General features: G+C 40.4%; 5 protein-coding genes across 5 annotated transcripts; 1 reads left to right on the top strand and 4 right to left on the bottom strand.

The window, feature by feature from the left end:
- Positions 1-405: 405 nt before the first annotated feature.
- Positions 406-6,427, bottom strand: c13h5orf15 (chromosome 13 C5orf15 homolog). The gene is made up of 3 exons (XM_070917411.1): positions 6,307-6,427; positions 2,699-3,540; positions 406-2,336 (listed from the first exon to the last, which is right to left on the bottom strand). The coding sequence occupies exons 1-3, from the start codon at positions 6,425-6,427 to the stop codon at positions 2,202-2,204; spliced, it is 1,098 nt and encodes a 365-aa protein (XP_070773512.1). The 3' UTR covers positions 406-2,201.
- Positions 6,428-7,545: 1,118 nt separating this feature from the next.
- On the bottom strand, positions 7,546-16,741 carry vdac1 (voltage-dependent anion channel 1). Its single transcript, XM_070916945.1, has 9 exons — positions 16,691-16,741; positions 14,090-14,159; positions 12,153-12,202; positions 11,577-11,729; positions 11,286-11,338; positions 10,736-10,963; positions 9,920-10,070; positions 9,078-9,135; positions 7,546-8,679 (listed from the first exon to the last, which is right to left on the bottom strand). The coding sequence occupies exons 2-9, from the start codon at positions 14,154-14,156 to the stop codon at positions 8,588-8,590; spliced, it is 852 nt and encodes a 283-aa protein (XP_070773046.1). The 5' UTR covers positions 14,157-14,159; positions 16,691-16,741; the 3' UTR covers positions 7,546-8,587.
- A 29,299-nt stretch (positions 16,742-46,040) lies between these two features.
- tcf7 (transcription factor 7) lies at positions 46,041-115,020 on the top strand. Its single transcript, XM_070916974.1, has 13 exons — positions 46,041-46,223; positions 46,613-46,682; positions 48,170-48,276; positions 88,890-89,016; positions 98,897-98,984; positions 102,432-102,521; positions 104,399-104,518; positions 105,469-105,631; positions 106,324-106,431; positions 107,619-107,666; positions 110,080-110,128; positions 111,231-111,303; positions 114,569-115,020. The coding sequence occupies exons 1-13, from the start codon at positions 46,041-46,043 to the stop codon at positions 114,957-114,959; spliced, it is 1,617 nt and encodes a 538-aa protein (XP_070773075.1). The 3' UTR covers positions 114,960-115,020.
- A 1,994-nt stretch (positions 115,021-117,014) lies between these two features.
- skp1 (S-phase kinase-associated protein 1) lies at positions 117,015-123,491 on the bottom strand. The gene is made up of 6 exons (XM_070917109.1): positions 123,358-123,491; positions 122,488-122,587; positions 122,237-122,310; positions 121,061-121,204; positions 117,965-118,105; positions 117,015-117,752 (listed from the first exon to the last, which is right to left on the bottom strand). Exons 2-6 carry the CDS (start codon positions 122,582-122,584, stop codon positions 117,717-117,719), a joined length of 492 nt encoding a protein of 163 aa, XP_070773210.1. The 5' UTR covers positions 122,585-122,587; positions 123,358-123,491; the 3' UTR covers positions 117,015-117,716.
- Positions 123,492-125,378: 1,887 nt separating this feature from the next.
- ppp2cab (protein phosphatase 2 catalytic subunit alpha b) lies at positions 125,379-135,074 on the bottom strand. Its single transcript, XM_070918025.1, has 7 exons — positions 134,813-135,074; positions 127,174-127,383; positions 126,893-127,066; positions 126,577-126,666; positions 126,151-126,312; positions 125,627-125,745; positions 125,379-125,531 (listed from the first exon to the last, which is right to left on the bottom strand). The coding sequence occupies exons 1-7, from the start codon at positions 134,912-134,914 to the stop codon at positions 125,459-125,461; spliced, it is 930 nt and encodes a 309-aa protein (XP_070774126.1). The 5' UTR covers positions 134,915-135,074; the 3' UTR covers positions 125,379-125,458.
- Between the last annotated feature and the right edge of the window lie 9,105 nt (positions 135,075-144,179).

Genomic DNA, 144,179 nt, shown 5'->3' with positions numbered 1-144,179 from the left:
ATGCTTCAGCATATCGCACTGCAGCAGTTGCTTTTTATTTCATTTTAATCATTCAGTTCAGTTTTTTGCTAAATGTGTTGTCTGTTCGAAAATCTAAAACACCCTTTTAACTTTTAGCTGTCTAAATATATAATTGATTTTTAACCACAAATTTTAAGCTCAGTATGTGGCATAATGAAAGGATATAACCTCAGCCAATTACGATCAAAGGACATCAAAGTGACTGTCTAGCGAGCAAAGTGTCGAGTCTGATAGCGATGCCAAAGGTTTACTGCAAAAAGAGCAAGACAGCTCTGTGATGTAAATACTTTCTTAATGTGACTCAAAAAGACAAGAAAAGTCTTTTATTCATCACTTGAGGAGATCAATCATGAAAGCATCAATCACTCAAATGAAAGAAGGGAGGACTCTGTACACAATTTGTGCTTTATTGACAAAAAGAGATTGTACAGTTTCTACTGTTGATTGCAAGAGCAGTGTTCATCCATCACCTTTTACGCAGGAAACCTCCTCCCCTCATATTCTAGCACAGTGCAAATCACATAATCCATCTACCCACTATGCACCTTGTGTACAGACAAGACAGCTGAAAACACTGGCAGAAGGTGACAAGAGATTGATAACAAATATGTGGATTCATGTGGCAGTTATGGCATTACAATTGAAGGCATGAGACGGCGACAGACAGAAAAACAACATGTGGCTGTGATGAACAGTGAAGAGTCATGAGTGACCAAAAAACTATGTGATCTATTCTTGTTTCTGGGTTTTTTTGTGGTGTCGGTGCCCATGTGAACATCAGGCCACACAGAGCGCGCAAAAGTTCTGATGAACAGAGATACCAGTCCACTAAACTATAGTCTAACAGGAGGCAACAAAAAAAATCTAAATTCTGTGTGAGCATGAGGCAACGCAGCCGTTACATTTTGCCAAAAAGAAAACCAAAAATGATTGATAGAGACTTCACCGAAGTCATAACACAAAGAGGGCCAGCCCCAGGATTTCTGCATAGCAAAATCTGGGCAGTAGAAGTACAAGAGGTACCGTATTAGACAAGTTAAATATAAATTGATGAACGAGGAAAAAGTCTGGCAATAAAAGCTTCTCCCATACATTAGATTAGTACATTCTAACCTGAACAGTATCTGTCTTCATTTAAATGGCTTCAGCACATGAACAGACCCCTGGCCTGAAGAGTAGTCACGCTCCTTGAATTAATGCTTAATTTCCCAACGTGTCGTGGGGATTTTACATCCCTTACATAATGCAAAATCTAAATGAAAAGGCATTTTCTGCAAAGGTGTCACCGGTGATGATAAAATAGCTGATATTAAATTTGACTACATTTTCAAATTTCTGTGAAAATGATTTCTTCCTTTGTTATATAAAAAGATGAATTAATTTATATAGGAAACACTGAGGAATATTTCAACTTCTATATATTTAAATCAATTTTGCTAATGTTTAATTTTTTATAGTGTACAGTACTTTACTTATAGACAGATTTATAACAAACAGACCATTTCATCATGAGACTGCATATATATGTATCAGCTTCTCCTAGGCCACTGCTTTTTTGCGTACTGACACCTTTACAATACAAAAGTATGCACGACAACAACAAGTGCTTTGAAAAGCAAAATGCTTCGTGTGTCAATTTATATCTTGGCTAACTGCTGAGAGAGAAATCTATTATTAATCTTGGGGTAAATAATCAACTGTTGTAATTAAGTAATATATTGTGACCTAAGTTACATTAACATGTAATTCTTCCTATTCTTAAAGTGAGCGTTAAACATATTAAGACCGTATGTAAGAGGCAAAACAAAAACAGGTGTAGAGGGACCATAAGGCTGAAACACTCCCAAAAAAGTCAGATATAACCCCTAACAAACCAAAATATTAAATTCCAAGAAGTTATTAATTTAGAAAAAGAAGACAAATAACATTTAAAACAATATAACAAATAAGAATAACAGATAAACAAGTAAAAATCTCTCTATGCAGACAACAAAAAAGTCCTGAACAAACATAATTCTACCCCAAAGACATAACACCCCCTGCTCTCCAGTTGGCCTGTAAAGCAATAGAAAGCATCAATCAAGCTCCGTCACAAAGCACAGCATCTCGACAACGCGACTGGCCAGGCAGGAAGGCTCTGCTCTGTGCAGGTCTGGACATATTGTTCTTCTGAACGTGGATCAGAAAATGTAGTCTCGGGTCATCTTGAGTGACGGCATGGCCTCGTTGACGTTTTGGTCGAGGCGGTGATACTCCACGGTGTTGCGGGAACACAGACTGTCCTTCCAGCGCCGGCTCTGAGCCAGGAGGAAGATCTGAAGGGGGTGGGGGGTGGGAGCAAAATGCAGATGGAGATCAAATTAATCTAATAGATGTACAAGTGCTGATCAAGTAAAATAATTTCTTGGTTGACAAGCTAGCAGAAAAGATGAAAGACTACATAATTGGAATCTGTACTTCAGCTGTGAATCCCAAATTTACATGGGGCCAGTATAATATATAATATAAAACCTTCCTCGACAGATTCAACAGAGGAAGAACTCGTGCCTCTAGAAAGTAAAAAAAGATTGCATGCTGTTATCTTCACCAGAATACAGACCATATGCTACATATGATCATATCGGCGTTGTGCAAACAGGACTTTGAGTTGCCCGGCTATCGTCATGCCAACACTCACCTTCCTCTTGTTGTGATAGGTGATGTAAACGATTGCCACCAGGAAAGCCAGGATGACCAGATGAAAGAAGAAGTGGGAGTCCTCGTCCTCTGTGTTGTAGCTCTCTGCTCCCTTGTAACGAGTCACCTCCATCCTGTCCGGCTGCTGCAACCTGTTCTCAGTCTGGTCTTTGCCGTCGTCATTGCCTTCGTATATGTTGTCAGTGTTGTCACCGTCATCACTGTAGGTGCCTTCTTCGTCGTCATCGTCCTCTTCCTCATCTGTGTAACCATCCAGATCAATGTGAGGTGCTGGTCCTTTGTCAGTGGTCTGCAGCAGGTCTGCTTCAGTGTCCTGGACAGTGGACTCAGGGTCCAGTGTGTTGGAGGGTTTGAATTCAGAGACAGGTGCTTCTTCCTCTTCCGTTACAGGTTTGGCTGATTCAGTAGCTTTGACAGAGGTGGTGGGAGATTCTGGAGAAGACACTAAACTGGTTTCAGCAGCAAGTTCATCTGTTAACGGCACTTTGCCTGGGTTTTCTTTATCCTCATCTGTTGTGTCCCCTGTGTCATTGTTGACTGATTTTTGCTGCAGATCAGAGGAATCAAAGATGGTCATTAGATGTGTTTCCTCGCTCTCTTGGGATGTTTTTGGTTTAATGGCTGTTATGAGGTTGTCTTTAGGAGCCTCTGTTTCTGTTGTTGTTGTTGTGGAGTCATTGCCAGCAGGTGTTGCAGGGTTCTTGAGTTCTATTGAAGATACTGGATTCTGTTCAGGTGTCGAAGGCTTTGCGCCACCAGCTTCCTTGGTGGTCAAATTAAGATTTTGAGACGCATTTCTCCCCTGATTCTCATTGATTGGCACTGTCAGGTAAAAGGGAATAACAATGCAAGACATTATATATTAGGTTACAAAAATAAGGTTGAGAAAATACTCCTTAAAACACTTGAACATAACTTGAAATGTTTGCATAGTAAACAAAATATACATTTTAAATCAAAGAAGGATACTTTCCCACTTTCTAAGCCTACCTGCTGATAATGAAATGAGTCCAAATTCAATCTGACTTTTCAGTTTCAACCTATTTCAAGAACTAAACCTTCATCTAAAGTGACATACTCTGCAATCTTGCTACAGATATCCATAATGTCATACAACCACACTGTGATCACACCAGCAGCTATGGCTAGAAAATGAGCTTGTCCTCCTACTCAGAGACTGCCATCTAAAATTACCCTTGGGCAAAGCAGTTAACCCTTCAGCTGCCACAGTAAAGCCGCAAAGTGGACATTAAAAGCAGCTTGTTTGTGTTTGATTGTTTGAAATCTGCTTAAAACGTGCTCTAATCCCAATGAGAGATTGTGTTTTGAGACAACTTCTCTGCTTTAAGACACAATGTGATGCGTTATTGCATATTATACTATATTATAAATCCTCTGTAAGCCAACTGTATAATTTGTTGTAATTCACTACATTTAACACATTTCATTACTCTCAATTAGACTGACAGATCTTTTAGCAGGTGGTTTGAATATATCTCCATGTTAGCCAGGCTAAACCAGTTCTTGACTTGACTTGACTCAGTCTCATGCATCTGGCCAGCCTTCCTGAATCAATGACACCATTTAACCAACAAGTGTCAACATTATTTCATCCTGTGGGACTAGGAGGCGTTGCTTAGGAAGGGAAGGGAGGAGAACACTAGGGACTTGAGGCATGGAGTAAGACGTCCCCAAGAGAAGAAAGGGACTATTCATACACGTGGGCCATGGCCAGCATAAATAATCACTGAACAGGAGATCGTTGTGGCAGCAACGGTTATAGGTTTTGCTGCGTGAAACAGCATGTAGGAAATTCAGCCTTCAAAACCAAGCAGCTGGGTCACATTTGAGAAGTATGTTTATAATATTTTCTTTCCTTCCATTCATACTTGTATGATGGCCAAAATTAGTAGCCACTAGCTTAAAGCTGGTAAATTTAGGCCAAGGGTGGTTGTACAGTCTGACAACCAATTTTGCCACTAGGCAGTTGTCATTTTGCTGTTTGTATTTCAAGCTAAATAAATATTTCGCAGGCTAGTGGCTGATCAAGTTAAGGTCATCCTCCCTCTGTATAAATATTTTTTTTGTTCCCTCCCAGGGACAAAACACACAATAATGAAACCTAAAGGGACATTCACAGTATAAGGACAGGACATAAATGATATGTCAAGATATGATTTCATGAACCGATACCAAACATGAGAGTTTATACAACTTAAAATGCTTCAAAAGAGGATGAAATGTTAAGTCAGTAAATATTGCAAGCAGATACTGATGTGATTCCAGGCTACAAGGGGATATTGTAGGGGATAGCGCCATTACTAATGTCAGATCATAGGATTTGTGTGACAAGTCTTACACAAATACATGACCTGTCTATCACATACAGACATTGATGTGTTTGATATTTCTGGATTCATATTTCATGGAAATACTTTTTAGAGCAAATAGTCCTTTAATTAATAGTTTTGTTCCTGTCTGGATGTATTTTTGTTGTATCGGTGCATCTTTGACACAATGATACAAGCTGAAATAGGCCGGAGACTTTCCCAGCAAACACCTGACAGTTGCCCATACATGCAGTAACATGACATACAATCCCCATTTGGAAAGACTAGAGAACACAGGCCAAGAAATCAACACCACTGGCCTCATCTCAACAGATTTAAGCCAATACATCGAAGAACATTTATGCAATGATAGAGCCTGCCACTGAGGGCAATTTTGCAGCCTTTACTGTTCCCAGTTCCTTGATGGTAAACTTCAAATGGTTTTTGTTTAATGAGTGGTGGAGCTGCTGGACTGACAGAGGGTAAATTAACAGCTCAGATATATGACCAGGACATCTGGACCAGGTCACTTTATCTGACCACCACAAATCATTGCTGCTTATGAGTCCCCGCGGGGCATCGCAAAGCAGACCCTTAACTACTACATAATGCCAATTTTAATGGGGTTATCTTAAAACACACATTCCAGTTAACTGGTCGAACTAAACATTCTAGCCAATACAGGTCTACGCCGGTCGTAAGGTTGCGGAGCTTGAATTTTGACCAGAAAAATGCTACTTCCTGTTTTATGGTTTCGAGATGATCCTAGTGTGTCTGAAGACTTTATGGAGTTACTTAAAATATTGTTAAGACAAAGTCGGCTATCTTTATCCAAGTTTAACACTGAAAAAATGTACAAATAACGTCTAGACAGGTTGACGTTAACGTCAGAATGTTTGAACTTTTTTCCAACTGACAATCGCGCGACGGATAGATTTAATAACAAGACGGTCACAAGGAAGTCACATTTCAAACATCATATAACTCTTTATATTTGGAAATGTACTTTGTTGAAATGTAATGTAATACTTTGATAAGGACTTGAGTTTAAAACAAAATACTGTTTTATGACTTTTCCGGGACGCACAGTTAGACCCTTATCGCCCCTCTCACCTGACACCGCGGTTTGCTAGCATGACGTACTAGCCAACTAGCTACAGTAACGTTAGCTACCTGACAGTGGCTCGCTAACTAGCAGTCGTGTTGGTTGGTTAAAAAACAGTCATAATCTCAGATACTTCATAAAAGTATAACCTACCTTCCGTCGTGATATTTACCGGAGCTGACAGGCAGCCGCTGGCTAACAGCTGGATAAAAATAACCAGAGAGAGAGCACAAATATTTCTCCTGCTTCGCCCCATCTTCCTGCACGTCGCCATGTTGATGCGTAAGTAACTGAAGAGGCGTGGCTTAGCATGGCCACATACAGGGTGTAACAAAGTGAGTGAATGTGTGTTTGAGTCAGAGTTATGAAAAGTGGATGGTCTGAGGTCTGAGTAATTAATTAATGTCAAATAAATGCCTCCAAATACCTGGCATACTTGTTTATGAACTGGTTAAAGCCTATATATTGAATTTTATTTTATTGTCTTGATGACATTGGATTTACTCCTCTTCGTTTGGGGTCCACAAACTTCACTGTTTTACTCTTCTTCTGACCCTATTAAAAGCCAATATATGGGAAAGTACTGAGGTGGTAATACTTACATCAGTCACAAATGGGCTTTGAAGGTGACAAAATGTGGAAATAACCATGAAGCATTATTACACCAAAAGAGGAAATATTTCATGTTCCATTTCATGTATTTCAATCCTTTTGTCTGCCAAAAACTCACTCAGACAAAGTTATCCTAAAAAGTGACCTTACTTATGTTTGGGGTCAATTCGGACTCCAGTGAGGTCCAACTCCTTATTAGATCTCTCATGAGCAAAATGTTATAAAACTTAAATAAGAAACTTATGTTGGATAAGTTATAAACATATACGTTTGTTTTACAGAGGTCTCCAGGATTTCAACCAGAACATTATGGTTGAGGACAATCCATGCAAGAGTAGTTCACCTATACCTAATACAGATATGTGGTGGGTAATCAGTGTTCTCACTCTAACATCAATTTCAAGAACTATTCAATCACTTTCTATGCCTTGTTTAGTGAAACACTGTCAGAACTTAGAAGTTAGACAAGGCATTGTTCAAAATCAGCTGTCATGGCCTCTGTTTTCACTCCTGATCTAGTCAAGAAATTATAAAATCCAGAGATCAAATATCCACCATTTGGTCTTCTCTAGGATTTGTGACAAACAATATCGATTAATAAAAACAAAGAATTGACAGATTAATCCATAACAAAGATAATTTTTCGTTGCAGGTCAAAAATGGCCATCTTATTTGTGCTGAAGTGTTTGCACAGAATTATAAATAAACCTGGGGTGAAATTATCATCACAAGATGCAGGTCTATATCTGACAAAAGGCAGAAGAAAAATACAATCAGAAACTGGTTCAAGATGTTCTTTATTTAATTCAGGGAATGACAATACTGTCAAGTACACTATGCATGATTCCCATAACCAGTTGTGGAAGACTACCATTTCCTGTCCACTTTATTCTTTTCATCCTGCTTCAAAGAAGTACCATAACGCTTCTTCAGAGAAGTTCAACTGTGTGCATGATAGGTTTCCTTTCGTTTGCTCGACCAGGAAGAATTGACATGTCTTTGCCTTCGTAAGACTTCACAGGTGGATTAAACTATGACTGTCAATAAAATAATATTCTTTTTGCTATATGTAACAAAAGACATGTTTCACACCAAATGCACAGACACAAATAACAAGTGAGACGAAAACACAGAATGTACACATTGGGGTGTAGTGCCTCTTTGAGCGACTGACAGCTGCTTACATCAGGGACAACTAACCCTTCCATTCCCATTGTATAATATATCAAGACAGACACTAAAGCTCTCCTGTGCAAAAGTGAAAATAAAACTGTTATTTCACCACTACAACTTTAGAGCAAGGAGTGCTTAATGGCGCCAAACAACAGCACCATCTGGTGGTGTAACTAATCAACTGTACGCTGACTGTGTCGCGCCCTTTATGCATTTTGGGCTGATCTAGCTCTTACTTTCCCTTTTATCTGCATTGGAAAGCAGAGAGACACACAAATTAAAGCCTTGTGCATGAATGTAGTGAAATGACAAAGAGTGAGGCCAACATGAATGTACTCAAGGCTACTTTTCCCTTGCAAGCTACACAATTCAAGATAAAACTTTCTGTTACATGGTCGTAGTTTTGTTTTGAACTCGGCTCTTTATTTTGAAAATATAATGTTCCCTTAAAGTGGTCCTTTAAAAGTGGTAGATCGTTGCAAGAACGATTTGACCATTATGCTGTCTTGCTTCCAGCTGTAGCATGTCTAGGGGAAAGAGGGTTTTTGTGAGGGCTAGCTAATCAATAAAGGATTTGGAATATTTTTTTTTTTTTTGGTGGGGAATACGTGTGTTCTGGGAGGACTAGAAGGGCGTCTGCCTCATCCTCCTACGCCTGGAACTCGAGGCCGAGACCAAGCTTGTGGCCACCAGCATTGATGTTCTTGCCATCAAGGAGAGCAGAGAGCGTCAGCTTGATGCCTGCGGAAACAGACACATCATGATAAGCGATGCACAGACAATGCAATTTAGATGAGTGTGTAAATGTATACATCTTTTGCTACTTAATCCTCCAAACAGTCTGAAACACAGGCTATTTACTAAACTATTCCATTCTTGATGTACAGAAGAACCCACCTCCCACCACCCTCCATCTTTCTGTAATGTTGCCATTGTTGTTTACCCTTGAGAAACTGTAGTCGTTATAAATTACCCTCCTTAAAATGTACGTCAGTTATAAAAAGTTGGAATAATCCACATTCTCATCCTGGTTCATAGCGTTGACTTAATTTAGGAGATGTTTAAATATTGTGGTCTTTGCAACCATGGTCAGTGTTTGGCCCATTTAAACACCCAAGTTATATACAGACTGCACTCACCTGGCTTCAGAGTCTGAGTGTAGCCCAGGCCCACAAGGCTGGAGTTGTTCACCTTGGCCTGTGTGGGGAAACACAGAGGAAGATCGTACAGAGAACAACACACATTCATCATGCCAATGCTGGGTAATGTATTGCCTGCTCCAAGAAAAATTACGAATGTAAACTGTGATTCATACTGAATTCTGAAACTGATTGTGTGATTCAAAAGTGCCACCGCTAAAACAGTTTCACTTCAGAATGGCATGTTGACCGCATTATTAACATGTTAATAATAGTTGATACAAGATACATATAATTACTCTAACAAACAACCAGTCATACTAATTGGCTCTGCTGCACGTAGGATTTAAGGACTAATGTAACAGACAGAACTAAATTAGCCCAGGCCTTTCTGTAGGCGACAGACTCCTCCCATTGGCCATTTTGGCTTGGAAGAGGCGCCTCTCATGCCCAACTGAATGTGATGTATTCACATGGACTTCCAAGTTGGTCAGCTAGACTGGGCATGCAGCAAAGACTGTGACACAGATTTGAGCAACATCATGACTGTTGTGGTGCATCTTAGTTCATATCGGTAACACTCAGAATGTATGTTTTTTTGTTTGTTTTTTTCTTTTCTAGCTTAACAGACAACCAAAACAAATATTATTATTATTATTATAATAAAAGGAAATATGCATTAAACATGGGAGCAAGTAGCTGGTTTCAATGGCCTCTGGGCCAGTTTTAGAACCCGACCCTGCACTATGAATTCCTAATAGGGATCAATAAAGTAACATTGTAATTATACAAGATGTTACCATACCACTACAACTACGACGACTACTACTACTACTACTCACAGAGAAGGATGCATCAGGATCAATCTGATACTTGGCAGCGATGCCAAAGCGGGTGTTGCTGTTTCCGGCAGTCCAGGCCAGGTTGACGGCTGTCTCCAGCTGGTCATTCACCTTCTGGTAGATGGAACCACCAAACTCAGTGCCATCATTTCTGAGGAAAAATAGCAGATTGGAATATATGTAAATGCTACTGCAACACGAGTATCTGTTACAGGTGATATTTTCCCCTCAAAAAAGGTATAAATTATGGTTAATGGTTCTTACAAAGAAAATACCTTAATTGGTACCTTGCGTGTCTGTTAAAGAGCTCCTCATATGGGAGCACTGTCACTGATGTAAAGCCTACATTACACTTTGTCTGACCTCACATAACCACATCAGCTGTAGACTGAAACAGACAGGCTTGGCCAGGGACACAGCAGGAAACAAGACTAACACTGTGCCCTGTCCCTCCCTCCCTCTCCCTCTCTCTCTCTCACCGTCTGACACTAGTTCACTCTACCTTTTCACTGAGGCCCTTTATGCCAGCCACTCACTCCACCTCACTTGCAATATAGTAAATCCCATCACCTGGGTGTAAAAATAACCGGCACCTGGGTGCCCGGCAGACAGCCAAATGGTCAAGTTGGTCAGCCAGACAAGGAGAAAAAACAGTTTGAAGACTTCTTTCTAGTAAAGGTCAGTCATCTGGTTGTTTCGCTTATAGCTAGAACGCATTGGTTCAACAGTACATGAGAACTGCATTGTGTGTGGTTCAATGGAAGTGTGCATGCCAGCATACTACTCATAACCATCTGCTACTTCATGTCGTCTTACACATTCGTATGGAGCTGGAACTCGTCAGTCTTGTATCCAACCGCAAAGTTGCTCTGGGTGATCCTGTTCCTGCCAGCTTCGAAGGTCATCTGGTAGCCAGCCAGCCAGCCTTCGTAGCCCACCACTGCTGCGCCGTGGACGGCTGTACCGTTGATGTCGTAGTTAACGTCACAGCCGAGATTGATGTGGTCGCACTTGTAGCCCGTCTTGACCTTGCCGCTCTTCTTACTGACAGGATGTTTGGGGGGGTTAATGTCAGAAGTCAACATTTGAAACATCACACAGCTGTGACAATGAAATAAAAAAGAAGTGCTGTTTATCAGGGCTATAGACTGCAACTATTTAGTCACACATACGTATAGCCATTTTTAGAGACAATGTGCACTTTATTTATTTACACAAATTTAAGAGCAGGAGTCCTTTATGACTTCAACCGGCAGCGTCACTGACATTGTTGCAGTGATCTTAGTGTGACAAGTCTGCTAACTTAGCTCCCTAGCTAACGTTAGATAGTTAGCAGCTGCGCAACTAACAACTTACAACGCCTTACCCAGTGTTTGGCGAGAAGGAGGAATCGAACGTCAGCTTCAGCCCCTTAGCCAACTGTGAAAAGGGTAGGGAAGATATAGCAAACAAAAATAAAGATTCAGTTTAATCAAACTGATCAACTTTAGCATTACTTACTGTTCATCAGATTCACAACAAGGCAAATGACACCCACTACTTGGGTGGCAGGCCTTAGTGAATACAGAGAAAGGACTATATGTTACTGCCAATAGCAACACAAATCCATTTTTTTTTTAAATACGCATTTTCTTGGCCCCCACATCCCATTGCCAACCTGGTCTTCAAGGGTGATCTCGGTCCCCAGGGTGTTGTCGGTGTTCCACTTCTCTGTGAAGGTTAGTCCATGCTCCGCCCACTTGTACTTGGTCTCCAGGGATCCAGCGACCTTGCTGGTCTCAGTGTTGGCAGAGCCTGTGCTGGTGAACTCCTGCAGATGATAGTATTGGTGTCAGCCAGGTTAACTAGCCAGGTATATTACCATATTAAAATAATGTTATTGTTAATGTCTTGCACTAAAATATATTTTCATTAGGTGTTAACATTGGGTTTTAGACAGTGATGTAGTGCTGTAAACCACCAATCAACACTATGTCTGCATTGAACATAAACTTTATGGTACATTTACAAAGTCAAGAAATCCATTTGACTTTAATCTGAAGCAAACTAACACACGCAGTGTATTTGATTGTTTTGACACATCTACTCAAAAAAAATGATATCAGTCAGGTAGCCAAGGTGTCCTGGCAGCGTTTAGGTGATCAGATAGACAGCCAGGAGCCTCTTAAGCTATGATAGGACGGCTGCAGTCTGGAGTGGCAGCTCTGATTAACTGATAATGACAACGACTTACCAGTCCATTCTCAGACTTTGTTTTCAAGTCCAGCTTGATGAGCCCAAAGCCTGGAACAGATAACATTTAATACAAGATCAATGTGATGTTGGGATGACAATAAAGATCTGACATCTGATAATGACCACCAAACATTTTCATATTGAAGTGGAACAGGATTCTTAAAAGCCAAGCACTGGGTAGTCCTCAAAACAAGTAGTACTTCAATGCCAATACTATTAGTCCTAACTATGCAAAATGCTATTCTACATTAATTCTATTAATACACATTTAAATGATCCCTTTAGATATTGTCTGTGAAACATCCATTTATCAGCCTCCAGAGTACATTTAAAGTTATTCATATGCCACTGACTGAGCGTGTGTCTTGATTTGATGTAGAGTCTGTGAGAATAATAGTGCTGTCAGTTATGAATAATAGCTGGAAGGTTGGTTAAACTGATAAAGCCTCAAGCCTAAAGCCCCATTCCTGGCCCTGCCCAGCATTACAACCATCAATTGATTCACCCAACCACACTTCACATGACCCAGAGACCTCCATGTTCATGTACTTTGTGGCCTAGTACGATTCCTCACTTGCCCCGCTTGACTAAACATTCTACTAATTCACCAATCACGGTCCAGCTTCATCCAAAGCTGCAGTTTCCACCCTACAAAATGGTCACCAGCTTCACAACTACTCTCAGTTTTGGCTTTTCAGTCAGGCTTTTCTATGAAGGTGATGGACTCCAAATGTTCCATGTGTTCCACCACCCAAACCTGCAGAGAAACCCACAGTAATGAATTACAGCCACTGCCAAACTTGCAGTGATTTAGCCTTCGTGGAACATATGAATCAGTCTGCTGAAACAACCGGGAATCCCCTAGATATTAAGTAGACAGCATTCAGTAAACATTGGAGCACAGCTGTGTATTTATACACAAAACACACCACAACGACATCCACTCAAACTGCAGGCTCTGCACTACTCCAACATGTGTTCAGCTAGAGTCAAGCTACAAACAGTACAATAAGTGGTTTGAATCATTTGCTTTCATTTGGCATTGCAGTGGAAATTGCGTTGTCTGCAGGCCAGGGGCTGAATTTGTACAATCCCTGAGAGGAAGTGCGGCATCGCATCTTGCAAGAAATCTGCCTTGATTACTTCACAGCACAATAAAGGAAGATGGTATTGTTGTTCTTGTGTATAGAGTGATAAACCATTAAGTATTTCTTCCAATGGCAGGAGGTATAAAAAACAAAAAAAAACAAAAAGAGTATTAAGAATTATGAGTAAATAAAACCGACCACTGAACCACAGATACCCTTTTTTGATGAAGCAACAGAGAGAAACTAAGGAAACATGCCATAAAAAGTCATGACATATAATGACCTATTGATGTTTAAAAATTCTACACGATAGCCTGCAAGTACCCTCATCTAAAAAAGGTGCACGCAACATATCTAACACGTCAAAGAGTCAATTTACTAGTCACAGGCAGTACTACACAGCCTGTGAAAACAGGTGTATAACGTTGTCTGTGGCTCTGCAGGAGCTTTGTCAAGTCTTTAATAGTGTTTTACAATTAAATAAAAGCATATGTGTACATACTACATAAAAGTGTTATAAAGTGGCTTAGACTCACTTCGTTACATAGATTCACCTCTACTAAAGTCTGTGTTTCATAATCCATTTAATACACAGTGTACTGCTTTTCTGCTTTCTGAAAAAAAAAAAAATTCATATATATATATATATATATATATATATATATATATATATATATATATATATATACATACACACACACACACACACACACTCTCATGATACCATCGTTATCAAGGATACACATCATGGCAGTATTTTATTGTGATTCAAACCCTTTTTCTCTATATCATACTGCTGTAATGTTGAAATGAAATAAGTGAGTATGGTTGGCTGCTCGGTTCTTACCGTATCCCTTGGTAAAAACATCCTTGGCAGACTTTCCAAGGTCAACGTAGGTGGGAGGTACAGCCATTATCTGCAAAGAGAACACGGATGATCAAGGCTGAAACAAAAAAAAACAACAGTCTCTGAAACATATCATCCCTGCTGTCCTCCCTCTGCGTTATAGCTGTAGGACAGCCAGAGCCCAGACTAACACAACCCTGCAGCAGAAGAGCAGACTGACAGATCAGATGTGATGTGCTTAGTGAGAGAGCAGTGCTGCTGAAAGAGGAAGGCATACTGGAGGTCACTGATGGATAGGAAAGGTACAAAGTTATTGGCTTACATGAGCTACACACATGGGCGCAGTGATTTTCACACTTGCATACACACACATACACATGCACACATTTATGCAAACTTGCATTCCTGTACAGAGGTCAGCTTGTATATGCTTATATATATACATATATATATATATATATATATACTGTATATATATATATATATACACACACACATATATATATATATACACACATATATATATATATACACACACCCACACCATATATATATATATATATATATATATATATGGTGTCACATTTTGGCATTACAGTTAGGGGATTTTAGATACTTTAAAATTAAGAACTTTGCCAATACATTGCAAATGCATTCATTGATTCATCCCCCCATGCCCATTTGGTTTCAAACTACTTTAGATTTTAGGTAGGACATTTTTGACACTATATTAATTTTCCTGAATCAAACTTAATGTTTCAAAGTGGAAGAAGCCAAGTTCAGAGAGAACAATGAAGGCCACAGACTGAAGCACAAAGCAGATTCTTTGCCAGCCCTCTGGATTGGCTGCTCTCATGTATGTGTGCACCTCTTTGTCCTTCATTTTCCTGAACAGCCAGTTGTGCAAGACATGTCTATTGTGTCATTAGAATAGATGTAGATTCCATTTTTCAATAGCACAACAGTTATCAAGGTACAGTTGTTGCACAGACATATTGATAACACACATGTGCATATTGATAGAAGATAGAAGAGGAATTTGAACAGTTTACAGAGTGAATAGCAACCTCAGGGTTTACAATTTCTCATTTAACATTTCTTAAATCCCAAGATAGCAACTATTCTACAGTATTGCGATTCTGTAGGATTAACTGTGGTCCATCATTACATCAGAGCAATTGATCAATCCATCCATCCATCCATTTTTACAACCAGTCGCGGGACAATTAATCAATGCTTCACAAAATAAATGTTAGGCGTAAAAAATTATATCTATACTTTGGAAAGTCTGAAAGCAACTCAGATGCTATCAAAATGACATTAATGAGCTAAGGCTTGCCCTACGTCAACAAGTCACCCTGCCAGTCACCAAAAGTAACATCAGTCCATTACTATAGCAACATTCCTGCCCAGTTCTTTCCTTCAAGCCTGTTCAATCAAGTTTATGGGAAGCCTCACCTTTTATCAACAACTCCACCCTTTTGCTCCAATTACAATATGGCTAACACATTTACACCACTGCATCCCTATGCATGTTTGGGCCCCAGATGTTTCTCTGCACCCAACACTTCCTCCTCAACTTTCAAGCTCTAATCCTCTAAATCGTTCAGGACGCCCCCGTGGGCAGCCCTCTGATCCCAGTCCTCATGGGTGTACTGATGACAGGAAGTGGACTAGTGTCACGTATCTGCAGTGCCTGTTAACACAAGACACAAAAAGCATGGCCTTTAAGCCATTCACCCTGTGCTAACACACATACACAGTCTCTCAGTACACCCCATAGTTTTATGGCTTTCACACATGGCTACAGAAATGTCAAAGGCCATAGAGGACGTAGGACTAGGACGTAGGACTAGGACATCCCTGTAGCCTGCAAAGTCTTGTGACTGAGGCATACTGGGTAAACCTTAATGACTTCAAGTTGAAGAGGGCTATATTTGTATAATTACACAAAATCCCATAGCATGATGAGGACCATTCATGAAATGTTACACTTGACTTTGCATCCAAGTTTGGGGTCTATTACTGCCCTTCAACATCACCTTAGCTGTAGTCCAATTCAGCTGTGAGACAGACCTCCAATTGATTTGATTCTGCAAAATCTAGTCACCCTCTAGAGTGAATAAAGCAGTGGCCACTTGACTCAGACAAAGAGGTTTATGAAGGCAGTGAAGGCAGCATCTCCCTGCCCTCGCCTGCTAACAGATTAGCTTTAGCTAGCTATCAAGGTGGACAGCGGGCAAGTGTCTCCAGTGAATGACGTTATGGCAGGTTGACAGGCAGAGAGCCCGGACAGTGTCAAGAGGGTAAAACCGTAAGCTAGCTAAGCTTCTTTATTTCTAGCTACCTGAATAACTGCTCACCACTGCCAAATGACCGCTCCGCAAGACACTAAGTTAGCCACCAAGCTAACAGCAGTACATAGGCCTAGCATCTCTGCTGGGCGTCGAGCTGCACCCGTTCTCCAGTTAAAAATCAATGGCTGGGGCGGACAGCTCGGGGCTCTGGATGTCATTACCCGCCGGCTGATAGCAGTGACGGAGCTGTGCAGTAAAGAAAACGACAGCTTTGTTGCATTTCAGTAATAGAGACATAACGTACCTCTCTGTGTTCCGGTCCTGATCGAGAAGGGGCTTGTCAACTGCACAAAGGGAGGAGAGAAGAGGGAGGTGGTGCGGCGTCACGTACGCTACAAGTCACGCAAGCAGCAGCAGCCTCTAGTCATCGTCAAAGATACAACATTCAACCAAACTGCAAGATGGTTCACACCCTGTTTCAGCATTACAGCCCGAGTGGCATCGGCGGGCAAAAAGTACGAGGCTATCCCGCTGTTCCCACACAAGCCTAGTAAAGTACAGTTCTTGTGTAACACTACACTAGTGTTGTGAAGTTTATTTGGTCAAGTAGTTGTTCCATACTCAAGTATTTTACATTTTGTCCTACTTTACATCACTTCTTTCTCACTACATTTGACAGCTGTTGTTACTTTTCAGAATATTTCTCATTCGAAATATATAAATATATAAAATATGTATAATTTATATATTATAAAATACTAGTCACTGTTATGGTTAAGTAACAATAATGAAAATAGGCAGGGTATTAATTGTCCCTCATCATCCTCTGCAACAAGTTATTACACCCGACAACGTAAACAGCAAACCGTGAAAAATCTCGCTTTGCAGCGTTCTCTTTGTTATAGGCTGTGAATTACCTTGACGCATGCGCAGTTTACTACAGGCAGCACGCAACTCCCGCAGAATCACTGAAAAACAAAAAAAAGAGTCACATTAACAGCTGACTGGAGATCAGCTTTCTGCACCTTCACCACAAACCTCATCCCATCGTGCAGTTTATTCAAACTGTCCCAGGACAGAGGAGACACCTCAGCAGCTGTGATGTTACATCACATCTGTAGCGGACAGGAGGACAGGATGTTGACCTGATGTAGTTGACCTCTGCTGTTGATGATGAAAGTCATTCACAACCTGCGACTACTACAAAGCCCTTTCAACTATTTTACTCACTTCTTTTGTACAATACAGTCGCTCTTTAGGGTCGCTATTTAATATCACTATTTCATTGTACAGTTTATTACTTGCAAAAGCCTGCAGTTTGATTCAGTCAGGAATCTGGACACTTGCTCATACAGTGTTTGGCTCTGTTGTATCTCTGAGTGGAACTATGTAATGAATTCCAGGAAAATCTAATGAACCCACATTCATGTTCCTGTAGTATAAGAAACTGTTATCTGATTTCAGTGGTGAAACGAAACTTAGTGCATTTACTCAAGTATTGCACCTAAGTACAATCTTGAGGTGCTTTTCTCGAGTTTTCCAATTTTCTACATTTCAGTGGCAAATAATGTTTTTACTCCATTTATTTGACACCTGTAGTTACTGGTTACTTTTCAGGTTCATATTTTAATAATATATAAAGTGTTCTGTTTATGATGTTGTTGTTGCATATTAAACTACCTAACAGTATATAAGATATATAAAGTATGTAAAGTAGTTAATAGTTTCACCTCCACCAGCTACAACATGAAGGGAGAAGAGGAATCATTCTGCTGCATAATACATAATAAAGTACATTTACCTGATATGTACTTTTACATAAGATTTTGAATGCAGGGATTTTACTTGCAAGAGAGTATTTTAAAATTGTAGTATTGCTACTTTTACTCAAATAAAAGATCTGAATACTTCTTCCACCACATTCTGATGTATATTTATGTATCATATGTAATGTTATTATTACACCTGCATTACCACAAGACAAATATTTCCCTTGATACATTTTCATACATATCATACAGCAAATGTAATATTGTAATGTAATTTTTTAATAATCTGAACGTAAACTTCTTTGTCACTAAGATGGTTGTGGACAATGATTTGTTAAAAGACCTGCAGTAATGAGTACAATTTCCCCCCGGGGATCAATAAAGTATTTCTGATTCTGATTCTGATTCTGAGTAAGTAGTCACCATGAGGTGAACTAAACCAGATTACAATATTTCCATCAGAATGACATTCATATGTTTTATTGCTTTTGATTCTAAGCCTGACATCATTGCAAAAATATCACATTTAAAAAGCAGGTGAGACGTATATTCACAAGTAAAATAATAAAGCAGCTTTGTCTTGCTTTACCCTCCTGGTTGTGAATGCAGAGCTGGGCTCTGAAATGTTTTTCAGTTTTGTTTAATTTTGTGTGCACGATTTCGCAGAAACACGGCAGTGTGGTTGAGTTAAGGGAACGTTGCCAAAACCTTAAGGCGCTTCCTTTGCAACGGGCACAGCTGGCAGCAGAAAGCCAACAATGAGACACTTCCTACTGAACATCTCTCACCCACAAATAATTTCATTTTGAATTGTTTTCTTGTATATTCTCACCTCTGATATTTCTTCTTTTTTGTTACTATACACTAGTACTGCAGATATCTCTTTTTCACATTAATCAAAATGACTGAATTAATGAAAACTCAAACCACTGATAAAGAAAACTTCCTCTGCCTGTTTCAACAGTTTGAGGGTAAAAACCCTTAGCGACATTCTTTCTACCCTCTGAACAAGTACAAATAGATCCTGTGATCCTGCAGCGACTGAGCTTCTGCTTGTATTAAAACAGTAATAAAACACAAATCTGAGTTATTGGGCTGAATATGAGACGATCAGTTTCAGCCAGTAGATGTCAGTGTTGGTGACAATCTGGACAAACTCACTATTGTGAGTGGTATTTCAGCAGACTTCACCTCAGTCTGTTTAAAGAATCAAATTTTAATTCAATCTGTTATCCACAGTGTCGTTCAAGAAATGTTTCAACATTTTAAATGTAATTCCTTTAACTTTTATCGATATGTGGGTTTAGATTCATTTGCAAACCTTTAAAATGAACAAAAAAATAAATAATAATATATATATATAATCAAAACAGCATTTTGCCCCTGTTATGTGAAAACCATGTATCTCCAAAACACCAGCTTTTCATGAGCTAAGTATTCCGGGTTTTTTTTCAGATAATCCAATGTGTTTTTAAATGGTTTATTCAGTTTAAGAAATGAGATAATTGCCTGAACCCATAAAGGAACTCGAAAACCATTCAGTGTATCTGAAAAACTCAAAATAACCAAAATTGGAGATATGTGGTTTTCACTGGACAGTGACTAAATAGGTTTAACAGATTTTGTGTCTTTGTTTTGATAAATGAACACATTAATAAAATAATCTGTCACTCACAAAACTTACTCAAGCTCTACATAAAACATATAATTATCGTCATTAACTAAAATGTAACATGTGTGATGTTCTCCCTCACATACATGAACACATACTGAAAGGTTTTGTGAAGAACTATATATCATTAGTTTTTGCTATACACAAGTGTTTCCAATTTATCTAGTTTAAGACTCAACGGCAAGCAAAATATTCTGCTCAGAAACATTTGTCAAAGAGCCTGCATTTACTTGATTCTTTATGGAAAAGGATTAACATGCAAAACATTTAGTTTATAAGATTAACTTAGAGAGAAAAGTCAAAGCCAAACATATTTTTCCACTTGCCAGGAGGACTTTATATTGAACATGTATTTTGTTTCTAAGTACACTGAATATTAAATACGGATTAGCGTATTTCTGCTGTCGCTACACTATTGACTTGAGTTACTTTTACCTGTGACAAGCTGCAGCAGACAGACGTATCTGCTTTTTAAAAGCTTTAAAAACATCAAGAGTTACTTTTTCATTAGAAAATGTTTTGGTGAATTTAATGTTTTCAAGACACACTGAAGGCCGCTATGATGGGAAACAGTGATTAATAACATTAATTAAAGTCACAATTGCAGACAGCATGGTTCATAAATAAAAGGAGCTGTCTCATGACGGATTAGAGAAGAGATAGCTCATTCTTTACTCATTCACCAACATCCACAGCTTGTTGTCATTAAACAAACATATTTAACTTATTTCCTGATGTGTATTTAGAAGTTTCCATCTCTGTTTTATGTTCTTGCATCACTGAATCTCAAGTAACATTTAATCAACAACTGGTAACATGTTTGTCGCCTGTCGGTCGCCTTCAGAGGCAGCCAAAATTCATTTCTAGATTATCCTCGAGTCATATCTGGATGCTCTGCTTTCATCCCCCAAGCTTCAAAGCCAACGCTACGCTCACTTCAAACAGCCGTCACCGAATGCCAATCAAATCCCGCTCCAGAAGACAACAAACACCACAGAAAATGTTAATCAACCCGGGCCAAGCATCACCAAAGTAAATAAAATAGATTGTAAACAGATGCCATAATTTACAACATATGGATAAATAAGGCAGTATGTCATCTTTCTTTTTCTTTTTCTTTTTTAATTTGGTGGTTCACACAGGGTCCAAGCTCCTCTACCTCTCTCACTTCCCTCTATCCATCCATCCCAAACCCTCTCTTATGAGTCAGTGACTTCACTGCATGCTGCTGCTTTTTCCAGCTCAGAGTGGAAGTCTATAACCCAGACTCCGGGTTAATACAGGAGTATAAATCACTTAACTCGTGTTCCTGTGTTCAAACAGTCTGAGACCAGTAACCTTTTTACCTTCGTCTCTGTGGGATCAAATGAAACATTCAGCATGCTTAAAAGGTTCGTGTAAAAGATTTAATGGCTCGAAGTTTCCACTCCCTCAAATTTGGAGGGATTTCTGCCATCAAATGGGACGGTGAAAGAGATGACAGGTCCGAATGCATAAATAAAATCTCTCATTCAGTCATTGGGCATAGTCCAAAAGTACCAAAATGAAAACTACTGATGCGAAGCAAGTTGGTTTTTACGTCATGAACTGACGTCTTTCATCGTGAGACACGGGAAATATTTGTGTAGGTTAGGACTCATAAAACATTGCAACACAGTCTCAAACAGCACCATTTCTGAGTTGTCTTCATAGCTTGTTGTATTTTTCTTTATTAAATGAATGAGACAGTCAGTTAACAGCAGCTGATAACAATGTCCTGGTCGCTCTTTGCTCAGTATAAATAACCAACCACAACTTGTCCTGTTATAAGACCGGTGATGTAATGTCTAGAAACAAACAATGTGAATGTGTTTCACCAAACAATAAAGGTCTGTTGGCTTTTAGTATGTCTTCCTCTTCACATGAGAGTGGTAGAAGTGAGGCATTGTTCTCCTGTGAAAGTCTCAAAATGAATCAAAAACAATGTGTTCTGGTAGAATGTATAGTTCTATAAAAGCCACGGAGTCAATGGGAAAGTCAGGTGGTTGCTCAATTTCACACATTCACCTCAAAGTGGAAAACGAGTTGGAAACAAGCAGTTTGTCTCCGTGGGTTTCACTTGACACAACATAAGAAATTTGTTTGCCTTTTTTTTTTTGTTGTGATCTGGATCACTGTTTATAAGTGGTTGACATGATAGGAAAAGTGAGAGATGCAGCCTTCCTGTCTGAACTTTGGTAAATAGATTGGAGGCATGAGAAAATGTCAAGGCTCGACTGTGGTCAGAGCGCTGCTGTGAAGCAGTGACTCATTCTCACTGTCATTGTGAGTGTACATATGTTTGTATGTGTGTGTGTGTGTGTGTGTGTGTGTGTGTGTGTGTGTGTGTGTGTGTGTGTGTGTGAAAGAGAAAGAGAGAGAGAGAGAGAGAGAGAGAGAGAGAGAGAGAGATGTAGCGTGTGGCGCGTTGTACGCAGCAGATGCAGCGATCTTTATCTCTCATTCATGGCGTCCAAGGAAATGTAGCGTAAGCTGGTTAACAGTCACTTTCTCGGTATCTTCCTGGCAGAGATGTGTTGATAATCACTGCCATGTCGCTCGTGCAGCCACCTGCCGCCTTGTTCTGTGGAAACTGAGGTGGTGCTGCAGCATTGCCCAATAGTGCTCCTGTTGCCCACATACTGCTCAGTTCATTGATTGCTTTTTAAATGCTACATAGTTGCTCTGTGCAAGCAGTATTACCCAATAGGGATGACATGTAGGGTAAACCCACTGCAACCTAAGTGAAATAAGTTGTGTTCACTTGTAGAAACATTTATAGTTGAAATTACAATTACAAGCAATGGGTGTTTTGCAAAACACAATTTAGTGAAACGTTATAAAAAGTGTTTTCATCGTCCTCGACCAAGAGTTGACTTAACATTCACGTCTGGTTCTGTTCTAAACTTAATGTGGACTTTACTTATGAACACTAGCATAGTGCTAACTGTGTTAAATGGACTCTGACTGTCTTCCTTTGTGGACACCTTTAAAGATGGCACCTTTAAAGGCAAACTTCCTGTGTAAGTAATGACAGAGCTCTACTTTGAGGGGGGCTGGGCCACCGCCCGTGGTCGTTTAAGGCACTTTGGATAAAAGCGTTCACCAACTGACATACAATACTCCAAATCCGTCCAAGTATATATTTTTGATCAGGAAAAGCTTATATTCTGATTCACATCTGCCGCTGATAATCACAATATGAAACCACAGGCTTGGCAGAGAGAGGAGAGCTGTGGCCCTGCCAGCACTTTTACCGCAAACTATCAAAACTGCCACGCCGAGCCTCCTGCTATAGACTACCTCGCTGCACCCAGCGTCAATGTGTGTACTGAATACAGGACCCTGTAATCAACAAATTCTCCATATTCTCCCCCTCAGGTGCCTCGCCAACATCAAAGGAAGTAAAGGATGGTGTGGTATCTCTGTGTGCCTGTGCCTTCTACTGTATAAAACAGCCCAGCTTTCAGCCCCGAGACACAGGCGGGGAGCAGCCGAGGAAATCTAATTTCATGACTACCACGTTGCTACCTGGCAGGTAGGGCTGTGGTTCATGAGTTTTGTAGGTTTTCGCCTGCACCTGGTTAAGAGTTGATCACACCAAACCACAGGATCAGATATGAAAATCCCTGTGCCAAAGTTTTGTATGACTGTGAACTGAGCAGAGGTGGAAAAAGTACCAAAATGTCACTCATTTAGGTTGTTACTGCAGTGAAATTAACAGTGTAAAGCTCTTCCTATCCTCTTCCACAATTTACTGAAAGTAAAAAGTACACATTTCCCATGAAATGAAACATACATATACCTACTGTGCATCAACGCAAAGCCTAATTAAAGCAATATTCTTTTGATTAACAAACTTACAAAATAAAGTGAGAATACTTTTCTCATCTCAGATGACTGACAGTTCACTGATAGTGATGCCACAATTGGATATTTCAATTTTCCCATGAAGTTCTTATGGAAAGGTGTACTCTACTCTGTATTGATGCCATTCACAATCTAGAAAATTACACTTGAGTCAAACGACTTGTGTGAGATTTATTGATCTCATGCAGCTGTACATGTGCAAAAAAGCTTCTTATTTAGACACTTTATTTCTTCTGAACTAAGATTGCTGTGCAGTTTTTTATATGGTTTGGTTTCTCTGATCTAAGTACTAAAGTAAGTGTTTTTATTACATATTAATGGAAATTAAAACAACTTTAACTTCATTCATTTTCATTCACTCATACAAAAAAATAGGTATTTGATGTGATTTGTATTGTTTCTCATCACTGTGGTTCGCTGAATGATCGCTGTTGCTCTTTGACACTTTGCTCAAACATTAAAGTTACTGGGGTTAATTACTGAAGCAAAGGCTCAGAGAGCGAAGCTGTGCACCAAATGAAAAATCCCTGGCACTGAACGTCAAGCCCCGAGCCAGTAACCTTGGTGTGCTTTTTGATCCTGACTTGAATTTCACATTAGAAAAATCACCAAAAAGTGCCTTTTATCTTCTCAGGAGTACAGCCAGACACTGAAAGGCAGCTGCTTTTATCGCCAGCTGACTACTGTAATTCTTTCTCTTCTGGAAAACTCCAGATAAACTGCAAATGAAAGTGCAGATGTTTCATTGGTCGCCCATGCATTTTAAATTTTAAGGATCTTTAATTGGTTTTCAAATCTCTTCTTAAGTGTCTTGAGTGAGTTTTTCTTTCTGAAGACATACGGTAACGTTTCAGCTGAACTTTCATAGTTAATCAGACCGATTTTATTCAGTTTTAACTTACTTTAAATGAAGCAATCCCTCTTTTATTCACTTTATCTAATTTAGTCATTATTTCTTTATTCTGTTATCTCTCCATTTATCTTTTTATTAATTTCTCTATGAAGCACTTGATCCATTCCAGAGAATCACAAAGGTTATAATTCATTCATGAAGATATTCATTTCATCTTTTGATTTTATGTCTATCATTGCAGCTGAATCAGCCTGTAACCAAAGCTTTTCCTTTTTGTTTCAAGTCTGTTTTTTGACAGACTGAACTGCAGTTTTTTGCCTATCAACATGTACAGTATGTGGTCAGCCTCAGCCTATTGATTTGGTAGCAAACGTAGAATAATTGATGTCTTGCAGCTCTGAGGTTGAGCTTTGGCCAGGAGGTGACAGAAGGTGACACAGACAGTAAACAAAGTTTTGAATTAAATGTAACAATTGCATTGATCTTAATACATTGATGTTAGTGGTTTGTAGCATTTCGTATAAGATGCTTATCATTTTAAGTTGATTCAATTTTAAAAACGTAACTTTCCCTGCTGACTTTTAGTGAATTAGTTGAAAGTCTTTTTGTCTTTTTTTCTTTTGAGTTTTGAAACTGTAAAACCAACTGAATTAAGTTAAACTTAAGTTAAGCAAACAAATTGAGATTAAGAGTAAGCAAACTAATTGTTTAAATTGTCACATCGTCAGACAGATTTGCTTTTTGTTCACATTTTCTCAGTTTCAATACTGAGTTTTTATTTGATTTGAAAAACTTTATATATCAACTTGTAATTCAGAGACAGCATGAAAGTGACTTCATTCGGTATTAAAGGACTGAATTTAATACTAACCTTCATCGTGGTTTGCATTGTTTTCATTATTATGATAACCATGACTGATTTTAACATACATTTAAGACACACAGCAAGTTTCTATCATATATGTTTTCTTCAAACTATAAAAAAGATGGGTGTCTGGAGAGTTAGAACTCTCAAAAATGCATGTTGGGAAGTCTGCTAATATGCTAATCATGTTTCTTTAGAAATTGCATTGAGTTTGGTGAACTGCACAGCAGTACGTTTATTCAACTTTTCATTTCAAGTCAAAAGACTCATGTTCTGAACTGGTCGGAAAATAAAAAAACTGAGTAAAAGATTAAAACGTCTAGTTGAATTAACGAGTATATCTTATGTATCTACATTAAGTCAAAGATTAGTTGATTCCACCAAATTCCTCTATGAGGTTAGACAGCGTAGGCAGAGTGATTACTTAATTAGTTTTGTGAAACCACTGGTGCACTTTTTCCCCTTAAACTTCAAAATCAGTTCCATTCACAGAGCACAGCCACCTGAGAGGAGATTACAGTTTATGATTCTGTGGTAAAAAGACGTTTTTCATAGGGGTGTCTGAACAACGCTGAGATCTTTCAGTGGTTGTGTAATTTCTGTATGTCCTGAAGAAGCCTGCTTCATCTACTATAGACGCGAAGAGCCCTTTCAACTGAAAGAGATGTGAAGAAATCAGACACAACTGTTTGTCTGGGCGTAAACATGCTGTTTGTTGAGATCCTGACGGTTAAATCTAAATGCCAGGCCCACCTCAAGCTAACGTACAGACAGCCACACACACGCGAACAAGCCCCTCACACACCCACGTAAGCACGAATGCATAGACAAATATATCTACACTCACACACACACAAAGACAGACATAGAGTATCGTCTCTGACTGTTACAGAAAGTTCTCCATAAAACAATACACAAACATATTTTTTCAGATATCTGTCCGTTGGTCACTCGTTACATGACGACAGCATGACATCTGAAGCCATTCACACGTCCACACTGGATCATTTGTCCTTTCCTTGATATCATTTCATCAAACACTCTGTTGGTGGGCAACTTTCTGGAAACCCGTCTGACAAAATAAACATAACTGACACTCAGCGATGACATATGTGTTGTGTGATCCACTATATTATGGTAACAGTCAAAGTGAGCAATCACAGAGAAAGCTAGAGGCAACAACCTTTATTTACCCAGACACACAGTGCACTGAGAGCAAGAACACCCTGTTCACAATCAAACAGTTACACACAATAAAACCAAGAAAAGCTGCCCACTCTGATCTGATCTGTCCGATCTGTCAAACACGAGGCATTACTGTCACACAGCGCAAAAAACAACCCTGTCTGTGCACTGATCATTGTTTGGAAAAGTTCTGTTTCCCTCGATCACTTTAAAACACAAGGCTCAAGTTACCCACATTGGAGACGGTTTTGGAAAGTCCGTTTTTTGGGGTGTAAAAAATGTCGTCACTCAGTGTGGACAAAAGCCAAAACAAGAGGAAAAGCCAGCTTAATGTGGACGTGGTCTAAAGCAATCAAAACTTTATTTGTATAACACCGTTCATGCCGGTTAGCACAAGTGCTTTAAAGGTGAGAGACAGATACAAACAGTAAAATCACTGGAGAGTAATACACACAAAAATAGAAGTTATAAAATTCAAATAAATGAGGACAGCAATAAAATAGATTAAAAAAAAAAAAACTGGCCGTCCAGGTTCACACATTGCAAGCATGTCAGACAAAAAGGCCGGTGCAAGACTATGAAGTGATTTGTAAACTAGTGAAAAAGGTTCAAATCAATAAAAAAAAAAAGGGACAGGCAGTCAATTTTCCTTTTTAAGCCAAACCTCTTAATTCTTTTGACAGTGCACCTTTATCAAAGACTTCTGTGAACTGTAGTTTTGAATGATCGGGGCCCTGACCATGACAGACAATTAAGCAGGAAACACTGTACGTTCATATGCAGTATTTATACAATAATTTGTACATTTTACATTTTTTTTTTACAGTACTCAAGTTTACTCACAGTTTAAAGCAAGTGTTGTAGCCAACAATCTATCAGCGAACTCATGGATGTTTTTGGTGTCTATATGTTCTTAACATTTAACAAGTAATTTGACCTACAGACCAAATCTAAGCAAATCACTTAAGAGGTCTGGGGTTTCGGCTCTGTCTAAACGTTTCTATCCTATTTATCTTTACTCACAAACATCTTAACTGCATCCAGAAACAGTCCTCCTTTAGGCCAATTTTCATTTAAAAATAAAACTTCATTTATAAGGCATGCTGTTCAAAAAAGCTTTCTAAGTGCCTCAAAAAAGAAAGCAAATTAAATAAATGATTAAAAAGAGTTTATAAATTGCAAACAGAGTTATGTAAGAATATATTTATCCTTCTGATGTTTTCCCAGGACAACAACAGTTATCTTTTTTTTATTTATTTTTTAATCAAAATGGTTTCATATATCACAGCAAAATGTTACTTTAATTACATGTTATGACAAATGTAATTCATTCAGTCAAAGTCACGTCTCCATTCAGTCAGGCTTCGTTAGCTGTGATGTAGTACATTATTATATTTAAGCTCAGTCAATGAGAGAAGACCAGCTCTGCTTTTCCTTGATCCCACTGACTTTATTTCTGATGATGCAACCTCAAACCTCAGTTACTCTTTCCAGACAAATACATTTTGTCAATCACAAAACACACCAAAACCCCAAATAAAGGTTTGATGCAAAAAATGTTAAAACCCTCAACAGCTATACATCACCACAACATTCAAATTAGTGTCATATCAGCCGGATCTCACCAGAAGCTATGCATCAAGAAATGTTTCCGATTGTTTTCTCTGTGTGTTTATAACAACCAGGAGACAGGACCAATGTGGAGATATGTGTGGTGACACATTTGTCGCCATCGCAACAAGGCCCTGTAATCTTCCCAATCACGAAAACCAGAACAAATTGGGCTGTGCAGCGCTTCCAGTGTGCCATCACTATAAATCATCATCATGACCCTGAGCATGTACAAGTACACTCTACAACAACAGGGCCTGGGAGAATAATGTTTGTTCCCAAGATTGGTCCACAAGTATTGGATGATATACTGTGAGAAGAGTCCCATTCACATCTATTTCTCACACACTTATTGTATGGTAGAGTGAAAGTATTTCACAACCATAGCTTACAGGATCTGCAGGGTTTGGGTTTGGCCCTCGTCCTTTTTCATTACGGGGATTGTTGGCTGTGAACAAGCGTCAGGCAAATCAGTGGGATTGTTTACTGCCACTGTGAGAAAGCATGAGCTATAAAAAACAAAAACAAAATGAAGGCCTGACAATGAATGTCATGTAAACAACAAATAATATTACCCTTAAAGCTATGCTAGCAGCTCTGCCTGGCTGTACTTAGGCACAGTGGTGCTTTGAGCATGCTAATTCTACCATGGCAACATTCTCACAATGACAAAGCTAACATGCGGATTTTTAGCTGGAATAATGTTTACTATGTTCACCATTTTAGTCTAATGTGTTAGCATGCTAACATTTGCTAACATTAGCACTAAACACAAAATACAGCTGAGGCTGATGGGATTGTCAGTAGTTTTGCAGGTATTTGGTCAAAAACCAAAGGTGACTGTCAAAAAGGAAAAGTTAAGTGATCACCATGAATCACCATAACTGCGTGGCAATCTATCCAGTAGTTGTCGAGACATTTCACTCAAAACCACAAATGTCAACCTCATGGAGGCTCTAGAGGATCACCAAAGATGTTTGGATTCCTCCTCTGGGGACCATGAATGTCTGTACAAAACGTTGCACCAATCCATCCAGCAGATGTCGAGATTTTTCTTAGGAAAAGTGAAAACTTTGACCTGCTGCTGGTGCTACAGGAAAAGTCAGGGGATCATCAAAATCATTAGGATTCATCTTCTAGGGATCAAATGAATGAATACAAATGAAGGAGTACAACTGAAAGTCTGTTCATGGCAATCCGGCGAATAATTTTTTTAGATATTTCAGTCTGAACAAAAGTGGTGAACCAACCAACATTGCCACTCTGTTGATGCCACTAGCCTGGCTATAAAGGATGCAGATCTGTTCCTATGAAGCAACTGTTGTTGTAATCGTGAATGAGGAAGAAATACTCTGGGTAATTTAGAACAACATTATATTAATATGCACCGCTGTTAAGGGGAGATTTAGGAGATTAGAGCATTTCAGACAAAAGAAAAACAAGTTTTATTCCATAATCTCCAGATCGGTGTCAAGTCTGTTTGCAATAATTGCTGTCAAACAAGAAAGTACATTTTATTAAGGAGCTGAACAAAAAGAAAATTCAATTTAATTCAGCTGTTTTCAGTCATTAGTTTCTTCCACATGTTTTGTAAAGTCAAAATGTGAACTTTGATAGAGAAAGAAACAAAAAGACCTCAGAGAGTGAGTTGAAAAATTTATGAGAAAAATGCTAAAGGAAGTAGTAAATAGCAACAAAAAAAAAGAGGGTGAGGAAGAGAGGAAAGAAAACACTGAGAGGAAGACAGACACAGAGAAGAAAAGAGAGCCAGAGAGGACCAGTTCAGTTCCAGTTGGATATCCAATCTGTGTTCTCAGTCTCCGAGTCAAGTAAAAACCATCAAAGCTTGAGGTTTGGGGACTCAAAAGTCAGTTCAATCTCCAACCATTTCCCACAGCCTTTCAAGGGCTGCCAAACGTTTATTTGTTTTGGATTAATGTAATTAACCCCCCCGTTCCCGGTGTCAGAAGAAGCGAGTCACAGTGAAAAGATTACAAGGCCTCTGTTTCTCATACATCCAGCCCGGCCAACCCGGCACAGTGGCTCACAGATTTCATATCAGTGGATTATATTTTGCTTTGGTTTGACGTGTAAATCGCCCCCTGACAGGTCTCATGAGCACATCAGCAACACTTTGCAGTCCGTGCAGTAAAAGGATGAGTTGCAGCATAGGAATGAAGAATTTTCTGCAAGCTTTCTGCTGTTTAGTCTCTCTAGAGTCCCTCATACATTGACTCAGCTATTCCAGTTTTGTTGCTTTGTTTGTGACAGTTATTTGAAATGTATAGATACTGTTAAAATAAAAACATCTGAGGTATTTTCTCCAGAGAGAAATGCCTCAAAAGACTACCAGTAACCTGCTAACCCTTTTGTTGTGCCACAAATTATGATATGGAGATTGTTATTTATGACCCTATTTGAATACAAAAAGCTCAGCATATCTAATAAACCCCCACTGTGAGGGTTTCTCACATACAAATAAGATTTCCAGTCCTGAATTGCACCATAAACCAGCTCATCATGCAGTGTTGAGTCATGTGAAAGTCTTAAATCTCTAAATATTCTATTCAAGAACGAAGAAACCCCTGCCGACTATTGCCATTGACCATATAATGCAAATTCTGAAATTATGCAGTGGGTTTTAAGTGGGTTTTAAAGGTCCTTGACTTGGTTCATAAAACTCACTCAGTCATTAATAGTCTGTATAAAACTACATTTAAAGTATAAACCAGGTTTTCACAAACCAACTCATCGGCCTCTCCAAGCAGCCCAGAGCCATAACTCTTCTGGCGTCAATATTTTTTCATTTGACAGAAGTCACAGTAAAAATGATGTGTGAGTATGTAATACATTACTGTTCCAGCCATAGTAAAATGTCCCATAAATCCTAAGGGTTTTCTGTTTCAGATGCTACATGTCCCTTCATGAGCATGAGGAAGAAAGAAAGAAAAATCTGAAAAGTATTGAGAAGATTTGGCGATCAAACCCAGATGGGACCAAATCATTTTTCAAAGTCTGGTACAATGAATAATGTGCTTTCAGATTTTGCATCAGTTAGAATAATGAGAGGTTTTTCTGCAGGCTGAGAGATGCAAATTATGGTCTGACCATTTTAACGACAATTCATACGATGGAACTCAAACAGTATCATTATTTTTACTTTTTAGAAATCACGATACAGACATCTAGAAAGTATCTTTTGATTAAAACAAATACTTGATTTCTTTATCGGCATCCAATGTCACAGTCAGCTTGTCCTTATCTCTTAAGTGGATTTTCAAGTGGAGTTCTGCCAGCACTGAAGACAAATAAGGTATTTTATTTTAACCTTCAACAGAGAATAACGCCAGAGCTACTGCTGCTTTTTCTCAGACACAAACTACACAAACCTCCCTTCATCTTTCTGCTGTAATGATGCGGTGGAGCTCACACCTTCTACTGAGGACCTTCATTCAGATTCATTTCCATGTTGTACCTCAAGAGGTCAGTCAAGCTCCCTCTGCCGGCAGCATCTGACCACCTGAACTGATGACCAACGCTGAAGCTGGAGAAACAGTCTGTTATCAAAAGACGCAGAGCAGAAACCTGAAACTCTTTGTTGCAATGATCAAAATCTGCATGTGTCGAGGCGAGGAAACGTGAAACTTGAAAGTGTCATTGAAATACTGCACCTCTTCTTCACTAAATAAGTGGCAGTACAGTACAATACGATGATATGTACTAATCTGTCTTCCCCGTAATTGTCTTGTTTAAGGTAATTTCAGCCGGCAGTTATTTAAAGGAAATATCAACACTTTGATACTGTTAAAAAAATATATATTCGTAATGTTTTTTTTCAGCAGGTAATGTAGTTGTTTGATGTATCAACTTTAATTGAGTTTGATAAAACATTTTGCAGCCATCTAAAACATCAATAGTAGAAACAGGTTTTGGAATCAACCCAGCATAATGAAAAAGAAAATGTTTCCTCTGATGTCCAACCAATGTACAGGCAGAAATCCATCAAAGAAGAGGCAGAGACAAACAGGTTCCCACCCACGGCATCTTTGACAGACCTGAAAGCAATGCAGCCTAAAGACATGTAACAGATGGGGATGAAAGATGCTTGTTTTTGTCTTCAAATCTTTTGCTCTGATTACACTTTATCTAAACTTCATTCTATGCAGGCATTCTGGGAAATGTAGGAAATCATGAGGGCGGGATTTTCCTTTCATTTAGTGACTTTCAGAATTTGTAAGTGAGTGAAATCAACTCACAAGCTCAGTGATGCAAATGAATAAAAACATTTAAAACATTATTTCCAAAATGAGCTTTAAATGATGCATGCGTTCAGTGCTTTCTTAAGGCAAACCAGTTCGCAGAAGTCCTCTCTTTGAGTCTTTCCCTCTTATTTCCATGGCTGCTGCCAGTTTGCCGAAGAAGAAAAAAATTGCCAGGATGTTTTCTTTGTCCTGCACAGCACTCCCTACATTTGACCTTGGCTTCAGATGAGGCTGTTTGGGCTCTCTGTGATGCCTAGGAAATTTAACAACATCACAGAGAGCCGGAGGATGAGCTGTTTTTTTTTTAACTGTGAGTGTTCTCTGTCTACTACGACCTTCAGTGCTACAACTCCTTTCCCATTTAATCTATACAGTAAAATTATTGTTGCTACAAAGTGGAGGTACCTAGAAAGAAAAGAACACACAGCTGTAAATGAAGGCAAGGACATTCAAATATCAGTCCCCTTTTTGTCTGTTTTGTACATGTTTGGCATTAACAGGAAAAAAAAGACAGAGATTAGATTATTACTTGCATTTATGTTTCCTGAAAACCAAAAATAATTTAACTCATCACAAAACACATAGTGGATTATCACAGAAAAGATGAGAAAAAGATTCAGACCTGCAAAACACATAGCTTAGTGTCCCAAAAGCCTCAATGCAACTACAACATCTTTATGCTCTTTTTTAAAAACTCGATCTGATTATTAGCCTGAATTTACATCCCCCCTCCTTACCTTTCACTAGAATAACTGTATTTTGAAGCCTCTTAAAAGCTAGAGCAGAAACAGTAGCAGCTCCAGCTCTTGGCTCACTTTGACGTAAGCATCATATTTTCCTTATTTCAGTCTGGATGTTTTGCAGGAGCATATCATACTGATCAACTCTTTAATTGGTTTCTCTGTTCATTTAAACGCTCCACAGAGTGAGTGTGTTCATTCTCCGGTCAAAGCTTTTACTCGTATCATCTCAGAATCCTTTGCATCTCTACAAATATCAGTTTCATAGGAAGAGGGACATTTTCCCTTTTGACTTCTGTGGATTTTGACATTTTGTAATGTTTCATCAGTAGTCTGACACATTAAATCTCAAGAATAGACATCCATAAACCACTTTCGAAATCATACAAAACAGGCGTCCTTGTAACTTCAGATCTTGTCTCATAATCATCAGAATTTGTTTCTTTCATCTGTGTCAATTTTCACCAGATTTGTTGTGCGCTGATGTTGCACAGGCGTTATTTTCACCTTGTGATCCAATATCGACGTCTGGCACCTGAAACAACGTGACAGCAGGTGGAAAATGAGCTGAAGTTAGGGGCCGTCTTAAAAGAGCATGCAAAATGGGAAAAAGAGCTTTTCAAGCAGCTTTCTAATTTTTCATCATAGACACATCATTTCCCACACACATCCAAAATCCAAATACAGATATTTAAGGATACAGACAACAGCTTTGAATTACACCCCTACATAACAGGTCATATTAAATGAAAAGAATGTATCTCTGAAATAAGAAAAACATCCCTGTTTTAAACTTTGTGAAAATGTATTCTGTAGATAATTCAAGGGTTTTTAGATGTTTTTATTAGCCTAAGATGCAGGAGGATGTTTCTATGGGTTTAAACGTTGTTGTTTACTTGACTGACAGACTTTCTGACCACTAGCAGTGTCAGTTTCAGTTAATCTGGACTTCAAAATAACCAAATACAGAGTTGCATGGTTTTCATTGGACAGGACTGTCTTAAATTAATGCTTTGTGTGAAAATATACGAGTGGAGGATCTGGAAATTACACTTTTTTCACCTTTTTGCACTAATTACTACTTCTTCTTGTATCTAAGTAATGTTTAAGTGTGTGTGTGTACGTGTGTGTGTCCACATATGTGCACATGTAGTGTGTGTAGTGTGCACACTAGTACATATGTTTGCTGCTTCCATGCAGATGTTTGTCTGCACACATGTACGCACGTACTGTGGGCCGATCCTGAATCCTTGATCTTCAACTGCATGAACTGGCATGGAAACACTCACACACATACACGCACACACACACACACACACATAGGCTCACACACCCACTCCCCAAACCTAAACAATGATCCATCATACGAATCCACATCCTCCTCTGGGCCACATCAGTCCCTTTGCTGCGGAAAAACCGATCCCAGAATCGGCTGCTAACTGTCAACTGCAGGACTCTGAGCCGCCCACTCACCACTAGAAAGAGACCACTGTGGACGCATGCATTTAATAGGCCTGCCATCAGAGTAAATGGAGGCTTAGTTTGAGAGCGCTCTGATCTCTCCCTGGATTTGTGAGGCTCCTCTTTTTTGAAAAAACCCCATGGAGAGCGAACACAATGGTGGATTTGTCGAGGCTGTAATTGTGATTTTAGTTTTAGTTTTGCTCCTTGTCATTGTAGGTGAATTGTCTGGCATGTCGCAGCTGTCATCGACGGTTTGTGCGCGCTTGCATTCATGTAGGTCTCTGCTCTTTCCTCTGAACACATGCAGCCATTAGAACTGGCTGCTGGCAAACGTTCAGTGACTTCTGATGAGTTACCACCATTTAAAAAGAAAACGCCTCCTGGTTTCCCATTAAATCCACAAAATTAAAACAAATTAATGTTTAGTTTAAGTGATGAGAAAAAGCTCAAGATATGATTTTATAAGACCAAGGTGAATGTACAAATCAGATGTTAGGATGAATGATGGATGCAATATGTATGTGTGTGTGGTCATCAGCCACCACTACCCTTGAGCTGCCCACTGCTTCAGTATGGACGTGGCCACCCACACTCTCTGCCCTGCTCTACCATTTATATCAAAACTCTCACATAACGGACCATCTGGGGACTCTGCATGGCTAACTCATTAGCATCACCACAAGGTCCTCTTTTTGCCAGTTACAAAGTGATTTCTTTTTTTCTTACCATTTTCCAGCCCCTTGGCAGCTGAGTCGACCAGTATGTAAAGGTGGACGCAGCTAAGACAAATGTTAAGATTTGGTTCAGTGGCAATTTTAAACATCATGGTTTTCATGGGAGGCTGCAAGCAGGGAATGAGTGTGAAGGCTGCAAGTGAGTTTATTCTGAAAGCATTATAAAAGTGTTGTAGTTGTAGCTCTTCCAAGGTGGGTAAATTACAATAACAAGGACAAAATGTATGAAAGAAAATAAGCTGTTCTTGAAGGCTATTGCAGATAAAAGCCGCTGTTTTTTACTGTAACGTAGAAATACAATTTTTACTCTGTAAAGTAGTCGAAGACAACTGAGCCAAACTGTTGCTTTACGTTACAGCTAAAGAGGATGAGTGTGTCATAAAAGAGCAATCATATTATAAACTGTGCCACCGCCATCAAAACTTTTGTAAATTTCAATGTGGTCTTACTATTGAAAGCATATGATTGTGTGCTTTGCTTCTTCTTTTTCCTAAGTCCATTAGAGACCAAGACCAACAAGGCAAAATTATGCAGAAGCGATGCAAGACAAAAAGAAAAAAAATCAATTTGAATATAAAATTAAAAACTGAGCAGATGTCTGACATCAAACAGTAAATAAATGAGACCAAAGCAGAGACGAGAAGCTCAACAGACGATCAGAACAAGGCTTTGATTATTAAAGTCCTGTTTCATGCAGTGTGTTGTGTTCTGGTCGATGAAGCTCTGGGCAGAACCTTCATCAGGGACAGCCTCTCTGGCTGTGGTGAACACACCAACCACTAATATCAGGTTGGTTCAGCAGAGGAGAACAACAGCACGGCCACACTAACCAGACAGCTGCAGCTTCCTGCATCACAATACGCTAGAGGAGGGATTAGCCACTCAGCTAGCATAATAACAACAACGACGACAATACTGGTGACAATAGTACAAATAATTATCATAATTACACTTAGACCACTATACAGCCACAGCTGCTTCCATGGAAATATTGTTTATTGTATAGAATAGTTGATAGTCATAAGAGTAGTTGTTGACCTCAACAGATTTTATTTGTGGAGAAGTTACATGGTGTTTTACTGAGACTAAAACGATAAGATACGATAAACAAAACTGAACAATTAATCACATCAGGATGATTTTCTTTAAGTAGATCTACAATGTTCACCATCTCCATGAAAAGTCAGAGGTTATTACAATTTGTCATCTAGGTAACTTGAATATCTGCAGCAAATTTCACCGCAGTCCATCCAACGGCTGCCATACCAAAAATGTCAACCTCATGGTGGCGCTAGTGGAGAAGTCAGGGGGTCACCAAGGTGAAGACACAATGCTAGTCCTACTATCACAACTACTCCTGTTACTATTACTTTTACTACACACCACATATATCACTATTACTGCATCTCTACCATTGGTGCAATGATTACCACTAACACATCCATGGAAGAATGTTTCCCATCACAAGGCTCACCTAGAGCTCACCTTGAATCTAATAAAAACTGTTTACATTTAGTTTCTTTAAAAAATATATGACGCTATTGCTGTTTGGAAAATTGAACCTAAATAGTGAAAAGTATGTTTTAGAAAGGCTCTGATTAAAGACAAGTAAAACCAGCCTGCTGTATCGCCTGCATCTTGTGTGGCTCTCACCGACAAATTTCATATTTGGCTGTCATTTTATGCAGAGGGAAATAAAATTCATGAAAGAAACCACTTTAGAAGAGCCCATTTGAAGTTGAGAGAGTAATGTGAGCATTTTTGAAGGATATATTCAGTGTTTTCTTGAGGACTTTTTAAGGAGTGCTCTGAACTTTGTGGAGGTCACAGGATCTAAAAGCCCACTGAATACTTATCTAATTTAGTGCCTTATGGGTTCCCTTTACTGTGTCGGACATGAGATGCTCAATGTACTGTATGTCAGCCATGAAATCACTTGTCCTTATTGTCAAATATTACCATAACTGCATCTACTGCTACAAGCACTGCTACAGCTGTGACTAATACCAGGGTCAGTACAGAAATGTGACTGGATCTGACTGGGGAATCACCACAGAAGATAGAATAAATAAGGTTTTCACACAGATGTCCGTGGGTAGAAGAGCTCCACTTAATCTTTGAGGAGGTTGATGCTGTATATACACTGGAATATTTGTGTTGTCAAAACCAGAACTTTCCATTTTTCCATGTACTTTTGTACTCTACATACTATGATGATTCAAGAGTCAGTTTTCCATTAAATAGTCCGGTGTGCAGATAATCAAAGATTGGCCTGGTTGTCTAATTTTGATGTGTTTAAGTTTGCCTCAAAAGTCTGGGAAAGAAGGCCAGAAGGACTATTTAATCAGTTTTTACTTTGGTTTCTCCACTATCAGTATAGTGAGCGTTTTTGTCAATGATTGATGAATTTAGTTTTAGACAGTGAAGATCTGAAGACCTGATTGTGAAAGTTGTTTGAGATGGTTTTCTTTATTGTTGGACTTTTTTTTGCAGTATTGTTTGAAAATACATACGCAGCATTTTGAATGTGGCTTAAATGAATTTGTGGTGTTTTGTAAGCTCATGCGTGCTCTGCATAGTTGTAGGCACGACACAATAAGAAAAACTTTCATTCATTTATTCATTCTCTATGATATGAACTGTGACTTCTGCTTCACTACTACCACCATTGCTACAACCTCCTACTACAAATACTATTATAACCACCACTTTAAATTTATACCTACCACTGAGATATGATAAGCACATGTATCAAGCCTCATAAAGTCTGAGTCCATGTGCAAATATTTCACATACTACATGTGGTAAACACTTGATTTCGATTATTAGTACTACTACCACAACTACTGTTAATGGCGCTAATACTACAAAACAGCATTACAGTTTTCTAGGCCCATAAAACTTCTTAATTTCTTGGTTTCACAAACTAAAATTAACATTTTCCTTACTTAAATAAAATGGTGGTAATTAATATCACCCCGGGGTAAAAATGTGAAATGGAAAAAAAAAAGTTTGTTTCCGTCGAGCCAAGCTGCAGCTTTGTGGTTCATCAGCGTGTGAGCGAGCGTAGTGTCGGCTGATTCGAATCTAATGTATCAAGCTTTAAATAGCAGGCTTGCTGCCTCAACTCAGAGAGGTTACACTCTTTTCAGCATTTTCTCTGTTGCAAAAGTCTGTGTTTGAGGCGTGCGGTGATGAGAGGCTGCATGTGCGCGTCCTTGAGTGTGTCTCTGTGTACACATATGCATGTTTCTATCTTTCTGTAAATATGTGTGTGTGTGTGTGTGTGTGTGTGTGTGTGTGTGTGTGTGTGTGTGTGTGTGAGGAGTGAGGAGTGAATGACTTGGCTCCACATCAAAGGCCCCTGCGAGTCTCTGCATTAACGAGGCCCTTTGTTCCCTGCCTTCCAGATTACAGCACGTCTCTCCCCGTGCTGCCAGTGAGCAGTGTGTGTGTGTGTGTGTGTGTGTGTGTGTGTGTGTATGGAGGGCACGGTGACCTGTAGACCAAAGGTCAAGGTCTGATCCTCCTCCTCCTCCTCATTATTATCATCTAATGTAACCAAAAAGAAAGCTGATCCAAGAAAACTACAGTTTTTCAGTTAACTTGATGAATTTGTTTCATTTCTGGAGTTACAACCTTTCATTGAAAATGTAAATATTCTTCTTGTTGCTGTTTACTTTCATGTTTTCACATATACAAGCTTGTATCTATGTATCTCATCGTCTATCTCCTTATTTTAGCTACACAGACAAAGCCAGTAATGGTGCAGCAGCTGTCTATATCTGCTTCCCTATCACAGAAAATGCTCTTGTGAGCTCTTTGGCTCTTGTGCAAAGTGAACTAAAAGAACACGGCATGAAAAGTTTTCTTCAAAACAGTAGATGAAATAAAAACAGCAGAAAACAAACAGTGATTAGACATTTGTATATGATGTGATTAACATCTGATGTACCTGTTCCTTATTTAGAATAAGCCATAAATTGAATCCTTCATTTGTTTTAGTTGAGAGACCATGTATTCAGAAACAGCAACTGAAAAAATGTATGTTTATGGATTGTTTAAAAACATGGAAAGAAGGTACAAGTGTCATCTTACATATATATATATATATATATATATATATATATATATATATATATATATATACATATATATGTGTACTGCAAATGACCTCACTTCACCTCAATCAGCTCAGCGACACTGAGACAAACCTTGTGTGTGTGTTTGTCTGTGTGTGTGTGTGTATGTGGTGACACGGTGTGGCGCATGAGCTCTTTTGCTGCTACTTCCAGTCACTATCAGACCTGTTTTTCATAAGCCGGGGCGATGATTTGTTAATGCACGTCTTTAAAAAGTTCATGAACTGAAGAAGGCCTGAGCGAAGAAGGAGCTGTTCCAACCACATCTCGCTTGTTCTTTCCTACTGAGCACACAGGGAAGAAGAGAGCAGCCTGGGTGCAGGCTTTTCAAGGGTTTTGTTCCAAACAGAGATTTAAAAAAAAAGGGGGTATCTCCTCTTACACAGTGACGGATAGCACAAAATGAAAATTAAAAAAGGATGGCACTTTAGGAGACGATCCTTGGAAGAGATTCTGTGAAACTCAGCAATCAAGTCCTCAGTTGCCAAAGAAAAGAACGTTTTTTAACAGTTTTATAGTTTGGATCTTCAGTATTTTATTTGTTTTTTCTGTTTGTGCTTTAAATTTAGCCAAATCTGCCATTAATCTAGATGAGCACGGTTCCCACAAAGATAGCTTGGCATTTCTTCATAATGAATGTATTGGAAATTGATCCTTAGCTTTTATTTTTGTTATGTGATCTAGATTAGCAACATTATATAATCAGACAAGTTTATCATGTACTATAGATGTAGTTGCGGAACTTACTGCTTGGTTTGCTCAGGATAAGATCAAATGTGCATAAATTACATTTTCGGATCTTGCGCTGGACTCAAAGTCACAAATAAAGTGTTTGCATCTTCGTCCACGGATCCTCCGCTGAAGACCAGCAATGTGTTTTCAAAGCTCTTTTCCTCCACTGTTTATGTTTGTTGATTTCACCCCCAAAGCCCTCCTCGCAGATCTGTGCGTATCAGCTCATAAATGTTTGATAAGGAGCTAACGAAGAGGTAAAGGGATTGCATTCTGCTAAATCAAAAGAGACAGACACATTCAAATCAGCAAACACTCAGCAAACTAGAACTTGAACAAGCCTCATTATCTGGCACAAGACATCAAGTTCTTTCTCTTTTTTTTATTTATTTATTTGGGCTTATTTTGCTGAGCCAATATCCTCCGTTTTCAGTTTTCACACAGCTACATGAGAGCTGAAACCAGTCTTTGTGTTGTCGGTCAGTGATTGGTTTCACAGGAGAAGGTTGAGTGGGAACCTTAATGGTAACTGATGGAGGAAAGGACCACACTTTAATTTCTCCCTGTTTCCTCCCTAACTTTCAAACTGATCAGCTCCTCGCTCTCAAGATGCAAGTAACCTTTATTATTTGTGGTAAACCGTGTTACCTCTGCTACTCATGTTTCCACCTCTGTGTGCTACTTCTTAAACAAGTGTGTGAAATACTGAAATTATTCAAAGGTTATTCAGCCTCCTACAGACACCCAACAGACCTTCGCAGGAGCTACGTGGCATCGCATCAATGCTCTACTTAAGTTCTTAACTTCTCTGTTCAAATAAAAAACTTAGAGTGGTTTCTACATTTCAGATACAGACAGTCTCTACAGACATATCTCAGATAATAAATAAGATAAGTAGGACAAAATATCTGGTGAAGGGCATGTGGTTAAATATTTTAAATATATAGATATGTTAAATTATGTAAATATTTAAAAACAATGAAACATAAGTCAGTCAAAATCTTTAATCTCACTAAAACCACTTCATTGTTGAATATTTGACGTTAGAGTGGATTAGTTTCATGGCAGAAACTTTGACACAGAATGAAACTGTTGAAAAGATTTGTTGAGGTTCTACATTGCTGGCTGGATTCTGCCTTGAAGGACATGGTTTTGATTGTAGGAAAACTACCAATAAAAAGCACACAAGTGGTTCCAGTTAAGAGCTGTTCACTTGGATGTGGCTTAACCCCAATGAAAGGACATGATTTAATTACTCTGCAGCTTTAATGCGCCTGATGTTTCTTTAGAAAGCACAGTATATAATCTTTTTTTGAAACAACTGTGATTCATCTTAAAAAAAAAGAACATGTTAAAGGAGGAACGTTTCCCCCACCAATGATTGAGCAATGCAAAGGGACTCATTGAAATGATCTTCTCATATTAAATGAGTCCTCTACACAATGACAGTGGAGTTGATGTTTGTGTATTTTGCACTGAGTAGCATCTTTCATTTGCACAGTTAATCTTTTCCTTTTTAAACAAATGTTTGCATTCAGGAAAGAGCACAAGATGTCATCCTGTTTTCACCTTACATTTCAAAACCCCAAAATTTTTGGCTTGTGACCCCTTAAAATGAAGCAGAGGGACTCCACTCAGTTCAACCAAAGAATTTCTTTGCTTTAGTTGAATAACTTTTAACGGCTTGAGGAGATAAAATTATACAGTAATTCACAAAAGACAAAGAAGTAAACAAATTTGTGTGGCAGAAATATGTTTTTTTTTCTATTGTTTTTCTTGCCTGTCTCGTAACCCAGTGTGGGGGTCCAGATCTAATACAACAGAATATTAATTATTCTTTAATACTTTTTCAATTGAGATTTTACGCTTGTTATGTAATGATAAACCAGAAACCAGAACATGTAGCAATACCAAGAATGCCCCATTTATTTTCTGGTATGTTTTGCTCTGCTATATTTATTATTTATTTCCATAAACCATAGACAAATAAAAACATAAATATCTTTGTATCAAACACATTTCCTTTATCTCTCTGTCTTGTTCAGATACAGCACTCGTACCTGTGTCTGTATGTGAAGAGCTCGCCTTCTGGGGTCACGCTACGCATCCTTTTGTTTTCTGCGTGGGCTGCTTATCTTTTCTATCTCATGTTTCCTTATTTGGCCTTTCCTGCCAACACACATGACGTCTGATGTCACGACAGTCATTAGAGTTCGAGATAAAAGATGATGAGGAAGGATGCTTGGGGCGGGTCACAAAAACTCTGGACTGATAAGGCAGGGTGGTGTGAACTTAAAATATGACTCTGATCTGACAAGAATAACAAAAAAAGAGTGTGTGTGTGTGTGTGTGTGTGTGTGTGTGTGCATGTGACAAAGAAAGCGTTTGTAGGTCAGAGAGCCTCAAAGTATTTCAAGAGAGAACGCATGTGTGGAGAGAGTGTGTTCATTTCTGGATTTGCGTTTCGTGTATCTGTCTGTGAGAGAGACAGACTGGATGAGCGTAGCCTACAGCCTTAGGTGAACCTGTGAACCCATGTGATGAATGTGCAGAACTATCAGCACAGATATTCATGGGAAACTGTGTTAAGATCAGAGCGCGGCGAGCTCACGAGGCAGCGTGGCCCGCGCAGGAGAGGTGCTGTCTCTCTGGAAAAACAGCTGTCTATATTTAATCAAGGCGAATAAACAAGGAGTTTAAACAACTCATTTATAATTTAGATTTGCATACATTAAAACCGCTCATTTTAATCTTTTTATTAATATGCATCGACGATATTGTATAAATATGCAGTTTTATGCAAATACCGGGCCCATTTTCTGTTTGTATTTAATTCTGTTTCCCAGCTGTGGATCATCATTTTCATTCAAGGCAACCGACTCAGATTAAGTCACGTATTAAGTCACAGCATGGGAGTGTATAAATATTTCTCAATTAAAAACTCTGAAGACCAGCTATGCTACTGTATCAGCATTAAAAATGCATTGGCATTGGGAGGAAAATAGGGGAAGGCAAGTTACGAGTTTGATAAGAAATCAGAACTTTGAGTCTACATCTTTGAACTATGTTTTTTTCTCCCCGTCTTTCCCTCCTACAATCGAGTAGTTGCGATAGCTAACACTTTTTGCTGTTTTGGAGACTGTTACAAAATCTGGGGGATGTAAGGACCAGCCAAAAACATGCTGTGTATCTGTTATTGATGAGCATGCCGTGCCTTCTGATGTTTTTTCACAGAATGTCCTACATTTTGCTGCCTCGTGCCTGAGCTGCCACTTTTCTGTCCATGCAAATGAGGAGTTTTGTTCCAAAAATGTGAAAACTACCAACTGAAGAGTGTGACAACAGCCGCTACAAAAGGACTGGCTGGGTAAAACTCACAATGCATAATGACCAAAGTTATTACTTGATGATGAAGATACCCCTCCCCCCCCCAACAAAACAGTAACATTTGATACCAATTGCATCTTTGAACAATTAAATTATTGGTTCCATTTTTCTCAGTAGAGCTGTACGGTAGTTATGAAGAACTGTAAGTATGTTCTCTAATGAGAAAAGGTCAACCTTGTGCAGCGCTCATGACAAGACACATGTTCAACGTGAACCAATCACAAGAAAGAGAGGGCAGGGTTTCACGCACAAGAGGCGGCTGATAGGATCCACTGTCTGCATCACCACAGCTGACACCGGCAGCCCTCTCCTCAGCAAAACAAAGCACAAAGTGAAAGTCAAGTTCCTCCGTGTGTGTGTGTGTGTGTGTGTGTGTGTGTGTTTTGTGTTGTGTGTGTTCATCTATCAGTTTTACGAGGCACATAAATGGTGCATGTTAACAGCTGAAAACATTTGATGTAAGTATAGAAGCAGAAAGGACACTGCATAGATTTGCAGTTTATCGCTCCACATGTTTCCTTACCGGATACAGTTGACCACACTATCTTGCATGTTCTTAATATTAATGTTTATATTCATTAATAATGTCATATATGTGTGCTGATAATATTCCACAGCCAAAGTGTGATTGCAAAATATAAGCACTCAAATGCTGGAGGTAAAGGTAAAAAAAGGTTTTTAGATGTATCTAATGTGTATTTGTATAGGAACAAGTACAGAGTGTGGGCCAATGCTGCATACCACAGTGTTTAGTTTGCAACAGCAGTCCCGAGATGGACCTTGCAAACTGTATTGATGTATTTGATGGGTGTGTAGCTGATAAAAACAAATCTATCATTTGTACATTTCATGTTTCCACAATTAATAATGATGCATATTTAAGGGATGCTGTAGGTCTGTTGTACTTTAAAATTAAAATCCTGGTGAATGTGCACTCAAAACTAAAGCTTGAGATGAAGAAGCATGGAGGGGAACCACCTCTGGAATAAAACTCGACAAAGACATGGACAATAATAGAGAAGAAAATCCCCTTCCCCACATTTGAATGTGAAAATGAGTTTTAGCTCCTCAGTGGATCATCGTCAGTTGGAGATAATTTGATTTTAAACCAGTTGATGACCAAAAAAAAAAAAAAAGGAAAGTACAGATTCTGTGCAAACTTTGCTTTAGGATTATGGCTGAGCTCCAAAGTAATGAGGTAGTGATTATCATTTCAATATTGTAAATAAGAAGTAAAACGAAATGAAATAATAAACTCTAGATGCAGCTATAATAATCGGTGGTGGAGTAAGTATTTAGTTCCTTTATTTAAGTAGCAATATCACACAGTAAATATACTACATTTAAAAGCCCTTCATTTAAAATGTTACTTAAGTAAATAAGCATCATTAGCACAATGTACTTAAAGTGTATATAATGTACTTATAGATTATTCTCAATGCATTAATGTGTATCATTCTACTGTTGCAGTTTGGCTAATTTTAATTTATTTATTCACTGTTGGGTAATTTGGATTATTTCATAAGCACATCATATTATTTTTTCGTAGACTAACTATAACTGTTAGGTAAACGTAGTGAAGTAGCAGTAAAGTAAAGTAACAAGTACCTAAAATGTGTACTTAGGTACAGTTCTTGAGTAAATATACTTAGATACTTTCCACCACTGGAATTAAGGAAGAAAAGGGTGCAGATGCAAAATAAAACCAGAACACACAATTGTAATCAGCATTTCTGACCACAATAATAAACAAAACCATCAGGATTAACATTTTCCCTGTAGCCACTCTGTCTACACATGTGCACTGTTTCCCTCAGAGAAATATTTTGTTTGACTTTAGTGAAGCTTTTTTGGTGGCAAAACGCAGCAGCAGTCTGCAGCCAGGGGGACCGCGGATGGTGTGAACACGCCCCTGGAAGTCATGAATAATGCCTGTTCAGCTGAGCTCAGGGAGGTGATGTCTCTTTAAGAGGCTCTGCCGAAACAACCCCCCAACAAGTCATCGGACCTGTCAATCATCCGGTCGGCGCCCTTTGAAGTCGGGACTCCTCGCCTTGTCTTGGGCTCAAATGAGCTGTTTGCTGTTGTAGGGAAACATTAGTCCTGTACCAAGCAACCAGCCGGGGGACGCCACATCTCAACTTTTTTTCCCCGTATGCGGTGTGGGTTTCTGCACTTTGGAGGCGCCCCAGACGGAGGAGATTTAACAGGAGAAAACAAAAGTCCCTCGCTTCTTTTCTTTATTTATACTTTTCTTTTTTCTTTTTTTTTGGTTTTTGTTATTACTATTTTATTTTCTTTTTCTTAAAAAAAAGTGTATAATCTCGTCAGGGGTGGGGGAGAAGTAGACATGCCTCAGCTCAGCAGCGGCGGCGGGGACGACCTGGGAGCGAATGATGAGATGATAGCGTTCAAAGACGAAGGGGAGCAAGAGGAGAAAATCCAAGAAAACGCGTTCACGGAGAGAGACCTGGCCGACCTCAAGTCCTCCCTGGTGAACGAGTCGGAAATAAATCAAAGTCCGAACGCAGCGGTAGGTGGCACGGAGTGTGTGTGTGTGTGTGTGAGTGTACATAACACATAGAGAGAGAGTGTGTGTGTGTGTGTGTGTGTGTGTGTGAGAAAGCTTGTTTTATTTTACACGCTGCTGACAAGCGTTGAATGAAACCGTAAAAGCGCTGCGAGTTGCCTTCAGGGTTACAGCAGTAACAGTCCCAGGCTACCAGAGGTTTGCTGCAGGACAGAGATGCCATATCATAGTGAAACAAATAAAAACAAAGTATAAATAAGGTCGCTTTAAACTCTCTTTGACACTGTTCAACACTTGTGTGGTTGTTTTTTTCTTCTTTCTTCTTCTACGGGGGGGCATCGTCTTTACTTTTTGTCTATCTGACCCCGTGTGTTGTTGTCGGTCCCCTCCAGGCGGTCAGACGGGCACATCAGGGCGAGCAGAGGGGCTTCCCGGAGAAACACCGGGAGCATCTCGACGTGGGTAAGAAGAAACACGTTCACACACATACTCTCATCCGGTTTGAGTAGCCAATTACTATCTCAGAAAACAGCTGAGAAGCGATAACCCCCCCCCCCCCCACACACACACACACACACACACACACACCACCTCCCCCTACTGTGTCAAACTAAGGAGTATTTTGGTCACGGGGACACGTGTTGCAGCATTAAAGCCAACTTCAAAGAGTTGTTCTCAGGTGTACACTGAAAAAGATGTCCATCTTGTCTTCAGCTCTCTAGTTTATCTCCCAAATCCATGTCTTGGTGGGGAGATTTCCTCTGTTTCTGTTTCACATCAGCATGCACCAAGAGAGATTCAGGTAGAAATTAGCTGCAAGTTATTTAGTCAAACGGGGACCTTAAATACAGCCACCAGGATGAGATCATTTCACTCTTATGCAACGCAAATCAGCTTGTATCAAACATTTTCAATATGTTGTCCAGTGTGATCGGCCCTGTGCTCCTGTATCTAAATACATTTTTTTCTTTAGGGTTTGCCACTCAAAAGAATAGAAGAACAATTTGACTTCTCCCTCCCTAGAAGAAGGCACATTTAGAGAATGTATACATGGCAGTGTTAATTACAGGCGTCACTGTGTTATGTACTCTGGTTGTGTAACTCATTTCGATCATTTCTCAAAGACAAAAAAGTTCTCACGGTGTGCTGTTTTGAGCAAAATCTTCGTCAAATGTGCATTTGTGGGTTTCAAATGCATCAATTTGGAAAAAGTGAGACCCATAGAAAACAAACGTTCCCGCTCTAAAAGATGCTGGTTGTGTAATTGCATTATATTCTGTCACCCTGGTTCCAGCCACGTTAAAGGTTTTGGCTCTGACAAGGGTGGAACAGTAAAAAAAAAAAAAGTTTAGTGTGAGTTTGTGTGTTTCATACAGAGCAGGTATAACCTAGTTATAGCTGACACCACAGAGATGCCTCTGATGCTTAATATGGGTGGTGGTAAGAGATAAATTAACACATAGGCTACAGGAGTTCACGCCTCTCAGGCTAGGTGACGCTTCTAACGCTTTTGTCTCAAGTATTGTAGTCTGTGCTCATGCAAGGATATAACATGTAGTAACTAGAACACTTGTAAATACTCTACCTACTTTGTATGCACGCTTATTTTGGATGTGAGGCTTTTCTTTTTGTTCTGAGGCACACAGCTGAGTCTTACAGCATAGCTGTGGGAGTAAGTATCAGATTTATATTTTATTTTAATCCTAACAAGGTGCGTTCAAACTTTCCTCCATAGCTTCTGTTATGCCACGAGCAACTTTGTTAAATCAAATTTAAGATGATGCCATGCTGATACCCGTCCTCTCAGAGATCAAACCAGAAAGAGTTAGTTTAGTAGGTTAAGAAGACAAATGGCAACTTCTACAAACTGGCATCATAAATGCTCCCATTAAAAACATTTTTGAAGTTATTGATTTTCTAACTTTGTTGGTTTTCATGTCTGACCTCAGTGTCGAAACACCAAGATGGAGGCATGTACAAGACGCCGGCGTACCCGGGGTATCCGTTCCTGATGCTGCCTGACCCCTACCTGCCCAACAGCTCGGTTTCTCCATCTGTAAGTCCACCTCTGTTTTAATTCCCCTGCTGGATGTAGTGCGCTGGTCGCTGGTTTGTCTGCTTATGGTTTCTTGTGTCGGCAGCTGGGGGGCGGTCTGAGGTCTTTATCTGCCCCTGTTTACGTCCTCCAGTGCAAGTTTGTGCACTTCAGCTACTATGTGTATTCTTTGGCATCAAGTCCAAACACTGAACACGTGGTTTTGTGCTTCAGGAGTTTTATTTGATGAACTTTTTATTAATATTTAACCTTGATGGTGATGCTCTTGCCATAGTAGCTCACCACTGCTGAAGAAATAAGGAGGACAGAAACATGCGCTTGGGGATGGAAATGTTTTGAGCCCAGTGGCCGCTGGCTAGTAGTTTTACATTTTTGGCTGAAGTAAATAGATCCTCAGTAGCCAGAATTCAATAGTGACAAACAGGGACGGCGTGGACATGACAGACAATGAGTGGTGGGGATTTTTCTGGTGTTTTTGGATAGAGGCATAAACATTTCTTCTGGGTATTTCTGTATTTGATCTGTTGTGCATCTTGCAAATGAGTAAATTTCCACTCACATCAGCATATTAGATGCGATTGGCACATTAGGGCATCAACCATAATATTTAAAACTAAAATAACACTTTTATCTATTCATACGGATTTATTTAATGGCTCATTGTCTGAGGGGTTTGGATTTAAAAGTAGAATAATCTCAGTTACCTGCCTGCAAACAGGTACTGTATGTCTTTTTTCACATTTTTGAAATACTGATGGTAGTTTTTTTGCTTCTTTAGATACAAATTTATGTGATATTATGATATTATGACATACGCTGCAGTCAATTAAGCCCAAGAAACACCTCCTCTGTTCTTTCAAATCGCAAAGCAGTAACAGTTTATGAAACCTTTTATTTTAGTACAGTGCAGACCTGCCTGTAGTTTAATACAGTGAAGGACGATTTATGTTCAAAAGAGACAAAAAGAGGCCCTGTCAGTGTGAGATCACAGTCGTAGCACTGCAAATCAGTCCCAAACTTAACATGTGTTCTGATTTTTGTCTTTGAACTGTGCTGTTTGCCCCCTGACTGCCTTATGAAATAAAGCAGTATTTAAAACATGCTTTCCCTCATGAAGCGCCGCAGCCTCAAGAGGGTTAAAGAAAAAGGGCTTGTTTTTGTTTACGCCTTCGCTCAAGTGGGAATATGATTGATGTCGTCATCGTGAGCCGTTTTCACATGACGTTTTTTCATCTGTCTGTGAATGACAAGAGGTTTGTTGCCGCCTTTTAATAGCTGTTCTGAGTAATAAACCGCTAAAACAAACAGCAGAAAGACTCGTGGAAGGATGTCAAGTATGCAGTATCACTCATCCAGCCAGACAGCCCCTAAAAAATCAATCATAAAATCCCTTCAAGTCACCCATAAGAACCAATATCCATGGATAGGCTGACTAATTGCACCAAACATGAGCGGTTGTGCCTAATTCATTTTTCACGTGCTGTGTAATCCTGTTGCCTGAATTAACCCCCAGCTCGAGCAGACAAGACGTTGCTAAACAGCAGAGGTGCCTGTTTGTGGGATCACATGTACTGTAGGCTGATCTAATGTGAGGCACAGTGAATTAGGAATCTGCTGTATCACCAAATCTACTTTATGGCCAGAAAATGTAAAGTCTCTGGGAGTGTTTTCAGCTCGCCGTCTTCTTCAAAGTGTGGGTCAAGACCCAGCAGTTGGTCATGGGAGATTTTAAATGGGTCATTGAAGGGTCAGAAAAAGATGACTATGACTATCTCCTGGTGAAATAATTCCTCCAAAAATACCTCACATTTTTTTTAATAATACATTTTTCAAGCTCTAGCCTGTGGGAAAATAAACTTTCATTTCAAAGTCATGGCATCTGTGGAAGCTGCTTCTTTGCTTGACCACAGTTGTACGGCATAAAGTTAAATAAAGTGTTATCAAATAGAGCTTCCAAATAAATGTAGGGAGCCCTGTTTATGCCCCTGCTTTGACTATACATTGCTTTTGTACATGAGTGATATTTGTTCCCCTGCTAACTTTAAGCCGCCACATTTGAACTTTTAGAGGAAATCAGTCGCCTGAAAAAAGGTTAAGTAGCCACTGTTTTTGTCTTTTCTTACAGTGTTTTTTTTCTTGAAATGAAAATCCTAGACAATAAGAGCTCCACTTTTTTGAATTTTACACGTAAAGGTGCATTTGTTTGTGAGAAAGGCACGTGTGCACCAGCATGTCCCAGGAAATCACATTCTCCCTTAAGTCTGCTATTCATAACCCTGCACTGTGACTGAGAATATAACTGAATGAACTACGAGTACGAGAGAGAGAGTATCTCCTTTAAACATCTTTTATACTCCTCATTGCTTAACAGAGCACATCCGGCATCGTGTTCGACGAGCACGGTGAGCAAGTGCGATGGTATGTGTGGCTCGCCAATGTGTCTCCACTTCTTTCACCTTTCGTCGTACAATCTCTCTTTCTCCAACCCTGGAGTGCCAACCGCAGAGCCTCTCTGAGATTGTTTTTGTTGAGGGTGGGGATGAGGGTGGGGGGGGTGGGGGGGATTGGTGGTGGCAAGATAAAGAGCACTTTCTTTCCCTCGTGTGTCTTCGAGACTCCACACAATGCTCACTTGTTGCTGCTTCCCTTGTAATTAGCCCGCTGGTTGTGAGGCGGTAGTGGCGAATCAGGCCCAGTCTACCTGCCACTTGAAAGGGTTGAGAGTAGTGGTTTAGAGGGTTCTGGGTGGGTGGGTGGGGGGGGCTGATGACTATGGATGGACGAGATGGATCGGAAACTATAGGTCTGAGAGACTGACAGAAAAAAGGGCTTGTTTGGTGTTGTCCGAGTGTCGTGGTGTTACTATGGTACACCTCTGTCTGTGTGTGTCCACGTCTGACTGCTGTCCTCCTGTCTTGGTGTTATGACTTTGAAAGTTTCCCTCTTCACTGCTAGTTTCTGTGAGTGGAGGCAGTTCTTGGAAGTGAAGTTGCTTGTCGATTATATTTTCGAGTAGGGATTTAGTTTGTAAAATGTCAGATAATAGTGATGATTTCCCAGAGACCATGGCGACGCCTTCAGATTGCTTTTTTTTAAATCTGACGAGCGGCACAAAACCCAAAGATATTTCATGTAACAATGATGTAAAAGGCAGCAAATACTCACATTCAAGGAGATAGAAGTAATCAATCATTAAATCAATCAATGAAAGTGATGTTTAGAAGTAAAAACACCAAACAGTCTCTGGGTCCAGCCTCTCAAATGTGAGGATTTGCTGTTTTTCTCTGTTTTATTTAATTATAAACTGAATATCTTTGTGTTTTGGACAGTTGGTTGGACAAAACAAGGCATTTGAAGACATTGTCGTGGGCTCTGAGAAATTATGAGGGATAGTTTTCTGATGTTTTTATAGGCCAGACGATTATTCAAGAAAACGATGTGTAGTTTTAATCGATAATGAAAATAATTGCAGCCCTAATTCTGTTACTCTCAGTTTCTTTGGACACAAGGAAAATCTTTCTTGGTAGTCCAAAATTGTGAATTATTTTTGCAACCAGTATGTTGAGAGTCAGTGGCTGTAATCTTTTTTAAGTCGGTGGCAGACTGAATGTTGTCGGCATTTACACGCCAAACAACAACAGAGGGCAATTTCTCAAAACCTCTGTGTGTTCCTGTAAACTGCTTTAAACTGTCAAACTCATTGTGAGAGCATCATCTGAATGACTGTAAGTCAGATATTAATTATAATATTTGTCTGTCTGTACCCCCCCCCCCCCCCCCCAGGGTACACTGTGTGGGTTTATCTCTCATTGTACAAGACTAATCTAATAATTCCATGTTTCTCTGATTGTTTTATATTTGGTTATTCACGCCTTTTTGAATACATATCCCAGACGGAAGGTTTTGAATGAGAATCTGCCCAAGGACGTGAAGCGTTTGGCTCAGTCTGATCTCGACCATCGGGGGGGGGGGGGGGGGGGTCACATTGAATTTCACAGAACAGGAGCTGTTGTTGTTCTGAAAAGATTAACATATTATTTTTCAAGCTTCAAATCTCTGTTGTGAGGTGAAGACTGCATGCTCATTGGAGAGGCTGCTGCGAAGTGTTGTCCCCTCCTTATCCCATTCAGCGATAATACTCCTATTACAGCATTTCATGGGACATTTCACTGTTGTTATAGTAATGTAGATATCAGCTGTCCTTTCAGAGGAAGTGGCCAAAGAGGGGGATTTGTGGGATTCGGAGATATGACTAAACTCCCTCCGCTTGTTGTCTTTGGATAAAGCTTTATCCAGAGTGTGTAAGATGGTGCGCATTGTGTTTATGTGTGTGTGTGTGTGTGTGTGTTTGCTGTTTAAGTTCATTACACTAAGTAATTTGTATGTATCTAAGGTTTTGGCATGTTTTCTGTGTGTGTGTGTGTGTGTGTGTCTTCATCTGTTTTCTCCTCAAGTTTGTTGCCGTAGGCCTGTGCTTGCATCCAAGGTTCATGGTGTGTTTTTGTGTGCTAATGTTTTCTGGATGGTGTGTGTGTGTGCATTTGTGTGGATGCAGCAGTATGCGTGTCAGACCTTCGCTGGCTGTGTGTATAATGCTGTGGATTACCAGCAGACAGTGTTTTTGAAGGGATCATGAGTCTTTGTCGTCTCGAGGAGTCAAACCCCAGCGGAGGGAGGAGCGGGGGGGCGGGATCTTCCTCTCTTCAGCATCCACCCATCTCCATCTTTCTCCCAACTCCTTTTTACCATTTGCCTTTTCCACCTATCCATCTCTTTTCTTGTCTGTGCTGCCTTCACCTTCATGTGTGTCTCCGATTCAACTTACTGTGTGAGATAACTTCATGGTACTTTTGGGCAGCTTGCTGAATCTCTACCAGCTCAGGGAGTGCTGCTGTGTGGCTGAGCAAATACATGTCTGGCTATGTTGATCCACATAAAGTTGTTGAATGTTTGATTTTGGTTTGTAAAGGAGTTTTCATGGAAGGAATAGAGAAAAGCAGAGAGATGAAGAACAACAGTCTTAATAGCTCTTCATCACATGAGATTTTAGTCATGAAGTGGTATTGCTATGTTGTGGTCTATTTGCATTGATATCAGCTTACTATTAATCTTATGACTATACCTCTAAATAAAGATCTTTGCATTTACACAGATGACTAAGAGCAGTGTTTCCCCTAAAATGTCTGATATTAGTGGGCTGTATTGGTTATTAAGCGGGTTGGAGGGGGTAATAGACCAAGCTTGATGAAATAGTACCTTATTTGTGGGCTCCTGTCACTTCTTTATATAATCTGCTTCTTCTACCGTTCCTCCCTGGAAGTATTTCAGACTGACTGTCTATAAATGCCCATGTCTTGGCGTAGACTGCTATTAATAAAACAATAAGTTCACAGTCGGCAGCTGGCTCCCATAACTCAAGCTGCACTTCCTGCAGCTGCTTCATAATAAAAGCCTATCAATGTTATGCGGATTGGAACGGTTTTAATGTGAAGCACCACATTTCTGCAGTGGACTTCAGCTCAGACAGCGCAACAAATGACAGCAGATCAGACAATAGCAAGGTTTCTGTGTGTTAGATCAGAGTAAGAGACGAAATAAAGTAGTAGAAGTCACACTCTCTGAGAGTTGATGGAGATTGCACGAAATTAGCAGGTGTCCCGCTCACTAAAAACAAGAACAGGGTCTCTACATTTTTCTGAAGTGGCCAATGATTAACGCATAAGGAGTGATTGGTGGTTATATTTTGAATTTAGACTAGATTTTAATCAATAACCTTTACCGACCATCTTTTTCTGAGTTCAGCATGTCTGTCCATTTTGTTTGAAAGTTTGGATTGAAGGTGCATTTAGAGCACCTTTAACATATTTAAAACAAAACAGATTTTGCCCTCTTAAAGCCTGAAAAAGACAATTAAACATTTTAGTGTGATAGGGAGTGATGAAGCTCTCAGTGGAGAAACAGTTGGGACACTTTCTTGTCGGACTGAGACGCAGTCAGCCTGTCCTGTTTGCAGGTCATTGTCTGAAAACTGAGAAACAGTTAAAGCTAGAGTCTGATATTCGGCTGTATGCAGTTTTATTCAGTGTCAGAGAGGCTGTGAAACTCCCTCTGATGTGGAAGCTGTGGTCACGCGAAGACATCAACAAGCTCCGAAGACGACGCGCCGCTCTGAAACACTTTCCCGCTCACTGTACCTGGACACTGACTGTAAAGCACTTACTGTATGAACCGGTTAGTTTGGAAAGCAGCGAAATGTCTGTTTTTAAAATGCTGTTTGGCAGTGTGTAAACTTAGTCACTGGAATTTACAAGGCGGTGTTTAACAGCTCAGTGTGCACTGTCATTGTCTTGTTTGGGGGAATTTCCTGTGCATTTGACATTTCGTTTCACAGACAAAAATTGAAAATTGACAGGAAGACAGCTGAGAGACATTTTACATGTTTGGGAAGGGTAGGGGTAAAACAAAGTCATTTCTAAGACTCTAAAGGCTCAGCTGCAGTGTGTTTTTGAACATTTTGAAGTATCTCAGCTTTCAAAATGTCCCTTCATGGCTTTCTGTGAACCAAACCAGAATTTCCAAATCATGCGAGGAAATGGCAGTTTAATTATATCTACCCACTTCAACGGACAGCTTGTTTGCTTTTGCTTTTTTTATTATTTGGGGGGAATGTAAAGTTTCATGTCTTTAGCCCATAAACTTTTCATATGCCTCCTCCTCTTCCTGGTATCCTTTCAGAAATCAGCTGCTGTTGCTAACAAGCTCCCCTCCCCATGCCCTTTTTCCTCTTCTTGTATCTCCCCAAATGATACAAAGTCGATCCTCCAAGATCAAGGGAATGGCATGTGTGTGTGCAAGTCTCGAGGATCTTGCCACTTCCTTGTTTCCCATTGTATTGCGGTGTTGACAGGGGGGTTGTTCAGCCAACCCCTAGTCCCTTGGTAAACAATGGCAGCAACACAGGCTGAGGCCTCCCTAATCCCCCCTTCATACAGACCCAGGGGCTGGGATGAGCAGCGCTGGGGCCTCCCTGCCTCTGACTGGCTATGATAAGGACCCCGCCACTCAGATTTAAGAGGCCTAAAAGAAAAGCAGCTTTCACTAGAAGGCAGGAAAAGCCGGGGTCGGATGGAAATCTTGCATCTCCAAATGTCTTTTTTAAGGACTGTTTAGTTTTTTTATAAATATGTCAAGACGTCAAAAGTTTAACGTAACATCCACGTTTCTTTCCATTCACGTTGTTCAAGTAAAAACAGTTTTTTAAAAGCAAACGTTTTCAATGTGCAAGAGCGTTGTGGGATAGAGGAACTGGCAGAGTCTTAACTCGCCATTGTTGTGATGTATGTAAGTGCGAGATTATGGCTGTATAAAGTCTTAGATTACTGAGTGAAATGAGGTTGATGATAGGACAGCCAAACATGCAGAAATCCTTTTTCTTTGTGTATAGATCATGAGAGCACAGGAGAAGTTTCCTTCACCGCACATGCAATGTTTTATTTTGTCGTCTCATTGTTTTTTATTTATTATATTAATGACAAAATAATAGACAAATAATAGGCAGTAAAACATTAGCCTCCTCCTTGACAGTGCTAGATAATTTGAAGGATTGAAGGCTCAGTGGTTTCCTGATCTGATGATATCAGGAGTAGGGCTGCAACTTAGGATAATTTTCATTATCAATTCATCTTTAAATGATTTGTTTGGTCGATAAAACACCATAAAATGAGAGTGAAATCCCAGACACAGACACTGTTTGACTAGCAGTCCAAAACCCAAAGTTATTCAGTTCACTATCTAGAAAACAAAGAAATATTCACATTTGAGAAGAGCTAAGTAGAGATTTTTGCTCAAAAAATGACTTAAATGTGTTGATCGACCTGACAAATTGTTTCGGCTCTAATCAGGAGTGAAAAGCCAACGAGGCCTCTGATGTCTACATTTAACCAATATCATGTGTCAGTGAAGAAAGCCAATGAACAGTAAAGAAGATTAATCCTAAACCAGGGGTTTCTCCTGCAGCGAGGAACACCACAGACATACATTTAAAATATTTAAATAACCGAGTGTCTGTGTGTGTAGCCACAGGTTGGCACGTTCAGTCTGCCTCAGGTAGACTGAAGCCCACGCTGCTTTGAAGAGGGACAGGAAATATGAGCAAGAGATCAAAATAGATGTGGAAGAAAACAGATAAATAAACTGTAAAGAGAGAGTTTGAAGAGGGAGGGCGAGAGCGGTAAAGGGAGCATTATAGAGGGAGGGGAAAGGAAGGGGTGGGGGGCAAGATTAAAATACAAATGACCATAAGAGCATCCTCATCACCCTGCCGACTTTGAAGTAGCGCGCTGTGAAGGCACCTAAAGAGAAACTGTTCAGAAGACTATTTCAAGAGGCGGAAATGTTTAAAAGAATATCAGAAGAAGAGGAAAAAACCCCTTTAGATGGCCCCGAGGTGTTTATACCTGTAATTATTCATCCACTTATTCCTTTCCGGCGCAGAGGGAAGGTGGTACGAGGCGGGGTTGGGGGGGTGGGGGGCTGTAGAGCAGTAAAAGACAGGTGTTGGCGAAGGAAGTGTGGGTTTGTTTGATTGATATTATTAACTCTGTTTTTCTCTGTTTATACGTCCAGACAACTTAATACAGACAACATCTCATGTGTTGACCCTTTTTGATGTTTACACAAGCCACCTCTGAGCAGAACTCCAGATTAACTGTGATACTTTGCTGCAGTTGGTCTGGAAAAAAAGAAAACAAGAGGTTTAGACGGTTGGTAATCACATGTGGTGTTGTTAGTGTTAGTGTTTCTTTAAATTAAGACCACATTTCCCATAATTCCTTCCACGCTTCCTGTCACCAAGAGGATGCTAACGGTCAAACATGTTGGAGGATGGGTGTTGTTGTTTTTCTTTTGGCTTTCACTTTTGCTGCCATCAGCCACTGAAATTAACTCTGACAGCTTGAGCTCCATTTTAGTGGCCACATTCCAGTAATCTAAAAGTAAGATAATCTCCCGCTGTGCCGAAAAGCAGCATGTCTGCTTATGTCTGACCCGGTGTTATGGAGCATGCAGTTCAGACAAAATTCAGATAAGGATTTTTGATAATCAATTAGTCATTACTCAAGTAAAACCACGCACATTTTCTGCTTCCAGCTTCTCAAATGTGAGTATTTGCTGCTTTATAGCACAACGGAAGATCATTGGAAAAGAAACATCCTCCACTGTCTCTCATTTGAATAGAGACACAGTGATTTATTGAAAGTTTCATAAGAGAGTGACAGAAATAGAGACAGGGGAAGACAGAGGGCAAGTTTCAAGAAGCAACTCTGAGTTTAGGCTCCAGTGTTTGTCTGTGAGGACTTCACGAGGTGTGTGTGTGTGTGTGTGTGTGTGAGTTGCGGGATGTTGCACCCAGGTGAGTCATTGGCCTGTGGAGCGAAACCATGCAGTTTCTCCTGTGTCGTTGTTTACAGAGCGAGCTGTCCAGGCCCTCCCGGATGTGTGTTCTTTCAGTTTGGAGTTAATCAATGACAGCATTGTCTCTCTTCCACACACACCAGTAGATATCAAAACAGTCACATAAGTCTCCTCATTCATACCGCACACATGGTTTGTTGATCATTTAAAGTTATGAAAACGATGGCAAAGTCTGCTAAATGTGTGGCTCCATTAAATCACACTGAGACCTTCTTAGGTTCTGGATCTGAACTGGTAAGAACTGGAGAACTCTTTAATGTTGTGTCTCGATTCCTAATTGAAAAGTTTAGGCTCATAACCCGTCTTTATCTACGTTATCGTGTTTACAATAGGAGATAAAAGTGCGGTTGAGCTTCACTGCAATCAACAAATGGCCACATGTCCAGCTTTAGTTGCGTAAGTCAGTGAGTGTATTGAGAGCATGCATTTCCAAAAGCTTTTGCAGGTGTTGGATCAAAAAACAAAGGGATAGTAGTTTAAATTAACAGAGCAACTTTTTTGTTGACACATTTTGGTTTCTATTCTGCTGTCAATAAATACGATCTAATCAATACCCAATCAGCAGTAGTGATTATTAATTGGAGCTACCTGGTGCGTAGTCTACTCTGTCATTGTTTTCATGTTTGGGTGTTGGTACTTTTGTTTAGCTTCAGAGCCCTCATCACAAAGTTTGTCGGCCACACTCACAACCTGTTGAGTCCCTCCTCCCTCTCGCGTTACTGGTCAGTGAGGAGAGTCAAAGTGCACTGGCGGATAAACAGCAAGGTTAGATGGCATTTACTGGAGATCACTGGCTTTTGATCTTCAAAAGCGTGTGTACATGTATTCAAATAGGTAATTAAGAAGCATTTACTAACATAGTAAAAACATAATGCTTCAGTATCTTATTGACATGCATTGGTCATATGTAATATAGTATGTAGATTTAGACAATTGTCATCACATGCACTGATGCAGTGAGCAGTGACGTTAACGTTCGCAATGACAACTAAATGACAAAGTTTATTTCTATTTAGTCTTTTACAAGCCTGCAGAATCTGGTTTTGTCTTCTTTGAAACATCGATGTCAAAGGGAAATCCAATTCCTGGCAGGGTAAGTGATATTAAGGTGACCACACTCTGTGGGTTTCTGATAGAGAGAGAGAGATTTTTTTAAAGAAGTCACATGACCTATGGGAATTAAAGTCTTTGTTTCATTTCCTCTTCATTACTGTCAATAATCAGGCTGTTGAACAGTTTCACAAAGCAGCCACTACCTCTCTAGATTAGTAGAAGTTCACACTCCACATATAGCAGCACACACACACACACACACACACACACACACACACACACATGATCACTCTGTGCTTTCCAAAAAAAAGGAAACCAAATAATGTAACCAGATTTCTTTCTCAAAGAGAAATTACAGAAATAAATCTAGAGCTTTATGTCCCGTCATTTAAACTAATTTGACATAAAAATGTGTAATGAAATTTAAATATGCACTGTATGAAGTCTACATCGACTAAATCATTTGATTCATGAGATTATGATAAATATCAAGGATAAACAATCCTTGCCAAAGTGTCAACAGCGCCAAGTCAACTCTATGAAATGACCCCAGTCAAGATCAGCATGGAGACAAAGGTCGGATTTAGCTTCATATGGGGTGAAAAGTCGAGTGTGTTAACTTTGAACATGGGGCCACATCTCTGCTTGTACATTGAGCAAACAAGTATGGCTTGCATTATGCAAAGCTGCACAGGAGGAAGTAAAGACAAAGTTAGACAGCTGGAAGTTGAGACAGCAGAGAAGCTAAAAATATTTAACAAAAATTAATTTGTCAATATTTCTCTCATTCCCTTTATAATTACACGTTAAACTGTACTGGACATTAGTCGGTTACCGCCACTCACGTTGACTTAACATTTTATAAGCCTGCTGTCTCAGCCACACATGGTGTGTCCGCCTGTGTGCTGGCGCTTCTACTGTTTGCAAACAGTCAGTGTGACGACCATATGTGATCGTACACGACAATTTGCCATGTGCTCTGCCTCTTTCATCTGTCCCTGTAAGGAAATTTACAACCTGTTTACACTCTCGTACTGAGAGATGGAGGTGTGTGTGTGTGTGTGTGTGTGTGTGTGTTCCTAGAGTAGGTGTAACTAAGGCCCTGTTTACACCTTGGGTGATCTGATCACAAGTGGACAGCTCTAAGCACATCAGTACCTGGTGTTAACATGCAATGTGATCTCATTTCATTTTGCAAAGACCAAATGCATTGCAAATTAAATGTATAAATAAAGCTTCTGTTGGCACTTCAATTTCGGATATCACTGTGTCCTCATCTTGGTTGCATTCACACTTGTGATCGGATCACCCATGTTAATACTAGGTGTAAACAGAGCCATATGTCATATTCACATAGCTTGTTCTGTCTGACCAACGGTCCAAAATCCAAATATACAATTTTTAATATCAAATAAGACCAAGAAAACCTGCAAATACTCACATTTGAGAAGCTGTAACCAGTGAATTTTTGGCATTTTTACTTAAATAATGACAAAAGAATTAATCAGTCATCAATATAATTGCCAATTAATAGACAAAACCACATTGTAATCCTTCTGTAGAGTTCAGCTGGATGAATTAGAATTTTATGAATTACTGTCAACTGACGATTAACCTAAATTTATTCTCATCACAGGTTTTGGATAGTAAACATTTTGAATCCCAAATAATTTAACTGACAATGGAACCAGCAACCTGATGTTCAACCAGTCAGTCTGAAGTCCAAAATCTTTGGGTCAGACTTACAGTAATTAAAGGAATACTGAGACATTTTGGAAAATCAGGCTACAGCTAGCAGCCAGTTAGCAGCTAGCCTGGCTCAGTCAGCACCTCCTAAAGCTCACAAACATGTAACATCTCGTTTGTTTAATCATTGCAAAAGTGATAAGTCACAAATGGATCTCGTGGGTTTGTTAGTTAATGGTCTGAGTGACACTGAGTGGTTTCTCACTGTCTCAAGAACAGACAGGAAAATCATTCGGTGTAGTAATTGGACGTGTGAGTAAACACCCGTATTTGGCGTGTTGATGTTAGTAATTGATAATGTCCTGTGATGATTTTTTCCTCCACCACTCATCTCACCCTCCAAACCTCAGCCTCAGCAGCCGACCTTTTATCATCATTTTAATGTGCACTTTATTAAAATAGTGTTCGTAAAAATAGTCGACTAAACGAAACTCAAACCCCATCCTCCTCCTCCTCCTCCTCCGCCCCTCTCCACCCCGTGCCCGTGGCTCTGCCCAGACCAGCTGGAGCCTCCACAGCCGCATGAAGCAGCCCCAGCACACATGGCTGTGATCTCACACTCCCACACACACGCACACGCACACACACACACACACACACACACACACACACACATATGCATACACAGGAGTCTAATCCTCATCTGTTGAGGGAAGGAAGCAGCCCCTGCCATACATATATATATGTATATATATATATATATATACATATATATACATATATATGTATATATACACACACGACTCATAAACATACATACAAGTCCAACACACCACTAATACTGTGCTTACACACATGTACTGCAGTCGCACACACATTTACTACACAGAGACACACACGTACATGTACAGTGCAGACCTTCATCCTCACATACACTCATAGTAGTGTAAGCTGTACTGTACGTCTTCACTTCCTCCTTCCTCTTCATGCACACTGACACACTAACATACATCATGCACACACACACAACACAGCAGCAGCTTAACACACAGTGTGCATTGTTTAAAAGCAAGACACCTACCAGGCGGTATGTTTCATTCTTCTTGTTTCACTGGTGTAGTTCATTTTTCTTAACTTGTATACATATTTAATGTTGCAAAATGCTTCTTATCAATGATATTTGTGCTGGGTTTTTTTTTTTTACAACATGCTACATATGTAGTTTAGCCATCAAATTACATAATGCTGTGTTTTAAGTGAGACCAAGATTGAGATGGGTCGGAAATTTAACAAATGCAGATGTTTGCATGCGGGGCATTGAAGGCTCGCTGAACGGTTGATGAGAATGACATGAATTATATGTTAGGGCTTCCATAATCACAAGATCTCAACCCAACTGAACACCTTGGGGAGATTTTTGGAGTTTGTTAGACGGCGCTCACCACCACCATCGCAGACCTGATGAATCTGTCGGGGATTGTTCAAGCAGCTGTGGAAGCTTGTGGGGAAACAACACTTTGATGAGATACTTGATGTTGCTTTTTCTTTTTCACACATCACATCTTGCTTAGCTGAATGTCTCACACACCCTCCAATGTACCAAACACAGGTAGCCAAAGCTACATGGCTAGCGGGCAAGAAGACACAGCATGTAAATTTGACCAACTTTGGAGTTACCAAGAGGCACATTAGCCCAAGCTAACATGTCTCTGTCTGGTCGGTCCAATTAATGTGCAGAGTTGAAATTGTTATCAACCCTCCGTCCAGCTCCTGTTAAGACAGCGAACAGGCCAAAATGTTGAAGTAACTTAGCGTTGCTGGGATTAGTAACTGCAGTGAAGTTGCTGACTTTCAAATTGTAATCCTACACTACTAGTTACTGAAAAAAGTAATCACATGACTGTGACATATCTCTAAGTCATGGCTAATCCAAGGTATTGATACCTTGAAAAATCCCGTAAATCCAATACTGTAACTTTGCGACCGGAGTTATCAAGCCTTGGTAGAAACCTCAGTGTAAACGCTGTCGGAAAACCGGTTTGCAAAATGCTGTCATCTCATTGTATATGTTGCATATGTTAGTTCTTGTTATCTAAAACTAAATTTCACAAAAACCCCAACATCTTATTATAAATATTACTACTTGTCCCGTTTCCCGTCGTGTCCTCAGATATCTTTTTCTCCTTGGCATCTCTGAATGCTTCAGCTCTGACTGCGCAGGAGGACCAGCGCCCTCTTTCTGCTTTGAGCTGTAAAGCAGATTTCCCGCAAGGCTTGTCAGCGTGTCAGTGACTGTTATTAGTTTAAGGTAGTCACATTAATGATGTTAAAATGACCATGTTGTGCCATGAAAGGAGAGCGCGCAGAAGGAGCAAAATGAGTCCCAGGCGAATGTGTCGCCGCTTACTGCCAGAGATGTGAGTGCTAATATTTTTACAGTCTGCATAAGCTCATGTGTTTTGGCACCGTATCCATGTGTTAATGTCATTTTTAGCCAGAAAACGTTGAGGGAGGAATTCCCTCTTCAACAGGTTTCCTCAAAAGGAGCTCGGCCATGCGTCAAATTGATTTCCTACCTTTGTTTTGCCCTGTGTTGTGGAGTAAGGAAAGACACCCATGCCCATATTTTGTGGTCATGGGAACCTTTTCTGTTGGTCTGCTGAGAGAAAACCATCAGGCTTTCAAGAGATGCAACACCTACGCACAAACACGGGCGGACACGCGATGAGAACGTATTTTTCCCACTGGCGTTCGCTCTGTGATAGAGAGAGAAGACAAAAGACATGGAGATAATATTGATCGTGCGTCAGGATTTCAGAGTTGATGCAAACGAGAGGCGAGGAAGAAGAGGCGGCCTTGAGGAAACGAGGAGGGTTGATGTTGTCTCGAAAGAGGAAGGGAGGGGTTAAGGGAGGTGAAATGCTAAAAGGAAGACAAATGAAATAAAAACAAGATGCTTTAATGACACAAAGTTGTCACTAACAGCCAAAACTTAATATGTTTCAGGAAGTTTGGGATCTCATAAAGTGTTTTTAATCACTGTTTTGAGTGTGCGAGAAGTTATTGTGGTAAATGGGCTTGCATGAGCATTTTTCAGGGCCAAACAAAAACTAGAGCAACTGTGACGTGCACTGCACTGTGGTCGTTGTGTGTATGAGCATGCATGTGTGTGTGGCAGTGTGTGGGCGTGCGTGACGGTGTAGGTGTTGCACATAGTACAGGGCATGTATGTGGGAAACACTGTATGAACAGCAAGGACAGATGAAAGGGAAGAGGTGGGTGGGCAGGAAGTGAAGAACAAAAGAAACACATCATCTGATTTATCAGACGGGTACAGATTGGGTTGATCAGATGGAGGAAAAAGATGATGGAGAAAAAGGATGAAGTGGTTTGCAAACGAGTCTGAGAGAAATTGAGAAAGGCAGAGAGATTGAGAGAGAGAGAGAGAGAGAGAGAGAGAACAATGAAGGAAGAGACGATAACTGCAGTAGCGGAAGGGAGTTAGCAGTAAACAATGAGAAGCGGTTACCGCGTTGTGCACCTGGTAAAACAAAACCACAGCCCTAGTTGAAACAGACTCTGACACCTTAAGAACACCTTTAACCGTTTCACCACCACACTCAAGGAAAAATGAACGCAAATCCAGGCCTAATTCAAATCTCGAAAGGCAGTTTTTGCTTTCAACAATAGGAAGTGGATTTGTTAGAAGAAACCAAAGTGGGCAGCAGAGTTGCCACAGCCAAAATGATCGAGACTGAATCATTTATGAAATACCTAAAATGCCTGTTTGTTGAATGCTCCCTTAACATTAGAAAAAGTTTCAAGCCCCCATTAGATTCCTCTGTACCAGACGAAGAGTCGATGTGGGATTGAAATGTTGTACTTTTTCTAATGTGAACAGAAATTTTAAGGTCAACAGTGTTGCGAGTCCTTGGGAGGCAGAAATTACAATTATAGTGTTTAGAGCAAGAAAGATATGCATGTGTTTTGCACACCGAAGCACACCACAATACCATTTAATAATAGTAAAACCGAGGTCACAGTATTTTTTTGTCTGTGTGTTTTTAGAGTGCAGCTATCACAGTTTTTACTCTGTTGGTACTTTAGCAGAGAACCCAATTCTCGGCATGGTGGCGCAGTGGTTAGCACTGTCGCACGGGAGGTGAAGCTGGTTAGAGCGGGTTGGGGGTTCGATCCCCGGCTGCCCCCGTCATGTCGAAGTGTCCTTGAGCAAGACACTGAACCCTAAGTTGCTCCCGATGGAGACCAGCACCTTGCATGGCAGCTCGGTTGCCATTGGTGTGTGAATGTGTGAGTGAATGGGTGAATGAGACTTAGCTGTAAAGCGCTTTGGGAACCGTGAAGGTTGAAAGGCGCTATATAAGTGAGATCATTTACCAATTCGCAAGAAAACAGATCAAATTTAAACATGCTAAATGTTGACTGGATTGACTAATTTCAATTAAAAATAAACAGCAGCAACAGTCATATTGATCAGATATCCCAGGTCGTCTGGTTTATATACAGAGGAAGAGCTATCTTTTACACAATTTCTACGTGTTCCTCAGGGTTACTAGAAATTTGGGGGAAGTACAGTATGAAAAACAGCTCGGCTGGGAATTTAAAAGCCATATTAACCTGTGAGGTCACATGTTACCCAACTGCATGCCAAACGTCATTTGAAAATAGGAACAAAATTCTGTAGCATGTATGTCAGTATTTGCATGCCACCACATAAGCTTTCAGTACGTCTCTGTAAAATTGCCGAAACTATTTTCAGTTCACAATTACTGTATTTTTATCAAATGATCTCTAATTCTGATTGTTGAAAACTCCCAAAGAAGTCAAAGAAAAGTTATTGATGAAGAAACAAACAATAAATATGACTCATAGATGAAAAATGTTTTGTTTTGATGAAACTTCGCATCCATCATCCTCATCAAGCTGCAGATGTCACACACACTGTCACACAGAGGCGCCGTTGATTAGGCTTCTCTCATTTTCATTGAGAAAGAATGGGAGACAGACAGACAGACATGCAGTCAGTCAGACGGACTCCACCGATGATGATTTTATGGTCCCCTTGCCGAATCCCTCTTCAGACAGAAGCAGATTTACAGCAGGCACCGGCACAGTCGGTCCATTGTCAGGACCCCAGAGGACTCGTTCGCTCCCCCGCTGCAACCCGTCACTCTCCTGTCTCGCATTCGTTCTTTTTGCCCTTTGTCTCTCTCTGCTTCCCCTCATCTCCCGCTCTAATTTATTTTCCGTTTGTGTTTCAAAAAATGCTTAATGCTGCCAATTAAAGACAGCCATAACTCTGACACTGTCACAAACAAGCAGCGCAGCGTGGGTGCCATCCAGGCTCCAGTTGATCCCCCCGCAGAGTCACATTAATTCCAGGCCAGTTGAGGGAATACTGGTTTCAATTAAGCATCCATTAGCTAAACATCAAGTCAGTGGTATGCTGTTTTGATTAGAGGAAGAAGACTGTTGATTTTAGTTTTCGCCATCTTTTTTTCTTCTTCTGTGAATTTCACCACAGTGAGAAAGAAAGTCCCCAAATGTCCCTGGAGGTCACTTAGTTTGATTCCAAGATGAGACATCCTCCTGCAAAAAAGTCAGACCTACATTGATAATAGATCAATAATAACTTCATAAATGATTATTAAGACAACACTGTAGCCTATATAGGAGGAGCGATTCATCTGTTTTTGAATGAGCAAATGAAACTAAAAACACAGATGATGTTCTTTTAAAACCTTTTTATTATTTTGTTCTGGCAGGAGATGGACGGACAAAATATTTGAGAAATATACATAAATAAATAAATGAAACTAAATAATAGCAATAATAGTAACAAATACGAGACATGTGCATACATACACACACAAGTAAGATTCTCGTCTATCTACCAAGCCCCCCCTCCCCTATTTGTGCAGTCTCTAACAAACAGTTACACAAACAGTTATTTCATAGTAATCACATCCATTCATAGTATTTTTTTAAATGGTTGTTCTATCGTAGGAACACAACCAGTAAAAGGTAATGAGCATTACTTTATTTAAACCTCATGTGATGGTTGTCTTGTTTCCCCCGAGTGATCTGTAGCTTTTATCTCTTCAGTGGTCATGATAGACTGTTGCATAAAATATAATCTGGATATTACGATCATCACTATTCTTTTAGCTTATGGCTTATAGAGAAACATTATTACCAACTCCAGTAGAGAGTAAAGAGTATTTAAGCGTTATTTCAAGATCAGTGAGAAAAGTGAGACTTCCATTTTCTATTTGCAATACAAAAATGTACTGAGGGCAAAATTATTACTCCGTTTTGACAACAAGGGTCTTGTGGGTGTGTGTGTGTGTGTGTGTGTGTTTGTGTGTGTTTTCGTTGTGTACAGTTAGGCGAGGTTAAGCCTGTTGTGGTTTACCATGGAAAATAAAGGCCCTGAGTCTCATTGTCACCTGAACAACACACACACACACACACACACTCTCTCTCTCTCTCTCTCTCTCTCTCTCTCTCTCTCTCTCACACACTCACACACACACACACACACACACACTCACACTCACACATACACACACACACAAACACACTGCTCCTCTCTAACCGTGTGCTTCTCTTGTGCTGGTGGAAAATTTTAAAGCTTCACTTGCTCAACTGAATCTCCTTTTTTCCTTTTGCTTCTTTTAAATGGAGAAGTTACTGTCTGCAAAAGCATCTGACCTGCAATGGAAAGTAGTTCATAACAGAAAAACATCAATAAAGACAATACAGCTTTGGAAAGTGATGTGTTTTTAGATATGTGGTCAGAGAAATTACAATTCCAGCTTGAACTACCATTTAAAAAAAAAGCCCTTTTAAGGGAGAACATCAAATCAAAGATGGTTCATTCTTTGCATCAGTGCTGTAATTATTCATATGTAAGTCACTAGTGCAATAAGAGTAGCAGCATGTGTGTGATAATTAATGGGAGACAAGATTTTCTTAAAACCTGCAACTATGTTTGCGGATTCTGTCATAAATGTCCATTTTAGTTTTGAGATAATGAAGCGTCAACTCATTCGCAGACTTATCAACCTGGCAAAGAAGCTGGAGGAAACTCAAGATGCCCCACATTAGCACATTCATCACCTGCCGTCATGGAAAGACGTCACATTTCACGTCACAACAAGGTTACATTCCCCAGGTGTTAAAGTGTTGCATGAAAGAACAGATAAGCAGAAGTCTTGGAAATTCAAAAACCCTGTTGCACGACATGAAATTATCTTAAAACGCGTTGGCTGCGGATGAGGTGCGTTGTCATGAACCAGTCATGGAAAAAATCATGGAGTTTGATCAGTGAAGTAATGGGTTGAAAGCCTGTTCGTGCTTCACAGCGGCATCACATGCAGTAGCTGGAGGGAGGAAAGGAGGGAAGTAGTCCAGGATGGGAGCAGTGATCTCTGGTTTGGCCTCCGTTGAGCTGCTTGGTTTTTTGGTTTCCGACCATGTTTCTTTTGGACTGAGATTAAACGAGTGAGAGAGAGAGAGAGAAAGAGAGATAGGAAGGAACTTTTAGACTAAGAAACAGATAAATACAGATAGAGAGAGAGACATCATGAGACTCAAGAAGACGTAGAGAAGTTTGAGGATTCAAGGAAAGAGAGAGGAGGGCAGACGATTTGCTTTATTGGGCATTTTGTATTTCACCGGATGAATACATAGCCAAAAAAAGCTAACAAAAAATAACCCTGAATTGTAGATGTTTACAAGACAATCTCATGTCAAGGCCCGTTTAGCAGTTGTGCCGGAGCTTTCAATCATATCACATGATCTTCATCTTTCAAATTTAAAGCCAACGTGGACGAGAAGTTCTAAAAGCGCTCAGAAAAAAACAACTCCATGACACTAAATGGACCTTGAGGTGAGATTGTTTTGTGGACCGCTGTTTCTGAGGCCAAGAAGGCGACATTTGCCGCCACCACTGGAAAACTGGTGTGAGAAAATACTGTGATATTGTCTGAAAATGTGAATAGTTTGATATAGTAGATGCGTTTCCAAACTGAAGATCTGGAGTTTTTCCAAAACTGGTCGCACAGGTCTTGAAACAAAGTTTCAAGAGTAGTATATTCAGTATTTAGCAAGCAAAGTGAAATGGTCCTGCAACAACTAATAGATAACAGCAAAAAAGTAACCAATGGATGAATCAATATCTAATCATTTGTTGCAACCCTTGAATGAGATGGCCATAACAAAGTTGTGAAATGTAATGAACTCTTGATGCTCAGTGTAGCCAATAAAGCTGAGGACCTCCAATATGGCTGCCAAAGGTCGTGTTACGTCACCTGAAAGATCTCTGGTCCACGAATGATTAAATCTTGTAGAAATGGAACATGCATCCTTGTTTTCGAGTGTTGTCCATGCTGCGTGTTGTATCTTGTATGAGACTATCGGCTCCATCGTAGGGCGGTAGGAGCCTGGAGGCGAAGCGAGCCATAAGGGCTGCTGATGGTTAGCCGCTTGGCTCGGGTGGACCAGCGCTGAGGCCCGGGAACAATTATGGCTTAGTAGGAGTAACGGAGCTGAGCCAGGCAGCTGCTGGTTGTTCTCTGAATATGCAGTATGTGTGTGTGTGTGTGTGTGTGTGTGTGCTCAGGGGGCGTCCAGAGGGAGCGGTGCTCTCACACGCAGCCACATATTTACATTACAAATCACGACAAAACAATTCAGCCGACCACAGACGCAAACATCAGACGTTTTTATAGATGGATGGACGGATGGATAAGAAGGACGGAGGGATGGGGAGAAGAATGCATGAGTGACAAGTATGCTGAACTTTTTTTAATGCAGACTATTAATTTTTAGGGTCTTTTTTTTAAGAACCTACAGTTACAGGCAGCCATTGGTTCCCATTCATTGTTTTCACTATATGAAAATCAATTAGCAGACTCTTGAAACTTACACAGTGAATGTCAAGTCTGCATTTGTTTGACTAATGATTAATCTGCTGATAATTCTTTCAATTAACAAATTGATTGTTTGGTCTATAAAACGTCAAAAAATGGAGTAAAATGCTTGTTTTGTCTGAGCCACAGTCCAAAACCCCAAAATATACAATTTTCTGTCATCGAAGAAGAGGAAAACAAGAAAACACTCACACTTAAAAAGCTGGAATCACTGTCATTTTTTAAAACCGACATCAAAATTGGAGCTCAAATAATCGTCTAATCCTTTCGGCGCTACATTCAGTTTCGCCAGTTACATTTTCATTGCACGATGAAGTGCAGATTGATTTGACAAGCCTGAACTACATCACCTCAGAATGACAATGTCACGAACCGGAGCTGATGTTCACAATGTGGATTACACAAACAAGTTTCAAGAGTTTGTTAACTGATCTTCATTGCTTACTGCAATGAATGGAAACCAATGGCTGTATGGAAACATTTCTAAAACACAACAGCATGGTTCCCATAATGTGCATAGATGGAGAAAAACAGAGCGATACAACATAACGTAACCATAAGTCCCCTGTTCCCACATTCTCCGGCTGCCTCTGTGATACCAAACAGCAAAAGTTTTGTGCTTTAACCTGTGACTGCTACTCCTTTTGTTCCCATCACAACTGTGGAGGAAACTTTGCAGAAATCTCACGAGGTCCTGAGACGGAAAATTGTGGGAGCGTCTGACACAGAAAATCATCTACGGCCTCAGTTCCCACATGACGCCCACAGGGAAAGTTGTCTGAGGATTTACACTTTAAGGTGCATCGAGGGCGCTCTATGAGTTGCACAAGAAGAAGAAGAAAAGAGAGAAAGAGGGAGCAGATGACAAAAGCTGATTTAAAGGCAGAGCTCCATAAGTAGAGCCAGGCACTTTATTTTGGGGTGATAATTACACACCGTGAGCAAGTCACCATGTTATTAGTACACATGATCGATAGCAGAATATCAACCCCCTCTGTTAGCCAACCGGGCAGCTTGGCAGGCGCTCCGTTAACCACAGGCCTGCCCTGCTCTCTGGGGACCCTCATCCACACACACACAAACACATGAAGAGACACGCAAACTGATTTTTTCGTCAAAATCACAGATGCACACATTCCTAAATAGACGAAAAGGAAATAAATGGATACACATATAAACACATGAGCATGCACGTACGGTTCAAACACATAAATACATGGAAACACGTGCACACACACAGTACGGCAGAGGGAACATTGTGCCCCAGAGATGGAGAGTGGTGACAGGCGGTCTCTCTGATGCTGCTGCACAGCAAGGCCCCCTGGGCCTGTGCATGCAGCTCTGTGGTGGAACGGACCAGCACTGGCTCTCCAAGGGTTTTGGACAAGCTCCACATGTGGTCAGCTGGATGGTAGCGCCCTCGCTTCACTCTCCCAACGTACACAGATGACTCCAGTGGACTTGTGCCATGTCGAAATCCTCAACAGTTTATTGCCCCAAACGGAGAGAAAAGTTTTCTCTTTCTGCTTTCAGTGTTTTTTCTGTTTAAACATTAGATTCAAATAGAACAATAGTTCGGGGTCACAGAGGGTTGAGGCAGGCAGATGTTGTTGGACGCTTTGACGTTGCTCCGCTCGTCTGTGGTGCCTCCTCTGCCTCACTCGGTTGGCAAGTCATCAGGTGAGTCCGCAGATTTGTTGTCGTTGTAGAGTAAGACAGCTGCTTTGTACAAAGTCGACAAACAGCCTTATCTTTGTTAGTTTGTTTGTCCTCCATTTTCGTAGCAAACAACAAAACATTAGTAGCTTAGTTTACTGCAATAGATGAGTGGTGCACTCACAAGTCTGTTTGCACATTCAAAAAATACAATAAAACTGCTTTTCATGGCATTAAACATAAACCTAAAGTTGAATTTTGAGCAATCCAACATTGAAAAGTGCGGCCAACCTTATGTATGATGAACTGAACTTTGACCTCATAATTCTGTTTTTCTCCAACCACCTCAAGATAAGACAGACTGTCCAGTAGGACGAGCCAGAGCCTGCCCAGTTAAACCTGGTGGGGAGTGCATCTCTTCTCTCCAACACCTCTTTGAGTTCCTGGAGATAAAAGCAGCTGGCGCAACATCAAATCAATAGGCCCATCAATGGGAACATCTCCTGAAGATTAAAGAGAAACTCGCTCAGAGACAGAGAGGGAAGGTGGGGTGCTAATATAGTGCAAGACCCGGCCAATGGAAAGAGATTTAATTGATGTGTAGAAGGGAGATGGATGAAAAGGTGACGGCTGACGATGTTGTAATGGGGCGGTGTGTGTGTGTGTGTGTGTGTGTGTGTGTGTGTGGAGCTTCCTTTTGTAATCAGCTAACACACTTTTCTTTGTATCCATCCATTAGCAAGAGTCCGTGTGTCTAAATATTTATCAGTTTTAACATCTCAATTATTTATCCAGCTTTTCAAACATTCAGTACTATATTTACCTGTGCATCTGTACATTAGTGTTCGTATCCTCCCATCTGGCTTCCTAAACCTCCGTCCCTTCAGCTCTCCTTTCTAGTTTTGGGTTTTCACTCCCTCCACATGCAGTTCTTGCCCGGTGGCCTCGCTGCTTTCCTGTTTATCTGCTTTCCCGTGTTTGATCCATTAAAAGGCATCAAGTCTGCTGAACAACATTATCGCCCCTCCACTGATGTTGCTCGCCACAGACGGAGAGTACCTGCTGTGTTTTGTGGAGGAGATTCGGATTCGTTTGTTTATTGTCCTTTTCCCGCGACACATCTTTTGACTTGTCAAACACAGGTGTAACTAATAACATTAATCATGGCTGAATTCCATTTACATATTCCAGTACCAGTGCCCTGATAATGTGTATGGTGGCTTACTGGAACACCTAATTGGAACTGAGCCATCGCTAATGTTATTGGTTACACTTGTGCTTTTCCTGCCTCGACAAGACAAAATACAGGTACAAACACAACACACTGCAGCAAGTTTTAAAGTTTTCATTGCTTCATTTCATTAAGATTTATGATAACAAAGTGATTTTGTTCTCACTTAATGGAGCTCATTTGTAATAGAGCTGCAAAATGCCAGGAACGTTCTCTGGTTCCTGCTTCTCCAGTGTGAGAATTTGATGCTTTTCTTTGTCACATATGAAGGTAAACTAATAATCTTAGGGTTTTGGACTGATGGTGAAATAAAACAAGCCATTTGAACACATCACCGTGGGCATTTTTCCGCTTTTTTCTTACATTTAATAGGCCGAACGATTGATTCATATATAGATTGTTCATAGATTGTTTCATAGAGAAAATAATTGGCAGATTGTTTGCAGCCCTCGTCTGTAACAACAAAACTAAATTCAACAGTAGGATTTACGTATATCGGTTTGTTGGCCACATTTTCACGTAATGGATATTTTATTTTGGAATTAAACTATTCTCTGCGCTCAGTCAGTTTACTTCTTGAGTTAGTTGAAAGAGTCTGTGCCGGGTAACTTGATTCCTACCGTCCAGAAACTAAAAAACTAAAACTACAATCTGCTCACCACCCTCAGCGCTGACATTGATTATTCTCGGTTCTTCCCAACTCCTACCAGAACACAGTAGAACCTTCTGCCCAGAAGTGAAACCCGATGAAACGCTGCATGCATTCCCTTCAGAACAACTTGTCACAACCACCGGCATACTTTGTAACCCCCCCCCCGTCGCAGTAAAAACCCCACCTAAATGAGAGCAGCATGTCTGGGGGGATACAGTTCGGGAATGTACAAGGCATTCAAAAATATTCTTTCATAGCGAGGAGACCGCAGGACGGTGTGGTTGTGGGCCAGGGTTTGTACGCTCTCTATCTGAAGCCACATCAGAGCCCTGAGCCCTGTGTAATGTGATCTGGATGGGCAACGGAGGGTTCCCCCTTGGATTCAGAAGAACCGCCACCGAGGTGCAGTGCAGGGACGGGCGGTCAATGATGTAAGGCAGCGCTCGGTAACAAACAATTATGGCTGCGGGTATGGTGACTTCTTAACGGGCTGTTTTCTGCCACCATGATGGCGGCGTGTGTGTCACTTCTCTTTTTGTGTCTCTGTTACTGATTCTTGATTCTGGCGTCATTTTATATTTCATAATCTTTTCTTCTTTCTTGTTTGTCTTGTGTGTGTGTGTGTGTGTGTGTGTGATTAGCTTTTTTTGGTCCACATGATTGACGGTGGTGTCTAGGAGACCGAGTTCAACATCAACCTCAAAACCTTTTCCAAATATTACTCCACCACACTGAAAACCACCTTAAAATCACAGTGGGGAAACTGTTTTTAGCCGATAACAAACAGATATTCCACCAAACAGTCGTTGGGTTGAAGGATGAATACAGTCGTTTTAACTTTGATTTTGGTTTTGATGCACGCCGTCGTATCATCAGTTCGATGTCAGATCTCCCAGACTAGGATTCAAACTCCCAGTGTTAATAATGTTCCTCTCATTTTCTGTTGTCGTCTTGTTCTGTCCATCTTTCCTCCATCCCTCTCTGTCTTTCTCTTTCTTCTCTTTTTTTATTCATCCTCCCCTCCATCTCCCTCTGCACTCCCCGTCCCATTTCATCTCCCTCTCTCGTTTCTCTTGCGCTCCCTTCTGCTTACTCAAAGTCTCGAACAAACAAACAAGCAGCGGGTGGCTCGCGTCTCCTATCTATAATTCAAGCCAGTCAAACTACAGCGAGGATGTTTGCCAAACACACAAAGTGCATCTCACTGCATCGTAGAGAGGGAGAAAGAGAGAGGAAAAAAGGAATATGTTTTACCATCATGGCTTGGGCTCGATACAGAGAGCATCCCGGCATTGAACTGATTAAAATTACGATTTTTTACGGGCGGGGATGTTAAGAGTAGGGAGGATATTATGTGATCGAATTTGTGAACAAGAGTCAAAGCAACTGCGCTTTCAGGGTGAATTGCCCTTAAACTTTAACAGGTTTTCTCATGAAAGTATAGATCTGCTTCTTTACAAATCATGTTAAATGTTCCTGCAGTCAAACAGTCCATAGTCACAGTCTGTCGGTGCCTCATTGAGAGGACAACCTGAAGAAATGAAATCCAGTGTACAAGAATATGCTTATTATACGAAGATATTCACTTTTTTTTTAAAGCCTTTTTACTTCAGGGCCTCTGTGTCTTGCTCAAGGACACTGGTGCAGCTGTGCAACAGTAACTGACTGCAGGCGTTACCCATCATACAGAAAAGCATCGTATCGCCCCTGAGACAAAGCCAAACCACTTGTGGTAACAACCACTTATAACCATAAATGAGAGTCGGGAGGAAAACTGAAGCTGTTTTTCCAGGTGTTTGGACGAAAACTCCAGAGTGTAGTTTTCAAGTCCATCTGATGTTCTCTGGCTGCAACCGTTCACGAGTCTTGTAACATTCAATCTATTTTATTTGAGACTTTCAAACACATGGACTGTACTCACTCGCAGAAGTAAAGAAGTGTGTGTCCTTGGTTTAACCGTGAAATCAGTTTCTTTTGGTTGAGTATTAGCAACGTAACATTCAGGCTCATTATAGACGCAGCTTTCTGATCACAATGGCGGGTGTGTGGACGGGTCACTGTGGTTACAGATGATCCTTGTACTGTGTTAACACATTTAACCTCCTGGTTCAGTCACTTAAGGTTAGATTGTGTTTAATTTCTATGGTTTGAGGTTCTCATTTGAATGCGTGGGACCCCTCTGAGGATACTATACATCTCAATCTGCAGATTGTAATCGATCAATCGTTTGGTCTGTAACGCATCAGAAAACAGTGACATGCTGGTGAAAACGTTTGTAGAGCTCAAGGTGACGTCATCATGTCTTAATTTGTTCGACCAACAGTCAAAACCCCCAGAAATATTCAGTTTATTATAATGTAAGATGAGGAAAAGCAGCCAATTCTCCCATTTGAGAAGCTGGGACAGTCAAATGTTTGGCATCTTGGCTTGAAAAACGACTTCAAAGATTAATCGATTATCAAAACAGTTACGGGAGCTGTTTTTAAAAGACAAGCTGCATATTCTCACTTACTCCTAGTTTTGACAAATATCAACCTTGTCATATCAACACCAAAACTATTGATACAGTTAAAAGTGCAAGTGAAATATGTCTTTTGTGGGTAAAGTGACCCTTTTAATGACTAAAATCTGTCATCCATGTTGCTTCTGTCCATGCAAATAAAAAAAGTCAAAAAGTGGAGCAACATCTCAGATCAAGAGCCCTGGACTTTTTGTGGCCTGCGGTTGAAGGTGCTTTGGGGGGGGGGGGTCGGGTTGCCATGGTTACGGCATGCCTGCTCTGTTTCCTCACCGCTGCACGGCGTGTAGAGAGGGGACCGGCCCAGCAGGTGGGCCAAGAGAGGTACAGTAGAAAGAGAGAGAGAGAGAGAGCAGGGGCTGCTGGGAGGTGGGGCGAACTGCACATCCAGAGGAATCGCTCCAGCCGCTGGGGTAAAAGGAATTAATCAGACAGAATAAATTAGGACATGAAAGGAGAGAGAGAGGGAGACAGAGCGGCATCCACCTCCATCCATCCATCCATCCATCCATCACTTCTTCTCTCCTGGTCCTCCTCTTGTCCCCCGCCTTGTCTCCCTGGTTCTTCAGTCTAGAGCTGAAACAATTAGTCCATCAACAGAAATTTAATCAGCAACAATAATACACATTACGATTATTGATTGTTTATTTTTTAAGCATAGATGCCAAAAATTCACTGGTTCCAGCTTCCATTGTGGTTTCAAAGTTGGATGTTTTGCTGTTTTTTTTTTAGTCTTCTATGATAATAAATTTGATAACTTGGGGGTTTTGGACTGTCAATCAAAACAAGCAATATGAAGACATCTGTCCTCCATCTCTTTCGTCTCTACATCTCCGTTTTCCAGAGATCCCTTCCTCTAGTCAACTTTAATTACAGCGTGATTTATAGGTAGCAAAAGGAACACATAGGACTGATTCAGTTTGCAGCCTTGAAGGTTGGACATTAAGGACATTTGATTCAGAAATATATTTGTAAATCAATTGTACGTTATGAAAAGACTCAACTGCTCGTGGAGGTTGCCATGACTCTCTAAAACCTTTCAAGGATTCCAGGAAAAATAACATTTTTATCAACTTTCTTGCACTATAAAAAGGATTGTTTAAGGTTAAACTTTGCTTTTTTGCCACGGAGGAATACTCTGAAGGACTGTTGCAAAATACAGAAAGTCACAGTTTTGTGAAGAACAGGTCAAGTGCTGTCAATACAATTTTAAAAACTGAATTAATACCAAAAAACAGAAGTTTGTAAGGGTCAAAGGTCACCACTTTGGGCCTTTGCTCTTCCACAGTTTACTCTTTAAGTGTTTTGTGTTGTCAAAGATGATAAATAACAAGTTCTCAAAAGTGTTTGTTGCAACGACTGTAATCTTTGGTGAAGGATGAAAACGGCCCTGAGTTGGACTGCTTGATCTTCCTGAGAGACGATGAAAGGAATGAGCTGATTGGACAGCGGCCTCGGGGCTCTAGTTTGTCCCTGATGTCATCTGATGACTCGCCTCTTCCAGACATTGTGTGTGTGTGTGTGTGTGTGTGTGTGTGTGTGTGTGTCTTCTGGCTGGGTTTGGGTTTGATGTCCCTGCTTTTTCCTCCTCCTTTCCTTCCTAAATTGTCTTGTGTCGGTCAAATACATAACACACAAAATGTCTATTTTGATAATCGATTCATTGTTTTAGTGATTTTTTGTCAAACAAACATGTCAAAATGGTTCCAGCTTTTCATGAGATGTTAGGATTTGAGGCCTTTCTTTGTGACATATGATAGTAAACTGAATATCTTTGGGTTTTGGATTAGTTGGAAAAATTAGTAAGGAAAACAATGATTAGTCAAAGCCCTAGTGTTTGTTCATTCATTCAGCTTTCCAGTAGTTTACAGCACGCTCAGCCGTGTCATTGACATAAGTGAAGCATGATAATCTAATGAAGATGGTTTTCACAGTCATTTGATGTCCCAACTGTTAATAGTGGCTTTGTTGTAGTTTCTCGACACAGCTGTGTGACACACAGGGCAACATGCTGAATAAAAGTTGCTTTCACACATCAGCTTTCAAGTGTCCTTCAGAGCGGCGTGGAACTTCAGTGACCTGCTTTAGTGTCAGGACTTCCAAGGCTTTTTTTTTTTTCTTTGGATGTACAAATTTACCAATTTCTATTTTTGTGTGATGCAACATGAAAAGAATTAGAAATTATAGAGAACAGTTACTTGTAATTTGTTTCAGTTGGTTTCTTTGGTTAAGTGATAAGTTAAGTGATGTAAATTATAAAATGAAGTGCAAATTTGTGAAAAAAGTAGATTGCCTTCAATATTTCTTATAGCACCATAGAGTGTATGTATGTGTGCAAATAAAAAAGGCGTATCCAAAAAATATTCCTGTTTGGGTTCGGGGATGTTAAGGCCATTCAGCACCCTCTGCCCCCCAGGTATTTCTTTTGCGTGGCCTTCAACGCTCCCACAACACATAAGCGCCCCAGGATGAGATTATTTTGATACAAACATCAAAGTAGCAGATCAGACAGAAAGCACCGTGTACGAGAGGTGAACCGGCGGCCCGGAGGGCAGAAAGCATGTAAGCTGATTGAGTTGTCTGCTTCCCCAAAAACTTGACTCAACAACAGTTGGCCTACATGTAGAATCAGCCATGTACGACCGCCTCGTCAACGCCCCGCCACAAACACACAAAACACATGAGAGTCACATGTACGGGCAGAAATACACATATGCATGGGAAAGTACATGGGAGGACAAAACAAAGAGATATAATCGCATTAACTGCTGCAAGATATGTGCTCTGTATGTGCATTTTGAAGGCATTTTCGTGCTTATACAGATATATAAACATTAATATTTATAGATGTAGACGTAAAGATGAAGACATAAATGTCGAAGAAGGAGCTTTATTCCAGAGTGAGGGCCTCCCTCTGTCTTTGAACTGCTTTTGAGTCTTTGCCAGCAGACATTAGACCCACAGTAGAAGATTTAGTATGCATGCTAACATCTTTGTGTATTCATAATGTTGTCACTTTTTTTTAGTGTGGACTCGGCACACAGCTCCTGTTGTAAATGTCTCTTAGATTTTGCAGGGTTAAAAACCTTCAGCATGACCTGTGTGATTCTTTTATTGTGGTATTCGGTGGCCATATTTGTGTACTAAATAGATACTGGCACACAGGAAACACGTCACTGCAGGGTTTTTTTTTCATGTGTGGCGGCATTTCCCATTTGGGCACATGGTCTGGTATTTAGGCTGAGCTGGTGAGTGAAAGCTGTCCTCGGCAGCCGCACAGGAAAGGTTTCGCAATGAATGAGCGATAGACATGCTCAGTCATCTCAGCAGGCGACCGGACCGCATAACTTGCGGATGGGATGGCAATCACACTGGGGATCTTTTTAAGGAGAAAAAAAACAAAAACTAAAGGTCTGAGGCCCGTCATTTCTGTCCCTCGTGCAGTACAGTAGGAAGCAGATTCACCCAAAGGCCACTCATGATTGGGTAAAATCTCCATCCCGAACCGCAGCCAGCAGATAAATCAGGTCAGATAAACACAGTTGTGGAAGTTTGGCATTTCACACTGGAAACAACTGGCATGTCTGAGAATAAATGTAAACACACAAACGCCTTTTCCACCACTGCGAGCCCTCTGTGTCTTTTCAACAATGCTGTTATCAAACCGCTAGATTTTTTTTTTTGCTTCTGCTAACCAGCTCCCACAAGACAGACGAATATGGCTGTGGCCGTGAAGTAGTCGCAGTATCTATTGTTTGAGTAAACCAAACCCTGGAGGAAGTGTGTCTCAAAGAGGATCTATGTCCTCTGTGGTCGCCTCATTTCCTCCCGTCTCCCTGTGTCAATATTTTTGTTGCGGGTGATTGCCCAAATGTCACAAACAAGTTGTTAATTGTGGAACTCGCTGATAGGAATAAACAAGTACACCATTAATTAGCTGTCTGCAGGACCAATCATTAGAGGTCATTTTCTGCAGAGTGAAGCCATCACCGCAGTCTGGTGGAGAAAGTTGCCTGCTTGTCTGTCTCCACCGTCCACTCATTAAGAGAGCGATAACTCATCTCTAAATGCCATCGCGCTGGTTGGATTTGATTTCGCACGCAGTCCATGGCCCGGAGCCAGCTGCAGCAGAGACGAGTGTGATCTCTCATAAAGAGCTCAGAGGGTTTTTCACCACATGGAGCCTGAGCTGTGATGTCAGATTAAGTGTGAAAAAGTGAATCTCTCTGCACTCTTTCCTTTCTTTCTCTCAAGTCTAGGGTTAGCGCTCGTATAGCATCTACTACTACTATCATTTCCACATCTTCAGCTGCTGCCGCGACTCTATTGTTTTGCATTAGCAGTGTTGATAACTGGAACAAAAATAAAGGTAGTGTTATCGTATGTATACATAATATGTCTCTCTATCGTCTCTTAAAGACGTTACATCAATCATGAATCAGAAAAGAGGGAAAAATAAAATGAATACGATACAAGTTGAAGGTTGCCAACTTCAGTCTTTACGTCTGTAAAACAAACACCTTCTCAACTGTTGCTCGACTACTAATAACTCTATGAATGAATGCTATGAAAACATCATTATAACATTACATTATAACAATAGTATTAGTACTAATTGTTTCTGCAGGAGCAGTAGTAGTTGTAGATCTAAAAGGTTTAGATTTAAACCTTTTAAACATTTTTTTTTGGGAAAAAAGTGATGCTGAGTAAAAACTGGAATCATTGTTGTCTGTGAACATTTCGGTGTATTATGCATAGTAATATGTACACACACACACACACACACACACACACAGTGTTTCTGTCTGTTAGTTACAAGCAGCGGTTACTGATTCATCATGGCCATGGCCCAGATGTTCCAGTGGTGTGTGGCAGCAGTGGACGATGGTGTGTGTGTGCATGTGTTTGTGTGTGTATTTGCATGCACACCACTGGGCGTGTCCTTACATACATGCATTCATGCATGCATATGAGCATTTGTGTGTGTGTGTGTGTGTGTAATTGGGGAGTGGGCGGGCTTGTTGGGGGGGTGTTTGGCCCTTTTTTAAACATAGCTGCGTTGTTATGGTTGCCTGAGCTTTGATGTTGCCCAAACCTCCAACTAAGAGGCTCTCATTTTGGGCTCCTGACTCTGGAGAAGGCAATGACTTCCAGATTGGGAGACCTACTCACTACTCAAGACTGACTGCCGGGGTGGGACGGGCTGTAGGGGGGTCATGACGGGCAGAGCAGGTCACGCTGGCGGTACTGGGGTCATGGTGGATGTACTGAACACAAGAGTAAATGTAGATCTACAAAGCGGAGGACAGGAGGTTTGTGTCCTGCGTCCTATGTGTTTGGATAAACTTAAGAAAAGGTAATGGTTTTGGTTGAAAATCGAAAACGTTAATGCGTCGTGCTTCAAGTCTGGATTTGAATTTTTTTGACATTTTAGCAAGACCACAATCTTTTCCCAAACATAACCAAGTGCTTTGAGTTTCCTGAACGTGACTATAAAAACATTTCCATATGAACATTTTGCATTGGCTGTGAACAGTTTGCAGATGCATTCACTCCTGGCAGCATTACATTTCTTACTAAACGCATTTAATGCAAACTAGTTGTATATAAACGTAATGTTTAGAAGTCAGGTGTTTTAAACTACTGTGACATTAGAAATAATTGTGAGTCTCTGAGTCATGTTGTGCATTTAATGCAACATTCAAGGAGCAGCAGTGGAGGAGTAAATTAGAGAAATCATGACAGTAGTCTGGTTGAAGAGTTACAGTATGAGTCTTATTCCATTTCAATGTATTCTCAGGTAAACGTGCTGAAATATTTGAAAACAACTGAAAATGAAATCATTATTTATCAAATGTGGTTCATATTAATGATGTAATGCAGCTTTATAATAATGGGGTGACGTACCAAGTCAAAGGAATAACTTAGATAAAGAGTTAAATTGTTCCTTCTCCATAAACATACTGTATTTGTGCGGTCTCTCCATACAAACCTGAAGAGATTTTCTGGCGAATAATCAAAATTTTAATCCTCAGAAAGGCAGAAAAAAATTTCTTTTCAAAATCATATCACATTTTTCTTAGTCATACAGGACAGTTTCAAAATTGGTCTACCCAAAGTCAAACAGGTCAGGTGTTTCCCACAGGTGCGCCTTTTTCATGTCTGTCGCATACATTAACTTTCCTCTTGGGAGGCGGTAAGATCAGATCAGGTCTGAATCTAATACCGATCTAATCGAATATCAGTCCGATCTAGGCCAGGAGTTTCCATGGGATCAAATGCTCTGCGAGGTTCTCAGGTCTCATGTGTGAGGAGCTGCCACCTCATATTCCCCTCTCGCTCACACTGTTTCTTTCTCTTTCTGCACGTCTTGTCTTTGCTGCTCTCGTTCTCTCTTTTGCACTTTCTCTCTGCATGCAGGTGTGGGGAATTTTACCGCGCTTTTAGATGCAGAGGTTTTTTTCCTATTCACCCACAAAGCCCAACACCTTTGTGTATATACACCCGTGTGTGTGTGTGTGTGTGTGTGTGTGTGTGTGTGTGTGTGGTTATTCAACATTCAAGCAGCTGACCCTGCCCTCTGACCTCTGAGATGAGGCATTCTCGTATTTAGAGCAGTGCATTTGTGTCTTTTTTTAAAGGACAATGAGAAGGTGCAAAAAAAAAAATCCACTTTGAAATACCTTGACATTTGACATGCGCTACCTCGACAAAGAAAAAGTCATCTGTATTTTGTGTAAAAAAACAAAAAAAACATTGCTGAAATAGGTTTTCTCCTTTGAATAGCTCCTGAAATCCTTAGTGCCTCAGTGATAGCACTCCAGACTGCATCGACTGTCAGGCTTATATAAAACTCCTAGTCCATGTCGTTTTTCTTAGAGCTCCATTATACATAGAAAATAATGAGTTAGAATCTGCACATATGGCCTGAATGTGTAAGTAGGCTAAAGTGAAGCAGCAGAAAAAGAATGTAACTGAGGAAACAGTTTGTTAAATCCCACACAAATACTGTATACAAGCGAAATCTCCACTTTTATGTATCATATTTAGATTTACTGTGAGCATTTTGACCTGTCACATCTCACCTGTACGCTGGATCACTTTGTCTGGTCAGCAAATGAGCAGGTGCTTATTGGAAAACATCTCAAGGGAATTTAAACCGTCAAAGTGAAAAACGATACTTCCTTTCAGAAGTTTTATTTTTGTCTGTTAGTATTTTATTTCACTTTCATGAGCCAGGGAAAACATTTTCAGAAGGTGGAAACCTTTTAATGACGACCAATTCTTAAAAGATCCTAATTAGAAAGAGGTTACTCTAGTAATAATCATTATTGCTTGAATTGTAGTTTTCATCATTTTGAGTTTAGTGCTCAAAAATAGAAGACAGAGGAAATGGCACTGAGAGAATAACGTGAACAATGAAAAAAGGGCTAACCCTAACCCAAAGATAATTTCATCCTCTTAACTGTTGATATTTTCAAGAAAAAGTCGCAGCACAACCAAAGCAATTATTTCCTAAAAAGGAGCCACCGGTTTCTTATTTCTCAAATGGCACATTTGTTGTAACAGTTAATTCACAGATCACAGAACTTAAAACATCATTTACAAATGGCTGTTTTCATTTGCCTTTGACGGACGGTTTATTAAGTGCAATCTCGATTCATTTGATGACAAACTATCAGATCTCTTTGTGAGAAAGCTCTTTCCTGCAAAGCAGTTTGATTGCAGCCACTTGAAAGGATTGCACAGGGCAAGGTGAATCCACCATTAATCCCCTGCGACTGTCCGTATTTTAATTTTGTTTTTTTTTTATTTCCACCACACCAAGGCAAGAATGACTGTGAAAGAAAGAGAGTGAATGAGTGTTTTGAATGTGCCATCTCCGTGAAATTTGAGATTAAAGACATTAGACTCAAAAGCACTCTGGAGGGGGGGAACAAAAGAGAGGACGCTTTAATTTCCGCTTCAAATATAAAAAGAGACGGATCTACTTAGTGTGTCATCTGAAAACTAAAGAATACATTAGAGGTGTTTTATCAGCATAAGGTCCTCTAAATGAAGGCGAGTGTGTGCGCACTCATAAGCATGCAACTGCGTTTCTTTGCACGCATGTGTATGTGAAATGCATACGTACGAGTGTGTGTGTCAGGGTCAAGGTGGAGGGCCGTCATTACAAACAAGTGATGTCTGAGATCCCATTAACTCTTGTATTCAGCAGCAGATTTCTGTTCAAATAGAGTGAAGATAAAAGGCAGCAGCAATATGCTGATAAATCAAAGGCCTTTCAAGTGAAATTAGACTACAGAGAGACTGAGGGCTACATTTACGATTTCCTGACGCACATAAAGAGGTGTTGATATCTAATTGGAATTTTTAAAGTAATCGCATCTTTGAAGTAATTACATCTTTGAAGTAATCAACAAACATGAGATTCATTATTCAGAGCTGCTGCAGTTGGTGTTTGGCTGTTTACATGATTAATGCATGCACTGTGATATGTAGTATACTATCATACTTTAAATATAGTTTGTGTATGAATGTGTCAGAAAACTTCAATTATGCACCAGCTACTGCTCCTTTACCTTTAAACCCATCTTAAAGTTAATGGTAACAAAGATATATTTACATTCAATGTCTCTCTAAAACGCATTGTGTGTATCCATGACGCCTGATAAAAGCGTTGAATACATTTCCTTTCTGCATAAAGCTTTTTCTTTTCTTTCTAATTTCAAATTGTGTGTTGTTGTTACATCTATGTTTGCTAGCTCGCCGCTACATTTCCTCACACATCGCTGTCGACAAACTGTCGAACAGAATGGCATGAAACCAGCGGCAGGACTGTGCATCACATAAAAACACTGCTCCACAGTGCTTCTGGAGGTCAAAAACTCTGAGGTGGTCAACACATCAGTTTGTAATATTAAGAAAGGTATTTCCTGCATAAAGGATCACCATTGCAGGAGTAACCTAAAAGTGTTGCGTTAAAAGTGTCAAAATCACTCGAGAACGGCACCAAGGATAACACAGCAGGATGATACGCTGGCTAATTAATGCTGCTCATTAAAAACAGAATTCACATTGTAAACAAGATGTGGTGACTACAGTCAAAAACAACACAGCCTCCGAAATGACCTTACAGTTGTTAGTTGATGACTCGGGCGACTTAAGATGTGCGTTGCTGCGTCATGATATGCCTCCTGTCACATTTCTGAGCATTAATGCACATTGATGCTCCAGTAAAGCTGCGGTTTTATCACATTAGCTCTCAAACGCATCCTTGCGTACCTCGACTGCTTCTTGTGTCTCTACGGTGCGTCCAGCGTGTCCTACGACGACGTGGCCGGTGTGTGTGTTTGGAATATGTTTGGTGAATCTGGAGTTTTGAAGTGTTTCAACAGTGAACACAGACATAGGAAAATCAGGACTATAAAGGAATGTCAACTTTTTATAGTGCTTGGTGCTCCGCCTGTTGCTAGGACGCTGCAGAAAGTTGGTGTGACTGTCATATTGTTCATTTCAGAAACTTAAAAACTGTGTGAAGCTGATCATCTGTGTGATTATCTGAAAACACCTTTCCACATGTTCAGACTGTCCTAACAGCACTTCAGAAAGGAGTTTTTTCTAATGAAAAAAAATTAATAAATCAAGGTTCAGTTAAAAACCCTGTATTTACTATTGATTTGTACTATAAATTTATTCCCTGACGATTTATGTCAGCCTGCAAGGGTGGGTAACTCCACTCCTCTAAATTAAAGGGTGAGTGAACGTTTCCCTCCATGGCATCTGTGTGTGTTTTGTATGTGTGTGTGTGTGTGTGTGTGTGTGTGCACCTGAACATGTGTGTAACTCTTCTGAGGTTTTTTTTATACCAAAAACATAGCTGCGCGGTTCCGTTTCAAAGATGCGGTGTTATTCGATCTTTTGCGAGTGTGTGTGTGTGTGTGTCCCACACATGCATGTACACACTTGTCTGTCTCAGCTAAGGTAATTATGTGTAAGTTGTGTGAGTGTATGTGTGTGGTGGGGTGAGGAGGGGGGGGGTTTTTTTAAATACAGAGGGGTTGATAATTATGGGTTAAATGGGTGCTCTTAGTCAGCCTCCCTGAGTGTGTGTAAAAAAAGGAAGGCGCAGCTAAAGCCACTTCAAGGCCGGCTAATTACCCCGAGGAAGAGAGGAAACATAAATGGACGATTTTGCGGCTATAATGTTACAGCAAAACGGCTACATCAACCTCAGCACGTGAAACGGAGCCACAGCTACTTTTGAAGGCTCCTAGCAGCCCTGCACAGATGTGTGTGTGTGTGTGTGTTTGCATCCATATGTGCAGAATCTGTCGAGAAGCGGAATATGTGTGTGCGCATGCACTATAGGTGAGTGTGATTTTGTGTGCAATAATTCACACCTGTATATATTCTGCTGGCGCGATGTGTTCACATCTGTCGGGTCGTTGAATGTACTGATACTGATGTTTTTTGCAGGTACATTGGTTCAGTCAGTGTACAAGTAGTCTATTTATGTAACATGTGAAAACTCATTTACAGATCTGTTGACACTTGTTTGGTCATTTGCTTTCAGCGGTTTTGTTTAATTCTTCACATTCAAGGCTCGGACAGATTTCAACCTCTATACAACATGCATTCTGATGGCGCTCAGTGCTTTGTGTTATATTAAGCGGTGATGAAAGTTGAAATGCTCAGGAGTCAGGAGCCTTAAAGGACTGCAGGTAGAAAAGTAAAAAGTTTGTTGCTTGTTGGTCATTTTAGGCATTAAGTGATGAGATCAACAGAAGTCTTCCATGTTTTCACAGTAGATTGTTCCCACTGTTGTTGAGCGTTGAGTCATTCAGGACAATCAGCCTGGGGAACGTGAGAACTTGAGAAAATTTGGTAAAATTAACATGAAACACATTTAAAAAGAATGCTAACCACAATTACATTGAGTGAAGTTCTCAGATGAAAGGCAGCGGTTTATGGCTGCACATTCGCATTAAATTGAAAACCCCCGGACGTGTTGTGCATCATTTTAAACACATTTCTCTGTAATCCAGCCTGACATGTTCTACTATCAGTGGAAACTCTGTATTTTAAATTTAGAATAAATGTTGGGTCCAATTAAACAATATTTAAGCTGCACTGGTGTCATGTTGGAGTTCCTGACTTCTAAATACTCACGTCAACGTCCAAATTCACATTTTTGTTAAAGCGCCAATACACCATACTTGTTGCTGAATAATATAGAAATGCCCCGAAATAGGATGGCTCACGTCAGAGCAAAGTCCAGTGTTCGAGGTCTGCAGTCTTTCTTTTTTCATACAAGCATCATGAGTTGTTTTGTGAAGTCAACACTACCCAGTAGTAAATAAGGGAATCCCTTCCCATTGATAAATCCATTGATAACTTAAACACTACTAAGCATAGTGTTTAATCAAGTGTTACCATGACAACATGTGTCTACCTTGCCTTTTGTTCTCGTCCTAAGTAAGGTGACCAACAATCTTTACATATTCCTTAACCTACAAGGCTCCTCCTTCATATCTAAGTGCTTCTTCTTCGGGTTATTGTGAATGCAGACCACCTTATCTAAACCTCACCACCTCCCTCCACCCTGCTCCCACACGACCTCCCTCCTCCTCCACCCTCAGACCTCGCACCCTTCAGCTCTCCGGTACAGAGGCAGTGCGTTTTGTTTTCATGTGTCTCGACATTAAAAGCGGTTCAGCAGTTTGATCTTAGCCCCGCAGCCGGCCGTGTAGCATACACATGAGGGTCCGTTTGTGTTTGTGCATATATGTGTGTGTGTGTGTGTGTGTGTGTGTGTTTGCCCAGTGATCGAGAGAGTTAGAGATGTTGATGGATAGGAAAGGAGCTGTTGAAAGTGTGTGTGTGTGTGTGTGTGTGTGCGTGTGTTAATGTGGAGTGTATCGTGTGGAAGCTCTGACTTTAAGTGATAAGGTATTCACTTTGTAACTCAGCAGGAGGCCCAGCACGTAGCACCAGATCTGCCCCTCTGTAGTGCTGATGTTTCACACTTCACACACACACACACACGCACACACACACACACACACACACATGCAAATGGACCTACACGCACAGACACAGGCTTGTCCATCTCAGTGTACAAAATAAGATAACTCAAAAACTTTTCTCGTATTCATATACATGAAAATCAGCGTCTCTGCAAAGCTTTCAAAGACTTAATACAGCTTGGAGACACACACACACACACACACACACAAATAAATCCATCCATACACTCACAAACACACATTCACACTTGCACAGAAAGATGCATATTTAAACTGGCCTCCCACAGAAACAATTACAGTGCCCAGTCCACACACACACACACACACACTCACATGGCCTGGTTCAAACATATGCAGTGTAACTGCGTCCAAAGCTGCCTGGTTAGCTGCCTCCAACATTGCAAACCACTGTGACGTATCGTATGTCAGCCAGCATGCTGTGAGCATTAGCAATAACTGGATTTCACGTAAGTTATTGAAAGCCATTTGTAAACAGAAAACATGAAAGCGAACAAGCTCGCACGCAGCCTCACTTGATCATCAAAGGCTTATCGATCAAATGGGCCTCCTCCTCCTCCTCCTCCTCCTCCCTGCTCCACTGAAAACCAATGGGAGCAAAGTACAGCCCATCTGCCTGTTCCAAACCATGTTTAAAGTGTCCAGCTTTCTTCCTTTCAGTTAGATTTTTGTATCAAAAATGCAAATGTCCCCACAAGTGTAGATAAATGCAGAAGATATTTTGAGAGAACGACATTGGCATGTTTGTGTGTCCGTGTTAATCGTGCATCTTGAAACCTCAGTGATTCAGTGAAGAGAAGAAAAGAGATAGAGCTGATGGTTTTTTCTAAATCACTTCATGTTGAATGTAATGTCTTCTTCAAGCAAATGACAGAAAGGAAAACATGCATCATCGAGATGTTCCAGGAGTATTTAGCCAATCATCTTTAGTAACTGCAATGATACAGATTGGGGTTTTTTTTGTTTTCTTTAGCTGAATTTGTGCCGAACAAAAAATAACAATACAAATGATGACAATAAATCTTGAATAGTCTCTTTCATATTATAAAAAATATTGAAGTTTATGTCATCGAAGTATTAAAATCAGTCCTGTGTGCTGAATTATTTCTATCTCTTATTTTCATAGCAAAAAAAAAAGAAAGGTGTTGACTTTAAAATGACTGTTGTAATATGGTTGAAGACTTGTGTGAAACCGACCTGATTGCTTGTGTTTGTGACTCACCTCGAGCTGAGCCCCTGCAGCCCCTTATCGCAACTGTTCAGTCAGTCTGAAAAAGGAAGGAAATCGAGTAAAATCATTTTCTATCCACATTAATTTTGCATTGTTGTGTTTTGTCAACAGTCTAACAAAGTGTCGGTGGTGCAGCAGTCTCACGGGATGCACCCGCTGACGTCCCTCCTGCCCTACAGCAACGAGCACTTCAGCCCGAGTCCTCCACATCTGCCCACAGACATGAGCCAGAAGACAGGTGAGCGCACACACACATGAATACAGTATATATATATATATATATATATATATATATATATATACACCAGAACTTTATGTACATGCACGCACACACTTGTCAAAGTACTGAATTACACACATTTAAGAGGACACACACACACAAGTAAACACAGACATACTCCAGTTGCTGAAATCATTGTCCACACACACACACTGCGCTCTGTTTGTGCTGTCGACACATCATTCATCACATCAATGCAAATGCAGCACACACACACACACAAGTGTTGTCTCATTTTTCCAGAAACACACACACACACACACACACACACACACACACACACACACACACAAGAAATGTAATATAACAAATGTAATATATTCATATTGTCTTTCTTACACACGCACACATGCAGTACGTTCATGGTCGTCAGCTCCACCTCCCCGCTCACTCCTCACACATGGACACACACACACACACACTCAGGCACGCACACAGTGTGTGAAGTGGCAGCACCGGCTCCGTCAGCCTGTGGCGGTTCCAAGGCTGCTCTGAAGTGGCCTGCTCCTCTGAAGGGACCGCCAGCCACACACACACTCACACACACTCACACACACACACACACACACAAGATGGAAACAATTAGAGTGACAATCGCACAAGCCATCGCTACAGCACACACAAGGTTCTCCTTAGCCAGCGCTGTACATACAAATACACACTGTACTCTGTTTGAAAGTCACAAACAAACACACCCTGACATTTAAACACGGTAGGATTTTTGCCTTTCAGGCGAGGCTAAGAGGGTGGCAGCGCTGGTTGGTCCATCCGTCTCTCTGTCCGTCTCACACTTTGCTCCAGTGCAAGATATCTAAACTACCGACCACACTACTGTTGAACATGATCATGAACATCATGATCCCCAGGGGATTGTTGCGTCTGCTGTCACTAGCAGAAATCATTGTCGCCGTCAGGTCAGATTTAAAAGATCTAAGAGGTAGATCGCCATTGAGTCTGCTGAGCGCCGAAGACTAACCACACATGTATTAAAGGGGGGGGGGGGGGTTCCACTGATTTTACTCAAAGTCTGCTTTTAGATCATGGAGGAGTACTAGTGGAATCTGATAAATCGGTGGGTTGGGGCTGAAGACTTGTTTGAAAATGGAAAAAAATAAATCTGGGGTGTGGAGTTAGAAAGAAGTGAGCTTACCAGATCTCTGTAGCCCGCTCCTCATCTCTGCTTGAGGCTAGCGGCTCGAGGCTATATTAGCCGCTACTAGCAGGACACACGCAAATCTCCGACTGAACTGTTGGCAGCCAAGTTGCATTATGGGTAATGAAGGCTGAAGAAAACTCGCCATTGTGAGATCGACAATGTTATTGGAGTGCAATGCTAAATCGGTAGAGTGTTCTGGATACGTCATGGCAAACTGAGCCTTGCTACCATTTTTCCCCCAGAGTTCAGCCATGGTACTTTTACAGGTGCTGTGGCTCAGAGGGGGCACAGCTGGTTGTCCATTGAGCTCAAGGTTGGTGGTTCAGGCGCCGGCTTCTCCTGTCCACACGTTGAAGTGTCCTTAAGCAAGACGCTGAACAACCTTGAGCCTTGTGTGTACTTCACCATCTGTAAAACTGTTGGCAAAAAGGGCAAACATGGTCAGTTATTCAGTTTGTATTGTGAATTTTTAAACCATTAACATTTAACTTTCCTGTTGGTTGCTTGACATCATCTCAGTGAGCAGTCTTTGGTACGAGCTAGTAAGTTCAGGCATAGAGACACTACTGCACATGTGTAGTGGGCCACACAACGTGCAGGTAAACCAGGAGGAGAAAAACTTTGTGCTGGATGAGCAACTTTCATTGGAATGAATGGGCGCCACCCTGGAACACTTTATCCACTTCTATACATCCATGAGACTTAGCCTTTTATTTGAGCTTTGCCATGAAATTTAGTGAGCACATTTATTGGTAATTCACTGTAATCATCTTGGTTTATCACTGAAGTTTCTGAACTACGCTGCAGATTGGAGACAATCACAGTGATGACTCAATGAACAATGACTGTGAAAACAACGATGCTGGTGGTGATTTGATTACTCTGATTATATAATACTGATAATGATGGTTTAATTTTAGCACAAGGCGTAGAATAGGTGGCAACAACACATAGTAAAAAGACGAGTGCAGGCAGAGGTCGCATCATATAACTCTGTAGCATCAGAAGATTTTTACAGCTGACAGCCATGAAATGGATCCCTGATACGGTGAGGTGAAATTCATTGGTCCTCTGACACTTCCTGGGTTTTCCTCAGGAACTCTCTGAAGTTTGTGAACGAGGTCATTGAAGTATCTTGACAGCGATGATGACAACAAAAACAAGTGCTTTTTTTTTCCAGAGAAACCGAAGTAGAGAAAGAGGGTTGAGAGCAAAAGAAGAAAAAACAAAAAAACTTCAGTTGAACAAAAGTCTTTTCTTGCCTCTGATTAGATATTGGAGCATGACCTCAGGCAATCTTCTGCCTGCTTCGTCTGGAAATCCCCTTTATCCTGCAAAAACACTCTCCATGTCTGGTCTAGACTCTTTGTGTGTGCGTGTGTGTGTGTCTATGGCTGACGCTGGCACAGTGACTCAGCCCTTAATGACAGACTGAGCCACCTGCTTCTAACCCCTTACACATAAACACACACACACACACACACACATCACAGCTAACACCTGGCCGCTGCACATAACCTTTGTCACACCATCTCACCTGAATTCTGACTACGTTACCATTCAGGAACATGATGCCGTGAACACACACACACACCACCTTACGTCACTCTTCATATCATTCGTCAGCTCGTCACAGGTAGGGGTTACCTCATCAGTGATGTCATTTTTTCGGGCACACCTATCTACTCAACAAACTGCTCTCCTGCCTCGCTGAGCTCAGCATGAATCAATACAGTTTTATAGCTGCTGACAGACAATCAGAGGATTACAGCTGAAGTATGGAGAGCTGCTCTTCTTTAGCTTTGAATATCATCTCCTGAGTGATGTGTCTCTACTGTGGAGAACTGAAAATGCATGAAAAACACAAGCAGCAGTATGTGATTTAAAGATGTTTTAGAGATGTAGCGTATTATATAACTGGAAAACCGTTGTTTTGGCTAATTATTCTCATAATTCAAATACAATTTTCATAGAAATATGTGATATTTCATAGAACAAGGTCACAGGTTTTAGCAAGTTTAGCATTAAAACGTTGAACATTAAAAGCTGTTCAGCATCATCTTGCGACCCCTCCAATTTATCTTGCCGTTGGGAATCACGCTTTTGCTTTGATTCGATTGTCAGAGCATACGGTGGCCAGCAGGGACAAAGTCTAAGAGCAGGCAGTGGCCAAACACCTAGCTGAGGCATTGAAAAGCCTGATGCATGCTTTCGTTGAGGCTCTCCAGTGACGATATGAATGCAGGACAGTTATGTACCTTGGTAAACACACTTCTTTTTGGTCTTTCTAATGAAAATTTCTGGTGCTGCTTTGGCAAAGTTAATTTCTTTTCCAATCTCTCGACAGCAAAATGCTGGAATCTATGCTCAGTTTTTCTTCATCTTCATTCAGCCAATCTTAGTCAGGCGCATGTGACCATAACTGCAGTGCTGTTCACGCAGTTTCAGATTTTATTTTGAACACACTGGGTGGAATTTTTGGTTGCAGTATTGTATTTATTTGGTGCAGGTTTATGTCAACCAATATAAAACCTGCATTAATTTAGATTAACACGTGAAAATGTGTATTTTCAGTGCCATTGTTTGCCTCCCTTTATTGTTGACGTTCCACCATGTTTTGTTTGTGCAAGACACATGAATCAGGCTTTAAGACTATTAAGACTCTTTCCACTTTTCAAATAGCACCTTCCTCATGTCACCATCTAATCACTCCATCTTCACGTCCATAGTCGATTTTTATTTAAAACTATCGCCAGACCATTTTTTTTTTTGCCTTTGCTGTCATATCTGGCATTACCTCATGTCAAGCAGCCAAGCATCATTTGGAGTTTCTTCTTCTTCTGAAAAACAAAATGATGGACATGGTTGGTCAAAGTCACTTATTCTGAATATTCAACATAGTTTTATTGGCATTACAGATACATGCCAATAAAACATGTATCTGACAAATAATTATATAAAGGAGGTAACTGTCATAGTGCTTTCTGATCATAAACTTCTCCCCATGCTAAGGTTACACTATTTTCTGATTTTCCACTGTTACAAAAATGTAAGTTATTTGTTTAATAGATACTCTTTTGATTATTCATTATCTGTAAATAATTTTCAAATTATAGTTATACATTCCCCTGGGGTTCACCTTTATATATCTCTTATAATAATTAGATCTCTTGTACTCTGCCAGCTCTGTCTCTCACTCTGCAGGCCTATAATTATACCACTCTCGCATCACTTGCGTGTAAACGTTGAAGGAAAATCACAGATGTGAATACCATTTTTTCCCTTTTTTTTTTCTTTTAATGTTTTTTGTGGCCTTGTTCTTCTTTCTGCATCACCGCACCAATGATGTGTGAAATATTGGGTCAGTACAAAACTTCATAATTTAACTGCAGTCAGAAGCATCATGTTGTCCTTCCTGCTCTTCATGTCGGTGACAACCAGTAGGATGTTACTGTGAACGCAGCTCATTGTAGCTGACAGCCGCTTACTTTAATAATCATGCGCATTGTTTGTGAACAGGTAAAGTCTATTTTTGCTCAAAGTTGACACCTCTCATCCATTAACCTCCTTTGTTGTTGAGCTCACAACTCTCACTTTTTACACTTTACTTCCTGTGTTGTTTCCATTAGAACCCACTGTCTGTGTTCACTGGTGCCTAAAAAAGTTACTTGAGGCTTTATACACCCAATAATGAAATAAATAAAGTAAATTTTCCCTTTAATTTCTCCTTATACCCTCTAAGCATGTTGCATTTGATTTATCAGACACGAGATATCTTCTTTCACTTAAGATTGGCTGTTGAAGTGCAGAGTAATCTATGACACATCAGTTTCACCTTTTCGGGCTTCAGGAGAAACATAATAATCCAGCCCAGTGAAGATATATTTGCAGAGAGTTTGGTAAAATAAAGATTTTCCTAATCCCAGCTCTAAATTTAGCTGCAGTGGAGTTTCAAAACATGACAGTGGAGGTGCAGACGCTGTCACTCCTAAGCCCCCCGCTTTACGTCATCACCTCACAACGATACCGCAAGAGACTTAAAATAAGAGACTTACAGTCACAATGAATGGGATGCGAGGATGCCAGTTTCCGTGGTAACCGGAGAGCTTGTGTTCTCATGCAAGCACACTAGTGAGATCACAGCGAAGTAAAAGCTCACTCTGATGTCACTGATATATCTGACAACAGAGCAGGACAGCAGAGTGGAAAAAGTGGAAATGTGGATATTAAATGTTTTGCAATCAGAGAACAGAAAAATGTTGTATTTGTCTGGAGGATTAAGTTTGAAAACTTTATAGATGCATGTATATATATGTTTGATTGATTAAAACATTTATCTTAGATTTGCCAAACTTTTAAAACTACATTTTTAGTTAAATTAAATTTGGTTTAAGATCATTGTAGATAAGAAATGATCACTAATCTAAGACTCTATGAGGCTGAAGTGTTTGACCCAGCTGGCCTGCCCAGTCAGTTCAGTCATTCAGTCAACCATAGCACCACATTCAGCTTGTGATTCAAAAGTAGTCGAACGCAGTCGATCTGGCCCCATCACCGTTGCTTTGACTGTTTTCTCAGATATGACTGTTGGCTCGGACAATAGAGTGTAAAAATTACAGAAGGAAAAAGCAGAAATGAAACATGTCTGCGAGGTGTCACACTGTAATGTGCAAGATCAACACCGATTAACACTTACTGTATCGTCTCGTAGGGTCTTCAGATATTACTGGATGTGTGCTGCAGAAGAAGTGTGAAGTAACTAGTTGCAAAACAGCACGCTTCAGTCACCTGAGCAGAACTTTGGATTGTCACTGCAAATATTTTTATAGTGTTAATATTTCAATATTTTTCTTATTGTCAACAAATCCATGAAAAGACCAAAACCAACAATGAATTGATCGTCCTCACAAGTATTGTGTCTGCGTAGCCAAAGCCTGATATATCTTATTCCATCAGTGAGCCACACTGTTGCACTCGCTCCTGTTTGAGTAATGTTTGCTAAGAAACTACAATACCCATGTTTTATAATGTATTCCTCAGTAGGACAGTAGGAATCAATGGGCTTGCTGCATTGAGAGGCGGACTAATGCATTGTTGGTTTTGTTTTCATTTTGTTTTCATTTCATATTTCTACTTTTGGGAGTGTAGTGTAAAATATCAAGTTTCAGCTTTCAATTTTCTTTTTTTTTTTTCTAATCTTAACGCTCCCTAAGACCATAGCTCTTCCAGTTACAATCACGTTAAAGTGCCTTCTGACGTAATTTGTTGCCTTTTAATTATTTGAGAAAAACAAAATGTGCCCGATGTTTTGCGCCCCAGATAATAATCTATTCCGTACATCTGTCATCTTTACGCGTTCTATTTTTTTTTATCAATCAATCACTTTGTGTGCTCATTTTACCATTTACATTTGCATTTTTGAATTGATGGCGAGAGTGTGAGTCACTCTGCTTGAAAACAACATGAGAAAAAAGGAAACTGTGTATTGGAAATGAAATGTGATGAATAATAAGACAAAAAATTAAGAGTCATATTAGACATGGCTGTAGTTTTACACTGTAAAAAGTTGACTTTTACTATTAGTCTGACTTTTGATGTTTGGTCTTAACAAAAGTTCCTAGACTTGAATAGAATTTGTCAGCACTCATTACCGCCATTACTGTAACAAAGCACTACAAAAGTTTCTTCTGGTCTTGGGCTCTTTTATGTACACCACACGGGCTGGTTGTCATGTCATTTAAAGGCTCAGATGCTGCATCACTTGCACTCTCAGTGGTTATAACCACCACAGCACATTATCAGTGTAGGAATACTATTTTCACCTCCTCGACTCAGTTTAACATGCACACGTTCTGATACCGAGCTCACGCAGAGCCGGTTTGACTCAAATGGTTTCCCTTTCAAGTGTTTCCCGAGACGTTGACATGGAGACCGTGAGATAGTTGCTGCAGTCTTCATTAGACGGCCGCTTTAAAAGGGGCATTCCAAAGAAAACTGCCCCATTACTGTTGCTAATTTTCCCCTTCATGTTTCCCAACAACAAACAGGGCTGATAGTGTCAGAGCTGAAGCAAAAAACGTGACTTACAGAAACCAGCATCATGTTTCCATCACAGTGACGTGTGACAGATTAACGGTCAAAATAAAACTTGTGTACATTGTGTTTAGCAGTTCTGTTTTGATGTTAGCCACACAGTCATTTCAGGGAATGTGGGTGATTTGGAAAAAGGATGTGAAGTTCACCATCTTAAGTATTTACATTTGTTGTTATTAATGCAGTTATTCATCAGTATTCTTAACAGTTAATGTCCATGATAAACAGTTTAATCAATCTGTTCAGATTTAATCAAAAGCAATTAATCATTTCACTTTTATCCTGTACGACTTTAATGTAGACGAAAAAATCTATACAAGCCTAAGGGCAAATTCAGACTGATGGTAGCCCTCTGGCAAAAGAACTAAATGGTAGGTAACTGTGAAGACACGAAGTCCAGTTTGAAAGCAGAGGCAAAGATTGAAACTGCACTGTTTCTTTGAACGATATCCTCAACACGGGACTCAGTTTAGCGTAGCAGGATGGCTCAAACTACTACAATACCCATGAGCCTCAGCCACTGTTTCTATGGAGACGAAGCCAGTCAAAGGCACGAATCTCAGCAGTAGAGAATTCAAAACTCTTCGACGTTGAACTCAGCTGTTAGCGGCGCACAAAAATAATTTTAAGCTTTGTAATTGGATGTTTCTTGCCGAAATGCACCTTGGGAGTCATAGTTAACTTGTACCTCTTTGACTTCAAAGTATCAGATATTTTCTAACGCGGTGATGATTTAGCCAGGAGAGTTTCATGTCCATCCAGCACAAACGTAGAGCCAGGATCAAAACTTTCTAAACCAGAAGTCCCTTCGTTTTGTTGTTGTTCCTTTTCTTCTTTGTGTGTGTTTGTTTGCGTCAGTGCTCTCATGGAAATACATGAGGAGTCCGTCACGCGGTGCTGTTGTCAGTCTGAACACAGCCTGAGGGTAAACCCTGTGTGTTTACAATAAGTGGAATTAATAAGTTGAACCTTGTTTTGAGTTTGACACTCATGCTGAGAAAACTCCTCCATGATGTGACACACGCAGACCAGTGATGGGAAGATGATACTCTCGTAGCACTTTTTAAAGGCATGTATGTATACATGTACATTATACAGAGTGTAAGCCCTCAGCTGGTTATGTTTGCATGACGAACATGCCTGTGGTGACTTTAGCTTAGAACATTTAGAGTTTGACTGTTTAAATACCAGTTAAGTCAGTTATAATATCTGGTCTGCAAACCATTACTGTCTTGTTGTAAACAAATGTGATTCATGCACTGGCAATAACGTTTTTAAATGTTAATTGTTTTTCTCCATTAGCCTTCTACATCACTGGTACTAATGCTTGAAGTTTTATAAAGCTTCAACTTGTGGTTTTTCAGAGGACTGAAGATTTAAGTCAAGTTTATTTGTTCACACCAGCCACATTATTGAAATAGGAAATGCATGCAATAAAGGACATGTATTTGTCACACGGTAGAGAAACAAACCACGGGAAGCAGAGGAGAAGGTGATAATGAAGGCGGGAGAGACCATAAAAGTCATATAGGGGGGTGGATAAATTCTGGGAATGGACGAAGGGAAGGATGGGAGAGGGAAGGAAAAGAGTGGAGGCCTGTAATGAAGGTAGAAGAAGGACGAAAAAAAGATAAAAGGTAAAAGAGAGGTGAGAAGGAGGACAAAAACGAGGAGTAAGAGGGTCTGGGCAGTGGAAGGGCGGAGGGCTGTAAGAAAGGTTGAGGGAGGAGAGGAGAAGGGAGGAAGGGCGTGGTGGGACAGACAGAGGGAGGGGGAGGAAGGATCGGAGTGGTGAGACAGGTCGACTGACTCAGTCACATTCCTGTCGTCCAGATTTATGGTGGCTCGGGGTCCTGAAACAGGCCCGGAGCCGCGGCCAAATTACAGTCATCTAGAGCATTCCTCTGCTGCAAACACAGGTTAGCAGCCGGGCCGCGCTAAGTGCTAGGTGCTGCCTGTTGACAAATGACTTCCTTTGAAGGGCACAAAGAGGCAGACAGAGAGAGACTGGATATTTACTGTGTGAGGGCAAAGAGTCGAGCTGTCTGTGTTTCTTTTGTTGGAAAACATTTTTGCTAAAAGTGGAGATGAGATGGTTTGTTTGTGTGCATTTTTGGGTGTGTGTCTGCCTGTACCCGTGTGTGTATGTTTGTGTTTTTAAAATGTGGGAACTTTTACCACAGCCAGTAACTTGTGTAGAATAAACCAGTGAAACCAACTGGCGACATCAGCTCCCAGTGGAGGGTCCCACACACACACACACACACACTCGCAGAGACACACTGTGACAGGATGGGAACAGAAGTGTGTGACTTGTGTTAAGGACATCTTTGTGCTTAATACCAGGTTCCCAGACTACTAATAGCGCTAATAGCCCATCGGACCTGGGGCCCGAGCCAGGGGCCGGTGACCTCACCCAACGAGTGTGTGTGTTTAAAAGACAAAAAGACAGAGGAATTGTATTAAGTATGTGTGTGTACTTGTGACGTCTTTAACGACAAAATGCAAGAGAGACAAGAGTGATTACAATGAGTGTGTGTGTGTGTGTGTGTGTGTGTGTCTGTGTGTGTGTGTGTGTGTGTCCTCCAGGCGTTCACAGGCACCAATCCCAGGACCTCTCAGGGTACTACTCCCTCCCTCCAGGCGGCGTTGGCCAGATCACTCCCTCCATGGGCTGGTGAGTCACACACACACACACACACTCTCGCACACAGATATATCTGTACATGCTGTGACTCAATCAGTCCTTTGTGCACTTGTGATGACCTTGTTGTAACTCACAATCTTTCCCTAACATTAAAGGAGCGCGTCTGTCTGTTACTTGATGAGAACAGACGTAGAGCTGAGACTGTTAGTGGATTAATCGATTTGTTGATAGGGAGAAAGTTAATCATTTAAGTTGTTTTTTAGCAAAAGTTGTACCAGAATTCGCACCATTAACCTGTATCTAATGTAACCTCTAACCCTCAAACATTAATTTTCCCCCAAAAATGCTAATCACCACAACTCTGCCTTCCCAAACACCCTCATCATCATTATCATCATCTCACAGCATGACATACACACACATTCACGTACACACCCTGACCCAGGTCGGTGTTACATACATCACTGTCTCACCTGGTGTCAGAGTAGCTAACCCAAAGCCCCCGTTGGCATGGAAACCACCTCCTTTGATCCTCTGTGTTTGGGACTCTTACTTCAACCTGCGGCCTCTGGTCAAACCAAAAGGAATGTGGACAACTGCTAAATCTGAATGAAAAGTCACTAAAAGTGACATTAAAGTGTATCTATCTGGTCACAAGCAAGTTCTCTCAGTGCATGTTTTTACTGACTGAAATCAAATTATCAATAAAGAGACTTAATGTGGTTTAAAACTGGATGTTGTTGCCAAGAAATCATCTTGCTTAAGACATTACATTGGAGTGATTGCAGTATTCCTCAGGCTGTGGTGGATTCTGGGAAATGTTGGCAGGTTCAGGTAGATTCTGGCCTTGAATAAACTACCAAAGACCCCCAAATGAAATATCAAAATGAGCGTGTTTATGGGCTTTTATCCACTGCATTACAAAGCAGCACCAGCAGTGTAGAAAGCTCTGTAGTGTGGGACGTCTGCGACGGCCACATCTGTTCCACATTCAGTCATTTCATTTAGTTTCCATCAATTCTGCGTCGATTGTGAGCTTGCGATGTCATGCTGGTTGATTGTGAACTCATAATGTCAGACTTCCATTGATTTATGGATCAACACAAATCCATTTATTACAACCTACAGTATCTGTGCCTGGACAAAATCCCCTGCAGGAACAGTTAAAGGCTTACATTAAATGTCATGGAGATTTGGACTGGGAGCTTAAAACTTTGTGTGTGCATTTGCTTACATGTGTGTTTATGTCTGTTTTTCATGTTTCTGTAGGACGAGCTGTCGGTCCCCAGACATTTCTCAAGTCTGTGACGTTTTATCTTTTTCAGACACTTCACTATGGATTTTCACAAACATTATTAACAGCTAATCTCCTTTAACCCAGATTATCTTCTTGTTTTGGCCCCTTGTGGTGTGCTTCTTTGTTGAAGCAGGAGGGACATAGAGAATGAGTGGTTAAATGTCAAACTGTTGTTGTGACTATTAGCCTGGTGTCTCCTCCTGTCCCTCCATGACCACCTCCATATGTCCTACGGGCCTGTTGGCTGGTAGACCAGGAGGGGGGTCAGAAATTATTTGAGATGTGTTTTGTTGTTTGTGAGGATGCAGCTTACAGTGGTGCATTATTAAATACAGTGTGTTACGATTGTGTAAGCCTCTTTAAGTGAAGGCGTTCGTGGTGTTGCACTCTGTTGTTCACACGAAAAGTGACAGAAATAATTGTGTAAATTCAATCCCTGGCTTTTTTCTCACGTCCACACAGCTGACCATTGTGCGTCGTAAAGGTTTGGGGAGAAGCACTTTCAGAAACTACTCGACCGTCCGATCAGCAGTTCTGATGGAGGCTTAAAGTGTCACAAACAATTAAAGTTAAATTCTAATGTAAAGATAACACATCACCATGCAAATCACTGTAGAAATACTAAAAGAGCGACATCTTCAGCCTTTGTTGCGGAAATATCTTGTTTGCATATATCTCCGTTCTCCATCATTGAGCAGCTGAAATTGCAACTATGTGGGAGTTTTAAAGAGGGAGAAAGTAAAGCCAAAATTCACATTATACGGTCACTTTTGTACTCCAAGGCAGTAAAAATGGTACTGATTGGTCCTTCAACAAAATACCTGAAGAGCAGGAGAGGTCTTTTTGAGGCCTTCATTGTCAGAACAACCAGTTACTGTTGGACACAAAGCATGAAAGCTGTTCCCCTTTGCTGTCACTTGTAGTCAAAGTGTAACAATTCTCAAGGCGCTGACCGGCACAATAGAGCAGGTGGCCTCGTTTTTCATTTAATTCCCAGCATACCTCTGTCCAGCCATGCCTTTCACACGGGGAGTGTGGCATCGCCGTCACTCAGGAAAAAAAAAAAAAGCATCTGGTTTGAACGGCCTTCATGCGAACAACACCACCTGTGCTGTAGTGTAAAACAGGATTACAGCATGAACGGTCCTCCAGGAGCCGAGCCCAGTGAACTCGGATCTCTTCCCACCCGGAAGGCCTCCGCTGCTGGGCTTCACTGTATGTGTAGCGCTGCCTCCTGGAGCTAAAGATTGGATGCAGTGGAGATGAGGAAGTGTGATGATAATGATGATTGTAAAGGTGGTTTAAATGTTGATTGGAGAGCGTGTGTGTGCATACGTTGAAACATAAGGATGAATTAGTTGAATGGGGGGGGGGGGGGTTGTGTTGTAAGTGTGGTTTTATACATATCAAAGGCTTTTGCTTACATCCCATCCCTACTCTCGACCTCCCGTGGTGTGTGAGTGTGTGTGTTTCTGCTCCCGGTAAGCCAAGTATTGACACACAGCTGTCAACAGTGCTGATCCAGGGTCTCCTCGGGGGATCATCACAGTGCATCGCAGCCCCACAAGAGCTTTTACAACAGATTCTTCTATAGATGTGAAGACTAAAATAATCAAAGCATTAAACCACGAGATTTCACTTTTTTTACTATTTTACGGAGTTGCATATTCTAAAATATAGCAATGTAAAAGATAAATACATTTAAAATACACATACACACACATATTTATGCATGTACATAAAAACTGTACAGGAGAGGTGAGAAGCTGAAGGCTTCAAAAAAAAGTCTCTCCTAAAACCCCAAAACAAATCATTAATTATAAGTAATAATGAGGGATAGAAGCTGAATTACAGGACAAAACATTAGAAAGAAATGTAAAGAAAATTAACCATTATATCTTAAAACCATGTTTGTTTAAGATGTTTTCAAAAAGCAAACAAAGATGATGAAAGGTGGAAAAAATGCAAGTTTAAATTCCCCATAACAGTGCTTCTGTATCACAGAAGAGTGTTTTTGATTTTTACCGAATTTAACGATGAAATTACATTTAAATTAAGATTATAGTAGAATTCAATTGACCGTCATGGCTAAACGTCCCCACGGGGATAAACAGTCTTTTATCTGTAAAGCTAAAAGGCACCAACTGTTGCCGTCTCTCCCCTCTGCTGTGCCGTGGCAGGCAGAGCCAGCCAGTCTATCCTGCCCTGTCCCCCTGTGGATTCAGGCAGCCCTACTCCTCCAACCTCTCTGGCGCCTCCTCCTACTCCAGGTACCGTAGCCGGCTGCTCGGACCGAGCCGGACCGAGCCAAGGCAGTAAAAAGCAAAAACCAACCAGCAACGCTCTGCATCATCAACTCCTGTTTATAGCACTTTCAAAATGCCTGAGCAGGAGTTTTCCATTCGCCCTGGCAAACTCGTGTCCAGCTTCTGTGTCAGCTTTCATTGGGCTGCTGCTGTAAAAGTCCTACTGGAGCCAGCGTGCTGTAAACAGGACGAGTTCAGTGTTTCGCCAAAACTAGCTGAGTCGAGCCAAGCTAGTCGCTGCTGCAGAACACAAAAGGCTGACCTGCACACACTCATACACACACTCTTCTCCACCTTGAGCACCATCCGGACATTAACTGCTTTTCCGTTGCTATTACTATATTTTATCTCTTTTCTGTTTCGTGTTATTAGTGTGTGTGTGTTTCTGATCCATGACACTCACTAATAAAACCTAAATTTTTAAAAAGCAGTAGGCATTTTTTTGTTTTTTGAAGGATGCACAGGAACACTACAAATGCACCCCACTGGGAGTTTGGGAGAGCTGAAACGTCTTCATGTTGTTCGCCCAGGTGTTTTTGTTTTTTAGTGTATTTGCTGTTAAAGATTTATACACACACACACACATAGAAGTCAGTGCTTGCAACAGACAGATGCTTTCTCGCTGCAGTGCTTTGCCAGTTCGTTCGTCAGGTGGTCTGCTGGGTCTCACACACAAGGCCTCGGTCACACAGCAAGCAAAGGTCAACCAAACTGTCTTAGAGTTTGTTTTAGACCTGTGTCACGCCACATAGGGGGGTATTGTCTAATTGTTAGCAAATCACATCAACTTTAAATCCAGTATAAATTTAAGAATCCAAGTTGAGAAAACGGTCAGTTACCGCACGCCGAAACTTGTTTGTAGAACCATTTAATTTATTTATCTTATGATCATAAATCATAAAATCTTCGATATCACGTCTTTAACATGGTGCTCAGAGGAACTGTCTCCTCTGTATCCACTATTTCTGAGCAGTCAGCATCACCTAACTTGCAAGTCTTTATTTATGCATGTTGTTAATTATGTATTTATATTGCTAGTACCTGAATTTGTTCAGTGCAGTAAACCCCACCTATGAGCTGCAGGTTAAAACAAACAATCTGAATATTTTTTGGTTATTATTTGACCCAGACGCTCACTCGTCTGCCACAAGCTGCCAGCAGCTGACGCTTATTGCTGCTTCGTTGTCAGTCAGACTCGACTATTTTTCTACATTTTATCGTCTGTAAAGGTGCTGAAACAAACCTGTTTTTTTTTTCACATCTGAGACAGAAAATAATAAAAATGGCCTCCTTTTAGATTTAAATGAATAGATTTGGATCAAATGATGGATGTTGAAATTACTTATTGAACAATTAAGTACACTTATAAGTACACAAGTCAATGTTCAAGATGTGAAGGAGTAATTTTCTGGTCTCCCAACCTCTCACTCAGTAATGCTAGGACGCCCTCTACTGGTGACACATGCGTACAGCTTTGCTGAACAAATGCAAAGAACCACATCACACATTTTAAGCGCCGTGCTCAACGTGAACACCAGCCGCCAGCCTGTTTTGTTTTTTTTTTGCTTTTCCAGCTTCAGACACTTGAGAGAACGTACAGATTTGTTCTCTGGTTGACATTAATGAGGAAAACATTCACACGTGATCACTTTCAGCACTTACATGATCAACCTAGAGGCTTTTCACGCTTTCAGGCTCATTGCTTACCAACAGTCTCGCTCTTGCTTTGACGCTCACCGTCCTCTCTGCCACTGACTCAACGCATTTCTCTGAACTGACTCAAGCTTTTTTTCTGTCACTTTCTATCTCTTCCTCCACCTTATATTTTTCACCTCCACCAGGTTCCCTCACTCGCTGATGCTGGGCCCATCAGGCATGCATCCTACAGGGATCCCCCACCCAGCCATAGTGCCCCCTTCAGGCAAACAGGATCACGACCAGTATGACAGGGGCATGTACGTGTAAGTGCACTTTCACATCTTTCATCATATCCTCCTCTTTTAATTATCCTCTGTGCTTCTGTGCTAGTTCATGCTCTGTTTATATCGCTGCACTTAATGCATTTTTCCTTGCGGGGTTTGACTATAGTTTGAGGCTAGAATTTACTACTATTTTATGGCAGTATTTAAATCTTTATGTGACTCACAGTTTTCATGCTAATGAATTTGTAAATACTCAAGTATTTGTCTGAGATTTTAAAGGAATTAATATATTATGCAAAAATCATATCAGCTGTGTTGGACATTGACTGATATTTAATTTACCTCAAACATCCAGTTTCCCCCTTTTATTGCCCCCTAAAGGAATAGTTCAATACATATTTGCTCACTTGCAGAGAGATAAATGAGAAGATCAATACCACTTCTGTATCTGTTCATTAAATATGAAGCTGCAGCCAAGAGATGCCGAGACAAAATCCAGCTAACTGCACCTCTATAGCTCACTGATTAGCACACAGTATCTCTTCTGTTTAATTTGTACAAAAAGCTGACTTGTACTTAGTAAACAAAGGCTTTATATAACATGTCAATTAGGAAGCTTTGGAGGTGCTGGTAGGGTAGCCAGGCTAGCTGTTTCCCCCTGCTTCCAGTCTTTGTGCTAAGCTAAGCTAACCATGTCCTGGCTGTAGCTTCATAACTAACATACAGACATGAGTGCTACCAATCTTCTCAACTAACCCTTGGTAAGAAAGTGAACATGAGTGTTTCCTAAAATGTCAAACTTTTGCTTTAAATTTGTGTTGTTGTGTATAAACCTGTATACGGAAATTTACAAACCAAAATAGAAAAAAATCAGGTTCTGATTCTCCCTCCATCTTCACTCAAATTCCTTCACCCATCCTTACCCCTCTCTCCTCCTTCTCCTCCTCTTCCTGCCGCCACTCTCCTCCTCTTCCTCTCTCTCCCCTCAGGAAGCCGCATGTGGAGGCCAAGCGGGAGAAGGAGCCCAAGAAGCCGGTCATCAAGAAACCCCTGAACGCCTTCATGCTCTACATGAAGGAGATGAGGGCAAAGGTCATCGCAGAGTGCACATTAAAGGAGAGCGCCGCCATCAACCAGATCCTGGGACGAAGGGTGAGGGGATGCACACACACGTTCACACAACTGAACGCAGACTAATCCTGTTTCCAGGTCAGTCTGTAATTTCACACATGAAGAACATGAGAGGAGGTGAACTCTGTTCCCCTCACATACTGGTGCTACTGAGATCAGAACAACACTGACTGGTAATACTGGGATCCTGAAGAATGATATTGTATTGTAGACTTCAGTCGGCAGAAAAAGCTCTTCTCCCAGGTCCTAAATCTAGATTATATGTGTGACCTTCGCACCTCTACTTCTGTATTTTCATTTAAATGTTCGATAAAAACACATCTTTTCAAACAGACTTATATGATTCTCCTATTTAATCTCATTTTTCTGGTTTCACCTTTTACCGTCTCTCACGTCCTTTATTTAAGCACTTTGTATCTATGTTAAGAAAAGTTGCATCATGTAGTGTTCATAATTTAGGAAACATTTTGGTTTTCACCTTTGTTGTTATTCCTTTCTTTCCTCTCTAATGTCTCCAGAATCTAAAACAAAGCCTTATTTGTAGCTTGGTGACTTCATTTCGAGGTTAAGTCACACCCACCAAAGACTGTACAGTATATATTAGGCAAGTACCTAATGGGTGATAATTAGATCAAAATACTAATAGTTTCTCTCTTGATGTGTGTGTGTGTGTGTGTGTGTGTGTGTGTGTGTGTGTGTGTGTGTCTTTCCAGTGGCATGCGCTGACCCGGGAGGAACAGGCCAAGTACTACGAGTTGGCCAGAAAAGAGAGACAACTCCACATGCAGCTCTACCCGACCTGGTCTGCCAGGGACAACTACGTAAGGACTTCTCTTCTTACTCCTCCACTTTTCTCCTCTTCCTCCATGCAACTTTTTCTGAGCTGATTTGAGGAGCTGATCTAAAAAAAAACAACTAAAAAAACAAAACAGGGAGATGTAAAAGTGTTAAGTCGAGGAGGCACTCTCACTTTGTTGAGGAGGAAACTGTGGAAAAGATTTTTTATACCTGGGTTGTAGCGGGAACCATCTCTGGAGTGAAGAAGTCATTTGGTTGCTATGGTTACAACACTGAGCTTATAGCAAACAAGAAATGTGTGTGTAATAACTTTGTATAGTGTCATGTTTTTAATCATCTGATACGTTATTACATTACTTTACAATGATTACTTACTAAAAAGGGGTAAAGATATTAGATTATAAACATGATATTATATGATGTATATGTTTTCATTTTATACTGATTCACAACAGTTTTACAGTAAACATTCTCTCAAAAAATTACCACAAAGTATTTAAAAAGACACAATAACGACAATGTTTGTGCTGTAAATTGTGTTCTTAAAATCAATTTTTCACCTGGATTCCTCTCTTATTGATTTTTCTAAATTTGAATTTCATAATTTTATAATATCCCCTTCAAAATAAGAGTAAAAAAGTATTTATACTTTGATAAGTTATTATATTATGCAGCGTTTATTACATTAGTAGGGTAGTAACCCACAAAACCAAATGCTTAGTTCAACATTAAGTAGTCCCTGGAAGCATTTTAGAAAATTAAACAAATTAGTTTTTAGTGCAAAGCATTTGCTGAAACAAACACGAGGAACCGGTCCAACCACTTGACTTCTTTTCTCTCAGGTTTGATTCCCTGGTAATAAAACACAGATGGGGGAAAAAAACAGAACAGGATAAATTCAATAAACTAGAACTTGGTGAACTGGGTTTGATAATATTTGTTGTTCTCACCTCAGAGCTGAAGAAATTACTCAACTTACTTCCTTTACTGGCTACTGTCTCAACAACCTGCATGATTATTGTCTCTCAGACCTGTCAAAAGTCATAAAACATAACATTTATGGCATGAAATGATTAAATAGGTTTCCCAGAATACAAGAGGAAGTCAACCCTGTGTGGTGCATGTGTTTTTAGTCTGATGTTTTGGGGATGTGCTGTATCTGGGCTGCTGTGTGCCTCTGACTTCTCAGTTTGCTGTTGAACTCTTGCAGGAGGCGGGCCTTAGCGGGGTCGCAGGGGAAAAGAGTAAAGCTGATTGGGTAGGGACACATCTTATGGTGGATTTATGCCTCTGTGGTGGGGAAAAAAAATGAGTATGTGAAGAGCTGCATGAAAGGGGTTGTGGGTATTCCTGTGCAAATTTTGCATGCACCTTCCACAAATCTTAATGACTCACACACATCAGCCTCACAAACAACACGCAAGTAACAGCAGTTGCAAAAGCAGATCTGATTGGCCAGTTACGAATACATTTCACCAAGTCTGCCATGGTTATGACTACTAGACAGTTAAACTGTAAAACACAGAGGTATAAATCAACCCGTTTTGCTCAACTAACAGAGAGCAGGGCCGCATGGCTGGCCTCGCCACCTCGCTGTTATTTATTTATTTATGTATTTATTTGTTATTTGTTTGGAGGGCATCCCTTTAAAATACAGCACCTTCATTTTTGTTGTAAGTATAGCAAGACAACAATGGCACATGTTAAGGTTACACAGAAACACAACCTTTTATCACTGCACTTTGTGGTGATGTTTATATTTAGTAGTCATTTGTTTTTCTAATAATTAGAGCTTTAAGCTAATCCTGTAAACGCTGAGGATAATGTGTCATAATCAGGTGAATTAAAGGCTTTGGTTGCAACAGAAGCTGCTTTTCAGTCACTTTAGATACCTGTCAGAATGGTAACCTGTTTTACGCTTTTCTCCACTGTACTGTCTTGTTTCTCTTCATCTGACTGAGCTGAACTCTGTAGACGGGCAGGCATGACACACGCGAGTTATGGTGACACTTTGCTTGGGCTGTGGTTTATAACACGTTCGTACCATCTGAACGAGTGCTTCATGTCACAAACATGCACACTGATTCAGTTACAATGTCATTCTTCATTTATCTCATTTTTAATGCTGTCGCTGACAGAGCAGAACGGCACGGTGCCAGGACATTGAGCAGATATTTCAAAATAAAAGTCCTAACCCTACCCGTAGAGAGCTCACTGTTCAAAAACTTCCTCATGATGTTCTGAATATGTTATAAACCGGAGCACTAGTAAACTGTGATCATAGGTGTAGGAGCTACAGCTGTATGCATGGAGCTTTGAGCATTTTCTAAGCAGCTCAGCGAGGCATAACACAGTGGATGCTGTTTGATTAGTTCATATGAACAAATGTCATGACTATCAGTATTCAACTACAGGGGCATTGGACTTACTGTATGTATACTGTATGTCACTAAGTGAAACCTTTCTCCAATCATTTTTAATGACAGGAATGCATTGTGCACTCTTAAAATGAATCTGTGATCATCAACTCCATGAGTGCAAAGAAACCAAAAACCTAAATCATTTATCCAACATATTCCTCTTAGGCACAGGGCAACAGCGTCTGATAGGCTCATGTGTATAGAAAAGAAGAACTTGTGTAATGACGACATGTCTACAAGCATTCAGTGCTTCTTGGCTGTGCTTAAAATATTGTGTGTAGCATTTTAATAAACCCCCCCTCCACACTCTCCTGAGGTAAAACGAAAAGGGAAAAAAAACAGTCACTGGACCTAGTAGCAAAACAGGAAGCGAAGTTCCACATATCGCCCCCGCAGCTGTGGAGGGTTTCTCCTCCGAGTCCTAAAAAAGCCTACATGTAGTATACGGACACACTACGCCCACAGACACAAAGCTTCAGGTGCAGTTGCAAGAGGAGTTGTTGTTGTAACCACATAGACAGCGCTGACAGCGAGCCGAGGAGGGCAGACATCGAGGCGTAGGCGGTAGATCTCTGCGCCCACATCCTTTATCTCACCCAAAATATGAGGCCTCACTTCACCATCACCGGATCTGTGTGAACAACTCTGATGTTTACCTCAACAGTCACACATTACAGTCAGATAATGAAGTATGACTACAAATACGAAAACAAGGTTTTTGGATCCGAGGTGATCTACAAATCTGTTTCAAAAGGATTTTTAACGATTTCTGTCTCAGATCTCCTTTTCATCCATTACTTTTTGACGACACATCAGGTTTTGCATGAATTAAGTTCACAGTGACATTAGTGATGGAACGTCATCTTCTTGTTTGTTTTTCTTTCTTGCTTTTTTTTCTTGCTTTTGTAGAGCATTAAAGATGGTTGCCTGACCTGGTTGCTGGTTGCTGCTTTCAACTTTGCATTTTTTTTTTTTTTCATTTAAAATGGATTTACATATCACATACGAAACCTCCATTTTGCATATGGTGCTGATTTCTGTTGATAAAAGAATACAGTTTGGGACTATGTTTCATCAAGAACACTCACTGTCAATACCACTCTCAAAGGGGGATTGCACTCGAGTTTAGTAAACAAACATATTAAGCTAACCAGGAAAGCAAAGAGGAGTCCAGAAATTCTTTATGGAGGCACCGCCAGACAAAATAGGTCATTAATTGGGGGGGGTTTTGTTGTTTTTTTTCTCCCACAGGGCAAGAAGAAGAGGAGAAAAAGGGAGAAGCTGCAGGACTCCAACACAGGTAAACATCTAAATGTCTTGCCTTTGTCAGACAGATATCATGATACCATGTTTCAGTACAAGAAAACAAGTGGCCAGTGTCAACTCAGAGAGAATTCAGTTGAGCTTGAACTTGCGTTGGCGCACAACATCTTGGTGTCTTTGAGGCAGGATGTGTCTCTAACATCAAACCACCCACCCACTCTGCTTTCCACGTAACCTGAATTATAATCATTGTGTACAAAACTTTATGTCCTGATCTTAACTGTTCGCATTTAAAACGTCACACATCGTGGAATTTTCCCTTCTCCTGCACCATAATAAGGCAGTCATCTCTTATCTTCACCTACTGAAACGCACACATACAAGTCCTCCACATGTGCCTAGTGGATCACGTACTGTAACGCCAGTGCTCATGCTAACACTATGGCAGTAACTAGCATTCCCAAAGGGTTCCCAAAGCTAAATGAAAATGCAACTCTTAAATTCCTTGAGTGCCTCTCCTGAACTAAAGCTAAAAAAACGCCGAAAAACCTAGAAATTAAATCTGATTTTCAACTAAAACTTAAAAAAAATGCATTTTCCAATATCAGGCCCAACTTCAGCCACAAACAGAGACGTAGTGTAAAATGTATTTCTGGATTTCAAGAGTCTTGACCTCCTGAGATAAACCAGTTTATGACTGTCTTTGCCTGACAGTGAAAACCTTTTAAAATCCTGAACTAACTGCTGCCTAACTAAAGGCTGCCCTCTCTGTACGTCTTAACGGCCTGTTTCCAGGATGTCTGACTTGTTTGTTTAACCAAGTTGTGTGTGTGTGTGTGTGTGTGTGTGTGTGTGTGTGTGTTGGGTGGTTATTCTGGTGGTTGTTGATGTTTTGCTGTGCTATAACCGGCTACTAACAGTTTGACTTGATGGCTTTCTCTGACCAGACAGCCCTGTTGGTGCTTTTTTTCCTGCCCTGACGAGCTCTTGTGTCTCTTCCTTCGTTTATTTCTTCGTCTGTCTTCACCTCTCCTCTCTCTGTCCTTGCCCTTTAACTTTTTCTTCCTCTCCTTCTGTTCCTCTCTATTTTTTTTGCCTTTCCTCCTCCTTGTTTTGCGCATGCTGTGCATTGTGCTCAGACCCGGGCTCTCCTAAGAAATGTCGGGCTCGCTTCGGCCTCAACCAACAAACGGACTGGTGCGGTCCTTGCAGGTGTGTACCAAACATCCACCCCCACCATCTCCATAGCACCGCACTGCTGTCGTCCAACAAACTCCTCATCTCTCCTCCCATTTCCCATCAGTGCATCACTTCCTTCTGATTGGGGTCTTAGTTATTCAAACATTTCTGAAAGGCGGAGCTGCTCTGGAGGTAGTAAGTTCACAAGGTGTTATGATTTTAGTTTCCTCCTCCCTTACCCTTCTGCCTTTTCATTAGTCTTACATTACTACTGATTGAAGCTACCAAGCTCCACCCACTGATGATTAACTCAACCAATGAGATTACCTGCCTCATGACGAGCTCCGCCTCCAAAAAATGTCTGAAATCCAGCCTTAGCTCTGCATGCCTGTCACTAACATGCTGCTCTGCAAATTGAAGCATTATAGCTATAAATATGTAGTTATATAGTAATAATAAAAGAAATGCAATAAAAACACATCAAACAAAAAGGCTACTCATGCAGCATAATCTACCGCTGATTTTGAGTGGAATATCACTTAAATCTGTAACATTAGACTTCACATTGTAAAGGTATAAAACACTTGACCCAGATTTATTTATTTTTACCAAAAAGTAATTTTTTCATTTTTTTTCCTGTGATGTCTTGCTGCAAAGGTCAAAGCTGGTTTGGGTGCTGCACTTGTTATAATGCATTGTATCATACCATGTAAAGTTAATGTCAAAGGGGAATACCACTCAATATAAAAGCTCTCAGAGAGTGTTTGCAGAGTGGTTAGCTGGTACTCAAATCCAAAACATACCTACATGTCATTCAACTATTTCTCTGCTTCCTCACTAATATTTTTTTAGCCTTTTTATTACAGAATTATAATCAAAACCGCACAAAAATTAGGCCTTTTTATTTTGCTCCTGGCAACTCCGAACATACATATTTATGAATTCACATGAGTTTGTGCTGTAAAATGCCCAAAAGTCAGACTTTCCTACAAGGAAAAACATTCAACTTGTTATTGCAACTTGTAAATTGAGGCCAAGGCCGGAGTCCTGCTGGGACTACAAAACACCCAACATGAAGTCATTACAGTTATGAAACGTGTTGGCAGTATCCCTTACATAATCACCAGCAATTAAAATCAACTTGCTACACCTAAGTTGAAAAAAGGTCACAAAATATTTCAGTTTAAGTTATAGTAGTTAAAGCTTTATTCTAATTCAGTAGCAAAGGTTGCCAAATTGAATTCATTAGATCGTGCTGGCGACCATGTTTCTGTCTTTGCTTGTAATCATAAACTGTGAGGGTTATTCTGAGCCAGCTGGAATACTTTTGAATACTCAGAGTTACACAAGTAAAACAGGATACTTGGTCTATCGAGTTTAGTATTAATTTAGTGATCAAGTACCCTGACAACACAGGCTGTTAAGATGATTTATTTACCTGCCAGAGCTGTGCATCCAAACTTACCTAAGGCTTATTTACTACAACACTGACAAGAGAGTTTTTTCTTGACCTCTTCTCAAAATTGCAACAATCTCCGCTCTCTAACACATGGTAATAATAGTACAATATAAATCATCAGAAGCAGGCCTGTCAACAGCTCAGACTGCTCTGCTTTAGTCGCAGCAGGCTTTACAGTAGACGACAGCTTCACTGCAGGACTCAGGAATCTGTGTGGTTCTGCAGAAAAAGCTTCTACCACCACAGCACTGTAGCAACCCTGCCGTCTTCCCCACCATCACGTCATGGAAATCTAAGCGTGTGTGTGTGTTTCGGTTTGAGAGAACAAAGGGGGGTGAGTGTGGTTAGAGCAAATCCTTATCACCACAGCTCAACACACGCACTCCCTGCAGCTTTGCATTTTGACGGCGTTCTCATGCCCATCTGCTTTCAACTTTCTCCATTCATGCGATGTGGTAACAGGCGCCTTTTGATGGTGAACTCTGACATTTAGAAATCACTTTCTATTGCACTCTTCCTCCCTCTCTCCCTCTCTCTCTCTCTAAATATGGCCTAGCGCCTTTCCTTGCGGTGAAACCTGGTGACTCATATCATATTCTGGTGATGATCATGGGATCCTGTTAACTGCTTTGATGCTGTGCTCAGCGGTACACAAGTCTGCTTTTAAGTATAACACCTTGCAAAGCACAGCACGTCACTGCTATTTGCAATATGTTTGGTGGAGACCAGGAGAATAGTGCACATGAGGTGGACAAAAAAAGTGAACAGCTGACTGTATAATGCGATTTCTATTCAATAAATTCTGTTTATCATGTTTCTAATGTTAAGGACGCTGCATCAACCTAATGAGGCCATTTGTTTTGAAATCTCTTCTTTTCAGAGTTCATTGTTTAACGCTAATAAAAAACAGACGTAATATAGTAAATTAATTATAAATTTGAGTGGTATTCCCTGCTCTCAAATAATCAATTATTTATCTAGAGCCTGGAGGCGATTATCTCATAAGACTGGAAGCAGGAGGAAACAGCTAGCCAGACTCTCTAAAGGTAATAAAATACATGCGTTAACACCTTTTAAAGCTCAGTAATAAACCCGTTTCTTTAATTGGAACACACACAGAAATGTAAAATAAAACCAATTGTGTGTGCTGGCAACCTCAAAGTCACAATAAAACTCCAGGAAGTCACAGTGTTGTGTGTAACTTGTTCCAGGACGTTACTCCCCTTAAAGCCAAATATCGTTGCTTTCACATTTCTGTTTGTGTAGATTTCAAGCTAACGAGATACAACATGTTAGCCAGTGAGTTTTAGAGGTGTCGATAGGCGTCATTTTGAGCTTTGCACAGAGACAGGCTAGCAGTTTCTCCCTGCTTCCAGTCATTATGCTAAGCTAAGCTAAGCTAAGCGTCTCCTGGCTCTAGTTCCATAACAGATGTAGCACAGACATGAGAATAGTGGATTTTCTCATCGAAGTCTCAGCAAAAAAGCAAGTAACATATGTTCCATTAAAGCAATCTTTATTATTTTACCGTAGACTGACACCAATATTAAAATTATGTTTTGTTACTTTTTCCCTTTTTTTAACAGCAATACTTTCAAAAACTAGATTATTTTATATCTAAAAAGGCTAGAATTTCAGAAATGGATTTGTGGTGTTTGGACATTAACTTCTCATATACAGATGTACATAGACTGACACTAATACATGTCTGTTGTTTGTTATGTTACCATATGTCTCCCTGTTCATTGACATCGGTGTGAATGATGCATCTTCACTGAAGCCTGCTGACGTTTACCATCCACACTTTATTCACAGATAACTCTCTCTGACTGTCCCTAGGAGGAAAAAGAAGTGCATTCGCTACCTTCAAGGAGGAGGCTGCCCCAGCCCAACTTCTTCAGATCTAAGTGCTATAGACTCTCCCCCCTCTCCTTCCCCCGCCCGCCACCGTCTGTACCAGCACCAGCATCCCCCCTCCCCGGGCTGCTCCCCACCGCCCACCTCCCCATCAACACGCCTCCCCTTGTCTCCGCCAACACACACGCGCTCACACACGCGCTTACCCCTGCAGCAGTCTGCCGCCAAGCGCAGCGACCTCCGTCAGCCCGCCACCAAACACACCCACACACACCTGGAACTGTCCGGCAAGCAGACGCACAGCTCGACGACGGCGCTGTCGGCCGCCAGGGCCGCAGGACTTTCTCTCAAAGTGCTAACAGAGACTCAGTGATCACTCCGGTCTGCTCACACACCCCCGTTCACCTTAGCTTCCTCCAGAGCCATGAAGATCATCCTCCTCACCTGCCGTCATTCTCACATTTATCTACCCTGTGGTCCTTTTGTTTGATTAAAAAAAACAAAACAAAGTGACTGAGGGTGGCATGGCGGTGTAGTGATGGAGAGGGAGCCATCCTTCAGTCCCTGGTGACAGCCAGCATCCGCCCTGCTAGATTATAGCAGCGTGAGATACTAGCTGTGTCTCAGTTCAGAGGCTGGATCCACTAAAGTCCGCGTTTGTAGGCAAAATACGTCATTAACAGGTCAATTCCTTCTCAAAGCCTCCTTCAAATGGTCAATACTTTAATCAAGCATTCAGACAATCCCTGTCTACCTGGAAATATCACACAGCCACATCATGTCTGGTTCAAGTGGTCCCCAGTCACAGGTGCATTGTCACCAGCCTGGACATGTTAATAAGGTTAGTATTAACATTAACCTGGTGATTATTAAACGTCCTGGTCATGAACTTTAGAAAGTTGACAAGGAACACTTGAGGAGGATCCAGCCCCTGAACTGGTGACCAAGAGTCCCAGTTGTACAGAGGCAGACCTGCGCTGGAGGCAGAATTAATCTGCTACAGTTAACCTCAACTAAAGCGATTAGTTTTGCCTGGAGGACGGCTCTGCCTCATGAGAAATCATTTAGCTAATAAAACTCCTAAGCCCGGCCCTGTGCTTTGACCTCCATGACAATCACAAATGAAATGAGCTCTTTGTTTGTTAAATGAACCACATCGACACAGACCTCAAAATGAGGCGCAGATAAGTTCCAAGAGCTGATCTGGCATCAAGGTCTCAGTGTTGTTACGTATACACTTTTCTCCAAATTTAGGGGTTTACATTATCACCATCACATCACCATGACATCACTCTGACTCGTTATCTACCACCATCACTCAGACCAAACCAGAGGGGAGCAGAGACCAACAACCAGCCAGCCTGACCAGCAGAACCTCAGCTCTAAAGAGGGACAGATCCACTTTTTTTAGCTGTTCGACTTCCATTTCATTCCATTTCCAAGACATTTCTGTAACTACCTGTGACAGAGATAACATTTCCAAGTTCAAGTTACATTATTTCTTTTAGGCACTTTCAGGCTGTCAGTCTCTCGCTATATCAACCGTTACATTTTTGTTCCGTTGTCGCCTAATTTGTGGTATTTTTGTATGAATCTTATGTGATTTTTAAGGTCAGATGTTTAGCTGGTGGGGAAACCCTCAGAGAAAGACGAGAGGGTTTTGTTTTTTTATTAAAGTCTCTTGGCTGTTTTCCTTTGACTGAACATTTTGCAGTTCCGTAAACTTATCTGAGACCAAATGGGTACTATTATATTGCATTGTGTTGTAAAGTTTTATAAATGTTGGAATTCCCTATTATAATTAAACTTTTATATGTTTTTATGTAAAAAAAAAAAAAAAAGTGAAATGACAAAAAAAAGATTTTTAGTTTCCACCATTTCTTAAAGCAATACATTTTGTGTTTGTCCTCTTGTGCAGAATTTTACTTTTGATTTGGTCAAGTGTTACTGCGGCAGCATTCAAATGATATCTTGTGTTCTCAATCTGTGCATGTTCCAACTTTAATGTAAGAAAAAAAGGATTTTGACTAAAAAAAGGCTTTAACGTACTGTTCTGCTTGCAGCTTCAAGCTCAGCTTCCAACACTGTGGACAAAGTGAAGGCTGGGCTTCTGTACAGCAAAACCGTTTTCCTCCAGCAGAGAGAGCTCTTGTGCCAGAAATAGCTTATTATTTTGAGGATGTCCGCCGCGGCAACACCTCGAAGACGTCTTTTGTATTTTTCAACACCTCAAAACGCCTGATGTATTCCTTGTTTTTGTTTGATGTATTAAAGTGTTTTGAATATCTTGTCCATGTCTACTGTAGTTAAGACACGAGGACATTTCAGGAATGATTTTAGTGACACAAACCACTTAAAATTTATTGTCCCAAAGAAGGTCATGCTCCTCGGCACCTGGTCCCTTCAAAATAAAAATGACAAACGCCAATCTTTTTATACATTTTATTTACTCCTTCAATGTATGTTTGATCATCCCAAAAGTCAACATCAGAGCTCATCTGAGAAAAGGTTTCCAATTCAATACAACATGAATTAGGAATGAGTTACCCAACGCTGTGTGACAACACACAAGTACTTCCAGTCCAAAGGACATAATGCAAAAAAAAACATCTTTCCACCTCAAACTTCACTTTTCCTTTAAACAGCCCACCCTCTCTGAACATGGTTTCACAAAACAGATGCATTTACAGAGCAAAAGTAAAATATTCACACTTTCATTTCCTATCGTCAAAAAAGCCATTTTATTTAATCAATTAACCTAAAAGAAAAACATGTCCAGTAAAAAAGACAACCATAGCGACTGGTAATAGGGAAAATATGAAAAGGACCGTCTTCTAATCTTTAAGGGTACAAAGCCATGAAAGCAGAACTATTTATTTATGTGAATACATGGCGTGTGTGTGGAAACAGAAAACAGCTTTTTTTTTAATTTAAATTAATGACAACACACAAGCAAGTTAAAATGGTCATGCTATTGGTATACAGAAATTGAGGGAAGGGGGTGGGGGGGATGGGTATGTGGCTCTAAATATACTAAATGTAAATATTGACAAGTATGAACAACGCCAGTGCAACCAGTTAGCAGGGACAATTCCTTTTCAGTGTGGTAGTGTTGGCAGGACCTTCCCCTCTACTTCTCTTCACACCACTGGTTCTCTTTGCGTACCTGTTGACAAGAGGAGGGACAAACAGGCTCAGTTTCCACAAATATGTGGACAGCACGTCAACTGTCAAAGTTGTGTACAGACCTCGTACAGAATAAAAAGGGTCTATTTGTTTAATTGTATTGAGCATCAGTCCAGAATGATCTACTCATTTCACATAATTTATATAGAAGACCTTTTTGTTTGACAGACAGGTGATGGTTGGAATAACTACCTGGGCTTCCTCCTCCTCTGTGAAATCATTTTTGATGTTGAAAGTCTTCCTGATCTCCTCCGGGGTTTTGCCTTTGATCATGTTGGCCACCGTCTTGCAGGTGACGTCTAACAGGCCTTTGATGTCCAAATAGTTGGCGGCCTAAAAAGAAAAAACAACAGTGACATGAAAAGAAGCAGAGGGGGGAAAAACTGTAAGGACTGAATGACACCTTAGCATTTCAAGGAAAATATCAACACTTGCAGGCATATTGACAGTCAGCCAAGGGCATTTTGTTTTGGATTCATTTCAGGGACTTCAACGCAGGAAGGTACTGACCATTTGTACCACTGTCCAGGTTTAATGCTGATGACAACTTAAAGCATTTTACCAGGCGTTCAGACAGAAAACAGCAGAACAGATCTGTATCTGCGCGTCTTATCTGGATAACGAGTAACATTAATACACGCAGAACGCATTGTGATCGGATCAGTCAGACCACACCTGGAGGTTAAGGCTGTGATTAGATCTCAGCCAGGTGTAAATTCTTAAGAAGAAAATCCATCCAGCAGGGTAAAAAGGTCACTTAACTCCAGCTCTTGCCGTTACATTAAGCAAGCTACAAGTAGCAGCAGCAGCTGTCTTCCCTCGCAAAAAAATTGAAAAATGAATGACTAGGTCCATGGCATTGCTTTCCATGACCATGTCCCACAAAACAACAAGAATGCTTACTAATACCAGGTGAAACTGCATGGGCCTGTGGATCAGATGTCATTATCCAGATACAGATCACATAAATACAGTTTACAGAGTGTAAATGGGGCTTCATATCCAAGACCAATTTGAGTAATAGATCCATGAATAAGGCTAAGGCTTATCTGATGCCAAAACACAGCACAGCAGTTTATATTTCTAAGACAGGATTTTATAAGTTATCATGATGAATCATTAACCTTTTGCCGTTCTGAGGGGGCTGAAATGTTCCAGCTTATCTGTCTGATCATGGCTGTTAGGAATTACAATGACCACAATTCATTACAAAACATCTGTGCTGCTTTGAAGTCCAGAGGCTCTGAGACACAGAGTGAATGGAGAAAGATTGAAACACTGTTTTCCTCCATGTTCCTCCACATAACAGACTGTTCTACTTCTGAGATGGACTGTATTGTCATTTATTAACTTCCTGCCGAATCACCATGATGATTTGATCATAGTGTTATGTTTGTCCAAAATCTCAGGCAAATTGCAATAGAAACAGGATATTTGAAGCCTGTGTACCTTTTCTGTCGAGTTGAGTTCATCACATTAACCATCTGACTATTTTAAACATGCATTTGTATACATTTAACATATGTAGATACATAAATATGAAAAGCATTGTTATCGATATTATGACACTGATTTCTGATATCTCCCAGTTTTATCTCTGATTGAGGTTACAATTAAAAAGCCTTTTGCTTACACACTCGACTGAGATCATCACACAAAACATCAACTCCGCTCACGTTGTGTTCCAGTAAACTCACATCCCGTAATATCCATTGAACCTTACATACATACATTGATTGTTTGATTGATACAGCATTTGTTGGTCTCTGACAAAGCCTTACAATCAGTTTCATATGGCACCCACTGAGCTATTTTGTCACCCGCCTTTTCGTATCCTCAAACTTTGTGCATGTAAACACATTCAAACACCCGGAGGGGGGCTAAACAACTCAAGTGACTGACACTGAGACTCGTGTTTCACTTCCTTGAAGCCCACAGCTTTTCCAACACCTATTTCCCAATCACTGCTTAGGTTACCCTTCACGTGCTCCACCTGGCTTACCATCACATGCTGCCCAGAGGAAATCCACAGGAATGTGATTTTTCACCTTAAAAACACTCTTTTTAAATCCCTGCGTCTTGTATAGCAGTTGTCCAAACCACCAATCCTCCAGCTGTTGCTAAGCAACCTTTGCATCTCTGTTAACCAAATGAAAACACTTAGTAGTCTCCCACAGCAGTGAAGGAAATAGACCTCAGCAAAGGAGTATCACAAAAGAAATATGCGCATTCAACTTTACAAGTAGGTGACACAAAGAGGCACTAAAGCAAAGGAGAACAACTGCAATGACAACGTTATATGAAGATGTATCATATAAATGTCTTCAGAAATCAAATTAGAATACCGTAACTTTGGATCAGACAATTCTGCATCTTATATTCATCATATAGCTGTTCTGATTGGTCTTTATGTTGCGCATAACAGAACTGGGCTCCTTTACTAACCTTTTAATTAATTTAGGGGTTTAGGCTTTAGTGGCAAACTAAACCCATTTAATCAACTGACAGAAATGAAAGTAAACAAAAACATAGTTGTTATTCAAATATCTTCACTCTCACAAACCACTGTTCTAGTGGGCATCTGCTTGTGTTGTGGGAACAAAAATCTGTTAATAAATTAACACTGTGGGGACTCACTCCCATCTTGGGGGGGAAAAAGCTGGTGTGTACCCGTGTTCAGTGTTAACCCTTACATCACAAGATTTTGTCTTATGGTGTACGTTCAGGTGAGGGATGGGGTTTGGCATGTAATGGTTGTAGTTAAGGTTGGTGTCAAAATTAGCACCTGCCACTCGCCAATTGCGAGTAAAAGTCTACGTTGTCGAATAAAATAAGGTGGTCAACCGCCTTCACTAAAACACATTTAGTCAAGTTAATTGACCAAGTTTTGTTTTCCGTCGGCTCTGTACACAGCATGCAACGTATGACCGTCGAGAATTGTATTGCAATTCTTTGATTGACCCTCCCTGTCCACCGTCACTAGGCTTACTTTATCTGGCTAGCTACCAGACTCGATTACCAGAACCACAGGGGAGAATTTCATGCTAACTGCAATGAGAGCCTGCGGGTGTGCGGTGGCACATTGCCGGAGTAAATCAACCTAAAAGGAAAAAATGAATAGCACAGTGGAAGTGCAGTTGAGAAGAAAATTAAAGGGGTGAGAAGAAACTGGGCTTTTTTATGACATCGTATCTTATGCAGTTTCATGACCAGATGAAAAATATTTTGGCCGGTAATTTTTTGTAGTGAAAGGTCATTTTAGACCCTAATAATGTAAACTGTATTTACCAGAATTAGTTCAAACAAGGTGCCTTGATCCACTTTGAGGAACTCCTGGTCCCATACAGGAATGTCATCTGTCCTCTTCTCCTTGTTCTCATCATCCTCAGGAGGAGGAGGGTCATCTTTGTGATGAGTACACCACTGAATCACCTGAGGGAAACACACACACACCATTTTCACCACCGTAGTACATTACAGTGGTCATAACCAGTCAAATATACACGGCATCCATACACACTGCATTTCAAACTGGAGCACAAGGGTTTAACACCACACTAAAATTGTTGCTCTTTGTCTAGTACTACCGTGTGCCTTGTTTCTCTTGCTTATTTTGTAAACTTTGATAAAAAATAATCATTAATCAGCATGGGTATTCAGATACAAATAAAAGAATCTTGAGACCCTCATGTTTGAGATAACTGCAGCTCTGAAGCACAAGCATGAACTTGTAGAAAACGCAAAAAACAAACAGGCCTTCGCAGCCTCCTGCTCCCACAAATGTGATTAGTTGGTTTACTGGCAAGCCCAATTTAACACAGGCAAAAGAGAACAAATAGCTTGCACTTCAGCATGTGATACATGGACAGTAAAAATTAGATTTTCATCTTAACAGAATGTGAAGACAAACTATACATACACTCAGTTGCCGTTTTGGTCCACCAAGCAAAAACAAAGATGTGCCTCTGATGTTTTGTCCAGCTTATTTATATCAGTGAGTGTAGGCTATCAAAAATACCTTTCAGTATCACGCATTATAATTTAACAGCAACTACTGTCTCCAAAGTGAGTTAAGTTCAATCAATTCCTCTCTAAAACAGTTTCCACAAAAGCTGACTTAAAAAACAAACTGGCAACTGAGTGAACAGCACATGTATACAAATTTCAGTGTTTATAGTATATTCAACTTAAAGCAGCATCTCAGTTCAATGCATAAACAACTTAAAAACAGCCATGGAGCAGAAAAACACCTACACTAACTACTGCTGGAAGATTTAACATATCTCAAGGTGCTGTGTAATAAGGCTAAAGTGAATTCTGCTGTGACCACACATCAACAAAACCAAGCCTTTTATTTTTAATAAACAAACAAGACACTGATCATCATAGGTGAGTGCACATGTGTGGTATGTTAGGTAGGTGTGTGTGTGTGTGTGTGTGTGTGTGTGTGTGTGTGTTCTGTACCTTCTTGAGAATTGCAGCGTTCACATTAGGGAGAGGAACTGGGTCATCGTCTCCTTCATCATCCATTCCCAAATCTGTCAAAGAATCAATGAATGTAATAAATTAGTCTGTAATACATCTATCAGAATTTGCAATTATCCAATTACAAGACAACCCCAAAATTGGCGCAAAGGAAAAAAAACATATCACACAAAGTCAGCCGTGAAGTCACACACTGGACTCAAACGTTTGTGATGATTTAAAAGTTATACCTTCTAACATGGTCTTGATGGTGACAGACTGTTTGGCTATCTCAACATCCACCTCGAAGATTTCTCCATCAGAGCTCTGTAATTTTATTGTGGGCATTATCTGTAGAGTAGAACAATGAGGTTATTAAAACACATTAGAAAGAATAGTTAGATACATTAACATATCTGCACAAAATTTGATTAGCCAACAAAGTAAACTCACATTAACAGCTGACACTAATTCTACGTCTGCTCATTGCTAACGCGACAGCTAGCTAAACTAATATTGGCGTGATGGCTGCTTACCAACTTGTCAGAAAGCCCGCTTAGAAAAGTACAAACCATTATAATGCACTAGCTACAGCAATAACAATAAACCTGGTACAAACGTAAACATATTTAAACGTTACCTATGCGTGCGTTGTTATTAACGTTAGCAACATCAACTCAATCGACAAATGGTAAGCGTTCAAGCGCTAGCTCCAAGCTAACCAACGATACATTTAGCTAGCCACCTGTTAAAACAGGCTAAACGACGGCAACACTATCCAAGCAGCTAGCATGCTATTTGGTCAATTTGATAACTAACAAAAGGGATATTCGTTAATGCACAAAACACCAGGTCCGCGTGTTAGAAGGCTAGCTGCCATGCCTGCCTTGTGCATTTCACAACCACAACAATCCCCGAATGTTAGCTAAATATTAAGCTAACCGGGCAGCTAGCATTACTATGCACAATGCTAGCATGTTAGCTTGCAAGGACAGTGAGGCCTCTTAGCAACCATATCTTGCTGGGCTATTCAAACAAAGATGTAAACAAAATGTAAAAACCTCAATTTCCAAATGTGAACAAAACGTAAGAAACACATTCAGCTTTGCGAAGCTACGTACCGTAAATGTTTTAACTCAGATCCAGAGGTGAAATTCCTCTGTAGTCAACAGCAGGGCCTGACAGACGCTGAGGCACCGATAGCGGCTGGAAGTCTCTGGATAAGCCTGGTGAGCCTGCCGCCCGGAGGCTGACGATCGCTTTGTCAGATGCTGAAGGAAAAAGGGGGGCGGGCGCATGAAGGCTGCTTTTCCTGTTTATCTAACCCAGTTTCATTCTCTTTTTTTTCCGCCTCATCCTCTGTCACACTAAATTATTCTGAGATTTATGCCATCTGTTATGTGCATGTTAAGCTTGCATGCCATTTGTATTTTTTGGGATGCCATTCTGGTTATTCAATAAAAATTTGATTTTTTTTTATGGCAGGGTGCTTCTCGCTCCGTGCAGTACATCTACATATGTGTTACCATATTCACCTACACTAGTTTACTTTCAATGATTCTAGCCATGTGTAATATGTAAAGTCTACTTTAAATTGCAATCCACAGGTATTTGGCAAACATTTTACTAATTTAGACCAGTGTTAACTTACTTTTAAACATTTGGAAAATATGCTTTAAGTCTAAGTGCATTATGTGCCATAATACTTTAACTGTATTTAAAAAAATGAATTTAGTGTTCACTCTTTAAACAACCATGGAGTGGCGCTTTCCCCTTGTTTCACATCCTTTCGAGCTGGTTCTGTGGTGTGTTCAAGTGCCCCTCAAAAGCTTTCACTTCCTAGGTCTGAGTGCATAAATACCACTTAATCTATTTCTAAATGTTGCATCACCACTGCTGTTTTTCATAAATAATGTAACAAAATGTTAAAAGTGGGTTATATTGTTTTCAATGTCAAGCAGCACAGCACTTTAGCTGCAGTGGGGAAAAGAGACTACGCGCATATTTGGCATAATTACATTTTATAAATGTGTGTGTATGACAACAAACATTAAACAGGAAAACACATATAGTAATATTATCTGGGTCTTTCTTTTGTGTTTCACTAATAATTATAATGTTTATGGTGGCACATAAATGCAACTGTTCCACAATACTACAGAATCCTTTAGTCTAGCCCTCTAATAATTAGCCTTCCAGGTAAAAGTGTAGTTTAGTTACCATTACGGTAACACTCTCCAAGGTCATCAGTGTGCAAACCTCTCCAAAAGACAAATCCTGAACTAATTCCTCAATTGTAGAACTGCCAGCCAACCTGCAGACCAGATGGCTTACCTACTCAGGGGTTGGTGAACTGGCTGACTTCCAGTTGGTTCAATTCAAAATTAATCACAGGTCAAAGGGACCTTGTAGGCCAGACCATAACACCGGTTGTCATCTCATTCAGGGCAAAGTTTTTCAGTACCATAAAAAGAAAAGAAAGAAAACAGCACATTGATTCAAGGAGCCACCTTCATCTTTATTATTCAAATGGTTTGGTTAATACAGACTCTGTAGTTCAGAGGGAGTCAGTGAGGTGATGTGGATGAACACTCCATCCTATCATATACACCAAGCTGGGTGACTGCATAAGAAGAGTTTTCCTTAAAAGTTACACAGGACAAAGAAACCTTGTGTAAAATTTGCCTGATGGGGGCTTTATTTGTAATTTTTTAAAAATCAAAGAGAAAAAAAAAAACATCTGTATCATCATCTTCATATTTTGACATATGTTACATTTCTTTAGATTTACAAAAGTGCAAACAGATCATGTTCAGATCTCCTAAAGATAAGCCATGGCAGGTGGGGTTCAAACAGCCGCATTTTAAGTAGCAAATTTTCGACTTGGACCTCGGTGCCATCAGTCCAGCTCCACAGGTACAGGATGAGGAATTTAAACATCGCTGTTGTTTTACATAGTGGGGGAGATGTTCAATACAAGTCCTCAGCAATGAATATTGTAATGATTATGGCACACACCTTTTGGTCCATTCATAGACACACAGACATTGTTTTTTAATAAATGCTTAAATAGGTCTTTGTGTGGATATACAATGTGCACTGCTGTGTAGCCCCCCCCCCCCAGTCTCCCACCCTCCCCTTCCTCATTCATGTTGTTTTCGGTTGAAGGTCATACATCATGGCAATACTGGACCTGACTGTACAAGGGTCAAAGGTCAAAGTTTACAAGAAGTAATCTGGGGTGCGGCGAGTGACATGAGGCTCCCCTCTGCGAGGCGCAGGATCAAACTGCAAGCTGGTTAAAAGAAAAACAAGTACGAATTGTTGATCAGTCACTTTAAAGTCATACATATTGTAATTTGTATATTATTATTTTTTTGTTATACTTACAATGAGTATTTGAGGGTGTCGTCTAGTTCCATGATAGCTGCCTGGTTGCCACAGCGGTAGCAGTAGTTGGGAGCACTAAATATTGTCACCACATTCCTCTCGTGGCACCAGTTGTAACCCTGGGGGGAAGCAGATGCATTATTCACCGGAGATGTATAATTCAGGAAAAAGTGCTGCTATAATGCAAATCTAAACTGAACATGTTTTTGAACTCGGTAAGAGAGTACTAGCTGGTGATTTAACTGTGTGTCCTATTGTCTTCTGTAGCAGTGGTGGTTGGGATAAATGTTTGTTTTGATTATGCTTTAAGTTAGTTCAGTTTTTGGTAAACATTTCTTGAATTGTTGACTGTAGCTATGAAGTTTACACACTGTAACTGCCAGTCTTGAACTATACTTAAAATTACAAACATACATGGTGACTTTTGGAATCAGCCACTGTGTCCAGTTGATATTTCCTATACTATATCATCTTTAGCAGCAGATAAACTTAATTCTGCACACATACTGTATACAGACACGCACCTCCATAACCAGTTGGTGGGCACGGGACACCAGTGTGAGGCGGTTGGCATGGTTGAAAGTCTCAGAGATGTCCTGGCCGAAAGTGTAGCCGGCTCCTCGAGGGGAGATGCCCCAGCCACCGCGGTCGTCAGGGTCTGACCACAGCAGGTCACACATGGGACCCTGCAAAAGACAAAGAGGAAGAGGAGGAGAATGTTAGCAAGGAAAGACAGAAATAGTCCTGCTATTGATTACCTGCAGCCAGCATCATGTTTAACTGCGAATATATTGAATTATGGAGAAAAGAGAATATCATCACATTTGTTGATGATGGTTATTTTACAACCAAATCCTGTGGTTTTCTGTTCAATTCATTGTTTTAGTGTACTTAATTTTGATATTCCAGGCACTGAAGCAGCTTATAATAGATTCAAGTATTATCTTTACCTCATGTGGCACTTCCTGTAAACGGTCCAGTGCTCTGATGTGATCCAAAGTATCTATGGATGGTGACAGGCCTCCATGAAGGCAGAAAATCTGGAAGGACAAGAGGAAAACTTCAGTATTAGTAGTAAATACGAGTAGTTTTCTCTGTCCATCAGCTTCTGTATCCATGACATCAGCAAACCAATATTTCTAAACTAGTAGTGTTATGTTTATTCTACAATGCAACATTCAACTCTGTCACAACATTAAGTCCTGTTCAGTAGTTGCTCAGTATATTTTTATCATATCTGTGAAACCAACCGACGTGTATTCTCACCTGAGAGTCTACCAGGGCAGTGAGGGGGAGATAATCGAACAGGTCTGTGAAGTACTTCCAAACGTTGGCGTTACCATATTTCCTTAGGCACTCGTCATAGAAGCCGTACACTTGTGTGATCTGTCTGCTCTCGTGGTTCCCTCTGAGGATTGTGATGCGCTCCCGGTAGCGTACCTGAAACACGAGCAGAGAACAGAGCTGGTGTTAAGTTTTTTTCCGAAAACAAGCCTCACCAAATTTTAGTTTTGGAACAAGTCATGTGTGTGACAGTTATTACTTACCTTAAGTGATACTAGTAAAGTGACAGTTTCTACGGAGTAGTACCCTCTGTCTACATAGTCTCCCATGAACAAATAATTTGTGTCTGGAGATTTCCCTCCGATCTTGAACAGCTCCATGAGGTCGTGGAACTGGCCGTGCACGTCACCACACACCGTCACCGGACATCTCACCTCCTGGACGTTTGACTCCTTTGTCAGGATCTCTTTTGCCTGCAGAAAAAGAAAGAAACACACATTTAACTGTGGTCCGTGGAGTGAAAAATGAAAAAACACCAGGAAAAGTGTAAAATACAATAACTGCAGGTGATCCCACAGGGGCTTAAAACATCTCAAAAGTCAAACAAAAGTCAATGTTCCACAGTTTATATATTGTGTTAGGCCTTACTGTGTTTTGCTCATTGAAATGCAGGAAAATCCATGCGATCCTGCACTGTAATTACATGCTCTATACACTGTAATTTTCTATGTCATTCTTTGTTCGCCATCTTTATTTCAGGAACGGACAATTTCCTGCCAGCCTCTCTGCACAATTTCGCAACACAACCCCCAACATCACCATCATAATCTTTCCTAGAGAAAAAGTGTGTGTGTGTGTGTGTGTGTGTGTGTGTGTGTGTGTGTGTGTGTGTCTCTAGTTTCCTGTGGGCCTGCCTTGCAGCGCTTGGAAAAGCAGCTCTGGTTGCACTGCGACATTTCCTAAAATCAATTACCGTGATGATCCAAAAGCAGAGAACAGAGTGTTTTTGGATGAAACACTTGGTTTCCTCTGAGTATTACTTTAAGAGGACTCAGTTATAGCTAGGAGGGTTATGGCAACACAACAGTCAGCCACTACACCCAAAAGTAGAACTGTCAAAAATGGTTTTCTCGGACACGGTTCATTCTGCCAAGAATTCATCTTGGTGCAGTCCAAAACTGCAGCAGGTTATGACTCAGTATGTCGGCTTCAGCTAGTGTTTCTAGAGGACACACTTGGTTACTGTTGCCTGCGGATTCAATGCAAGGAGAAAAAAGAAGTTTACTTGGCATCTTTTGACTTGATATAAAAAACACCACTGTGTGTCTAGTGATAGATTCTCCTTATTTTACCCATGGAGCTGTAGAGTGAACATCTGTTAACAACGCTCACTAAGCAAGTGTGTAATGATTATGCAGCTTTTAGCAGCACTTACCCCATTAAAACAAAACCAAAAATAGTGGGCGAGCTTTAAACAGTACCAATACTAAATCTGGAGACCCACAACAAGGCCTATTCCTGGAGTCAGTCTCGCTTGGCAGGTCTGACTACGGGGTCAGTCAGCTGGATGAGCTCTTTTAAGGAGCTTTGAAGCAACAAATCCTGGGGCTGAGAGAGAAATGCTCGGAGCCAAATGACCACCAGACATGTCTGACGCGCTAAGCTGCATGGGAGATATGGAGGCATCTGCAAAATCAAAGGAAAGGTGGACAATGGAAGCAGAGGGGGGATAAAGAATCACACTAAGTTTTTATTCACCAACCATTTTCAAGTGATTGAGATGTGATTCTAGAGAGATGGTCACTGTGCATTCATAATAGGCTCGAGAGCAGGGGTTGTTGTGTCCTTTGTGTTTCATGTTTATCACATGAGACACTATTTGAAAGCTACTGCCAATTTAATTTGAGCAAACGCGTGTCTCCTGCGAAGTAAATGCCTGGTGTTTTGTCTGTCCCACATTTTGAGCAGCCTCCATCTTTTCGTACTGTTCCCTTTAAATAAAAAATGCAACCAGGGTGAGAGAATGAGGGAACGGATATTGACAGAGTGCTGAAGTTGGCCTGTCACCCCGGCAGATGGGACACAGAGAGAGACAGACCCAGAGTGACCAGGACAGGACTGCAGCGCTGCACAACGCTGACCTATATTACACACACATACTCCACGTGGCAGGAGGACCAGGGCTAACGCAACTGAGTCGCTAAATAGAATATTCTACATGCCTGTATTAAAGTGGAACAGCAATATATTTTCATCCTCCACTCCTCCTAATTACTTTGCGTGGGATGAGGGGAAAATAAACAAACAGGCATTTTAAGTGGGCCAGGTCTGTCTGTGATCCTCCTTACTATTCACTGTTCTAAAGTTTCAATTGTATTAAGTGCAACATCAATTTAATACACTCATTATCATTACCTGGCAAATATAAGCAGGTTCACAGTGACATTTTTCATTATGCTCTATGACAATTTTTTAACTCTATGGTCGATTAAAAATCAAGGAAAGACAGTGTATTGGGCTACTAAAGAAGTAGCCCATTAAAAAGTAAACAGTACTGCCAAAGGGACGTAAATGTTCTGTGAATGAGAACTCAAGATTTTTGTTGAAATCTTCCTGCCGAGTATTATTGCTGCAGTATTTTTTGGGTTTGTTCACGCATGAAGGCTATCACTGATTAAAGCGAAATATCCAGTTCCTCCTCTGTTTCAAACAAACCTCAGTTGCTCCTGCTGGAAATATGAAGAATCATCTGAACTAATTTTATTTTACATTTAGATCAGAGGACTCTTCTCTGGGAGAAAAAAAAACACACACCAGACATTGGGTTGAAACAAAAGTAGAATGACCCAATCAAAAGACAATATCCTTAAGTGCTATTTCTTCCACCCATAATTCATTAGGACATCTTCTACACATTGCTTTGCCAGTGCATGATACAGTAAGAGCTCTGTAACCTTACTCTGAACTGTATGAGTATCAGATATCACCTATGTGGCCTAACTTGGCTCATGTGATTATAACTTGGTTAATGTGCACTGACAACTTGGCCTGGCCTAATAGGTACGAGTCATATTTTCTTGCTGCATTGAGCCACTGCTTTTATTTCTATCCAGTTTGTATCCTCTTATTTCTCTGCCCACTCAAGAGACTTTAATCTTTAGTCAAAATCCTGCAGTTGTAAATAAACCTCATTATCTGCCGTTACAGCTGGTTGTTGTTGCGATTCCAGATACAAGTTGTTCATTCTTAACAATTCCACTGCGATCACCGGGAGCATAAATCACTTAAAATAAATATAGCACATCCTATACATCCTTTTAAATAAATGTCATTTATCATCATGTATCAAAACAATGCAGCAAAAATATGACAGAAAAAAATAAAACATCAAACAGGATTATGGTTTATCTGATCAAACATTACATAAAACTGGAGGAAGTAAACTAATTCAATGTGACCCGCTGCTCATGGTGCCAGAACAACTTTTTCATAACTCCCAATTTAAGCTTGGATTTAGCGATAACCACAAAATGTATTGAGTGAGAGACGTGCTTATCCTTGAGACTGCGGTTCACAGCTTGTACCCTGGATGCCAGTCCAGCTGTGAACGAAAAGGATGACGGCAGAGGTTACGTAAGCACCTCGCCCAAAGTACAGACCACACCTGTAGCATTAATGCCATGGGGAGGGAGCCTCGGCCCAGATTACAGCTATGCCCAATACGTCAGACGCCACACAGTCAACAAACTGCTTAGCCGAGTGCTGAGAAGTGAAGTCAGCATTTTCCGCAAGGCTGCCGCAATATATTCCCATTAAACACGGCCAAAGGTTCTCCTGGAGACAAGCAAATTAAGCCTGACAACTAGGCAAAACTTCAACCACAAACAATGACCTCACTCAAGAGGTTTATGATGGTTAAAAGTTAAGCATCTCCTGACAACAGCACTATAATCAGTGTGAAAATCAGCACCAGCATCAGCCAAATGATGGCAGACTGTGTCTGTGTTTGTCAGCTTTTCTACTGACAGTTTGTGATTTTTGCTGAGATGCATTTAACAACCTTTTGTAAGCGTCAGTCATTGTGGATGGTGTGTGTTCACAGGGAACTGTGTTGTTGCACACTTTCATCTGTGTTTTTGATATCCATCTGTACCATTATCACTGTAATATATTTATACACACATATATATATATATATATATATATATATTTTAGATTAGCACTACTACCTTGGAATTTCTGCTCTGCTCAGTGAATAAGAGATGCAAATTTAGTTCACTCCATCAGACATTGTTGTAGGAAAACATACCATCATTTGGAACAGTCCTCCACACTGACTCATTTTTCTGAATAAAAATGTGCCTCAGTTGGCAAATGAAGCTTTATTTGCTGCCCTGAATAGATGCATCAAATTGGTTTAAGCATAGACGGGTCATACAGGGGACTTCAGCTCCAGTGAGGAAATTATTTCTACATGACCAAACTGTTACATCATTCTGACACACTTTAGATGATGTCATATGACATTCATATTTGAAGAGAAATTCAGAAATCAGAACTTCCCCCTCTTTCGTAAGCAAATGTCCTTTTTACGCTGCTGTACAATTGCTGCACCATTTACTGCCTTTTATAAATCTCTCATGTTTAAAGCACTTTGTAAATGATTTACTCAGGACAAGACAAATGAACTGGATCTAGCCTAAATGGTTAGCAAACGGTTCCTCATAGGGAAGTCAAATGAGCAAAGATATAAACAACACAGGGCTTGAAACTTACAGACAATGACACTGAATGGTTATGTAACTTTCAAAAAGGATTATTTTTAAACGGAGAGGAAAAAAACTAAAAGGTCATGAACGGATATGCCTCTGTCTGAGGCACTTGTTACGCATTTAATAAAATTTACTCGGTCTAATTGACAGGAACATAAAACCAATTTCCAGTGAACAGAGCATAGTCTGCAGTGACTTAATTTAAACATGGCAACTAGATTTAACACTATTAAATGATCAAACAGATGATGTCACTATCTAAACACATCTGGTGCCTTGAGAGATGGCAGATACTGCAATGCTGAAAACTGAAACATTTGCATTGATTATGATGAACAAGACAGAATCTCTGGTATGTTCAGCCTTTTCTGAGACAGCTGGAAAAACTGAACAGCACATCTCATTCCTTTACACCCCCATACATCCCAAAACAGAGCCGGGCCGCTCTCTGAGTCACAATGAACAGTGTTATCCTGAGTCACACACTCTGATCCCCTCAGCAACAATGGCTTTGGCTATGTTACTGATGCAACTCAAAATCAATCATATCCTCTGCTATTTTCAACTCAGGGAGGATGTTGCGTAGGTGCGTTCTGCTGAATATATTAACAAAAGTCACAGGGGGAGGATGGATAGATGCAGGTAGACAGTAGTGCGGAGCAGTTGAGCTCATATGAGCTGTGACAATAATACAGCCTCAGGGTGAGGAAACTGTGCCGCTTTCCTTTTTCCTCTCCGCTACTTTTATGGCATCTTTGCTGCATTCGGGAGGAAACAGTGGAGAACAGCAGGAAAGGAAAACACAGCATTATTTGGGCAGTTCCTACATTTACATGTTCCTTGTTGATTGTGTTCATTTTTCTGGGGATTCATAACACAACTGTTGTTCATGGGGCCTATAAATCAATCAATAGGATTGTCCAGCTTTGCGAGACAGACAGGCAGTGATATGTCAAAGCATGCCAGCTGGAAAAAAAAAGCCTGTTAAGGCAAAATAGGTCAATTTAAAACTGACATTTTCCTCCAGAAGGCAGTCATCTTCACATCCTCCCAAGCCTCCTACATTGACTAGAAGATTGCACAAATGTATAAATCTGGAAAATAATAAAGCCAAACACATATCAGACTGCCACAACATTGACCACCACCCTGCCTTATGGAGAGAGTCCACACCCCATTTTGGGATCTCAACCCACAGAGTAATAAACTGGGTTGAATAATGCATTTCAAACTACTGGAACTGACCTCATCAGAGATGAGAAAAAAGAAAATAAATGCGCGGATTAACAAACCACTTGAAAATAGTGCAGCATTAACTTTCAGCACATAGCACTCCAAACATGGTAGTGGGCCTAGTTATTTCCGTCCTTTTACGAGCTGAGAGGGATAGAGCTGCACTAAAAAGAAAAACAGATTTGGCAAATAGCCATCAAAAAAAACATCTGTCCAAATTTAGCCTCTATTATCAGAGTTAACAGCAAATGTGAAAAGTAAAAAAACACAAAACCAGAAAATTTTACAGAGAACTAAAACACCACAAACTGATGTCAGGATTTCCAACACTGACATCCAACAAACAGAGACAGGGGTGTCAATTTCTCCAGCAATGGGCGCCTAAATAGACCATGACATAAAGCAGCAACAACATATAGTGTAGTTTGGAAAAGGGTTGTAGGACTTTCTGGAAAACACAAATCCTCAACAGATAAAAAGATGGTACATTTAGGCAAAACAACAATTTAGTTTTAATAAATTATGGGGGAAAAAAATCATGAAACAACAAACACCACGTTTTGATGATACAAAACTGTGTTGAAGAGTCTACAGGTGAATTTTTCCGGTTAACCCAGACATCTAGAGCTGGAAATCTGCAAGTGGTCTGAGCTCAAATTATGTTGAGGAGAGATTGGGGTTAAGCTCCAGCTCAGACCAGAGAAGTCTGCAGAATTGGCCAGTTATCAGCAAAAGCAGGGGCAGAGCAAAAACATGCATGGTTACCGACAACACTGTACATGTTATGCATTCATTAAATGCAACAGTTAAAAGAGATCAATCATCCTGGCTCAGCAACCACCAGTTAAGTGGCTAAAAGGGTTGATGACACCTCTGTGACCACAGAAAGAGGTCAGAGGGGAAGTCTAGCCATCAAATAAGTAGCTCGTAATTGTGACCGGTATGTCGCCCACGTCATTTACAGTCTCAACTTAATTTGCTTGCATTGGCCTCTAAGTTTCTCTGCATAAATGACATGTGAAACAATGTCCACCAACTGTCATGGAAAACATGGATATGTAAACCAGAAACAAGAGCAGAGGTTGGGTTCAAAAGTTAGAGTTACCACTCCCATTATGTGTCTTTGACCAATTACGTCATGTAGTGTCATGTTTAAGTTTGAAAATGTACTACTTTATTGCCCATTAACAACTCAGTGACACCACTTATTGTCTAAAGAAGTAAATAAGAAGCTAGATGAAGCAATGTTCTTGACTCCCTGTGAGTAATCATGTAGCACACATGAATAGAGGATGACAAACCAACTTTATCCATATTCACCCACATTTCTGACAGCACAGTAACCTTTTCAGGAGGTCAATGTGCTGCACATCACATTAGGATAAAGTCTTTCAGGATAGAAAGGCTCAAAAACATTTTGTTTGATACCTTACCTTTTCCTTTTCTACCACTTACCATCTTACACACAGACAACATGAGACATAATGTGCAATAATTAAGCAGTCAGACTGCATTTAAAACTTGAGTGGACTTTTACTGCCACGACTTGCTAGCAGAAAGAGATGCTACAGGTCACACTGTCAGTCTGAATGAGGGGGGGCTGTAAATGTGCTATGCGACTTGAATTCACAGCGTGCCTGACCCTTCCTGGCTGGTAAACCCACAGTTAACTGCAACATGTGCTTGTTATTAATTATCTCCAGACATGTACGACGATTAAAATGTCCACAATAAAACTACTAACCACTCATAATGATTGTCAAAAATACGCACAGCGCAGTGAAATGTACACTATAGACGCCATTTTAAGAATGTCTGGAAGGCGTCGGTAAGGAGAGAGAAGACGTTGACTGTAAGTTGGGCTTGATGGGGTGGAGGGGAGTTTAAAATATCTCACCTTTTCACATAGTGATTTCACTTGTCCCTCCGACAGCTGCTTGCAATCGTTGAGCTGCTCGATCCACTGATCAAGTTCCTTCGTAAAAGCCTTTTCGTCCATTTCTGTGTGTTTACGGGGTCGCTGCAGTTCGTTTGCCGAGACGTTAGCTAATTTCGGTTAGGAGACGACTCCCCCCAGACGATCTTGTCTTTTCCAGAGCTTACAAAACGGCCACAAAAGTTGCTAACTGCTCTCTCATTAAAAGACGCATGTAGCTACCTCTGGCTGCCAGGTCGCTATGATTTGACTGAATTGAAACTGGAGGGAGGGAAGGAAAGACGTCAGTCAGCGATCCACCCTGGAAATCAGTTGGTGTGAAGTTGTCCGCAATACAACACTGCAGTTCCGGCTGTGGCCTTCAAAATAAAAGCATGGTTGCTCACGAGCGAAATGCTTAACGTCACAAATTGTGGAGAGCTGGAAACCTGGTTTTCTTAGGACATTTTAATGTTATTTACCTATCTGTGTCTTTGCAGGCGCAGTCTTTCCTGACTCCAGGATTAAACCAGTCTCAAGAGGTCAAAATTCAAGAACTAGAAGTACCTGATAACATATGAATATAGCCACATCAATACCACAGTCTGTAGCCTGGAGTTAAAAAAAAAAAACATTGAAGTCTTGAGTTTTCCATGCCTTTTTGAGTTTTTCACCTGGTTTGGCTAGAAAAGTACTAACTTGTATGCTTACAATTATAATACAAAGCAGCCAACTTCAGATAAAGGTTGATGGTGGAGTATATGCATTTGTTTGTTTGGATGTTTTAATTTTTCTTTATGGCATCTGTGACAATTTTCTTCCAACCAAACACACACACACACACACACACACACACACACAGACACACAAGGATCTATACATTTTGATCCTAAGGGATTGTTAGGTAAGCCTACCTGATGATAGGACAACCTTAGATGTTGTAGATCTTTAAAATCTTTGGAAAATGAAATTTTCATGGCAACAAATGAGAAGTAAGCGAAACAGCATCAATCAAAATGGATGCTGAAAACCCAACTTCCGGTTGATTGAGTCAAGCTTGACCCAGCAGCTGAGCGCCGCCAGACACAAATAGGTACCGGAGACCGATGACGGCAACTCTGCCATTGGTCCAGAGCGCTGCTTCCTCTGCAGTTTTATTGGCTCAATGGTTAATAGAGAAGTTACCAACACACACCAGAGAGAGACAGAATACATCATCGCTCGCAGGAAGCATGCTGTGAATTTTATGGTGTGGCCATGACGTCAGTGTTTCACATGTAGCCTACATCTGGTAAACAAGATACAAGACAACAGCTTATCCCGCTAACTTCTACATTTGTGCCCATGAGATTCACTTTATATAGTTATGTATATATGTTATTCAATCACATGATGTTTATAGTGTCATTGATCCCAGTCGCATGCAGTCCTAAAGCCTGGTGGTATTTTTTCATCAGGCTGAAAATCAATCCATAAAAGGCACCATTAAAAAAGAGGCCAAAACCAGCAATTCATCCTACTAACAAGTCTTTCTGTTTATCCAAAGCCTCATACAGTTTATTCCTCTGTGCCATAGACCTCCATTATTGTTTCTTAAATTGTGATGAACATTTTATTTTAAGCCAATCCCACACACACACTGCTACCATAAAAACACCAGCAACCAAATGTGTAGTAATCCACTGCTAAAAATAGTCCCTGTATTTGCACTATTTGGTCCTGTTTGTGAAACATTTGCTTAAAAACTACAGTGCCCAGCTGTTTTTCAAAATTACACTGTATATTTGTGACCCATTCTTCAAGATTTACATCTTCAGTAGGAACCAACGGGCTCGGGGCTGAGAGCAACAGACAGCATGGGGAGTCAGAATATATTGAGAGGGAGACAGGTCTTTTCATGGGATTTGTTAACAATAACAAAAAATATAACCCCTTGCACCTGTTTATTTCTTTTTTTAAAGATGACCCATCAACAGCCAACATCAGGCTCATTTTGATCATATGCTCTCATGGTGAAAAGAGGCTGCTTTATTGGAAATGTAAACACAAAGTATTTTTCTTAAAAAGAAATCTGTTTGCTTTTGCCTTTTCTGGCTTCAGCCCGTCTGTCATAGGACATGTCGACTTGTGTTTACATGGAAACTTGCACAAGCTCTATATAGACCTATAAAAACATGCTGTTAAAGAAGGCCTTTCTTTGAATGATTAAATAGCCTTGAACTTTAAGAAACGCACATGGATAACATGTAAAACCCTTTTTGTCAGCAGTTTGTCTTCATTTTTCCAGTGAAAGACATTCGATCAAGCCTCAGATTGTGATTCAGTGATTCAGTGTTTTTTTTTAAAATCAAACTCCTCCAGGGGAAATAAAAATACTGACACAATAAATTCCTGTTTTTTCGACTCCATAATACGAACAGGATAGACATGTCTGAGGCTGCAAAGAGATAATCACAGGTACAGCATGTTCTTTGGAGAAAATGTTTTGTTCCTTACCTCAGCAAGCTGCGGTCTATATACGCCTGTGCACTGCCTCTACACATTTCCATATCAGTACTTTAAATTCACACTGAATATTACTGCAGGAAAGCACCAGGTCAATTACTATTTATGATCATATCCTGTTAACCTACAAAATCTGTAAAGTGATACTGTAAACTGTATAGCTGAACTATAACTACTGTACAGGGGGCTGACATTAGGGACTATTGAAAGGTTCAGGTTTTTCAGACTCAAATAAATCTCATTTGCAAAATTCTGACAAAAGATTGCTGCTATAAACAAGCCTTTCCAAACATAAATGATATGTGGCATGTCTGTTTATCTGCTCCCCTGTTGGTTATTGATCACTCATCAGTTACTTCAAGTGCTGAGATTTATGCCTTTCAAAATTCCAGCCTCAACTGAAAATTAAAAACTAAAAAAACTAAATCCATTTGCTGCTACTTTATGCTTCTACTCCACTGCATTTATTTACAGCTTTAGTTACAGATTTGGATTAATAACACAAGATATAAATCACTAAGTAAATGACAATGTATTATTATAGGTTAAGATAAGATAATACTTTACAGATCCCCGGGGGGGAATTCACAAGTTACCCAGCAGTATGTAAAGCTGTTGAAATGAGCCCCACCTTTACCAGCTGCAACATTAAAGTGATGTACACATTAATGCATCAATAATCCAATCCAGAATATATATTATTCTGAAATGGGCTACTCTACATAACGAGTACTTTTACTTTTTGTACTTTAAGTATATTTAGATGCTAATACCTTTGTTCTTTTACTGAAGTAAAGTTTTGAATGCAGTGCTTTTACTTGTAACAGAGTATTTCTACTGCTGCTACTTTTACTTAGCAGCAGGCCCCCATAACCTGTGCCAGAGACTTACAGAGGGATGATGCAAGCAGAGTTTGAAAAAAACAAAATGCTGTCAAGGAATACTTCAATCTGAGTGTATGCTCTAGTTTCTCTACTGTATGTGTACTTGTGTGTGATTGTGTGTGCGTGTGAGAGAGAGAGAGAGAGAGAGCGAGCTTGACACAAACCCAGCTACAACATATTTCCTTTGGCCGGCCATTCAAAATGCAAACCTCAGTCTCTGCCACAGAAAGACGCCGCACATCAAATAAAAGTAGTGATCAAAGCCTGAATCTGCTCTTTCCTTTCAGGGATGCTCGCTGACGCACTGAGGCACATACAAGCATTGCTTTAATTAATAATCATCGTATCTTAAATGAAACCTGTTAGGTTCCTTTTATAAACGAGATGAAACACCAGACAAGATGACAGAGGGTGACAAATGGCGGAGGCGGTGAGCAATATGCTCAAATTAAATGGGAGGGAAGGTCGCTTTGTTTTACTGTTCCACTGCTGGCACACAACCTGAGATTCAAAGTGTGCAGAACGTTGATTACTTGCAGATAAATGCTCTTATCATCATCTACAACCATCAAACATCAGGTCAAGAAGTAAAAATACCTTCAAAACATTTAGTTAGTTTAGTTATAACCACAATTGTCCTGCAGATTACAGTCATCATGTGTGTAATCGACAATCTGTTATTCTTCAGCCCCAGTAAGGGGAACGTTATCTCTCTGAAATCAAAATGAATACATCATCCACTTTGGTTCAGCTCTATTTTAAAAGAAATCAAATCTATTTTCCTCCTACAGGAGTCACACGGGGGATTTGTGTGTGCTGTAATGGTGCATCTCTCAATAAGTTCTTTATTTTAAAAAATGTGCCAGGCAGAACCAGGCACTGCTGCACTGTGTTTTTTCTGTTTTCCTGATTGAGCCTCTTCTGCAACAAACCATGTAATCATCCACATTTTCAAAAAGCTCTCCTCATAATTGACAATCTCTGTTTGCAGGTTCACAGTGAAAACAGGCAACAGTTGCCTGCTCTGCACAAACTAGGAGCAGAGGCATTAGCTGCATCCTTGAAATGAAAACTCCCTCTATATCATGACAATCACTTTCAGACTTGAATTTCAGATCATTCTTTTTATTTATCTCCATTCTCTCAATCGTGTTTGTGTTCATTATTTAAAAAAAGAAAAAACAGGATCATGATGCAGTTTTTCACATTACAGCCACAGCAGTGTGACTCCTGATAACCCTCCACTTCATCAGGTTTCAAGTCTCTTAAACAGTGACCCTGTAGCCTATTTTAGATCATGATAAGTGTTCTCTGGATCGTTGTTTTCCACATTAACATTTCATCGATCACTTTGGAAGTCAGCTCATCCTGGCTGTCTGATTGTTGTGGTCCTGGTCTCCCCGGCCAGCGGACCAGGCAGTCGTCCAACCTGGCACACCCCAGCTGCTCATTCACCCTCCTCATGTGACCAGAAGTGCCTTTATTTAGTTTATCTATGTGAGGCTTTAAGCCGAGATCTTGTTGCAAGTAGATAGAAATGAAGAAAGGGGCCACATCTTATGTGAGACAACACTTGTTTTGTCTGATCTGAATTTAATTTGATGATGCAATAAGGGAAACCCTTTACATTCCTCCCTATATGTAATAAAAGTGATTGGTCCTTGTTCCAAAATGTAAACAAAACTGAATCATAGGAAAAGACATTTTTAACACGTGGATTACACAGTTGGTAAGCTTTCATCATTTAGTTTCCCCCAACCCCATGCATGTCTCCAGTGATGACAGAGTGTCCCAATGGTTTGTTTCTAGATATGGGAGTGATGACATGTTGACCATCATTGCATAAAGAGGCAGGCAACACAATACAGGAGCTTAATCCAAAGTAACACAACTCTGGCAGGCGGGACGGAGCCACTGTGAGCTCCAGTGTGCCGTTAAGGATGCGCCAGGATGCATGATTCTTTTATCACCACCAATCAAACGGCTGCAATTTATCAGTGGGCCTTAGTCTTTGTTGTTGTGCCCGCTATTCGGGTACCTGCTGCTGCTGCTGTTCAACATCTAAATTTAAATTCTCTGTGTGTGCCAAGGAGGTTTGGATAACAGCCCTTTTAATTCCAGGCAAGCAGATGCAGACCGCCTGTTTGATGCTGATGCCAAACCATCAGGATAAAATGGCTGAACCCTCTTTTAAACAACACTATCAGAGATATGTGTTTGTCTGTGATGTGGCAGAGGAAAGGATCATGATAAATGGGTTGTTTTGGATAGTTGGGGGATGATACTGTTTGTGGTATCAGAGGAGAGGAGGAGAACAGACCCAGTCAAAACCCTGGAAGGGGTGGGACAGAGAGACATTGTGCATCTGGTAGTAAAACAACAGCTTATCAGACATACATAACATTACATCAGTGGTGCATTATGAAGTCATGTGATGATTACCTTCTGCATAACCTTGAGAAACTCTAAATCAGGAGAGAAAGACAGAGAGACACACTGATTGAAAAGACAGATACATACAGACAGATACAGAGAGGAAGCTACAGTTTATTCAATAGTAGTTTCAGATACATACAATGAACATAGTAGATTTTAATCATGAATGAATACATTTACTACAGATAAGACAGGCTGACACTTATGATCACTTTTAGGAGGATGTTGTTGCAGTCATATGAATAACAGATGTCAATACAGAAAAAGACTAAAAGACTAACTTTAAATGTGTTTAAAAAGTGGCACATAAATACATACATAGTACTACATTGTTGGGTACATTTTGCACTACATTTTCCATGATTATAAAATCTTCATTCTTTTTAGTTCCACTGTTATAACCAGATGTTTTCTAACATTATGCACTCCATCTATCTTATCTCTTGGACCAAATGTTAGTGATGTTTTCACATGTCAGACTAAATATAGAGATACAGATTTAAAACAAAAAAAATGGAAGAGAAAGAGCAACAACCTCTACTCTCTCTCTTTCTCTTTCCACCAATTAGCATCCAGTATTGTGTCTCCAGGACACCTGATACCATGACAACAGCAGGTTGCTGTTCCCATCTGATATCTTGAGCTCCATCTGGTGTTGACAAGGAGGACGTCCAGGCTGCTCATCCTCAGCTACTTTGAGGACAGACTTTGGAAAAGAAGAAAGAAGAAAGAAGCCTTGTTAGTGGAGACATATCTTGTGTTTACCAATGTATAAGCAGTTATACTCCATCATAATCCAAAACATGGAAAGCTCAGCCTCATACACAGAAAGAGGCTTTTTTTGTGTACTAGTGCTTTTTATTTACTTGTGTATGTTTTGACTAATTGCACTTTGCTCTATATAGTTTATAACTTGCTCCAGTAAATAACATGTACACTACATAATGCACATTTTACTGTCTACTAGTGGGAGTCATCAGAAATGACACATGCAGTACTAATGAAGAAAAGAAGCTGAGTGCTCTTTCTCAGGCTGGATTCACATTAAATAAGCTTTGAATCATTGCTGCCTGAGCTCAAAATATGTTGCCTGTCTCTGTCTGCATATTTCAGCCATTTTTGGTCTATGTGTGCATGTGGTGATTTCAGCACATCAGAAGCAGTAATAAATATTTTCAGTTTTGCAAGCAAGGTGCCTCCAACATTTTTTATGATGCATCCTTCTTCTGTCTCCCTCTGTCTTGTCCTGTCCTGTTTTCGCTCTGTTTTGTTCATTTCAGTGGCACCTTGTGCAGCTTATTTTCCCAGAATGATCTGCGCTGTTTGAGAAGAAAATTAAACCACAACATAAATTTGCGGTGAGTCAAACAAACAAACACTCCCCATTCTCATGATGAAAACAATAATCCAAGTCTTGTTAGAAGTGGAGAGCCCAAAGTCTTGATTGAGACTCGATTTATAAAGAAAGAAGATTGACAGAAGGCCACACGGGTGCAACCTGCACAGTTTGTATTTGTGGTCTGGTGCTAAGACAACAGTTTGTGAGTGTATTAACATTTAATTACTCTCTGTCTCTGATACTCTGTCGCCACCCAGGGTTGGGTACAACCTCATTGTTTTTCATGCTTCACTGATACACACTGTACACTGTTGCAACAAAAAGCCCTGTTGTTGCATCAGTGAAGAATTGCAACTCATAGTAATCGACTGTGGTAGATTTGCATTTGGTTTTGTGCATCTTTAAAGTTCCACAAGAGATACTGAGAAGCGTCAATAATATAACAGCTGTCTTTGAAAAGAAACTTGGGTGTGGTTTCTTTGATGACTGGGAGTTCTCTCTTTATCTCGTCCTGTGGTCAGCCATGAGACACAATGTTTTATACTGGAACACTGAAATTAAGACATCCTGCCTCTGACTGACTATGAGACTATGAGTCTGCTGCCACATTAGTGGCTCTGTGGTGCTTTGAGCAAAATGCTAAAGTCAACATGCTAACGTGTTCACAATGACAATGTTTAGCAGATATGATGTTTACCATGTTCACCATATCAGTTGATGTGTTATATACCTGTGATATAAATACCTGATGGTGGTGCTGCTACAATTCATCCCATCTGGGACATGGATGTTTGTACCAAATTTCATGGCAACTGATCATATAACTATAAAATGGTGGACCAACTGACAGACACTGCCACATCCACAGTGACTAAAAGAAAATCAGAAATTAAGGAGACAGCTGATTATAAAGCACCTGATAAAATTGCAAAAAAACACACCTCTTTTTCACTCCACACCATCTTATGAAAAGATTCTGTCTAATTTTGTCCAGATCCAATGAAGGCACCATTTTAATCAATTTAAACTTCATCACCGCCACTGAAAGCACCATTGCCCTTCACAGATCCTAAAATTTGACCGAGCCTCTAACGGGCTGCTGGCTTGACCGACTGCCCAAACACTCACCCAGTCAGCTGTGTAATTTAATTACCACCATCGCCCATGCAGATGTAACGAGACATCGCAGCTCTAATGAGACAATTAGCTTGTACCATCTTAAAGCTTCGCTCCTCATTAGCCCTGATGGCCACAGTACACGTTAATGGCTCCATCACGGCTCCGCCCTAACACTCAGACTGGAGTCTTCCAGCCGCCGCAAGCAGGTTTCTGTGGAGACTAATGGATCATTAGAGTAAGACTGATGAGTGAGGTAAAAAGGCCTGAGTGACCTCTCCATCCACAGAACAAAGAAAGGGAGGGAAAGATACATTATGGCACAATAAGGTTCAACCAACATACTTTGTGAATGTTTGTGAAGAAATACTTATATTTTTACACTTTTTAAAAGGCAGGCCTACCATGTAAATGAAAACTACATTAATTTTAAATCCATCCATTTAAGGTAGCTGTGATCGGAGAGAGCTTCCATCGTAGTAGAAATGAATAGCTCATTCTGAAATATCAGCCCTCTTTTAACATCTATGCACAGATACAAACATGCAACAACAGATGAGCTTTGTATGTCATTGTAGGTGTTTAGATATCAGTTTTCATGCATTTTGCATATTATCAAATGATTCTGTAGAATTATGCAGAAAGGTTTGGACTTGACTATCTTAATTTCTCACTATTATACAGTATCGTCATATGTTTTCTCTCTACAGCAGTTTTAGGCTAAAAAAGATAAGGTAAACTTTACTCAAAACATATGTTTGAAGTACTACAGGAATTTTTAAATTGGCAGAATAAAGAGGGGAAATGTATTATAACCCTGTTGTAAAAGCAATTTACAGTATCATAGCCCAATAACAATATATGTTTCATATACAGTATATTATGAAAGGGAGCGATAAAGAGAAACATTACGGTCTCTCTCTGTACCTTATAGTGAGAGAAAGCAATGCACCGTTTCTCTGCCCTTTCTATTAAAAGCACCTGAGCTCAGCAGTGATACTCTCTTCCTGCCTATTTTGGCTGGATCCAGGCCTTTGTCCAGCCTCCAACAGACAGACAGACAGACAGA

This window comes from Enoplosus armatus, chromosome 13 (assembly GCF_043641665.1).
Source record: "Enoplosus armatus isolate fEnoArm2 chromosome 13, fEnoArm2.hap1, whole genome shotgun sequence".
NCBI lineage: Eukaryota > Metazoa > Chordata > Actinopteri > Centrarchiformes > Enoplosidae > Enoplosus > Enoplosus armatus.
The sequence above is the reverse complement of the archived record's forward strand: the minus strand, read 5'-3'. Positions and strand labels throughout refer to the sequence as shown.

Coding starts and splice junctions, on each gene's coding strand:
- c13h5orf15 (XM_070917411.1), bottom strand. CDS start 6,427: ATGGCGACGTGCAGGAAGATGGGGCGAAGCAGGAGAAATATTTGTGCT. Junction 3,541..6,306: donor GGTAAATATCACGACGGAAG/GTAGGTTATACT, acceptor TTTACCTGACAG/TGCCAATCAATGAGAATCAG. Junction 2,337..2,698: donor CCTATCACAACAAGAGGAAG/GTGAGTGTTGGC, acceptor CACCCCCTTCAG/ATCTTCCTCCTGGCTCAGAG.
- vdac1 (XM_070916945.1), bottom strand. CDS start 14,156: ATGGCTGTACCTCCCACCTACGTTGACCTTGGAAAGTCTGCCAAGGAT. Junction 12,203..14,089: donor TGTTTTTACCAAGGGATACG/GTAAGAACCGAG, acceptor TATCTGTTCCAG/GCTTTGGGCTCATCAAGCTG. Junction 11,730..12,152: donor CAAAGTCTGAGAATGGACTG/GTAAGTCGTTGT, acceptor TATCATCTGCAG/GAGTTCACCAGCACAGGCTC.
- tcf7 (XM_070916974.1), top strand. CDS start 46,041: ATGCCTCAGCTCAGCAGCGGCGGCGGGGACGACCTGGGAGCGAATGAT. Junction 89,017..98,896: donor AGACATGAGCCAGAAGACAG/GTGAGCGCACAC, acceptor TGTGTCCTCCAG/GCGTTCACAGGCACCAATCC. Junction 111,304..114,568: donor GACTGGTGCGGTCCTTGCAG/GTGTGTACCAAA, acceptor GACTGTCCCTAG/GAGGAAAAAGAAGTGCATTC.
- skp1 (XM_070917109.1), bottom strand. CDS start 122,584: ATGCCCACAATAAAATTACAGAGCTCTGATGGAGAAATCTTCGAGGTG. Junction 121,205..122,236: donor ACGCTGCAATTCTCAAGAAG/GTACAGAACACA, acceptor TGTTTCCCTCAG/GTGATTCAGTGGTGTACTCA. Junction 117,753..117,964: donor CAGAGGAGGAGGAAGCCCAG/GTAGTTATTCCA, acceptor TCTTGTCAACAG/GTACGCAAAGAGAACCAGTG.
- ppp2cab (XM_070918025.1), bottom strand. CDS start 134,914: ATGGACGAAAAGGCTTTTACGAAGGAACTTGATCAGTGGATCGAGCAG. Junction 127,067..127,173: donor CTTTACTAGTATCACTTAAG/GTAAGTAATAAC, acceptor CTCGTGTTTCAG/GTACGCTACCGGGAGCGCAT. Junction 125,746..126,150: donor CCCACCAACTGGTTATGGAG/GTGCGTGTCTGT, acceptor GCTTCCCCCCAG/GGTTACAACTGGTGCCACGA.